Here is a 121,896-nt window from a genome sequence, read left to right as displayed (position 1 = left end):
TGCATTCAACAGTGGAACGCACCAGCAGAGATGAGAGCGGGGAAAGGAAGTGGACTGGTGTGTTCCAGTGTGTAACGCACACAGGTGAAAAAGTAGTATCGGCCCTGTGTTCCAGAATGGAGCGCAGGGTTCAGATAAATGGGGAATTGGTAATTTTAGTATTAGTTACGCTATGTACACTATATATAGGTCTATATATCTGTATGGGTGCAATATAAGCAAATAAATACATAAATGACAATAGTAATAGATAATCAATTGGCACATAAAATGGTTAATTAATTTCTAAGTCTAAAAATGATGGAATACAGTGACTGACTAATATATAAATTAGAGATAATCAATATTAATAAATAAATCAATACCAGCGATAATGAATATAATAAAAAGTGATAAAAAAAAGTAATAAACGATAGTAATGATAATAATGCAAAAAAAAAAAAGATAAATAATGATAAATACATGAATAAAGAGCATACAAGATACACCAGTTATTATACAGAGACCGTACACTATACATCGGTTATAACACAGACACCATACACATCTATTACATGGAGACTATACACCGGTTATTACACTGAGGCCCTACACTATACACCAGTTATTACATGGAGGACATGCACTATACACAGGTTATTACATGGAGGACGTGCACTATACACAGGTTATTACATGGAGGACGTGCACTATACACAGGTTATTACATGGAGGACGTGCACTATACACAGGTTATTACATGGAGGACATGCACTATACACAGGTTATTACATGGAGGACGTGCACTATACACAGGTTATCACATGCAGGATGTGCACTATACACAGGTTATTACATGGAGGACATGCACTATACATAGGTTATTACATGCAGGACGTGCACTATACACAGGTTATTACATGGAGGACATGCACTATACATAGGTTATTACATGCAGGACGTGCACTATACACAGGTTATTACATGGAGGACGTGCACTATACATAGGTTATTACATGCAGGACGTGCACTATACACAGGTTATTACATGGAGGACATGCACTACACTGCGTGCAGAATTATTAGGCAAATGAGTATTTTGACCACATCATCCTCTTTATGCATGTTGTCTTACTCCAAGCTGTATAGGCTCGAAAGCCTACTACCAATTAAGCATATTAGGTGATGTGCATCTCTGTAATGAGAAGGGGTGTGGTCTAATGACATCAACACCCTATATTAGGTGTGCATAATTATTAGGCAACTTCCTTTCCTTTGGCAAATTGGGTCAAAAGAAGGACTTGACAGGCTCAGAAAAGTAAAAAATAGTGAGATATCTTGCAGAGGGATGCAGCACTCTTAAAATTGCAAAGCTTCTGAAGCGTGATCATCGAACAATCAAGCGTTTCATTCAAAATAGTCAACAGGGTCGCAAGAAGCGTGTGGAAAAACCAAGGCGCAAAATAACTGCCCATGAACTGAGAAAAGTCAAGCGTGCAGCTGCCAAGATGCCACTTGCCACCAGTTTGGCCATATTTCAGAGCTGCAACATCACTGGAGTGCCCAAAAGCACAAGGTGTGCAATACTCAGAGACATGGCCAAGGTAAGAAAGGCTGAAAGACGACCACCACTGAACAAGACACACAAGCTGAAACGTCAAGACTGGGCCAAGAAATATCTCAAGACTGATTTTTCTAAGGTTTTATGGACTGATGAAATGAGAGTGAGTCTTGATGGGCCAGATGGATGGGCCCGTGGCTGGATTGGTAAAGGGCAGAGAGCTCCAGTCCGACTCAGACGCCAGCAAGGTGGAGGTGGAGTACTGGTTTGGGCTGGTATCATCAAAGATGAGCTTGTGGGGCCTTTTCGGGTTGAGGATGGAGTCAAGCGCAACTCCCAGTCCTACTGCCAGTTTCTGGAAGACACCTTCTTCAAGCAGTGGTACAGGAAGAAGTCTGCATCCTTCAAGAAAAACATGATTTTCATGCAGGACAATGCTCCATCACACGCGTCCAAGTACTCCACAGCGTGGCTGGCAAGAAAGGGTATAAAAGAAGAAAATCTAATGACATGGCCTCCTTGTTCACCTGATCTGAACCCCATTGAGAACCTGTGGTCCATCATCAAATGTGAGATTTACAAGGAGGGAAAACAGTACACCTCTCTGAACAGTGTCTGGGAGGCTGTGGTTGCTGCTGCACGCAATGTTGATGGTGAACAGATCAAAACACTGACAGAATCCATGGATGGCAGGCTTTTGAGTGTCCTTGCAAAGAAAGGTGGCTATATTGGTCACTGATTTGTTTTTGTTTTGTTTTTGAATGTCAGAAATGTATATTTGTGAATGTTGAGATGTTATATTGGTTTCATTAGTAAAAATAAATAATTGAAATGGGTATATATTTGTTTTTTGTTAAGTTGCCTAATAATTATGCACAGTAATAGTCACCTGCACACACAGATATCCCCCTAAAATAGCTAAAACTAAAAACTACTTCCAAAAATATTCATCTTTGATATTAATGAGTTTTTTTGGGTTCATTGAGAACATGGTTGTTGTTCAATAATAAAATTAATCCTCAAAAATACAACTTGCCTAATAATTCTGCACTCCCTGTATACATAGGTTATCACATGCAGGACGTGCACTATACACAGGTTATCACATGGAGGACATGCACTATACATAGGTTATTACATGCAGGACGTGCACTATACACAGGTTATTACATGGAGGACATGCACTATACATAGGTTATTACATGCAGGACGTGCACTATACACCAGTTTTTACATGGAGACCATACCCGCTTCTACAAAAGTGTAGGACACAAAAGGCAATAAGTCACTGGGGGTAACATAGTACATAACATAGTACATAAGGGGTCATTTATTAAAGCTCGGTGTGTCATCCGTATTCCACAGAAACTGCTCAGCTGTAAATTAATTTAAAAAGCATGTCTATCAGTCAGTGAAAAACGGACCAAACAGACACAACACGAATGCCAGTCGTGTCTGTGATTTTTCACAGACCCATAGATTATATAATGGGCGTGATTAGTCTGCATCACGGACCAAAGTAGTGCATGTATCCATGTTTTTCCACTTACCCATGGTCAGTTAGAAAAAAAACTGATATGTGTGCTGTCTGTGGAGAATATGCGAATTTATGTGATTAAAATATTAGGCTGGAAGTTTTCTAATTTCTTTTTATATTAATATTTTCCAGCTATAACGTATCATACAATGCATTCTCGCTTTCTGTATTGATCAATGTTTTCAATATATTTCTAATGATGCTACATTGAGTCCAACTTTTTTGTTTGTGTTGGTGTAGAGATATATCAGTCAACTGACCGCTGCAAACACAGAAATAAAATGTACTTTATGGGTGTTAAGTGTGATAACATATTACTGCCAGACGCTCCTTGCAAAAAATATAATGTCAAAGTATCTAAAATAGCTACAGTATTTTTCCGACTAAAGGATGTACACATGTTTAGACAACAGAACATAGGAAAAAAATATTTTATACTAATTAAAACCTTCCTGGTCTAAGGCAGTAGAAGGGGTTATGATAGATATAGTAGATCTGGCCTTGCTTCCCTGTGTAGTAAGATCCATGCACTACTGGCGATCTTGGAAAAAAGGCATAATGGGACCAGCATTATGGAGCTGCTCCTGCAAATTAAATACTTACTCTGCATTAGCATTCGGCCTCCTGCACACGACCGTATGGCTTTTTCAGTGTTTTGCGGTCCGTTTTTCACGGATCCGTTGTTCCGTTTTTTGTTTCCGTTGTGTTTCTGTTCTGTTTTTCTGTATGGCATATACAGTATAGAGTAATTACATAGATAAAATTGGTCTGGGCATAACATTTTCAATAGATGGTTCGGCAAAAAATGGAACGGAAACAAAAGACATACGGATGCATTTCCGTATGTGTTCCGCTTTTTTGCAGACCCATTGACTCGAATGGAGCCACGGAACGTGATTTGCGTGCAATAATAGGACATGTTCTATCTTTAAACGGAACGGAAATACGGAAACGGAATGCATACAGAGTACATTCCTTTTTTTTGCGTAAGAATTGAAATGAATGGTTCCGTATACGGAACGCAAATATCGGCCAGTAAACGGGGGGAAAAAACGGTCGTGTGCAGGAGGCCTTAGGTGTTTTACTTACCTCCCAGGCTCCAGCAGTGTTTTGTCAGGAAGCTGAATGCAATGTGCACATCACGTTCACCTTCTACTCCTGCCCAGCACTGATTATACCGATAACTGCCAGGAAGGTATAGAGAGAAATGTGCAGCTATGAATTGCTACACAGTTCTCTGCATGTCAGAAAGATGAATGCGATGTGCACATCACGTTCAGCTTCTCCTGCTTCCTGTCAGAACAATGCAGCTATGAACACCAGCACAGTTGATCCGCAAAATACAGATGACGTCTGTGTTGCATCCATTTATTTTTTTTGTGGACCCATTGAGTTCAAAGGGTCCGTGGTCTGCATTTTGCAGCCAAGAATAGGACATGTTTTATCTTTTGTGCAACGGACATGTGGAAGCAGAAATCACACGGACGATGTAGAGACTTTTAAGCAAGAATAAATTCATCTTGTAGTCTGAAAAAAATACAGTATGTTTATTTTAAACAGGTTTTCAAGGTGCCTGGCTGATACATAAAAGTCAGTCTGCAGATATCCACTCGTACGGATTTAATATATTTACTGCTGTTTGGTGACAGAAACAAAAACGTTAGCTTCTTCTTCTATAGGACTCGATACAAATGAATGTCACTAAGAGCCTCTTGGTCCGTCTCTGGTCCTAAGAAGATATCTGTATCCAGTTCAATTTCTTCTAACCACTGACTTAGCTGCATATTTATCTGTAAAATTAAACACAGAAATCTCATGAGCTTGAAAATGCTAAAAAGTGTTGAATGTAAAGAATAATTCAGAATTAACAAAAGGGTATGGTACTTAATGTAAGTCAGGTGCGACATGTAACTCACCTGCAGCTTTTCAGTGAGTTGTGTTTTTAAAGCCAAATCACAGCTCTGAAATAGTCACAGAACAGCAAGTTGCAAAGAAGTCAGACATATTTTTTTTGTCATGCAACTTTTCTGTGGCTTATGCTACACATGTCGTATGTAGCCCCAGACTAAAAACGCAGCCAAGTCACAGAAGGTCGCAGGCAAATCACTTGTTGAACACAACTTCCATTAAAGTCAATGAAGTAAAAGTCACGTGCTACCTGCAGCACAAAATCCATCAGGTCTGGATTTTTTGTGAATGTCGCATTGTAGCTGTGGCATGTTGCACCACTCACAATAATTAGATCCAGTGTCGTGTGGCACATGTCGTTGTGTAGCCCCAAGCATTGAAAGTCACATAACATTGGCTGACAGCATATCTCATGCACAATCGCTCCATTGTAGAGCGTAAATTCCGTTCTACAATAGATGGTAATGATGTGATCCTGTGTGTGATATGCTATCATGGCGGAGCAGTCTGACAGGAACGGGGAGCAGGATAACATCCCTCCTTCCAGTTCCTGTCAGTATGATCAGCCATGACAGCATATCACACACAGGACCGTATCATTACCATCTACTGAAGAACTGTCACGGCTGTGTCATGGTCTTGTTGTTGTGCGCCGTGACACGCTAGCCGTGCATTCTGGTTGCCAGGGGCAAAGCGTTGTGGTGCAGCATGTTTGTGCTTTCCTCCTTCTTCTGGTTCTTTCCCTGTCTGGTGCTGGAGGGGTTAACTTCTTGGCTAGGTGTGTTCTGGGTGAGGCCTCATGGCTCTTCTTAATCTGGAGCTGTGAGCCTGAGGTCAGATGTTCTCCAGCCTTGGTGTGTGCTGGAGCTATGCTACTGCCCTGGATATTCTATCCTTCCAGTGTGAGGGCCACCTAGTTAGACACCGAGGTCATCCGATGTCATCCTTATGTATTTTCGCTTTCCTTCCCTTGTATATGTTTGGTGAGGTTTATGTACAGGGTGTGTTGTTATGTCTAGTGTTGTGTTCCATGTCTGGTCTGTTTGGTGTGTTGTCCAGCATGGTTGCTAGACATTCCCCTGCCTGTCTGTGTTTTCGGTGAGAGGGCCCCTGGGTTCCCCGGAGGGGGAATCACATGTCAGTGAGCCGCTCTTCCTGGGGCCGCCATGCATTCTGTCCACATGGGAGTTCAGGTAGTCTTGGTGCTGGTGTTCTACCCTGTTGCTGCAGCAGGTAAGTGCTTGTTGTTCCGGTGTGTTGTAGAATCACTGGGTTCTTACCTGCCGACCCAGTTGCAGCTCACTGTCTTACCTTACCTTTTCTGCTTGGCCTGTGAGACTCCTGTTCGTCCGTGTTCTGGAGGAACAGGTCGTCTCTAGCTCTTAACCTTTATTTAGGGATCATCAGGGCAACTCAGGGTCCGAGGTTCCTCTGTATGAGCCCACCTATTATCTGGGTCTGCTCATACAGTTAGGAGTCAGGGCCAGGATTAGGGTGGCTTAGGAGGTGACCTGCTCCCTTTTTCCAGCTGTTTACCCGTTTTCCAACGGTATACGGTGGGGAGTTTTCCCCCACTCCCCATCGTGACAAGAACAGAATTTCCACTCTATAATAGATAGTAATTGAGCGATCATGCATGGGATATGCTGTCAGGCTAAGCCGTCTGACAGCAAAGCTCAGCAGTGTAAATTAAATGCAGTGCCAGAGCGCAATGTAGAGAGGCCCCTGTCCCCTATAAGCAGTTCTATAAGCAGAGGCAATCTCTCCTAGTCACATTCTAGGCTACTGGAGGCAATTTTTATACCATTCCTGAGATATGGGTAGCTGCTTTAGCTGCTCATATCTCTGGAATGGTAGCAGCTAGAGATATGAGCCTGGTCTTGTTTACAAGCTGGCGGGCCAGAATGACAGCAATACCACAACATCAGCAGGAGATATCACAGTTACAAATTGAGTCGGGAATAAACACAGTAAAATCTGCATTTACTTTCTCTTTCAGCTGCATTCACTGCCATCCTGATTTCTAACAGCAATATCTTCTGATGTAGCGAAGATAATGCTGTGATTCTGGTATTGTTTGAAAGCTTGGAATGCCAGCCCTCAAACAAGACAAATCTCATATAATCTCTAGCTGCCACCAATCCGGAGATATGAGCCCTGCTGCCCATGCACTCAGGCAGAACTATTAGGTGGCTAAAGTGGGGCTATGTTCACATCGATGCCTTATTTTCTGCTCTTCTAGGACAGAAAAAAAAGGCAGAGACAGATTTGTCATGTGAAAGGAGTGAATGGCACCAAACAGATACCACCATAATGGGATCCATCGGGATCCTATTGAAATCAGGACAAAATACTGTGCTATTTAGTATTGATTTTTCAACAGAACCTCTGGAGTATATGTGGACCTAGCCTTATATGTTAAGTCTGACATTTTTAGTGACACAGATGTCAAGGATAAATTATTAACAAAGTGTTTCTTCCAAGGAGACAAGTTCAGGATTGCCAATAAACAAAAGGCAAAGAAGAGACAAGGAGACTTGAGAGGACATTCAAAATGCCTTTATCCTTACTTCAATATTCATAATTTTTTACAAAAAATAAATCCGAGAACCTGTAAGAGGCATTGGCTTTTGGGTGAAGCCTATGTATCATCTAAGCTTAAAGGGATTCTGTCACCAGGTTTCACCCCCTCCAGATAAAAATATGGTTATGTTCAGGGAGCTTTCACAATTCCTAATGTGGTCTTATAAATGTAATCTGTAGGCTCATTTTGCTAAAAAAAAAAATATTACTAACCTGTCATTCAACAAAATAAGGTGCCCAAGGGGATGTAAATGGCTCCAAGCTGCCGCCCGCACCCGCCGCCGTTCGTGCCCAGCTCCGCCTTTCCCGACCTCAGCGCCGCCTCATAATCCTGTGTGACGCCTCCGGCTCTCCCTCCCTCCCCCCTCCTTCTGCTCTAACATCTCGCGCATGCGCACAGGGCTCTGCCTGATGCGCCCGTGCAGACTTCTCCGTTCGGCTTCATAGAGCGAAGTGCGCATGCGCCGGCACTTCGCTCAACCTCTCCATGACCTGTACACTGGCAGAGCCCTGTGCGCACGCGCGAGATGTTAGAGCAGAAGGAGGGGGGAAGGGAGGGAGAGCCGGAGGCGTCACACAGGATTATGAGGCGGCGCTGAGGTCGGGAAAGGCGGACCTGGGCACGAACGGCGGCGGGTGCGGGCGGCAGCTTGGAGCCATTTACATCCCCTTGGGCACCTTATTTTGTTGAATGACAGGTTAGTAATAGCGTTTTTTTAGCAAAATGAGCCTACAGATTACATTTATAAGACCACATTAGGAATCGTGAAAGCTCCCTGAACATAACCATATTTTTATCTGGAGGGGGTGAAACCTGGTGACAGAATCCCTTTAAGGTTTCATAGTAAGCGTCCTTCATCCCTTCTCTCATCTAGTGGTAATGTAAGATTGATGTTTATGTGACTTCAAATCTTTGGCCCACACAAAGATAATCAGTGGAAGTGTTCTTTTTTTTCCAGAATTACCAAACTAACAACCAACCTGGAGTTTGCTGAATGATTCCTTTAAGCTAGGTACTGTGACTACAAGGCATCCTTTCTTCCTTAAGTTTTCATACATAAATATCCAGGCCCTAGAAAGAATGATTTTAAAAAAACTGTTAACATAGACAAAATCAAATCTTATCATGACAGTGATGAAAACAACAAGCTCTTCAGTGTGCAAATCTGCCAAGTTTCATGGCACAATTAAGGCTACTTTCACACCTGCGTTTAGGTGCGGATCCGTCTGGTATCTGCACAGACGGATTCGCACCTATAATGCAAATGCTTGTATCCGTTCAGAACGGATCCGTCTGCATTACTCTGTCAAAAAAAAGTCTAAGTCTAAGTGTAAGTCAAACGGATCCGTCCTGACTTACATTGAAAGTCAATGGGGGACGGATCCGTTTACAATTGCACCATATTGTGTCAATGTAAACGGATCCGTCCCCATTGACTTACATTGTAAGTCAGGACGGATCCGTTTGGCTCTGAAGGCGGACACCAAAACGCTGCAAGCGGAACGGAGCCAAACTGATGCATTCTGAGAGGATCCTTATCCATTCAGAATGCATTGGGGCTGAACTGATAAGTTTTGGGCCGCTTGTGAGAGCCTTGAAACGGATCTCACAGACGGACCCAGAAACGGCAGTGTGAAAGTGGCCTAATACAACATGAGAATTAGAATGGATGATGACACTGGACCAGGTTTACCATTCACAGCAATGTGACTGCCAGGCACCTCTGAAAATCTTCAGTCAAAAGACCAAGGGCATGTTCTAGAGATTGAGGAGGTCACAGGACACATCCCCAACCATTGACATCTGATGTCAGAAGATGTTTAAAGATGACACTTGCTTTTAAAGAAGTTTTCTCACAATGCAAATGGTTGTCATATTCCCGGGATATGCCATCACTTTCTGAATGGCAGAGATCCAACTTCTAGAACCACTAATGATCCTGAAAATAAGGGGGCCATATTGCTGGAGTAATGCTGGATTTACACTTCCCAATGTTCAATTATTGGGAACGAACGTTCCTATGAATGCTTGTTCATCAGGTGAAACAATTGTTCATGTGGACACCTAAATTAATGTTTCTAGGCAGCAGATCGTGCTGTGTAAAGGGCGCTCTGCTGTCCAGTAACAATGCAGGTGTAGGAGGATGATCAGTGATCACAGTATCCATTGCTCAGCTCATACTGTGGAGGTGATCACTGCACTTAAAGGCTATGTACACCATTGGAGGCAAATTATTTGATTGAGATGTACTCATTTTGGGCTAAAAATCATATTTTCAATTGGCTTTTATTGAAAATATTGAGCCATTCTGTCACAAAGGGTTAACTGTTTTTCTAACTGTGTGACTGGTACTTTCACTTTGTGCGGGTCATCTAATAACCCTTATCTCTAAACTACTAAGAGGTCCTAAACCCTTATTTAAGCCACAGTCTTACCAGTAAGATAAGGATTGAGCTTCAATGAGTGTTTATAAGAGCAGAGAACAGAGATAAGGAGTCTGTCTGCTCCCCAGATGACAGAAAATCCACAGGCTGCTACTAGAGCATCTCAGCTATGTACACAAAAAAGGATTCCATATTTTTAATAAAGACCAATTGAAAAAAAGTTTTTTTCCCCTCAAAGTAAGTACAATGCAATAATAAAAAAAATTGCCCCCAAAGGTGTACATAGCCCTTTAAATGCAGCGCTTCATCTCCACTAACAAGCAGGCAATTGTCAGGAAGGAAACGTTCAAAAATTGTCTGCTCATCAACGCAGTATAAATAAGCCTTTAGAACTACAATTCTTTCATTTTTTCCCTTTACAGAGGGCGGCCACAAGCACCGATGTGCAGGGAAAATTGTAAAGAGGTCATAATACTAAACAAGTGCTCCCCCTTCATTCTCTGGATCGGTGTGGGTCCCACAGGTCCTAGCAATCTGTCACAACATTTACTTGTGGGAATATCAATTTAAGTTATGAAACAACAACTGTACAGATATAATAGAGCCTTATATTTTTTGAGCTGTATATGTTTTTCAGAATTTCTTAAACAAGACATCAGCTTTTCAGACCGACACTGCATGTGCAGTAATCGCAGGGAGCTTCTACCACCGAAAGCAAACAGTCAATTATGGTAAATATTGTCTATCACAAAAAAGCCCATGTTCACATCAGTGTCAGCAATTTTCATTGTCCTGCTCTATTAAAGGGGCAGAAGAAGGAAAATAACCGAAGTGTTGAATTCAGCATATAACCAACATGAACAGAGCCAAAAAGACCCCACTGACCATAATAGGATCTGTTCAGTGTCCGTTTGTGTGTCCACTTTGTTAATGATAATAAAGTTATGTACACATTATCTTTTTGTTTGCTCTTGTGTGCAAAGCAGGGTGGATAAAAATCAAAAAAATCAGATTTTTTTTATTTAAATTGGATTTTTTTGATTTAAATTGGATTTTTTTTATATAAAATGCTTTTTGAGGAAAATATTTTACCATCCAAAGGTTATTCCATCATGAAATAAAGATTAGTTTTTTAATTATGTAGAATAAGGCCTCATGCACACGGCCGTTGCAATGGGGCCGCAAAAGATGCGGACAGCACTCCGTTCCGCGGCCCCGCAGAAAAAATATAACATGTCCTATTCTTGTCCGCAAAACGGACAAGAATAGTCAGTTATATCAATGGCCGCCCGTTCCGTTCCGCAAATTGCGGAAGGCACACGGGCGGCTTCCATTTTTTGCGGATCCGTGGTTTGTGGACCGCAAAAAAATGGCATGGTCGTGTGCATGTAGCCTAAGGCTGTACGTGGACTCCCATATTGTTGAATGGATTAGGCAGTGGCTGAGGGACAGACAACAGAGGGTTGTAGTCAATGGAGTATATTCAGACTAGGGATCGACCGATTATCGGTTTGGCCGATATTATCGGCCGATATTGAGGATTTTGACCGTTATCGGTATCGGCATCTATTTTGCCGATATACCGATAACATACTGGGAACACAGAACGCGCTGTCAGCGCTCTCTGTGTTCCCTCCGCAGCACAGGGGAGAAGGAAGCAGTGTCTCCTCCCCCTGTGCTGCTGCTGCCGCTGCCGCCAATGAGAGGAGAGGACATAGAGGAGGGGCGGGGCTGTGGCCGCTGCGCCACCAATGAAGATAAGCCTTTCATTCATTCATATACAGGAGGCGGGAGCTGGCTGCAGAATCACATAGCCGGCTCCCAACCTCTATGACAAGTAGCTGCGGTCCGCGGTAGTTAACTCCTCAGGTGCCGCGGATCGCAGCTACCGCTCATAGAGGTCGGGAGCCGGCTATGTGATTCTGCAGCCAGCTCCCGCCTCCTGTATATGAATGATTGAGAGACTTATCTTCATTGGTGGCGCAGTGCGCCCCCATCCCAATCCCGGCCAATAATAAAAACATTGGTGGCGCAGTGCGCCCCCCCCCCCCCCCCCCACCCAGTATTACTCATTGGTGGCAGTGGCCACAGGATCCCCTCTCCCGTGCTCCTCCGATCGGAGCCCCAGCAGTGTAAGCCTGGAGCTCCGATCGGTTACCATGGCAGCCAGGACGCTATTGAAGCCCTGGCTGCCATGGTAAGCTCCATGCTGCTGTGTGCACAAAGCACAGAGCAGCAGGGACAGTGTGAGATCCTATTCACCCTGATAGAGATCTATCAGGGTGAATGGGACAAGGGTTCTAGTCCCTAAGGGGGCTAAAAGTTAGTAAAAAAAAAAACACAAAAAATATTAAGTACAAATGAAAAAGATTTATAACAAAAAATAAAAAATACACATTAACAATAAACATATTAATTTTCAGCAGATTTGTGTAGGAATTTTTTTTTTCTCAAAAATGAAAATTCCCAGAATATCGGTATAAATTATCGGCTATCGGCCTGAAAGTTCACAAATTATCGGTATCGGCCCTAAAAATCAATATCGGTCGATCCCTAATTCAGACCAAGGTATTGTTACCAGTGGGGTACCTCAGGGATCTGTTCTGGGACCCATATTGTTTAATATCTTTATCAGCAAAATTGCAGAAGGCCTCGATGGTAAGGTGTGTCTTTCTGCTGATGACTCAAAGATTTGTAACAGGGTTGATGTTCCTGGAGGGATACACCAAATGGAAAAGGACTTAGGAAAACTAGAGGAATGGTCAAAAATCTGGCAACTAAAATTTTATGTTAATAAGTGCAAGATAATGCACCTGGGGCGTAAAAACCCAAGAGCAGAATATAAAATCAGTGATACAGTCCTAACCTCAGTATCTGAGGAAAGGGATTTAGGGGTCATTATTTCAGAAGACTTAAAGGTAGGCAGACAATGTCATAGAGCAGCAGGAAATGCTAGCAGAATGCTGGGGTGTATAGGGAGAGGCATTACCAGTAGAAAGAGGGAGGTGCTCATGCCGCTCTACAGAGCACTAGTGAGACCTCATGTGGAGTATTGTGCTCAGTACTGGAGACCATATCTGATACTTTGGAGAGAGTTCAGAGAAGAGCTACTAGTACATGGATTGCAGGATACAACTTACCAGGAAAGATTAAATGACCTTAACATGTATAGTTTGGAAGAAAGATGAGACAGAGGGGATATGATAGAAACTTTTAAATACATAAAGGTAATCAACAAGGTAAAAGAGGAGAGAATATTTAAAAGAAAAACTGCTACAAGAGGACATTGTTTTAAATTAGAGGGGCAAAGGTTTAAAAGTAATATCAGGAAGTATTACTTTACTGAGAGAGTAGTGGATGCATGGAATAGCCTTCCTGCAGAAGTGGTAGCTGCAAATACAGTGAAGGAGTTTAAGCATGCATGGGATAGGCATAAGGCCATCCTTCATATAAGATAGGGCCAGGGGCTATCCATAGTATTTAGTATATTGGGCAGACTTGATGGGCCAAATGGTTCTTATCTGCCGACACATTCTATGTTTCTATATGTGTAATTTTTTTGGTAAATAAATTCCATTAATCCATTCACAATGTCCGGCTCTTCCAGAGGTTTTTGTAAGATTATTGGGCAGTTTCTCTGCCTACAAGATATTATCACAGATGCTTGGTTTACTTTTGCAGTTCTCAAAACTGAATTTGACTCAGCAGAGATCACATGCCTCTTCTTCACAGCAAAAATGTTATAACATGAACAGAGTTGAGAAACAGACCTTAATCCTAACTTCTACAAACCTATGAATGAAGAATCAACCGAATCAAACTAATATGAAAAAGTTGCTATTCTAAAAATCTTCATCTACTTGCATATTATAAGTTATACCAGCAAGAATTAGTCTTTATGTAGAAAACTATGATTTAAATCAAGCCTTACTGACTAGTGATTTAAATCGTGATTTAAATAATTTTTATTTAAATCAAATCCACCCTGGTGCAAAGTGTGCTGGAGTCCCCAAGGAGAGCCTCTAATGCAGATGTGAACAAGCCCTAAGGTTGATTACAGTCATATAATACACTGACAATTATACCCAATCGATCTTTTTAGACCCAGATCGATACGACACTGGGTCTTACTATTTAACGATACTAGGCTGCACTGCTGTGCAGCCTAGTATCTGTTAGAGAACATGGCACGCGCCGCTCTCAGTGTGCACCATGTTCTACTCAGCAGCACAGTGGAGAAGGAGCGAGTCTCTCAGTCCCTCCCCACTGGGATTCGGCTGCCGCTGCCACCAATGGGGAGTTAGCACTGCGGAGGAGGGGAGGGACTGTGGCCAGTGCGCCACCAATGAATGTAATTAACACATTAATTTAAGTGTAACCAGCGGGTGTGGCACCTGAGGGATTAATTGCCATGGATCGCATGCCCTGTTATTGAGGCCGGGTATGTGATACCACCGCCGGCACCCGCATCCTACACCCCCAGTATTATAAATTATAACCGGGGCTCCGATCGGTTACCATGGCAGCCAGGACGCTACTGAAGCCCTGGCTGCCATGGTAAGCTCCCTGCTGCTGTGTGTAATATGCACAGTGCAGCAGGGAGAGTGTGAAGTCCTATTCACCCTAATAGAGCTCTATTAGGGTGAATAGGACAAGAGTTCTAGCCCCTAAGGGGGCTAATAGTTAGTAAGTAAAAAAAAAAAAAGTTACAAAAAAAGTTTAAAAAAAAACACCCAAAAGTTTAATTCGCCCCCATTCCCAATTTTACATATAAATTTATAAACAATAAAAAACATATTACATATCGCCACGGCCAAAAAAGTGTGAACTATTAAAATATTTCCTATGCAGTGAACACCGTAACAGAAAAAAAAAATCTAAACTGCACAATTCGCCATTTTTAGTCACCTTGTCCCTCCAAAAAATAGGATAGGGCTGTTCTATTATGGACCGGACGTTCTATAAAATGCGGAATGCACGCAACTTTTTTGGCGTTTTATTTTTTCGAATGATGAGTATTGCAGTACTTTTTTATGGTATCGAAATCGAATCAAAATTTTGGTATCGTGACAACCCTACTGACAATAGTGTAATAACTGTAATAAACAAAAATAATAATATAAAGGAATTACACTTGCAGTCAAAGAGTTGCAGTGCCAAGCACAGCCGCTATCTAATGGATGGTACTGTGTTTGGTAAGCTGCGAATAGGAGCTGCGGCCTCTCCATACAGCGGTTCAGGGAGGGTGCCAGGAGTCAGACCCCACCGATCAGATATTGAAGACCTATCCTGATGATAGGTCATCAATCTTATTCACCCAGACAACCCCTTTAAGTAGAGCACAGATCTCACTGACTAGCTCTCAAGTCAAGGCCCCTCTTGCCTCCCTGCACCATCTCAGGAGCCAGAAAAGGTGAGCTTGTCAAAGCTCTCAGTCTACATCCTCTCTTCTGCCTCTTTGCTTGGCTTCTGGAGCATAAACAGGTAAGAATGTTACAAATGAAATATATAACATCTTGACCCAGAATGCAAGAGGATCTCGCATTATTCCAGTCTCCTGTAATGAATACTCCCTTTTTAAAAAACAAACATATATAACACATTGTATAAAATTGTATAGTATAGTAAGTATAGTTAAGTAAGCTGCTTACTTTATTTGTTCCTCTTTGCTCAGAAAGTATTCAAACACATTATTTAGTACAACCACATCAGCTTGGTGAAGAAGAGACTTCTGACTGCAAATATCTGAATGGTTAACCTGCATGAAGAAACAGAAGACAAAAATACTTAGGAGCAAGTACCAGCAATGCATGCTGATATACAGGATTCAGCTAAGTTACGGCTACTATCAAGAAGAAGCCTGGGAGAGTGGTGAGCGGTCCTCTGGACATGGATGACAATGGAGAAAATAAAGAATAAAAGAGCAGCCTGTAAAAGGACAATGCCGGCCATTCCACCCCTCACGCGCCATGGTCAGTGTTTAATATGGCATCTAAGTGATTAGACAAAAGGAGGGGGGTCTCTCTGTTACCCTATCGCCCAGAAGTATTGCAGTATTACATCAGTGATCCATAGGTACAAATCTGCTGACAGAATGACCATTAAAGGGATTGTTCAAAATAAGAAAAATATGGCTGCTTTCTAACAAAAACAGTGCCACACTTGTCCACAGGTTATGTGTGGTATTGCAGTTCAGCTCCATTCACTTCAATGGGACTGAACTGCAATACCACACGAAAACCAGAAACATAAGAATGTTCAACGGGGTTGTTCGAGCTAGACACAAAAGAGAGAAAGGAAATTTCCAAGGAAGGGGGAGGGGGGATGATGTTATAAAGTAAAGGAAGCATTACCTTAAGGCTATGGACACCTTTAGGGACATTTTTTTATTATTGCATTGTGCTCATTTTGAGCCATATATAATTTTTTTGAATTGGGCTTTATTAAAAAAGTTTTTTTTTCTCCCAGGCTCTGAGCTCTGCGCTGCGATTGGCCAGCGCTACAGCCTAGGAGAAGGGGACGCCCAGGAAAACAACGGAGCGGCGGCCAGGTATAATAGTAAGCGCAGTGAGATACCTGGGCGCCGCTCTACAGATCATGACACTTAGTTCACAATTTTTTGTCAGGTGAAAGGTCCTCTTTAATTATTTATTCCAGCTACACCACTCCAGTCTTTCCAATTAGCTGCAGTGGCGACATAGCCGTATACCCACTTGACGGCAGTGGTTATGTGGGTATAAAGGTACGTCAGCATTGCGTCCAAGTAAACAGAGACTGTTAGAGAAAAATGGAGCAGCGGCATGGGACCGTAATGCATCTTTTATTGTTTTATCACATTTCCCCCCCCTTGGGCAATTTTTTGCCCAAATTAGACTAACTTAAGCCCACACAACTGGGCATGGCTGGTATAGAAGGTGTCTGTAGGTGGCATTTTGCATTTGGTAAATTGGCGGGTTGAGACATGGAACATGGGATGTCACTTTATGTTGGCCCCCATACTCCATGAATATAGAGAAAAAAATAAAAAGGGAATTACGGGGCGCGGAACAACTTTTTAATAAAGACGATATACAAAAAGACATCCAACGATAAAAGATACAACGCGTTTTGGAGATTGACTGTTACCTTCCTCAGGTGTCTATAACTGACTTACCTGAATTCTGTCAGAAAAATGATACTTAGTTATGATTTTCTCTTGCAGCTCACAGAATTCAGCATTGATTTCTATTCCTTGCAATTTACTGGCTGAACTGTAAACATAACCCTAAAAAAGACATAAAATGATGACAAAGCATGAGTAACTTTAGTGTAATGGATTTTTGTAAATAAAAAAACATACTGTATTTCCATAAGGCAGTATATACATTTTTACTAAAAGAACGGACTATTATAAATGTACCAGTAATATAAACCCTTTTATTCCCAAAAAAGTTAGAAACCTATAGACAATAAAATGGACTATATCTCAGATCAATACAGACCCTTTTCTTCTCTTACGGCATTGGGGGTGCCGTGGGGTGGGCATCGGTCCATTTTCTGTTATCTGGGTGAAGCCGCGAATATTTCATTTAGTATATACATTTTCCATGTTCTTCTAGGGTGAAATACAGTATGATATTCTGCATATAGTAATGAACGATACTGACTGCACAGTGTAATGTAGTCTGCAATGCACATGTCATATGCAAGAGGCCTTATATAATTATTACATAATGATATATAACACATAAGTTACATTTTATATTTGCTGACTATATAGCCATTGTTGTTGAAAGACGGAGCGTCACTTTAAAAACATTGATTTTCTGGGAGTTTAATATTGATTGCCTATCTTAAGGATATGTAATCAATATCTGTTAAGTGTCTAGTGAGCGCCGTGGCCTCTTTCTAGGCCAGTGATGCCACGTTCATTGGTCACATGGCCTATTCGCAGCTCATTCCCATTCAAGTGAATGGGCCTCGGCTGCAATACCAATCACAACCACTACACAATGTCCGGCGCTGTGCTTGGTTAGCTGCGAGGAGACTGTAGCTCTCAAAAAAAGCATCTTCAAAATTGGCATGAGCGATCAGATATTGATGACCTATCCTGAAGAAAACTCCCAGAAAATTCCTGTAAAACCTATAGAACACAAAGCAAGGATAACTGTAACCACAATGTTTCAAAAGGGACAGAAAGTGATGGTATATCGCTTGGATTGCCAGGACACCCATGATACTATGAAATATCATTTCCCATGCACCGAGATTGTCTCAGCCACTCACTATGCGGGGGACTACATTACAGCCCCATTCACTTGAATGGGGCCGTGTTGCATTTCATTGCACAGCAAGACCACCACTAAGCAAGAAATAAGATGAGGCGACCTTGACGCCAGGCCCCCACCCATCATAATGGTATGGCATATTCTAATCATATGCCACACCATGGTTAGATTGGAATACCCATCTAATCTCATGTCCTACCGCGTATAGCACTGCTCCAAGCCTTGAGCCCACATCCAATAAAGTCTTCCCACTCAGATCAGGTAAGGCATGCTGGAAAAGAAACTTGAGTTCCAAAATGGAGAAAGAATGTGAAAGAAAGTCTGCAAATGAAAAAATAAAGAAGACGTTCAAAGGTAAGGTACCAATAGGCTCATTACAATATTGTGTATATGAAAGCACAGATGTAGCAGAGCTCACCACACGTTTAAGGCTACTTTCACACTCGCATTTGGTGCGGCTCTGTCTTGTAACTGCACAGACGGATCCACATCAATAATGCAAACGCTTGTATCTGTTAATAACGGATACGTTTGCATTATTCATTCAGAAAAAGTCTAAGTCAAAACGGATCCGTCTTGACTTACATTGAAAGTCAATGGGCGACGGATCCGTTTTCAATTGCACCATATTGTGTCGGTGAAAAACGGATCCGTCCCCATTGTAAGGCTCCACATCGTCAGCGCTGCAAGCTGCGTTTTAGTGAACGTCTAAAAAAACGCAACGGAGACCAAACGCAGCCAAATTGATGCATTCTGAGCGGATCCTTATCCATTCAGAATGCATTGAGGCCTGAACTGATCCGTTTTGGGCCGCTTGTGAGAGCCCTGAAACGGATCTCACAAGCGGACCCAGAAACGCCAGTGTGAAAGTAGCCTAACATTTATAAAAATAAATAAATAAATAAATAGGCACAATTATCATTATATCAAGTGTACAATAATAATTTGCCAAAAAAAAACTTGTGCAAGTACGATCTATTCAAAACAATGGTTCATTTGTATGTCCACTGGAGGAAGGAAGCAAATCTCTGGACACCTATTAAATTGTATTAAACATAGAATGTGTCGGCAGATAAGAACCATTTGGCCCATCTAGTCTGCCCAATATACTGAATACTATGGATAGCCCCCGGCCCTATCTTATATGAAGGATGGCCTTATGCCTATCCCATGCATGCTTAAACTCCTCCACTGTATTTGCAGCTACCACTTCTGCAGGAAGGCTATTCCATGCATCCACTACTCTCTCAGTAAAGTAATACTTCCTTATATTACTTTTAAACCTTTGCCCCTCTAATTTAAAACTGTGTCCTCTTGTGGTAGTTTTTCTTCTTTTAAATATGCTCTCCTCCTTTACCGAGTTGATTCCCTTTATGTATTTAAAAGTTTCTATCATATTCCCTCTGTCTCTTCTTTCTTCCAAGCTATACATATTAAGGTCCTTTAACCTTTCCTGGTAAGTTTTATCCTGCAATCCATGTACCAGTTTAGTAGCTCTTCTCTGAACTCTCTCTAGAGTATCTATATCCTTCTGGAGATATGGTCTCCAGTACTGCGCACAATACTCCAAGTGAGGTCTCACCAGTGTTCTGTACAGCGGCATAAGCACTTCACTCTTTCTACTGCTTATACCTCTCCCTATACATCCAAGCATTCTGCTGGCATTTCGTGCTGCTCTATTACATTCCTTACTTCTTGAACTCAGCGAACCCCAGCAGAAAACCAACAGCAAGTATTTTAGTCGGTTATATTATGTGTATTATGGAAAATGCATGATAAAACATCTATCAGGTATAGACCCTAACTGGACAAACTCTGTCCATATGCCATACTGGGCATTACTGTTGAAAAGAGTAGGGAGCGGCTGGAAATACTGGCTTCTGCACTGGAGCTCCTGGTATTAATTTGTTGCAACATTAAAAGGCGTTCTACCAATATTTACAGTGGCCGAGGATGCCTGACTGTGCAGGCGCAACCCATGTACATGGCAGGTTGTAACTGGGCTAGGATCATGTGCCGAATGTACGGCATGTGATCCAGGAAGTGCAAGCTAATTACACCAGGGTGGCGCAACACTGGGCCGGTAGGAATATTTTCGACATAATCACTGTTAAAGAAAAAAATTTAAAAAAATGTGGATAACCTCTTTGTTACGTATATCACAGCCGGACAACAATTGCTCTGGGGGTAACCTCCTCCACTCAGTTTCTTTATAGCAAACAATATTTGGGCGGTTACAGTACAGTGTAATATGATGTTACACCAATCATTTTCACTGTAATACAAATTAATACATTAATTATAAACAAATTATATCGCTGTCTCGAATGCATGTTTGGAGAGAATATGGGAAAATACAACATTTAGATAAAAAAAGGAGACATAAGTGGACATCTGGAACTTACTTTAGAAACACATTCCAAATATATAGATTATGAAGATGTAGGGGGACAGTTTGGTTATCTGCCACAAATATACAGACCTTGAAAGGCAACAATTAATGGAGTAATTTATGTAACATTTCTAGAAACACTTTGGGGTCAATTATTAAGACCGCCGCCGTCTTAGACCCTGTGCGCTGGCGGTGGATCCGCTGAAGTTATGAATAGGCACGGCCTCTACATAACATCAGCGCATCCACCTCCAGTCTAAATCTATGCCAGATTCCTTGCTGGCTTAAATTTAAACCATTTTCTACGCCTAAAACAGGCATAGAAAATGATGAATGAGACCGGCCTGGCAGCCTGCCCCCTTCCCCGCATTTCCTTCCTTAGACCTTGCGTCAGTGGAGAAAAGTTGCAGATTGTGGCGCAAATAACCTCTGTGCCGCAATCTGCAACAGATATCGGTTAGTAAATGACCCCTTTATCTCTAATCTTGTACCTGCAGATACATGGAATTTAACCTTGGCTTTGTTTCTTGTATTAAACTTCTTCAGTCAATTTTATAATATGTTTTTGTTAAACGCACATAAATGAAACCATGAAAATGGAAAATGAACTTTGTGAGAACAGAGGTCCTGTGTTAAAGGGAACCTGTCACCGGGATTTTGTGTATAGAGCTGAGGACATGGCCGCTAGCACATCCGCAATACCCAGTCCCCATAGCTCTGTGTGCTTTTATTGTGTAAAAAAAACGATTTGATACATATGCAAATTAACCTGAGATGAGTCCTGTCCCTGACTCATCTCACATACAGGACTCATATCAGGTTCATTTGCATATGTATCAAATAGTTTTTTTTACACAATAAAAGCACACAGAGCTATGGGGACTGGGTATTGCGGATGTGCTAGCGGCACATGTCCTCAGCTCTATACACAGTTCCCTTTAACACAGGACCTCTGTTCTCACGATTAAGCACTTTTCACAAGAATGAGACAGAGTGATTGCTTTCTGCTCCTGTTAGGTTGTACAACCAATACCGACCCAAGCGGAGACAGACTGCACTCATCTCCTACAGGTTCCTGTGGATATCATTACATCCAGAGACTGAATCCTATACGCTGTGATATCTATATCCCTAATTTTTTTTACATTTTTTTTTATCTGTGATCTGTCACTGTGATGCCTTTATTTTGGATTTTTTGTATTCTCTGTGCTGCTGTAATACTGTGAATTTCCCCATGGTGGGACTATTAAAGGATTATCTTCTCTTCTCCTCTATCCAACCCCTTTGACTACAATATTACATTATTTTTCTTATAGGGATACACTAGTACTTAAAGTCTGCCTCCAGCTAAAACTTAAAAATTCACTTTTGACAGTGGTAAACTTTCCTAAAAGTTGCTTGATTGGATCCCCACACTGTGGTCACCAGGTATTTTCTTTCTCTTACTAATGAAATAGTAGATTGCAACATCAAAAACTCAAATTAGTAATGTCACATGAAGACACAGTGATAGGTAAAACCAGCTCTGTAATGTTAGGACCCCGTCAAATGACCCATATTTTAACTTCCTAGACCTTGTTGAGTGGGATGTGAAGGAGAAATGACATTAAGGTTAAAGAGGACCCGTCACCACAAAATGCAATGCAATCTGGCAGCACCATGTCATAGAGCAGAAGAAGCCGAGCAGATTGATATATATTTTTGTACATTTGTACATTTATACCTCTGCTTTTTCTGCCTCCTGTGAAGAGACATCAGTGATTGATAACATTGTGTATATAAGTTTGCATAGGAGAACGCTGTCAGTCACTGGTAACACCTCCTCCTGTACCAATGGTTATTAACAGGGCTGCAGATGCAAATGTAAAAATTACAAGTTTTACAGAATGTTTTCCCACAAAAATAAATATCAATCTGCTCGGCTTCTCCTGCTCTATAACATAGTGCCTTCAGATTGCATTGCATTTTTAAGTGACAGGTTCTCTTTAAGGAAATGCAGTTAAAGGGGTTCTCCACTTTTGCTATATTGATGACCTGTCCTCAGGATAGGTCATCAGTAACAGATCAGCAGGGGCACGACTGCCGGTACCCCACCGATTAGTTGTTAGAGGAGAATGCAGCGCTCGTACAAGCACTGTGTTCTCTTCACTGTTTACCTGCTTGACGTCAACATTGCACCAGCACAGCAGGGTTGCTACTGCTGCTCCATCCCATTTACTTTAAAAGGATGGCTCCCTCCCATTCACTTGAATAGGAAGGAGCCGTCCCATTGAAGTCAATGCGACAGCAGAGCTGTAATTACACCTGCTCACCCCTGCTAAGTTGATGGAGAGCAGGTAAATAATGTAGAGAAGACAGCGCTCGTACAAGCACTGTGTTCTCTTCAAACTGCTGAATGGCGAGGGTGTTGGCCGTAGGGCCCCGTCGATCTGATGTTAATGGCCTATCCTGAGGACAGGTCATCAATATAGAAAAAGCGGAGAACCCCTTCAAGTGCAGTTCTTTTTGTGTAGTCAGTGACTCACCTAGTGGAGCTGTTTTTGTAGAACCACATGACGTACAGTAATTACGGCTCATCTTTCCTTCTTCACATAATGAGTCAATTGCCTCATCGTTATAAAGAAAGGCATCTACATGAAGGGTCGGCTTCTGGAGCCTTTGAATCTGAAAATACATATTAAGAAAAATACTAACACGTGGGTGTTGACTGGATCAGACAATTAGACTATGAAAGATGAGGAATGCAGAAAAATGCCCCTGTATTACATGTTAGGTGAGTGTTTTCTGTGGATCTCACAAGAATTGTGTCAATTTTCAGTACAATACATGTGGATGCGGTTTTAAAAGCTCCGTCGAAACAGAGAGGCAAAAATGTGTAATATTCAGGCCACAGAAATACAGAGCAAGCCATTGCAGAAAGGCACCGCACATGGAGTCTGGTGCACAGTGTTGGGCACCAGTGCATAAGAAAGACATAGAAGACCTTGAGTAAATTCAAAGGTGGGCAACCAAAGTAATAACTGGAATAGGTGGACCACAGTACCCAGAAAGATAATCAAAATTAGGGTTATTTATTTTAGAGAAAAAAGACTGAGAGGAGATCTAATAACTATGTATAAATACATCAAGGCTAATACAGAGATCTCTCCCATGCTATATACAGTTGTGTTCAAAATAATAGCAGTCAGACATCACTAACCTGATCAATCACTGTTTTTGGTAGAAATGATATTTCTACTAATTTACTAGCAGGTGTAGTAGAGTAATAGAAATCCAACAGACCCAACAGTCACGACATGCATGTGGCTGATTCTGTGCAATTGAATCACTAATTGAAAGGGGCATGTTCAAAATAATAGCAGTGTGGAGTTCAATGAGTGAGGTCATTCATTCTTTGAAAAACAGGTGGCATTTATTGCTCTTATTTAAGGAAGGAAGGCAGCAAATGTTCTACATGCTGGTTACAGTGCATTTCTCTCTGAAATTTGGAGGAAAATGGGTCATTCCAGACATTGTTCAGAAGAACAGCGTACCTTGATTAAAAAGTTGATTGGAGAGGGGAAAACATATAAAGAAGTGCAGAAAATGATAGGCTGCTCAGCTAAAATGATCACAAATGCTTTAAAATGGCAAGCAAAACCTGAAAGACGTGGAAGAAAGTGAAAAACTACCATTCGAATGGATAGAAGAATAGCCAAAAAATGGCAAGGACTCAGCCAACAATCAGCTCCAGGAAGATCAAAGAAGGTCTAAAGTTCCCTGTGAGTACTGTTACAATTAGAAGACGCCTATGTGAAGCCCAGCCATCTGCAAGAAGCCCCCGCAAAGTCCCACTGTTGAAAAAAAAGACATGTGCTGAAGAGGTTACAATTTGCCAAAGATCACATTGACCGGCCTAAAGAGACATTTTGTGGACCGATGAAAGTAAGATGTTCTTTTTGGGTCTAGTGGCCGGAGACAGTTTGTCAGACGACCCCCAAACACTGAATTCAAGCCACAGTACACTGTGAAGACACTGAAGAATGGCGGCACAAGCATCATGATATGGGGATGTTTCTCATACTACGGTGTTGGGCCTATTTATCACATACCAGGGATCATGGATCAGTCTGAATACATCAGAATACTTGAAGAGGTCATGCTGCCTTATGCTGAAGAGGAAATGCCCTTGAAATGGATGTTCCAACAAGACAACGACCCCAAACACATCAGTAAACGTGCAACATCTTGGTTCCAGACCAACAAGATTGACGTTATGGAGTGGCCAGCCCAATCCCCGGATCTTAATCCAATAGAAAGTCAAATAGGTTTTGGAACCGCGCTGCAGGAAAATACGTATTCCGGTCCCAAATGGATGATGTACGGGTGTCAGCCCTTCTCCTCGACAACCAGAGGGTACGGTCCTCCCAGACCCCCTCCTCTACAAGATTTAAGGAGATAGGCAAGATAGTGAAGCACCCCTGAGAATGTTATAATAAAAGGTTTTATTCTACTTACAACAGGTCAGTAGACAAAGGCATAAAATTACAAGATGATCGTCACGTTTCTGCCCGACCCGGGTTTCGCTACCTCGCTTCTTCAAGGGCGATGACTGAGCATGCTCTCACACGAGCCCTTTAAATAGCCCAGCTGTCTCATTATTCAAGCGGGTGTGGTTCCGATCCCAAAATAACAGTTTTAGAAATTCCATTCATACGTTCATAAATACAATCACTTTTAAAATGTAAACATAAGATACATAAAATACACATACAATACACATTGATGTACATAGTCATTGCCAATTTATAAGTAAACCCCTTCGAGTTACCGCTCATATCCAAAATCAATATATTCATTAATAAATTCAGCCCCTTTCTCTGTATCCTCTCCCACAAGATCTTCTCATGTCCTAACATTTTCCACTCATTCTAATATAATGGTCCTATTACTCTATGCATGTTATCCACTCTTGCAACATTATACAGGTATCCTCCCCCTATTCCCGGAGCGTCATTCATCTAGTCTCCGCCCCCTCCTAAAGTGTCATTTCCTCAGACATCATCCGATCCTGGCGCGTCATTCAGATAGTCTCCACCCACTTTTAGAGCGTCATTAGAAAGAGCGCTATCCGCTATGGTAGCGTCATTCGTGTGTTCTCGACCCCGCCTCCACCTGTGACGTTCCAGTCACGAGGCATCAAGGTCCAATGGAGCAGCCAGATAGCTGACGTCACCCAAAGGTCCTTAGGAGGCCCGGTAAAGAACAGAAGAAAGACGCCACCGGTAAGATCGTTTCACAATAAACATGGTTTTAGGTCAAATTCAATGTTGAGCCCTCTGGGTTGTAGGGTTCCTAGCTGGTAAATCCACTCCACCTCTTTTTTATTTATTTGTGCCAGCGAGTCTCCTCCACGCCAGTGGGGCTTAACAATTTCAACTCCTGCAAATTTTAACCCTTGCGGATTTTTTCCGTGCCGTAATTTAAAGTGTGCTGATACACTGTGGGTCATTAGGCCCTTTTTTATGTTACGTAAATGTTCTTGTATTCTGACCTTTAGCTTTCTAATTGTCCGTCCCACGTACTGGAGCCCGCAAGGACATTCCAATACATAAATTATTCCTTCATTTTCGCATGAGCAGTTATTCTTAATACGAAATTCGACCCCATTACTTTTAGACATAATGTGTTGGATATTTATTTGACGATCTTTGGAATTCCGGTTCTTACAACCTGCCCAGAATCCACACCAGGTGAACTTTCCTTCTTTTTTCACCTTTACACTAACTGGCGGTATGGCACTACGTACAAGTTTTTCTCTAATATTAGTTGCTTTCTTAAAAATGAAAGAGGGATTCGCAGGTATCATTTTTCCTATTGTTGGATCGTTTCTCAAAACTCCCCAATTCTTTTTTACCATTTTCTTGATATCACCTGACATGGAGCAGAATTTAGTAACAAATGAAAATCTGTAGTCCCTATTTTCTTTTTCCACTATTCTTTTTATATTCTCCTTTTTTCCCCTTGTTTCTATCTCTACATTCTGTATGCATGCATCCAAATCAACCTCATCATATCCTCTCTCCACAAATCTGCTTTTTAACACCCCACATTGTGATCTATACTCGCTCTGTTCTGTACAGTTACGGGACATCCTCTTGAACTGTCCTTTCGGAATGTTCCTGAGCCATGGGCCGTAGTGGCAGCTCTTCATATCAATGTAGGAGTTCACATCGGTTTCTTTGAAATAGGAACTAGTCAAAAAGCGCTCATTTTCTATCCGGATGCATAGGTCAAGAAAATTGACGCTGGTGTCACTAATTTCCCCCACAAATCGTAGATTCCAACTATTATGGTTCAATTGGGAGATGAATGACTCGAGTCCCTCCCTCCCTCCTTCCCACACTAGGAGACAGTCATCAATATACCTCCTCCAGAAGGTCAACTTGCCCCCTGGAGTGTCCGCTCCCAGTGTGGGAAGGATGAAGCTCTCCTCCCAAGCCCCCATAAAAATGTTTGCAAAACTGGGGGCGAATTTCGCCCCCATCGCAGTGCCAATGCACTGTACATAATATGAGTCTTTGAACCAAAAATAGTTGTAATCGAGGCAATAGCTGAGGCATTCTAAAATAAAATTACCCTGGAGATTCCCCATTATTACATCATTTCTGATTCTCTTCTCCACTGCCTCCATTCCCAATTTTTTGGGGATAACTGTGTATAGGGATGCCACGTCTATTGTGGCCATCCACGTATTCACAGTAGGGGGATTTAGATTTTTGATGAGCTCCAGCACCGACCCAGTATCTTTCAAATGAGAGGGGTTCTGCATAACATATCCTTGTAAATAAAAATCAATATATTCCGTGACTCTGCACGTCAACGAGTTGAGCCCCGAAATTATCGGTCTCCCCGGGGGATCTACTGGATTTTTATGAATCTTGGGCAGATGGTATATGACCGGCACCAAGGAAAAAGGGATGGTAAGGTAATTAAACTCTTTTTTGTTCAATATTCCTTTAGTACCCTCTGGTTGTCGAGGAGAAGGGCTGACACCCGTACATCATCCATTTGGGACCGGAATACGTATTTTCCTGCAGCGCAGTTCCAAAACCTATTTGACTTTGATTTTATCTGTGTGAAACCTACCGCACTACTCCGGGACCAGCAGCAGCGCTAATAGTGTCCGTGTTGGGACACAGGACTGACCTTCTGTTTTATCTGTAATTTATCTGTGTTTGTAGGTTGTCTAGTCCTGCTAGCAACATGGACATTTTTGATTTCAGAGCAACTTTTAAATGTGATCTTGATGCATTCTGTGATACTCCTAGTGATACCGATAATGGGTCAGATAATATGCGAACACTGTTTGTGAAATTAGAAAGGGACTTCACTAGGGAAATTAGAACCACCTGGGACATTGCCTCCTTAGAACGTTTTCTTATGGAAGGCAGGATCCCGGAGGGTCTGAGATGGCAATTGCCTCTAGTAACTGAAGAGGAGGAAGACCTAGTGGGCTGGGAAAAAGTAATGAATGAGTGTGCATGGAAAGTTATGCAGTATATTATTATAGTTCGTAAAAGCAAATTAAGGAAAATTAACAATGCTATAGATGAACTACAAGAAGAGATTAAACCGATGAAAAGTGCAAATAAGGAGTTATATGAGAAATGCAGTAAACAATGTCAAGATTCCATTTTAAAATCTGAAAAAGATATAAAAAGCAAGAAACAAAAGAAATATGCCAAAATTTGTAATGACTATAAAATGCATATGGTATACAAATGGAAAAATAAACAAATAAATGTAGAGGAGACTATGATAAATCCGGCACCTGTGGGTGATAACAGTGATAGTAATCCCAATCTGGGAAACTACACTGAAGGTTTTAGGAAATTAGAAAATGGAGTTGGGAAACAAAAGGTTTTTAAAAATCATAATCATCAAGCCAATGAGTATACACCGCAGCGTAACTATGGTTACGCACCTAAAAATCAAGAACGTTTTTTTCAGCCTAATAGGGATCATGAACAAATGCATGAGCCACAGTTTGGAAAATGGTCCGATAATAGGTACCAACAAACACAGTCCTATCAATATAACCAAAGAGGCCAACAAGGTTGGGGCCATAACTACGGATATAGGGGAGGACAATATAGTGGTAATTATGGACAACATAATGGGTATAGGGGACAATCACAATACAGACAACCGTACAGACAGCCATACCAAGGGGGAGGGTACAAAGGAAAACCAAAATGGAGACCACAGGATAACTACGGTTATGGCTACAACGGTAACCATGATTCTAGTCATTTTGACAAAGGCACCCACTATGGTGGTAGCAACTACGGAGATGAATTAAAAAGGGATAATTGCGAGGGGAGTAGACCAAACCCAAAACCGCAAGGTGAACAAAATTTTCCCCACCAAAGTATAAAAGGAGTACAGAGAGAAGGAGAAACAAAAGAACAGATAATGAGGACCCCACAAAAAAGAAGTCTAGTAGAGGAAAAGGGAAAAATAAGTTCCAAAACAAAAAGGAGCAAGGAAATCTAAAGGGAATTTTTAACTTGAGCAGCCATATCCTAACAGAGGGGGAAATGAGTGTCCTGAATAAGGGCCTAAAGTATGCACCTAGCCAGAAAATCAATAAATTTGAGGCATTTCTGGATATACACAAATTTATCCGGAAATTGAATATGGCCAAATATTGGGTTAACAACCCCGCACCGCAGAGTGTGAACCCTGAGGTGGGGCTTGTTAACTCAAATGATAATAGGGAGGATGTTCTGCATACCCAAATGAAGGAAAAGTCTAAGTTTTTTCCAAAAAACCCAAATAATGAATGTATAGAGGCATTTAAAACTGGATTGTTAAAGGAACTGGAAGAGATGAATATGGAGAAGGTGACACATAATCTCACCTATAAAGAGAGAAAAGCTCTTAAAGATCTAGAAAAGAATCCGGATATAATCGTAAAGCCGGCAGATAAAGGGGGAGGGGTGGTCATAATGAGTAAAGAAAAATATGAGGCCGAAATGGCAAGATTAGTGTCGGACACAACCACCTATAAGAAACTGAAAAATAATCCCACCCAAGAATATAAACGGGCCCTCGATAGCATAATAACAGGGGGCTTTACTAAAGGAATATTGAACAAAAAAGAGTTTAATTACCTTACCATCCCTTTTCCCTTGGTGCCGGTCATATACCATCTGCCCAAGATTCATAAAAATCCAGTAGATCCCCCGGGGAGACCGATAATTTCGGGGCTCAACTCGTTGACGTGCAGAGTCACGGAATATATTGATTTTTATTTACAAGGATATGTTATGCAGAACCCCTCTCATTTGAAAGATACTGGGTCGGTGCTGGAGCTCATCAAAAATCTAAATCCCCCTACTGTGAATACGTGGATGGCCACAATAGACGTGGCATCCCTATACACAGTTATCCCCAAAAAATTGGGAATGGAGGCAGTGGAGAAGAGAATCAGAAATGATGTAAAAATGGGGAATCTCCAGGGTAATTTTATTTTAGAATGCCTCAGCTATTGCCTCGATTACAACTATTTTTGGTTCAAAGACTCATATTATGTACAGTGCATTGGCACTGCGATGGGGGCGAAATTCGCCCCCAGTTTTGCAAACATTTTTATGGGGGCTTGGGAGGAGAGCTTCATCCTTCCCACACTGGGAGCGGACACTCCAGGGGGCAAGTTGACCTTCTGGAGGAGGTATATTGATGACTGTCTCCTAGTGTGGGAAGGAGGGAGGGAGGGACTCGAGTCATTCATCTCCCAATTGAACCATAATAGTTGGAATCTACGATTTGTGGGGGAAATTAGTGACACCAGCGTCAATTTTCTTGACCTATGCATCCGGATAGAAAATGGGCGCTTTTTGACTAGTTCCTATTTCAAAGAAACCGATGTGAACTCCTACATCGATATGAAGAGCTGCCACTACGGCCCATGGCTCAGGAACATTCCGAAAGGACAGTTCAAGAGGATGTCCCGTAACTGTACAGAACAGAGCGAGTATAGATCACAATGTGGGGTGTTAAAAAGCAGATTTGTGGAGAGAGGATATGATGAGGTTGATTTGGATGCATGCATACAGAATGTAGAGATAGAAACAAGGGGAAAAAAGGAGAATATAAAAAGAATAGTGGAAAAAGAAAATAGGGACTACAGATTTTCATTTGTTACTAAATTCTGCTCCATGTCAGGTGATATCAAGAAAATGGTAAAAAAGAATTGGGGAGTTTTGAGAAACGATCCAACAATAGGAAAAATGATACCTGCGAATCCCTCTTTCATTTTTAAGAAAGCAACTAATATTAGAGAAAAACTTGTACGTAGTGCCATACCGCCAGTTAGTGTAAAGGTGAAAAAAGAAGGAAAGTTCACCTGGTGTGGATTCTGGGCAGGTTGTAAGAACCGGAATTCCAAAGATCGTCAAATAAATATCCAACACATTATGTCTAAAAGTAATGGGGTCGAATTTCGTATTAAGAATAACTGCTCATGCGAAAATGAAGGAATAATTTATGTATTGGAATGTCCTTGCGGGCTCCAGTACGTGGGACGGACAATTAGAAAGCTAAAGGTCAGAATACAAGAACATTTACGTAACATAAAAAAGGGCCTAATGACCCACAGTGTATCAGCACACTTTAAATTACGGCACGGAAAAAATCCGCAAGGGTTAAAATTTGCAGGAGTTGAAATTGTTAAGCCCCACTGGCGTGGAGGAGACTCGCTGGCACAAATAAATAAAAAAGAGGTGGAGTGGATTTACCAGCTAGGAACCCTACAACCCAGAGGGCTCAACATTGAATTTGACCTAAAACCATGTTTATTGTGAAACGATCTTACCGGTGGCGTCTTTCTTCTGTTCTTTACCGGGCCTCCTAAGGACCTTTGGGTGACGTCAGCTATCTGGCTGCTCCATTGGACCTTGATGCCTCGTGACTGGAACGTCACAGGTGGAGGCGGGGTCGAGAACACACGAATGACGCTACCATAGCGGATAGCGCTCTTTCTAATGACGCGCTAAAAGTGGGTGGAGACTATCTGAATGACGCGCCAGGATCGGATGATGTCTGAGGAAATGACACTTTAGGAGGGGGCGGAGACTAGATGAATGACGCTCCGGGAATAGGGGGAGGATACCTGTATAATGTTGCAAGAGTGGATAACATGCATAGAGTAATAGGACCATTATATTAGAATGAGTGGAAAATGTTAGGACATGAGAAGATCTTGTGGGAGAGGATACAGAGAAAGGGGCTGAATTTATTAATGAATATATTGATTTTGGATATGAGCGGTAACTCGAAGGGGTTTACTTATAAATTGGCAATGACTATGTACATCAATGTGTATTGTATGTGTATTTTATGTATCTTATGTTTACATTTTAAAAGTGATTGTATTTATGAACGTATGAATGGAATTTCTAAAACTGTTATTTTGGGATCGGAACCACACCCGCTTGAATAATGAGACAGCTGGGCTATTTAAAGGGCTCGTGTGAGAGCATGCTCAGTCATCGCCCTTGAAGAAGCGAGGTAGCGAAACCCGGGTCGGGCAGAAACGTGACGATCATCTTGTAATTTTATGCCTTTGTCTACTGACCTGTTGTAAGTAGAATAAAACCTTTTATTATAACATTCTCAGGGGTGCTTCACTATCTTGCCTATCTTCTTAAATCTTGTAGAGGAGGGGGTCTGGGAGGACCGTACCCTCTGGTTGTCGAGGAGAAGGGCCGACACCCGTACATCATCCATTTGGGACCGGAATACGTATTTTCCTGCAGCGCGGTTCCAAAACCTATTTGACTTTGATTTTATCTGTGTGAAACCTACCGCACTACTCCGGGACCAGCAGCAGCGCTAATAGTGTCCGTGTTGGGACACAGGACTGACCTTCTGTTTTATCTGTAACTTAATCCAATAGAAGACTTGTGGGGTGACATAAAAAATGCAGTTTCTGAGGCAAAACCAAGAAATAGAGAAGAACTGTGGAATGTAGTCCAATCATCCTGGGCTGGAAAACCTGTTCACAGGGGCCAAAAGGTGGTTGACTCCATGTAACACAGATGTGCAGCAGTTCTCAGAAACAGAGGTTATACAACTAAATATTAGTTAAGTGATTGAAAGGAAAGCAAAATCTTCAAACATTTTTCAGTTTATATAATGAATGTTTGAGTTTGTAAAGAAGAATACAAACACTGCTATTTTTTTGAACAGTCTAATCACTTTTCTTCAATTTTTTTTAGAGGAACAACACAATTTTGATATATTTTTCTTCATGTTTTGATTTGGAATAGAATGTGTAGTGTTCCCAATGCATTTGTGTGTATGGAAATAAAAGCTATTAGTAGGATTTTGAACTTTATTAACTTTTTCAAACACACTGCTATTATTTTGAACACAACTGTACATACCTAGGACTGCATCTATAACAAGGGGACATCCACTACACCAAGAGTTCAGATGGGACCTGGATGCCTTTCTTGATTGTAATAATATTATAGATAAAGGGGTTGTCTGGTATTGGAGCTGACTAACGCAATGCTTGGAACCTGTGCTGTGAGGGAGGCGTTATGGAGCACAGAGTGGCCGCCCATGGTGCACTGAAAACCTTATTTGCATTTCTCAGGATCAGAGGACCGGATTTTCACAAGAAAGGTAGGGTTATGTTCCTGAGTACCTCCCCTACATTGTGGTGTGTTTACTCTAAGACCAGTTTTGAGGTGACAGGCTCCCTCCAAGCCATTTATAAGCAGTTACATCTCTATTCTACTTCAGGATGGATACGATTGGCAGCAGCCACCTAACCAGTCAGACTGGGGTTCGGGAACCCCTATTAGGCCCCATTCACACGTCCGCAATTTCGTTCCGCAAAATCATTTCTATGGGGCCGCACAAACGGATCCGGAATTGCGGACCAACACTTCCGGGTCCGCAATTCCGATCCCGAAACACATAGAACATGTCCTATTCTTGTCCTCAATTGCGGACAAGAATAGGCATTTTCTATTAAGTGCCAGCGATGTGCGGTCCGCAAAATGCGGAATGCACATCGCCGATGTCCGTGTTTTGCGGATCCGCAAAACACACACGGACGTGTGAATGGACCCTTAAGGAGACAAGCATGGGTCCTGCCCACATCTATCAGACGATTATGACATATCCAGTAAATATGGGGTTTTCAGAGATTTCAATACTGGTGACCTATCCTCTGGACGGCACGTTCATCAGTCACGTGGCTCAGGCACAGCTCAGCCCCCATTGAAATGAATGGGGCTGAGCTGCAATACCAAGCACAGCCACTATACTATGTATGGCGCTGTGCTTGGTTAGCTGTGGTGCTCACAGGAATGCTGGTGTCTTCTCAAATAGCTGATCAGCAGGGGGTCCCAGGTGTTGGACCCTCACTGATCAGATACTGATAGGTCATCAGTATAAAAATCTTGAAAAACCCCTTTTAAGGCTATGTTCACACTTGCGTTGTTGTTTTCCAGTATTGAGATCCGGCAGAGGATCTCAATACCGGAAAAAAACTTTTCAGTTTAGTCCTCATGCATTCTGAACGGAAAGAGGATGTCTTCCGTTCCAGCAGCATTCCATTTTGTGGCCGGACATAAAACCGCTGCAAACTGGGGTTTTGTGTCTGGTCATAAAAACTGAAAAAAAATGGATCTGTCCCTGGAAAAAATGTAAGTGAATGGTGACAGATCAGTTTTTTTAAGCTCCTAAAAAAAATCACCCATTAACTTTTAATGTATTTAGTGCCCAATCCGTTTTTTTCCATTTTGATTTCACACGACTACATCCTAATGGAACGGATACATCCTGATGTGCAAAATCAAAACGGATCTGTTTAATTCCGGTATTGAGATCCTCTGCCGGATCTCAATACCAGAATTAACAACGCAAGTGTGAAAGTAGCCTAAGGTTTCCATTCCAAAAAATCTTGAAAACGACAGAGGCAATAATGACTTGTGCAGTGTGCCAGAAACAAATGTATCATCTTCATTCATCTCACATTTTCCTGGGCTTGTTTCTCAGATATCACCATCGCCTCCACTGGCAAGCAGTTTCGCAAATCGTCCGCAATATTGTGGAGGAGAACATCTGCATTGCTTGTTGTTAGCTCTTCTATTTCACCTACAAACAGAAACACTTCAGTATAGAAAAGAATTTGACATCAAAGCAACAATGATGGAGGCTCTGCTGATATTGTCCTCTAGCTACCATTTGAGGTATCGAAGGAAGTTTCTGCTGAGCAGACATTGGGGAGATTTGCTCTACAGCCGCCATCATGGTGATAACTTTGGTGCAGTTTTTTGGTGCCTAACTTTAGGACAGTAATAATAAGAAATATTCCACCTTTAACCCTTTCACTACCTGAGGTTTTTTTTCCATTTTTGCGTTTTCATTTTTTATACCCCATCGTCCTTGAGCCATAACTTTTTTATATTTCCGTTCACATAGCTGTATGAGGCCTTTTTTTTTTTTACGGGAAAAGTTGTACTTTCTAATGCCGACATTAATTATGGCATACAATGTAGTAGGAAGCGGTACAAAATTTCAAATGGGGTAGAATTGGAAAAAAGAAGCGATTCCTCTACCGTTTTACAGGGTTTGTTCCCACAGCGTTTCGTTGCAGCAAAACTGACCTGTGTCCTTCATTCTCTAAGTCAATACGATTACAACGATACCCCATATGTATAGGTTTTTTATGTCTAAATAGTGTAAAAATAAACTTGAACTTTGAAAAAATATATGTTTTTTACATCGCCATGACTTTTTTTTCTTTTTTTATAGTTATATCCACTGAGCTGTGAGGGGGCTCACTTTTTGCGGGATAATCTGCAGTTTTTATTGATACCATTTTGGAGTGTGTGTGACTTTTTGATCACATTTTATTACATTTTCTTGGGTAAGAGAAGCAATGAAAAAATGGCAAATTGGCCATTTTTACCCTTTTTTCCGTTACGCCATTCGCTATATTGGAAAAATATTTTTATATTTTAATAGTGCAGGGGCATTTTGGTCGCGATGATACCAATGATGTTTATATTTCTTGTTATTTAGGTATTTATTTTTTTATTATACGGAAAGGGGGGTGATTTAAACTTTTATATTTTTTATATATTTTTCAACATTTTTTTGCAATGATTTTGAAGCTCATATATGAGCCTACAAAATCGTTTTTTTTCATTTATAATTTTGAACAATCATGTATTTTTAAAATGAGTTTATTACTGTCTATTGCTCATTTCTTATGTTGGCCTGCCATCTGGTGGCCAAAATAAGAATTGCAGCATGAATGCTCGAGGTCTCTTCCGCGAGACCCAGTGCATTCAAAGCAACTACCGACATCCCCATTGGCCACAGGGGATGTCGGTAGGATGCCCGGAAGCGCGAGCTTCCGAGTATTTGACACTTTAGACGCCGTGATCTCACTTGATCACAGCATTGAAAGCCTTTAGTTATCGAGATCGGCATTATAGCCGGTTGCGGTAATTAGCCGCAGGTCTATGCTGTTTGAAACGGCAGAGACCTGCCGGCCATGACGCCCGCTGCACGTCCGAGCGGGCGCCATGTTTACACATCACTCCAGCGCCATACATGTACGGCGCTGGTAGTGAAAGGGTTAAGAGGACTCGACCTTCAGCTATATAGAATGATGGCTAATTCAAGCATTGCTTTCTAACCAGGTGGGCTACTTTTTTAAATTTGTAGGGGAGATTTACCAAAAGTGGTGCAAAGGAAAACTGGCTTAGCTTCCCATAGAAATTAATAAGATTCCACCTTTCATTTTTCAGAGCTCCTTTAGAAAATGAAAGGATCAATGTGATGCCATGGGCAACTAAACCAGTTTTTCTTTGTACCAGTTGTGGTGATGTGGACAGTATAAGTGCTGGAAGGCGTGTATATCCCACCCGGATACCTCAGCTGGGTGAGATAAATAAAATCCAGAAAGCTGCAGTGATTTCAGCAAAGCGTAGTTTGCTGAGACAGTTGTTTTTACATTTTGTTCTGGGCTGGATTTCATTTGGACTGGTGGATAGGTTTGGTAGTGGGATCTGCCAGTCCACACCCTTCCAGTACGGGTGTTGTTGTTTACCTGAGGTGATCGCAGGTGAGGCCTTCTGTAATCAAGGAGGGATAAAACCAACCCTCTGTGTGTCAGTCTGGGGAGAGAAGTCTTGAAACCGAGGCTCTGGGTGGTGTCAGCCAGGAGGGCTGAGGGGCCACGTGTAGCCCGATCTCTTCCCTGTCTGGACTTGTGAGCGGACCTGCTAAGGCCTGGACCTTGGGACCCTGTGAATAAGCTGTGCTTAGAGGTGAGTCAGGGGAAAGTACTGTGTATTAGTTAGAGCCCAGACGGGCAGGTGTTTTTTTTTTTTTGCTGTTTTGTGTGTGCTGGTGCCAAAATAAATGACCATTTGGACTTTAAATCCACTGTCTGACGAGACGTCTGTGATTGCGACCCCCTGAGAGAGAGAGCGATCCCTTACACACTTTTGATAAATCTCCCCTGTAGTGCCTAAATTGCGCAAGCATGAAACAGAGGTTGTCCATGATTAGAAAAAGATGGCTTTCTTGGTATTGCAGCTCAGCTCCTTAGAAGTTACTGGAATGGAACTGCAATGTCACACACAACCTGTGGACAGCTGTAGTGCTGCTTTAGGAAGAAATCCGCCATGGTTTCTAATCCTAAAAAATCCAAAAAGGTAAAACTATACCTAATACTAATACAAATAACATTTGCCTAGTCAAAATATTCAGAATGGCCTCTTTCACACAAGCGTACTTGCAGTGATCCGTATTTGGTGTACCAGAATGTGCTGTTAAAGGGGCTGTCAGGTTTCAGAGCTGAACCCGGACATATCCCCTTCTTTACCCAGGCAGCCCCTCTGAGATTAGCATTAGAGCATTTCATGCTCCGATGCTCTCCCTTGCCCTGCACTGAATCGCGAAAGGGCATGGGCTTTTTCAGCAGATCCGGTGACGTACCGGGTCTCGCCATGGGAATGCTAGGCAAAGGCTTCCGCCTACCAGTGAGCCTGAACTAATGGGCGGGCTTTAGAGCAGTATAAAAATATAAACAAAACAGCTCTTGCCCTGCGCGATACAGTGTGGGACATGGACATATACTGTATTTTCGGACTATAAGACGCACCATACCATAAGACGCATCTAGGATATAGAGGAGGAAAATTGGAAAAAAAAAATTCAGCATTCCTCAGATCAGATGCCACCATTCCTCCTCAGAACAGACCCCCAAGCTCTATCGGACCTCAGATCGGACCCCCAAGCCCTATCAGACCTCAGAACAGACCCCAAAAGAAGACCAGAGAGAGGTGAGTACAGCCAGCAAAGCAGTTCTCTCACCTCCTGCATGCTGTGACAGCTTCCATAATGGAAGCAGTCATTAGCATTTGCACTATAGGACACACTGCCACCCACCTTTGCAGGAATAAAAGTGTGTCTTATAGTCTGAAAAATACAGTATTTTCCATTAGTATTTAAAGTAGGCGGCACATTTTGTACAAATACACCTATTATAGTCTACAGGAGTGTATCAAAAATGCAGGAAGGAATACGCATGTAAATCTGGATGAATTACTGAAGCAGTACTGATGACAATCTTGATGGTATATTCTCCGAAATCTGTTTGTGTTTGTATTCTGGAGTCAAAACATGGATGGATTTTTTAATACGCTTGTGAGAAAGAAGCCAATATCTAGTTCAACTCCACAAAATGGTGGCTGCTGATTTTATGAGGGCGCGGTGGTGGCGGTTCATACTTTCTTCCTTGTAAAGACAATAAAGAAGCAACTTTGCAAAAAGTCTTGATTACAAATATTTTGTTTTTATGTATACAGTTCCTATGCAGACCTAGGTGTCTCCATAGTTACAGACTTGAAACTCTGGGTGTAGATACCGACCCGCTCTTCCAGAAACAATGGGAGTAAGGGTACGTTCACCAATGAGGTTTTTTTTTTTTTAGAAGGTTTTGAGGCAGATTTTCCTGCAGGTTTCAAAAGGAATGGAAAATATAAAGGAAGAAATTACATTTCTCCTGCCTGCCGGATCCACTTCTGGCTTTGGCAGAAAAACCTGCCTCAAAATATCCGAATACGTACGTGTGAACCTACCCTGACACAATTACAGGACACAAACGTAGGCTTTTTTTTTTTTTTAAGACGATGAAGGCAAGAAACGTAAAAAAATAAAGGGGGAAGAGCAAACAAACACACTGCAAATAATCACAACTACCTTGTGTGAGAGAATGCTGCTGTAAAAAAAGACATATATTAAAAAAATCAGATCCCTTGTGAAAAGATCCTATAAAAGCTGCTAATATCATTCACACGTATATGTACGTTTCTATGAAAACTCTCAAAAATAAAGATGATTATAAAGCTATCAGACACGATCAGTGATCCGTCCCGCTGATGTACGGAAGCCTGAAGTGGCTGATAACAAGGAGCAATAGACGCATTCAACATGAAGGAAGCCCTGGGCTGCTTACTGCTGGTTTTCAGCCACTGGATAACCTTGGGCAGGACACCGGGGGACACCTGTCCCAGCAGACTGAAGATAGCACCCTGAGCTTCAGCTACATCCATCTGACAGGAGCCTCCGAGTAATTTACCTCGTTATGTTTATGGGTGTACCAAGATGGCTGCCAGGAATGGCACACATAACATAACACAGACTATAGCGGGAGAAAAACTCGGGTCTTTCACGCCGTTAATTAAAACCTAAGTCCAAGTGTTTTACAGCAGGATTTTATTTTAATTAACCAACGAGGTACGCAGCAACCGGCGCCCCTCCGAAAGCAGGAACGGTTATTAGCTTCCCCTGCGGCAAGAGGATCGAATTTTAAGTAACACCGGAAGTCCTTCTCGGTCTCTGAGCCGGAAGTAGAAGGCTGAGTCAAAGGTCAAAGGTTGCCTGCATATGGTGACGTTTCCTATAGACCGGAAGTTGCTGGGTTCTACCGTCTGGTTGCGGATTCCGTGCGGTTCTGTTTAGAATCTGGTCGTGGTTTCCAAGAACTGAAACCAGGGGAGGCGAAGTGGAGGCGCCGTCCCGTAGGGGGCGGAAGGTACAGCTCTAATCGACCGACAGGATACCCGGAGAAGGGGCTCGTTCTACGAAGGGTAAGCATATGTGGGCAGGAGGCTCCCAGCAGCTATGGGATTACAGGGGCTTCTCATCGCCCTTTATATGCTGGACCTGCAGAGAGTTGTCAGACTTCATAGAGGTGATCATGGGAGAGGATGTGTGGTAGTGGGGGTCTGGTCGTGGGGGAGAGGAGGGGATTGTGATCATCCTCGTCATACCAAAGGATAATGGTGACTTTTCAAGACGATCGGATACTTTTTCCCCACAGTAATAGCAGTCAGTGCTGGAGCTGTATGTTTAGTGCAGAGAGGAAACTTCTCTGACTTGGCTCAAACATCTGAGTCCATGTAGATGTTTCTCATGGGTCACCGCCCTATAAAAGCTGATTTGAGGCCTGATGAAGCATAAGCGTATGTTCACACGGACTAATGTTCACACAGATTTTAGGAGCAAAAACTGAGTCAAACTGCTTTCCAGTGGGAACTTCCATTGCTGTTCATGCAGCCAGTTTTTTTTTGTACAATTGAAATCAGCAAAACGCCTATGCAAACTTCATGTAAAAACTGCCTCAGGGTACCCGCGGGGCTGATAAGTAGTTGGACGCGCAGCACGCCAAGCCGCAAATCCGTGGCAGAAATCTCTGATTTCTGCCGGGTTTCCATACCAACCCACTTCAAATTTTTACGATCTATATTTTTTGGACGAGTGAATCGACTCTAAGAGGAGTGATCGGTTCTCATCGTCATCGTAAGGGGAAGTCTCTGCCCAATTCAGCAATCTTGTGTCACAGAAAAGCGTGTGGTTTACCGCACTATTGGCACTTGCGCTGTAATATACCGTGTGGCTACCTATCTACGACATCATGGACAGATACGGCGTTCTCTGCGTTTGTGAGGATCGGAGCTGTACAGCAATGTGGTCTCCCTTGTGCTGTGTAGGGACATGATGCCCTTGGCTTCTGTATTTGAACTCTGACCTTAACCGCTGTTTGATTTGAGATAATGATGATACCAAGCTGATTTTGAGAGGCGAGCGTCGTCAACCCCAGTTTCCTCTGAAGAAGCTAAGGACTGTGCTGCTGCATTGCACTTGGCCCCCACCTGTGAATGCTCATAGGCTAGTATCAGGGGCAGTGCATCGCTAACCTGTAGCATATCTTTCCTAGATGCTGAGTATGGCAAATCTCTTTGCTCAATACAATATGCTTCCAATTTTGGAAGGTTTAGATATTTAAAGAGAACCGGTCACTACAAAATGCAGCGCGGTCTGCAAGTAAGGCTACTTTCACACCTGCGTTCAGGTGTCCGCTCGTGAGCTCCGTTTGAAGGGGCTCACAAGCGGCCCTGAACGCAGCCGTCCAGCTCTAATGCATTCTCAGTGGAGGCGGATCCGCTCAGAATGCATCAGTCTGCCAGCGTTCAGCCTCCGCTCAGCAAGCGGACACCTGAACGCTGCTTGCAGCGTTCGGGTGTCCGCCTGGCCGTGCGGAGGCGAGCGGAGACGTCCAGACTTATAATGGAAGTCAATGGGGACGGATCCGCTTGAAGATGACACAATATGGCTCAATCTTCAAGCGGATCCGTCCCCCATTGACTTTCAATGTAAAGTCTGAACGGATCCGCTCAGGCTACTTTCAGACTTAGAAATTTTTCTAAGTTATAATGCAGACGGATCCGTTCTGAACGGATACAAACGTCTGCATTATAGGAGCGGATCCGTCTGATGAAACATCAGACGGACCCGCTCCGAACGCTAGTGTGAAAGTAGCCTAAAACGTGTCATTTATACATTTAACTTAATACTCTTTCTGAGTCTGGTTGTACACGGAGAAGGTGTTATGTGACTGATCTGGCTATCTATGTATACACACTTACACAGAGAATACTATCAATCACTGATAACGCCTCCCCGTGTACAGCTATCAGTGACTGACAGCTATATCTGTATACACACTTACACAGAGAGTGCTTTCAATCACTGACACCACCTCCCTGTGTACAGCTATCAGTGACTGACAGCTATCTCTGTATACACATGGTGTCAGTGAAGTTCTATGGGATCTATAAGTAGGTAAGTCAAGTTCTCCAACTCCAGACTCAACAGGCACTGGGGTATATACAATAGCACTGTCCTGCTGGAACAGTAAAGAAGTTACTCAGTGTTGGTGGAAGTACTCAGTTATCTATTGTGGCATTGTATGCGATCTTCACTAGTTAGGCGCTCGGCCATTTGAGATAATGGCCCAGAGTATTATGTTTTCTCCACCAAAATCTACATAGTCTTGGAATCCACCAAATTCAGACTTGCCTGTATCACCATCTGATAATGCTGCATGATATGTTGATTTACAGACAATGTATCCACAGCCCCAGAGTTTATAGGCTGTGTGGTCGAGGGCTTATGAATGGGTGTGTGGCATTAAGTACCCAATCCATAAAGCCCCTTATGATCAGGTCCTCCACAGGTGCTTTCCCTGGACAATAATGGCATTTATTGGTCACCATCAACACAGTGACTTGTTGGAAAAGTGGCATCTTATATTTGAAGATTGAATGTCGGCTTGAGGTTTTTTTCTGTGTGGCCTAATTGTAAGGGAAACGGGGGGGGGGGGGGGGTAAAACCTTCCCCACACACCCTTATAAATTTGTCCTTTTTATTTCCCATTCTTTTTGAATGCACTCCTGATTTGTGCTCAAAGAACTCAATGTGTGACTTCGACCACTGGATGTAAACAATAATGGTTCCATTTACTGATGGCAAGCAGAGATCTTGAAAATAGTTAGGAATTGAGCCATGAATCCTGCTTGTGAGTCCCCATCTATTAAATGTGGAGAGCTGCTGAAGAAAAAAAAATGCTTTTGTTCTGGTGTCTTCTGCTTATCCATGTATTATACTAAATTGTATCTGAAGTGGCGGCTGCAAGGGGATGTTTTGTAGTCTGGTCCAAATTGATGGAAGGCAGGACCAACACAAGTAGGTGAGGCCAGCAATACCATATTGTGGCACATTATACCACCCCAATAGAGCCAGATACCACAGTCCATCACAAAATACATCCCCAAAACGTCCATTGGCGGGTAGTGATGAGGACTCAGGCGGCCCCCTGGCCTCCAAGAAATTTCCTTGTAAGGTCTATAGCCAATCTGCCCCTGGCTGTTCAACAGGGGTTTACGTCTAGAGATGAGCTAACCGTTTGAGTTTCAGTTTTCCAAGTTTTTTAAGAAGTTCGATTTGGACCTGCCCCCTCCCCCGGCTTCCCAAAGTTCTTAAATGCAGTGACCGCAATAGTAAATCATATTGGATGGACACTGACGTACATACCCTGTATTGGGATTTGTTACTCACATCTTTTGAGGTCGCTATTACTGTTGCATTTTGTCATAGTTGGAGAGTCCGTATTTGAGGTGGTGTGTAACTGTCTGTTTGTCCCCACCCGTTCACAATCATGTACTGTGAATAATAATTTTAACATTTGTTATTAATAAACTTTACATTTTATGACCTATTATTGGTATGTTTTGCACTCATTTCTGTGGTTTATCTAAGTATTTGGAGTGTGCCGTTTATTTGAGACCGCATGGTGATTTAAGTAGTGACATGATGGCAGTAGGAGCCGTACGAACACATGATGGCAGACGTCAACAGTGGCAGGATGGGGCACCGTCAGCAAGGCCAGACCTAGAAAAGGGGGGGGGGGGGGGTTGTGCTGGACAATGGCGAAGGACAACTTGGTCTGTTTGGGTGTCATCGTGCCCCCTGCGGCGCTGAAAATCCTCTCCGAGATGACACTGGCTGGGCAAGAAAGAAAACCGAGGTTATACAGGGCCAGTGCCAGCCACTGTTCTAGTCTGCCTGCCCAGAAGTCCATGGGGTCAGGGAATAAGGTATGTGCCGGAGACAGGCCAGAATGTAGGTAGGCCTGAACCTGCGTGTCGAGGCGGGAGATCTTGGCTTGCTAATGTGCCTGGAGCGGCACTGTTCTATCATGTTGAGCCTGAACTGGCAGCTGCGGCCTCTGCTGCTTGAGGGAAGTGGGTGACTCTGCGGAAGGGACTCTCTTTCAGACATGCTGGAGGCAGGCGTCTGCTTGCAGAAAGCGGGGACAAGATGCGTATTGAGTGTTTCCTGGTAACAACGTAATTTGGCCTTCCTTTCTGTGGAAGGAAAACATTCCCCCATTTTGCTTTGTGAGCAAGAGTCTAAAAACATGGCTATCCAGTAATCATCAGACTGCTTGATGCGAATGATACACAGGTCACTGCATAAACAAGCAAGCATACAGCTCACCGTTTTGGCCAGCGTGCCCGAGGAGCCACTTTTTTCGGCTCTGTCCCCCACTGAGACGATTGGTGGTTGTAACCAGTGTCACCGTCATCAGCAGCATCCTCCTCCTCCTCCATGGGTGTTTCTCCTTGTGGGTCCCCAACAGCTACAAGGCGGACAACAAGATGTATTAGCTGTTCTTCTTCCACCATCGTCCCTTAATGCATGAGCATCAGTGTCTTCTCTAAGATAAATATGAGGGGGATGAGATCTTTCATGCCGCAGTTGTCCCTGCTGATAAATTTTGTGGCCTCTTCGGAGGGCTTCTGCACCCATGAGGCGTCTCTGATGAGCTGCCACTGCCTGACCTCGAAACAACACATGCTTCCTCCTGGACATTGCCAGCACCTCGTGCAAGTCAGAGCGTTGCACGATCAGGTTAATGATGTGTTCTTTCCCTCCGATTCGGCACAGCCCTTGTCACTGACCATCTTGCCCGGTTGGAGTCGGTGGGGTGAAAGCCAGCTGCATATTTGCCTCTTGATGCACATTAGCAACTGCTCGCCTGTGTAGCTACTCTCTCCTAGCCGATCAGCTCCAACACCGGCAACACTTGACACGTGTGATAGGAAAAAGGGGTAGTGGGATCGATTATATGCCCTGCTGCTGTTGGAGACGGGGAGGATGTCCATGGGGGAAGCGGATAAGTGCCTGGTGTGGGAGCCAGTGTGACACAATTGTGGAGGGACGAAAGGGATTTGGCATTGTTGCTGGGGTGCCTCGCCAATGGCGCAAAAAACATTGACCCATTGGGCCGTGAAAGACATGTACTGTACCTGCCCATGGAGTGCAACATAGTGACAACCAGAAGAGTTTGCAAGTATCTTTTCTGGAACATAAAGACAAAGAGGTGCAATTAAATATCCTTCCCTTTCTACAAACACCTTGAAGACACTTCTGTTGACAATTTACCTTGGGAATGATGCAGTATTGGTGCCACTAACAGATTTGTGCGTTCAAATACTCAGATTCTGAAAAACAGCTTTTTCGGTGTAAAATGCAAGTTGTCAGAACCGCTGACAGACCCCTATTACGCTTTGAATAATAATAATTAGAAACCACACATGCTGCACAAAACTCATGCAGTAGGAAATCGCTTCGAAACCTGCAGCAAAAACTGCACGACGAGCATGGAGATTTCACCCTCTACATTTTACTGCTATTCCATAATATAAGAAATCCGCAGAGATTTTGTTGCTCGGTGTATTGTCAGTGTAGATGTATGCAGAAAGCTTGGCTCAATGGCTTTAACTTATTCCAGTAAGAAAAGAGTCTTGGAGTCCCTAGCCCTAGTGAGTGGGCTACCAATGTGCTATGCCAGGATTAGCGGAGCGGCTCCTGCCTGTGACCGCTTCGCTAAGCTAAAAGTCCTGCATGTAAGCCTTTAGCTTAGCGAAGTGGGCTCAGGCAGGAGCCGCTCCGCTCAGCTAATCCTGGCATGACACACTGTTACAGGGTACTGATGTGCTATGCCAGCATTTAGCCAACCTCAGTGGGCATAGGCAGGAGCAGCAAGGTGCGCTCCTGCCCATACACCATTCTCTGCGGCCCCATTGATACAGTGCAAGGAATCCGTACACCGCTGACAGGTCAGCGATGTGTGAGCATAGTAAATAGCGCGGTTGAAATCAGGACTTTATGTGCAAATTTCTTTAGTAAAAAGTCAAAATCAATTAACAAAGTATATTGGAAAAACTATTTTTAGGGCATTTGGGACAAAGTTGAATAAAAGTTTAGTTAGTCTTTTTAATATTTTTTTTATAATCTTTTTGGTCATGAAATAATGTAATCTCTCTAATTCTCTTGCAGGTGAGGGTGTGTAACTGACAACCGCCAAAATGGTTTTGGCAGACCTCGGACGGAAGATCACCTCGGCTCTGCGCTCTTTGAGCAATGCCACAATCATTAATGAAGAGGTGAGGCCTGCTGGGTGGAGTGTTTAATTCTGGTTAAAGCAACTCGGTGCAATCTATGGGCACCTTTAAAACGAAATTTCCATCACATGAGTAATGCATTGCGGAAGCTCGGATGTCAATTATAGAGCTAGGGTTACATACGCACTAGATAGCTGTCGGCTGAACACTCATTTGGCTATCTCTGACTCGCCCATCCACATGTATGCTTAGCTGAGGAGGAAAAGCCATTGATGTTGTGTCCACCTTGTGAGATTGTGTAGTGTGTGCACCCTCCTGCTGTAGGCTTGATATTCTAATAGTTCTGGCTCTACCGCTGCTTGGCCCATTAACCAGGGGCACAGTTAAATTATGTCATTGCTTTGTATAGTATGAAACGTGCATCAGAAATCCGGGACACACAGGCAGGTGACCCTCAAGCTTTTACCACAGTCCTGAATGTTGAATGTGGCAGTTCTGCCTGTGGCTTTGCAAGCAGCCACATGCCACAGTGTTAACATGTCCCTTCCCGGTGCAATCTGGAAATCTGTTCGGAAACAACCTTTTCCAGCTTGTAATCCATGGACAAAATTCACCCTATTCATGAAGATTTTTTTTAATGTTTGGTAGTGGGCAATATAAAAAATAAAGCAAAAACATTACTTGCTTTTTAAATGTCCTACCAATCCCACAACACCTCTCTCTCTTTACCCCATAGGCTTGCATTGGTCACATATCAATCACCTTTTACCAATCACTGGCCTCAGGTGTCATGTACCATTCATGAACACGTGATCACTGGTGCCGGTGACTGGCTGCAGAGGTCACATGAACTATGAATGACACGTGACCAATGCAATCCTACCGGGTATCAGAGAAGCAGTACCGGATCAGCAATATATTTTAAAAGGGGAGTATTTTTATTCTGCCACTTTTTTTTTTTTTTTTTTTTTTTCCACTTGGAGAACTCTTTTTAATCCAGTAACAAGTGGTGATGATATTAAATTTTTATTTATTTCTTAGTTCCTTATGCATGCGTAGTGGTTGCCTTCTAGTTTTGTAGAAACTCTGTTATACTGTAGTATTCTGCTAGTTTCAGGTTTTTCTGTACTATTAGAATACATCCACATAGGATCTGCCATGTTTTACAGTACAAGTGAAGTGGAACATATTTCATACACACAGAAAAAGCACTGTAAATGGACCTACAGTGCAGATTTCAAATCCACAGTATGTCAATTCATGCTGCAGTTTTCGCCATCAGCAATGCAGAGGGTAAAATCCACAGCAGAAAATCCCCATTCATGCCCCTACCGTCGGATGCCGATTCAAAGGAATTTCACTTTGTAGGACTAGAAATGTAAATCAAAATTGGTACAAAACGGTAAAATATTTTGACGCCTCTCACACATATGTTGTCTTTGTGTTTTAGGTGCTAGGTGCTATGCTGAAAGAAGTATGCACGGCCTTACTGGAAGCAGATGTCAACATCAAGCTTGTAAAGCAGCTAAGAGAAAATGTCAAGTAGGGCTCCATTATTTCACTCTAGGGGTCTGATGTTTTATTAAAATATGATATTGCTCATTTTTAAATTTCGCCCGGCGCTAACTATAGGGGATTGACTGCTGGATATGTAGGTAATTCATTACTGTCATCTCTCTAGGTCTGCCATCGATTTGGAAGAAATGGCATCTGGCCTCAATAAGAGGAAGATGATACAGCACGCTGTTTTTAAGGAACTGGTCAAGGTATTGGCTTCTGTGGATTTTTCTATGGTTTTTAACGAATCAGCATTAATTGAAGGACTTACCCCATTAGGCAGGGATAGGCAACCTTTGGCATTCCAGCTATCATATATTTGAAGGGGCTGTGGAGCTTCAATGATTGCCACATCCCCTTCATTTTATGGCAGTACAGGGGCTGTGAGAACCCTCTGCTCTGCTAGTTAGGATAAGCGGGCGCAGTACAGAAGCAAAATACAAGTTCGTAATTAAAACTTCAGTGTTTATTCACACATGATGTCAAAAACAAAACGTCACTTTTTTGCAGTGTTGGTGTTACTTCACACCCAATGGCAAGTTAATAAAACAAAACTCACCTTGGTGGCAGTTCTGCCTCAAAAAGTTCAAATACAGCCTTTAGGCGGCCTGTTCCCCTGACACACGGGTCTCCGCTCTCCAGCACAGGCTCCAGATCCCAGCACACAGACCTCCTGAGCTCCACAGTCAGACGGAGGTAATCCTCTCCACCTGGCAGTGCTAGCTGGTTTTATGCCTGGCAAAACCCAGCCTGGAATGTGGGGAGTAGTCACCCACCCAGCACTTTGACTACTCCCAGTAAGAGCCGTCCCAGATCAGCTATTACAGCCATGCTAAATACCAAGGTGTCAAACAGCAACTGCTGCTGACACATAAAAAACGGCTCTTACTCTACCGAGGCCAGGAACCTCGGTTACATGTACCTATCATCCACAATGATTCCTTGTACCTTCTTACACACACAAAAAAGAAAACGTGCATGAATGTAACGTGATTCTATGGCCTTAGAACCTACATGATAACACAACATTTTTGCTTGTCGCTCTTGCTCCACAGCTGGTAGATCCTGGAGTAAAAGCATGGACACCCACCAAAGGAAAACCAAATGTTATCATGTTTGTAGGATTGCAAGGAAGTGGAAAGACGACAACTTGTTCAAAGGTGAGAAATGTCTTTCTAGGCTTCTGCCCAGTAAATGGTCCATTATCTGGTTTACTGTAGTAACATCATTACTGTATTACTTTCTAGCTGGCATATTACTATCAGAGAAAAGGGTGGAAGACTTGCTTGATATGTGCAGATACATTCAGAGCAGGTGAGTGATGCTGCCAATTTAGTTAAGCATGAGAGTAGATCAGGGTGTCCCACTATACCAGGGATGGATTGGCCATTGGCCTTACAGGAACATTTCCCGGTGGGCCGAGGCCCAGGGAGCCGCCCAGGCCCCCATCTCTGCCGATTGCTGGGTCCATAATAAGCTATCAGTGGTAATTAAATCTGTGAGAATCAGATACTCATGTACCTGCCAAGTGACTTGTCCTCCTCAATTCAACTATGTCCCACATCTCCCCTCCTAAGCCCCCTGCTCCATCGCTTAATCAGAGAGGAACTGGAATAGGAGGAGAGAAAATGGCCTCTTGTGGTGGCCAACTCAGAGGGACATCTTTTGGGGCAATATATTGTGCGGCACTGTGACATGTGGTATTGCGGCGCAGCCTTCTGTCAATTTAGACCCTCCTACAATATGGGGCCACTTTTAGGTATTTTTATCCAGGGCCACTTTAGTTTCCCAATCCGCCCCTGCACTGTACTTTCTGAAACCTCTCACGGGGTTTCTAAGACTGGGTTCACAACACAATTGGGAATTATGTTCGGAGTATGCATTTGAACAGTACAACCAACCGTATTTCCTAAATAAATATAACTGTCTGCCATTGAGTCTCATTGCCTCCCATAGACGAGTATGCTTTTCAGGTCAGTTGAATCGAAGGTTTACCAGTGTATCCTGTCCATCCTTAGTCAGGAGGACACTTTTTTGTCTCTGCTCATTTCATGTAATGTTCAAGTATACTGTCAACCTAGTTTTACCTGGGACTTGTGGTCTGCTATAGGTTAAGAGCTGAAATTGACTTAAACCCATCCCAACGGTATACTTGTCATTACATTGTCTATTATACTGGACTACTAAATGCTACAAATCTGATTATCTTTATTTGCAGGCGCCTTTGATCAGCTGAAACAGAACGCTACAAAAGCCAGAATCCCTTTCTATGGCAGGTATGTGCATTTGTTCTTTCATGGAATAATCTTTATCAAACGAAGCGGACTGACAGCAGTGTTTGTTCATGATGCGTCTATCTGATTTTTTTTTTTTATGATTTTTTTTTTCCCATCTTGCAGTTATACAGAGATGGACCCAGTAAACATTGCTTACGAAGGTGTGGAGAAGTTCAAAAATGAAAACTTTGAAATTATTATTGTGGACACAAGTGGTCGACACAAGCAAGAAGATTCTCTCTTTGAAGAAATGCTTCAAGTTTCTAATGCCATAGTAAGGCAATTTCTCTAGTAGCTATGCACTTATTGTGTGTTAAGGGGGGTTTCTGGGACTTTAAATATTTAGGATCCTTAGGGTAGGTCATAAATATCTAATCGGCAGGGGTTCAACTCCTCCAATCAGCTGTTGGAAGGGGCTGAGCACTTCCTCTGCGGCCCCTTAAAACATCTGATCGTCAGCAGTACTGTAAGACGTACCCCTGCCAATCTGATATTGATGATCTATCCTGAGCATAGATCATCAGTATGAAGGTCCTTGAAACCCCATTAAACCAAGGGCATAAGCTGTATGAATGCTTTTCTAAGAATGCTCTAGATGTAACCTATTAACATGTATATATCAGAAAGTTGAGCAGGGAAATGCAGTACAAATCGAGTTTTTCAGCCTGAGTAAGGCAACCTGCCTTTGTGAGGAATCGTAAAACTGAGATTGTAATCTAGTGCTGGAAAATATTAGGAACATGTGTCTATGACACTAAGTGCCTTCTTCATTCCCACTCAGTGATGCCTCATTGCACAAGATGGCAAGCAGCAGGTGAATGGGGATGGAAAAAAATCGTAATGAGGTGTTGAAAATATGCTCTTTCATGTACAGACGTGTCCACCCTTTACCTTTGTTCAAATTTGGTTAAGGAAACCAATTCAATACAATATTGCGACATGCAAGCAAAAGCCTTGATGGGCTGGATGGCCACATGTAGACCTCTCAGGACAGAATATCACAAAATAATGTTCTTTTGAAAAGCTGGTTAACTCATCACTCATACCGGGATGGTAAGGAAGGACACATCTGTATGTACTCTATATATACTGCAGGAGTATTAATGAGTATTAAATTATCGTAATAAAAGTAATTAGATGCACAGTGAAAATATTTGAAACTTAGTATGAATACAATATTGGAAAGTAAAAGCCTATAAGGAACCCTAATCCATTCTAATAAATGTTTCATTGTTTCTTAATTTATTTTTTCCAAATACATAGCAACCAGATAACATTGTGTACGTTATGGACGCCTCAATCGGACAGGCTTGTGAATCTCAGGCCAAAGCTTTCAAAGATAAAGTAGATGTAGCATCAGTTATTGTGACCAAACTGGATGGTCACGCGAAAGGCGGAGGAGCTCTCAGTGCGTAAGTTAGCTTTTCCCTTTTTTATTTTTATTTTTTTTCCCTTTCCTAAGTTGCTTGCAGCAGCAGATTTGATATTATTTTATTTTTTATTTATTCAAAATAACCTCTCGAGACCACAAAGTATGTTGCTTGGCTATTTCCAGAAATCCTATAGAGAACGAATGGAACAGAACTGTGCATGCTCGACCAGCCAAGAGCCGTGGCCCCTTCAAACAGCTGATTTGTGTGGGGTCTTGTACCCCAATCGTTGGATACTGATGATCTATCCTACGGATAGGTCATCAGTAGCTTGAAATTGGACAACACTTTTAATATCCTTTATTTTTGTAACGATATTGTTTTATTTATATATATATATATATATATATATATATATATATATATATATATATAAATATAAATTTTTTTTTTTTTTTTTTTTTTTTTAGTGTTGCTGCTACAAAGAGCCCGATTATTTTCATTGGAACTGGAGAACATATTGATGACTTTGAGCCATTTAAAACACAGCCTTTTATCAGCAAACTCCTAGGTAAGTTATTTTATCGCTTCATGAGATTTTGTGGGGGCAACACTGTCACTAAACCAATAAATATGCATGCACCCCCAGTGACACACTGTTGTATTCTAATCCCATAAAGCCTTGTCTTGTTATTGCGTTGTCCTCCCTCCCTCCCCCCCGACATACTACGCCCCTTGCAGTTCACAGTAAATAAACCATTAAACTCCTGTCCGTATTCCCTATTAGGACTTGCATGTAATATATGGCTAGCCACAACATCCTTGCCAATAACAGCCAATGTTTTAAAGGACTGTTTTCCCACTTAAAGGTATTTAGTTGCTTTTAAAAAAAAATTATTTTAACGATCTTTTCTAACTTTTTTTGTTTCCTTCAGGAATGGGAGATATTGAAGGTTTGATTGATAAGGTGAATGAGTTGAAACTGGATGACAACGAAGCTCTGATAGAAAAATTAAAACATGGTAAGCAGAATGGAAATGAAGCTTGAGTGTCTATATCGGTGAGCAGTGTATTGTCCTGTATTTGAGAATACAAAATAACCAAAAACTATGTTTTAAGGCAAAAACATTTTTACCTGTGGTCTAAAAACGTGTTTTGTGGAAAGGTGACCTATTCACCCTTTTTGTAGCCTAGTCAGACAACACGCTCTAATTTTTACCTTTGAACTCTGAAATAAATTTTTAATGATCCCTTCTTTGTCATTATGTTCTAAGGTCAGTTCACACTTAGAGACATGTATGAACAGTTTCAAAATATCATGAAAATGGGTCCATTTAGCCAGATTTTGGTAAGTACTATTATCTAGTATGAAAATTGCAGTCAAGTATGCGGTAAATTAATCTGGATGAAAGCCAGCATTTATGCCGGAAAACCGTCGGATCCTATAATAGTAAGGATCTGGTGATGTGGCATTATCAGACTATGACGGACACAGACTACCGGATTAGTTTATCTCATATGTGAATCTAGCCGTAGAACATTTGTGATCATCATAAGCCAAAGACTTGTGTTGACACCGTGCCGTCCCCCGAACTCCAGGTTGTTTTGATACCAAAATTATGATTCGGTTTCAATACCATAAAAAAGTATTGCGATACTCGATACCATTCGATACCACGCAGAAAAATAAAAATACAAAAAAACCTTTTGATTATTTAAACATAAAACATTTATTGAATTAAACAGAAAAACCTCACTTACTATTTATGCGAGGCACATGGGGTCCAGTCCAAAAGCGTGTGCCTAGCCTGACAATAAAAATAAGTGACCCCCATCATGTTTAAAACATGATAGTGGCAGGATTGGGGTTAATGAGTCCCCAAATCTTGCTGGCTGCCTGATACATGGTTTTTTTCCCTGCCTTTATTTTGAGGCAGGCTTAGGCTAGGGCTACACTGCGACTTTTTGTAGTGCAACTGATTGATTTTAACTATTGAATGACTGCAGCAATCCAAATAAATGTGTGCAGTTGATTGCAATCTTATGGACTGCAGCTGTCATTCAATAGTTAAAATCAATCAGTCGCGCTACAAAAAGTCGCAGTGTAGCCCTAGCCTAATACTCTTGCACTGCTCACATATACACACTATGTAGTCACCCCCTATATCCCCCCCCCCCACTGTCACATACACTATGTAGTCACCCCCTATCCCCCCTCATACACACAATGCAGTGTCCCCCACCTTCCTCTTCCCGGGAAACTTAAGAGCCCAGGCAGAAGTACGTGTCTTTACTCTCCGCTATATACTGCAGACAGGGAGGGTCTATCCTCTGATTAGCTGACCCGACTTGCCTTCTCCTTTTTATTGGCTGAGCTGCTCGTCCTTCATTCCTGCTGCCCTGAATCACAGAAATACAGCGAGTGGCAGCGCCTGGGTAACCCTTTCCTTTCCAGATCGGAGCTGTCCCTGTTAACGCTTTCAGTGCAACACGGGAACTTCTAGTAACCTGTTTTGCACAGTTAAGCTACTAGAACTATCGGCCCTGCAGTGCTGCGCTGTCATTATCGTACACTGTGTATGGTAATGACAGCCCTGCTGTGCTCTTGTTATGATAATGAGAGCGCAGCAGGGTCAGCAGCCTGCGATATGTATTACAGACTGTAGCACACAGGGCAGGCAGCCCACTGCATAGTAAAAGCCCACGTCCCCCCTCCTGCATTAATTACCCGCCCATTCTGTGGGCTCAGCGGCGGCTGCGTCATAGGAGAGGGGGATTCCCTCCTTCTCCACTGTCTGGCCGGAGAGAACTTGCGCGGCACACGCCATGTTCTCTTATAAGAGGAGATACTAGGCTGCGCAGTAGCGCAGTCTAGTATCGAAGAAATGAACATGACAGTACCGAATCGATACTGGTGTAAAAGTATCGATTGGGTATCGAATTTTCGATACCCGAAACAACCCTACTCCAGGCATGAATACAAAAGTCTTTCACTTATACATGGCCTAGCTTTTGGCTCACAAAGCTGAAGAAAAGTAAAAACAAGTAAATTGTGAACTGCATTCCTAAACAGCCACACACTTTTATAGCTGCTATGAGTTTTGTAACTTTTCTAATTAATTCTTTGTATGTGTTTTAAAGGGCATGATTCCTGGTTTTGGACAAGATTTTATGAGCAAGGGTAATGAGCAAGAATCTATGGCACGACTTAAGAAACTCATGACGATAATGGATAGCATGAACGATCAGGGTAAGAGTATGTTCTAGCAAAGTGGGTACCTTGAGTTGAGCACAACTATGCACATGAGCCTAGGCTAGACTTATGTTAAAGGGATTGTCTCATCAAGATAACCTCTTTATGGCCAGGGACACGTGATGGAAAATTTAGCGGAATTTCTGCTGCATTTATTTTTTATTTTTTACACAGCATGTGGGTGAGAATTCAGAACTTCTGTACTGTACAATGGTGCCAGTTCATCTATTTGCTGGAAGGACATTTTGCTAGAGTCCGCCAGGGTGATATCTTTATGCCTTTTATAGGGAATTTAATCGGCGGTTGGCTTTTATAAACCTATTCATTTAATTTCAGTTCTTAGAAAACACACTGACAATAGAGTGTTGACAATGACAGGAAGCATCTTCTGTGGGGAACTCCACAGCAGTAGCCATAAATTTGGTATTTGTTTCCTCTAGAACTCGATAACACGGATGGTGCCAAACTCTTCAGTAAGCAACCCGGGAGAATTCAGAGAGTGGCCAGAGGATCGGGAGTGTCTGCAAGAGATGTACAGGAACTCTTAGCACAATACACAAAGTTTGCACAAATGGTCAAGAAAATGGGTGGCATCAAAGGACTCTTCAAAGGTAAGTGTACAGCACACAACGTACTTGTGTCCACTGATTTAACCCTTCAGTATTGTGCAGTGTTCTGAACTGTATTGCATTACCTGTAACTTCTACTGTTTAACTTTCTAGGTGGTGACATGTCGAAAAATGTAAATTCTTCACAAATGGCCAAACTAAATCAGCAAATGGCAAAAATGATGGATCCTAGAGTTTTACAACACATGGGTAAGTGCTACCATTCACATCTATATGTATTTGAGTACCCTAACTTATAATATATAGCAGTGATGGCGAACATTTTACAGACCGAGTGCCCAAACTGCATCCCAATACCTACTTATTTATCGCAAAGTGCCAACACGGCAATTCAACCAATATAGTATATCTTCCATGTACGTAATCATTTAGCTATAGCCTGCCTACATTCAGTGCGCTGCCTGCACTGTTCATAGTGCGCCCTGCGCTGATGAATGGTAGGAAAAGCCTAAGGCATATTGGTACACCATATACTTTTTTCAGGGTGCGGGTGCCCACAGAGAGGACTCTGAGTGCCACCTCTGGCACCCATGCCATAGGTTCGCCACCACTGATATATAGCATTGGAAAAATATTTTATATTCCACTAATAGCTGATCTCTGGGGGTTAGAGAAACCAAGTTTGGGGAGATCAGTTGGTCATTTTATGAAATGGTTGCCAAGATGGGACAACCCTAACCACTAAGAAAAGTATTTGCTACTGTCTTCTGGCATCGGTGCTGTATGTGTATGAAATTTATAGGACTTGTATTAATTTTTCCATCTCCTGGCAGAAATGTGTTTGACAGTGTAGACCCACCTTGAAGAATAGTTTACAAGTTGATACTTCTGATCTAGTTACACCCTATATTAGAGCCCTGTATTAGGGCACGTTCAGACAATGGATTTACACATTGAAAAATAAATCCAACAACAAAATAGTATCGGAAATCTAAGGCTGTGTTCACATCACATTTTTGTCCCACAATTAAGGTATGCACATCACCTATATGTTAAATATATGCCATACAGTGGCATCTGTCAACATACAATTCAATTGTTAAAAGAAAAAAAGTTTTGTTGCTGGACTCTGCAGGATGGAAAGGTGTAGTGTATTATGCTTTGGCATCTCCCCCTTCCCACCAACGTATATGTTGAACATAGGACAAAAACGTGACGCGAACAGCCCCTACGATGGGATGTCTCAGACTTCTGCCATGGATTTGTTATTGGTTTAGCTCTGTTGCTAAACTGCATTAAGAAGTATGAAAAATTAGCTTATAGCCCACATAGACATCTAGCAGTTTAACCACTTAACAGTTTATGTCCAAATCACAGCATTATCTCCATTACATCAGGAGATATAGCTGTTAGAAATTGAGTCAGGAGTGAAAGCAGTGAAACCTGCTTTTACTTTCACTGCCAGTTTTGGGAGGGTTTTTCCAATTTTAATGTGTTTGTTAGGAGGTTAATTCATTTCCACAATGCAGTGCTCTGTGCTGCATTGCATGATGGTGGATCCCCCATTAGGCCGATTTGTGCTATTCTGAGGGGGACAGGTATTTTATACAACTATTTAGTATTCCGTAAGGCCAATCATAGTGATTGTTATGCGGTGAAAAATGTGGTTTTACTGAAGGTTGCTGTGTTTTTCATATTGATTGTTAAAGACAATGAAGAAAATGTTTTAAAAGTCTAATGTCTCTGCAGGTTTTCAGCTGCTACATGTAAACCCCCCCTCTGAGTACTAAAACTGATTCATTAACCTATTTCTGATTTTTGATTTGCAGGTGGAATGGCCGGCCTGCAGTCTATGATGAGACAGTTTCAACAGGGAGCAGCTGGGAACATGAAAGGAATGATGGGATTTAACAACATGTAGCCAAACCTTTTGCCTTTCTGATCAGAGGATCCCTCAAATAGCATCTTTGCTAGAAAGGTAGCGGTGTCACTTCTGGAAGGCCATGAAATAAAATGGAGCTGGACGCTAAGATGCGATCCTTGTTCGGGGTCATCCTTGTCATTTTGTTGGCTTCTTACTTCCACTTCAAATAATGACAAGGAAATCCGATTTTAAATTATATCGCAAATTAATTTAAGTTTTTGAAGAGATAGAAGATGTTTAAAAAGACAATATTTACAACCAATGTTAACCTCTTTGTATACTTCATCACTGGCAGTTTCCTGGAAAATTGTCCACTGTAAAATAAATTTCTTAATGGTTGTAGTTTGATCGTTGACTTTCATTTGTGATGATAATGATTGGTGCTGTGCCGCATTTTCCACCTCATTACAGCTTGATGCAAATGTTTTTTGAGATTAAACTTTCATTGCCTGATTCAGTCATATTGACTCATCTAGGCAGACCCTTACATAAAAGTGAAAACTGCCCACTTCTGTGCTTTCATCGGTGGTTGCTTGCCACTTAAAGCACTGTTGTGATCTGGCAGCAATTTTGGCATTGTCACGTGTGCTGTAGGTGGCTGATCAGTACCCGTGGTTGGAACGTCATCAATGACATCGCGTTTCTGGACAACGTAGTGTGTGCAACACAGAGGAAAGAAGAGTACTTGCCCTGTTCTACAACACAATATTGTAGAATATCTTATCGACACGAGAACAACCCTCACTACATTATTATTCCTGACCCCCATTGCAAGCAGCCAAAAAGGAGGGTGAGCTGCAATACCTGGTAAGTTCACAGAACAGTACTGCCAGGAAATATAGAATGATTTATAATGCTTTGTGTCCCTGCCAGACCTAGGATCTACTGAAATTGTGCTGATGGCGTTATGTCTCTACAATTCATAGATCCGAGGTCTGGCAGGGACACACAGCATTATAAATCATTAGAATGCTGTGCGATCCTGTCCGAGGAGCAGAGTTCAGAATGAGGCCTTACTCCTATGCAATCAGGAACCAGACATAGTGGAAATTCTATAGCACTGTGTGTGAGCACTAAAATATGGGTGCAATGCTTCCAGTGGTTGGACTTCAAAACCCAATGCTAGAGCATATAAATGTCATTCATCAAAAATCATATCAAAATAAGTGCACTTGTACGTGAGAGAATTTTTCTAAGTGTGGCTTGGAGACCAAGACCGTGAGCATGCCCAGTTTTTTGCAGTGCGGAGGCACGAACCGAAATCCCATGGAAGCGCTCCGTACTGCTTCCGATCCATGCCCACCACTCTGTATCTTGAGGATTGCAGACCCATTCAAGTCAATAGGCGCGCATCTGTGATACGGAGTGCACACTGCCCGTGCCCGTATATTGCGGTCTGCAATACAGGCACGGGTCATACTGTCAAACTATATCTTTTATATAAAATATAAATATTTTATATAAGAGATAACATGTCAATAAAATATAGAAATCAGTCAGGAAATCCACTAGGCGGACATAAAAACGCCTTTTCTTTTATCTTGAGACTCTAAATTTAATTTATGCAATTAATGAAAACAAAGGGGTAATCAATTTTTCAAAAATATAAAATTTATTTACAAAGGAGTAAAATCCAATATAAAACAGACATAAGATCAATGTATAGACAAATTGACGCAGTACCAACAAACCACCACTAGATGGTGGTGTAACCCACTATCACTTTCTCACCAGCACAGAATTACTTAAAGTTACATATGATAAGATATAAATGCTATATTTTATCAAACAGACTAATAATTAATATATCAAGAGAAACTCAGGATTTTCTGTTTACCAACAGGTTTTAACATTACAAAATACAGATTAATACAGGAACAATAAATGTTGTCCCTTGACTGTCTCAGCCTATGACAATCAAAAATATAAATGATGATAATGATAATATACCCCACTCGGCAATCAGACTATGGAAATATAATTTCCCAGAGTTTTTCCCTCTACTCAGACAATGTCTAATCTCCCATTAGCAATATGCATCTTTGCTAAGAGGACAACTAGCATTTAGGGAGGAGTTTAACACTATACGTTCCCACAGTATGGGAACTCTTGACTATATGCTGAGAGGAATATCTTATTAAATATCACAAGCAAAAAGTATAACCTACGTTACCAAGTCAAGGATAGGCAGAGTTTCGGATGGGGCCAGTTTTCAGGAGTTCTCTAGTGGTCAAAATATAATTTGTTTCTTTTGATATCCTTTATGGATCTTTTCTTTCTTATGAGGATCCTGTTTCTTGTGATCTGTAGGTTTGATCTCCTCCCCCTCATGTTCCTATCCAGCAGTACTTATCCTCCCTGATATCTTACGTTACCTACTCCTGGATTATGATCTCCCAATCTACTGAGGAGGGTGTAACGTATGTTAATACTACTATGATGTAATCTTAACCCTTGATATTTTAGAGAAAACAAGTTATAAAATAATATAATACCGTCCATCTACCTCTAGATGGCACTGTTGTACCACATAACAATTTCAAACATTAAACGGGTATTCTCATCTTAATGATCACTGTTAAATCTGTTAATGATTTGACAGTGATCATTTTTCTAAATACATTTTATTACCCAATTCCCACCCTTTTTTAGAAAATAAGTCCCCTCTTACCTGATGTTGTCTTTGGTCTCCCCTGGTTACGGACACCTCTTCTGTCGAATCCCGCCGGGCCGCGCTTGCGCAAAAGACTGAAGATTCTCTCCTGGCCGGGCCGCGCAATGTCCTGAACGCGCACGCCGCCGCGCATGCGCCATGATGACTTCTTCCTGGCCAGTATAATACAGAGCCGTGAATGCGCACGTCTGCTCTGTACTATACAGGCCAGGAATTTGTCAACATGGCGCATGCGCGACGGCGTGCGCGTTCAGAACATTGCCCGGCCGGGAGAAGAATCCAGGAAGTGAGCATCGCGCTCAAGGAAGGTAAGTATTAAAAGGGAGGATGAGAATACCCCTTTAATTCTAAATACCTAATATGTTCACATGACCTTTTTAACCTCTCCAATATACATCAGTATTAAGGGTTTCTTCCTGAGATTTTACTTATCCATAATCTAGACATGTTGGAGTCACTATCCTCTACTGTTTATTTAAATTTATGATAATAGACAAGGGACAATGGTCCTTTTACTTGGCATTTGGGAATATATATTTAACTTGTCCACATGGCCGACTAATAACATTCAGCTCTCCTCATGAAATCCAATTAGTAGGAAGACAACTTTAATATTTTCTAAACCTTAAAAAGTCTATATCCAGTCAATTGGATAAACACGGCATAAAATATATATTCTAAATAATACATGGTATGAGATATACACTCACCTAAAGAATTATTAGGAACACCATACTAATACGGTGTTGGACACCCTTTTGCCTTCAGAACTGCCTTAATTCTACGTGGCATTGATTCAACAAGGTGCTGATAGCATTCTTTAGAAATGTTGGCCCATATTGATAGGATAGCATCTTGCAGTTGATGGAGATTTGAGGGATGCACATCCAGGGCACAAAGCTCCCGTTCCACCACATCCCAAAGATGCTCTATTGGGTTGAGATCTGGTGACTGTGGGGGCCATTTTAGTACAGTGAACTCATTGTCATGTTCAAGAAACCAATTTGAAATGATTCGAGCTTTGTGACATGGTGAGTTATCCTGCTGGAAGTAGCCATCAGAGGATGGATACATGTTCTCATTCTGTTTACGCCAAATTCGGACTCTACCATTTGAATGTCTCAACAGAAATCAAGACTCATCAGACCAGGCAACATTTTTCCAGTCTTCAACAGTCCAATTTTGGTGAGCTCGTGCAAATTGTAGCCTCTTTTTCCTATTTGTAGTGGAGATGAGTGGTACCCGGTGGGGTCTTCTGCTGTTGTAGCCCATCCGCCTCAAGGTTGTGCGTGTTGTGGCTTCACAAATGCTTTGCTGCATACCTCGGTTGTAACGAGTGGTTATTTCAGTCAACGTTGCTCTTCTATCCGCTTGAATCAGTCGGCCCATTCTCCTCTGACCTCTAGCATCCACAAGGCATTTTCGCCCACAGGACTGCCGCATACTGGATGTTTTTCCCTTTTCACACCATTCTTTGTAAACCCTAGAAATGGTTGTGCGTGAAAATCCCAGTAACTGAGCAGATTGTGAAATACTCAGACCGGCCCGTCTGGCACCAACAACCATGCCATGCTCAAAATTGCTTAAATCACCTTTCTTTCCCATTCTGACATTCAGTTTGGAGTTCAGGAGATTGTCTTGACCAGGAGCACACCCCTAAATGCATTGAAGCAACTGCCATGTGATTGGTTGACTAGATAATTGCATTAATGAGAAATAGAACAGGTGTTCCTAATAATTCTTTAGGTGAGTGTATATACATATATATCGACACACTGTTAGACATAAATGATACATTATATAAACCATTGGTTAAGATATGTTGCAAATCTAAATATATAGAACATAATCATGCATACATGAATGGGACAATGCACACCAAATGTTTTCCATAAGGCATATTTTCCTTAAGGCTCAATTCACACCTGAGCGTTTTACAGCGCGTTCCTACGCGCTGTAAAACGCTCAACAAGGAGAAACCAATGCTTCCCTATGGGAATGGTTCTCACCTGGGCGTTTTACAGCGCGTACGATCGCGCTGTAAAACGCCCGACGCTCACACAAGTTCTGTAGCGTTTTTTTGGGCGCTTGTCGCGCGTTCCCGTACTATAGACTTTCGGGAACGCGCGACACTGTGTGCACGCTTGTCTCTGTATGCGCGCTTGTAAACGTCCGTACAATCGCGCATACAGAGCGCACCATTCAGAACGCTCAGGTGTGAATTGAGCCTAAAGGGTTTCTGTCACCCCACAAAACTCATATTTTTTTTTTTTTGCATAGTTAGATTCCTTATAGGGCGATATAGGAGAATATAATAGTCTTACTTACTTTCATGCGGCCGATTCTTTATAAAATGAAGTTTTATAATATGTAAATGAGGGCTCTACCAGCAAGTAGGGCGGCTACTTGCTGGTAGCTGCTGCAGAAATCCGCCCCCTCGCCGTGTTGATTGACAGGGCCAGCCGTGATCTCCTCCTCCGGCCGGCCCTGTCAGTAGTTCAAAAGTCGCGCGCCTCTGGTCATTCGGCGCAGGCGCTCTGAGATGAGGAGGCTCGTCTCCTCAGCACTCCCTCAGTGCGCCTGCGCCGATGACGTCTTCTCTTTCTGTGATGTCATCGGCGTAGGCGCACTGAGGGAGTGCTGAGGATACGAGCCTCCTCATCTCAGAGCGCCTGCACCGAATGACCAGAGGCGCGCGATTTTTGAACTACTGACAGGGCCGGCCGGAGGAGGAGATCACGGCTGGCCCTGTCAATCAACACGGCGAGGGGGCGGATTTCTGCAGCAGCTACCAGCAAGTAGCCGCCCTACTTGCTGGTAGAGCCCTCATTTACATATTATAAAACTTCGTTTTATAAAGAATCGGCCGCATGAAAGTAAGTAAGACTATTATATTCTCCTATATCGCCCTATAAGGAATCTAACTATCCCAAAAAAAAAAAAAGTTTTGTGGGGTGACAGAAACCCTTTAGTGACTTTGTAATGAAGTAAAGTAATACATTGCTATTTACATGGTTCTCTCTCACAGACGCATGTCTGTAGGACCCATCATAGCATTAACAGATACACATCTGCTCACAATAATTTTAAAACAATACATTCTATGTCCGCTACAAACATGTTACCCAAATTGAACTCAGCATAACCTCATCTCGGCCTATTTCAATCCTATAGAAAGATATTAGACTCTGGTTCAGTCTGACTTTACACTTAAAGGCAATGAGCATTGACATTTAAACTATAATATCTTCAGATAAGACTGTTCACTTATGAAAATGCTTGACAATACGCTCTGCATTAGCCCTAAATGGAATAAAATGTCTAATTCCCCGTTATCAGCTGATAGTACTGTTCTTGCATAGGAGAACTGGCTAGAAGTATCATTTGTCTTACTTCACGGTTTCCTTTCCTTCAATTATTTCCTTTCTCCTTGGGAACAATGGCCCAGATTTAATAATGTGTCTGCGCCAAAAATCTGCCTAAAAAAGGGATGCAAATTGGCCTAATTCGGCACACGTAGGGTTTATATATTCTTTTTTTTTTTTTTCAATAGGTTCGACAAGGAGGTGTGGCCTAAATAAATGCCTATTCTTGTCCGCAACTGCGGACAAGAATAGGACATGCTCTATTTTTTTTCCAGAGCTGCGGACCGGAAGATCGGGGCCGCGCTCCGGAAATGCGGATGCGGAGAGCACACTGTGTGCTCTCCGCATCCATTCCTGCCCCATTAAGAATGAATGGGTCCACACCCGTTCCGGAGATTGCGAAACGGATGCGGACCCATTCCACGGACGTATGAATGGAGCCTAAGCTAACCAGTAGTGGTTATAGAGTCAGAGAAAAGTATATCTCCCTGCACCACATTTATCATCCAGCCTGAGCCCCTGTGATAAATCTGGTGCAGGTCTAGACAGCCTAAACTTATGCCATCTACAGGCTTAGTAAATTTGCACCACTTTCTATAGTCAGTTTCTGCCCTGAAAATTGTGCAACCTCCTCTATTAAAGGAGTTCTCCAAGCTTTTTAGGAAACCAATCCTTTTTTCTGTCCTGTGGACATAGCCAGGTCCATAAATATTGGGACATCAACACAATTCTAACATTTTTGGCTCTATACACCACCACAAACGAACAAGATGTGCTTTAACTGCAGACTGTCAGCTTTAATTTGAGGGTATTTGCATCCAAATCAGGTGAACGGTGTAGGAATTACAACAGTTTGCATATGTGCCTCCCACTTGTTAAGGGACCAAATGTAATAGGACAATTGGATTCTCAGCTGTTCCATGGCCAGGTGTGTGTTATTCCCTCATCATCCTAAATACAATGAGCAGATAAAAGGTCCAGAGTTCATTTCAAGTGTGCTATTTGCATTTGGAATCTGTTGCTGTCAACTCTCAAGATGAGATCCAAAGAGCTGTCACTATCAGTGAAGCAAGCCATTGTTAGGCTGAAAAAACACAACAAACCCATCAGAGAGATAGCAAAAACATTAGGTGTGGCAAAAAAACCTGTTTGGAACATCCTTAAAAAGAAGGAATGCACCGGTGAGCTCAGCAACACCAAAAGACCCGGAAGACCACGGAAAACAACTGTGGTGGATGACCGAAGAATTCTTTCCCTGGTGAAGAAAACACCCTTCACAACAGTTGGCCAGATCAAGAACACTCTCCAGGAGGTAGGTGTATGTGTGTCAAAGTCAACAATCAAGAGAAGACTTCACCAGAGTGAATACAGAGGGTTCACCACAAGATGTAAACCATTGGTGAGCCTCAAAAACAGGAAGGCCAGATTAGGCCTCTTTCACACGGGCGTTGCGGGAAAAGGTGCGGGTGCATCGCGGGAACATGCACGATTTTTCCGCGCGAGTGCAAAACATTGTAATGCGTTTTGCACGCGCGTGAGAAAATTTGCGCATGTTTGGTACCCAAACCCGAACTTCTTCACAGAAGTTCGGGCTTGGGATCGGTGTTCTGTAGATTGTATTATTTTCCCTTATAACATGGTTATAGGGGAAAATAATAGCATTCTGAATACAGAATGCATAGTAAAATAGCGCTGGAGGGGTTAAAAAAAAAATAATAATAATTAAACTCACCTTAGTCCACTTGCTCGCGCAGCCCGGCATCTCTTCTGTCTCCTTCTTTGCTGATTGCAGGAAAAGGACCTGTGGTGACGTCACTCCGGTCATCACATGGTCCATCACCATGGTAAAAAGATCATGTGATGACCGGAGTGACATCACCACAGGTCCTTTTCCTGCAATCAGCAAAGAAGGAGACAGAAGAGAAGCCGGGCTGCGCGATCAAGTGGACTAAGGTGAGTTTAATTATTATTATTATTTTTTAAACCCCTCCAGCGCTATTGTACTATGCATTCTGTATTCAGAATGCTATTATTTTCCCTTATAACCATGTTATAAGGGAAAATAATAATGATTGGGTCTCCATCCTGATCGTCTCCTAGCAACCGTGTGTGAAAATCGCACCGCATCCGCACTTGCTTGCGGATGCTTGCGATTTTCACGCAACCCCATTCATTTCTATGGGGCCTGTGTTACGTGAAAAACGCACAAAGAGGAGAATGCTGCGATTTTCACGCAACGCACAAGTGATGCGTGAAAATCACCGCTCGTGTGCACAGCCCCATAGAAATGAATGGGTCATGATTCAGTGTGGGTGCAATGCGTTCAACTCACGCATCGCATCTGCGCGGAATACTCGCCCGTGTGAAAGGGGCCTTAGAGTTTGCCAAACGACATCTAAAAAAGCCTTCACAGTTCTGGAACAACATCCTATGGACAGATGAGACCAAGATCAACTTGTACCAGAGTGATGGGAAGAGAAGAGTATGGAGAAGGAAAGGAACTGCTCATGATCCTAAGCATACTACCTCATCAGTGAAGCATGGTGGTGGTAGTGTCATGGCGTGGGCATGTATGGCTGCCAATGGAACTGGTTCTCTTGTATTTATTGATGATGTGACTGCTGACAAAAGCAGCAGGATGAATTCTGAAGTGTTTTGGGCAATATTATCTGCTCATATTCAGCCAAATGCTTCAGAACTCATTGAACGGCGCTTCATAGTGCAGATGGACAATGACCCAAAGCATACTGCAAAAGCAACCAAAGAGTTTTTTAAGGGAAAGAAGTGGAATGTTCTGCAATGGCCAAGTCAATCACCTGACCTGAATCCGATTGAGCATGCATTTCACTTGCTGAAGACAAAACTGAAGGGAAAATGCCCCAAGAACAAGCAGGAACTGAAGACATTTGCAGTAGAGGCCTGGCAGAGCATCACCAGGGATGAAACCCAGCATCTGGTGATGTCTATGCGTTCCAGACTTCAGGCTGTAATTGACTGCAACGGATTTGCAACCAAGTATTAAAAAGTAAAAGTTTGATTTATGATTATTATTCAGTCCCATTACTTTTGGTCCCTTAACAAGTGGGAGGCACATATGCAAACTGTTGTAATTCCTGCACCGTTCTCCTGATTTGGATGTAAATGCCCTCAAATTAAAGCTGACAGTCTGCAGTTAGAGCACATCTTGTTCGTTTCATTTAAAATCCATTGTGGTGGTGTATAGAGCCAAAAATGTTAGAATTGTGTTGATGTCCCAATATTTATGGACCTGACTGTAGTATAGTTCTTACCCTCAGCTACACTGTTACTATGCAACTAAACAGGAAGAGACGGGCACACATATAGTCAGGACACGAGCGGAAGAGCCCACGGCCTTTGCAGCAGAGTCAGCGACATGATGGAGGGGTAATTACTAACTAAACTTTCCTCCACAGGGCGGAAAAAAGGACTGAGAACCCCTTTAATTCCCTAATACAGTATTAAAAGGAGGTTTTCTATACCAGACAAATCCTTTAACCCAGCCTTTCTTTTGTAGATACACAGAACTACAATCTGTCACATATTCACAGTTCTCTGATATCATATCAAACACAATTCGGAAAGGAAATCTATCCCAGTGTTCTCCCTCCAATATGTGCTGGTTTCTATAAGTGTCTGCTGTTCTCCCCAGCCTACAGAAATCTTGGCTGACACAAGTGAGGCTGACCCGTGGCTGGAGTTTTCCATCTCCCGACAAATTCCAGTGTCAGCTGCAACTAAAAATAAAGCATCATGACACGGTGGGATTCAAGGAGCAACTAAACGGTGACAGCAAGCAAAACGAGCAGAGACAACATGAAGACGCTGAGATTTATCGGGGCAGAGAACTTCATATCCAATCAGGAATATGCTAAAAAACATATCAGGAGTGTGGCACATAATCTGTACCCTCTCTTACTGAAAGCTTGTTACTTGCATGAAAAAGAGGAATTACTCGTTATGTTGGTGGAGAACTGGCCTCAGCAAGATTTCATCTTTGGCAAACTACTAGGCAAAACACTGGACTACCCTGAAGACATCAGCCACTGGGCATGCCAACATAGTCTGACAGCTTGTCTAAGGGGCTTTAAGAACTATGTCCTGAATCCCTCAACAACTTACTCAAAAAGACTTAAAGTTGTAGACCTGACAGCAATTCAAGACGTTGAATTTCAGCCATGCCAATGTAAGAAGCCATTGGGAAGATGGGCAAGAACAGAAATGATTTCCCAGCTCTCTTTTGAGCTTCTGATGGAGATGCAAAGACTTGATTTTGATCCCTCTGTGTTTGACATTGACATTGATATCTTCTGTAACCTTTTTGTCACAGAAAGGAACTATGATCTTGTGGTCCAAGCTTTACTGATGCGATGTCACTGCCCGCTGAAGATAAGATGTGTAGATTTTAGAGCAGATAATTTAGCCTTGAGGAAACTCTTTTATATTTTAAAACTTGTTGAGCCCGATTCTATTCACAAGTTAGAAATAGTTCACAATGTCCGCTTAGAACTTTACCACCTTGAGGTACTTCTAAGCAATCTCACGTTCTCTCAACTGAGGTCGCTCACCCTACCAACAAGAACTTTCAATGTTATACATTATACACCAGAGGACAATGCTGTCCTAAGTACAATTGGAGAGAAACTAAGCAACATGGTCCATCTCACAGAGCTAAGTGTTTCATTCTCTACACTTACGGGAAAGCTGAGGAAGCTGCTCAGGTACATAGTCATGTCATATATGTCAAAATTAACGAAACTGTTCCTCTAAGCAATTAAAAGGTTTGTCTCACTTCAGTAAATGGCATTTATCATGTAGAGCAAGCATGTCAAACTCAAAGGCTAACATGGGCCAAAAAAAAAAAAATTTAAGTTTATGTGGGCCGCATCAAAAAAAAAAAAAATTTTTTACAATATAATGCAGACGGATCCGTTCTGAACGGATCCACCGTCTGCATTATATGAGTGGATCCGTCTCAGACGGATCCGCTCTGAATGCAAGTGTGAAAGTAGCCTTAGGGGCGAGAACCTGGGATCTTTCATCCCTTGTCCTATTCAGCTCTATTAGGGTGAATAGGACTTCACACTGTCCCTGCTGCTCTGTGCCTTGTGCACACAGCATCAGGGATGTTACCACTGCCACCAATGATTTTAAAGAGGACCTTTCACCGATTCTTACCCTATGAACTAACTATACAGATATGTAGAGCGGCGCCCGGGGATCTCACTGCACTTACTATTATCCCCGGGCGCCGCTCCGTTCTCCTGCTATGTCCTCCGGTATCTCCGCTCACTAAGTTATAGTAGGCGGAGATACCAGTCCCTAAGTTATGGTAGGCGGAGTCTGCCCTAGCGCTGGCCAATCGCAGCGCAGAGCTCACAGCCTGGGAGGTTATTTTCTCCCAGGCTGTGAGCTCTGCAATGCAATTGGCCAGCGCTAGGGCAGACTCCGCCTACTATAACTTAGGGAACGGAGATACAGGAGGGCATAGCAGGAGAACGGAGCGGCGCCCGGGGATAATAGTAAGTGCAGTGAGATCCCCGGGCGCCGCTCCACATGTATGTATACTTAGTTCATAGGGTAAGAATCAGTGAAAGGTCCTCTTTAATACTGGGGGGGTTGAGAGGGGCTGGCGCACTGTGCCACCAATGATTTTAATGGGATGGGGGGTTGAGGGGGGCACACTGCACCACCAATGATAAATTTCCCCTTTATACAGGAGGCTGGTACTGGCAGATCAGCAGTTAACCCCTCAGGTGCGGCACCTAAGGGGTTAACTGCCTCTGATCGCAGCTCCCTGTCAGCGGCAGGGTGCCGGCAATGCGATTCTGCTGCCGGCACCCGCCTCCTGTATTGTGTTAAAGACTGACTCTTACTATCAGGCCACACAGAGCGGCGCCCAGCGATGTCTCAGCACTCACCATTAGTTCTGTTCGCCGCTCCGTTCGCCTGCAGTGCTCCATTACTGTCTCCTCTCCTGCTCCACATGCTGCTGATTACTATCGGAGCGATGGGAGGAGACATCAGCTTCACTAGTGGGCGTTCCTTCTTCCTGGCTGTAGCGCTGTCCAATCGCAGCGCAGGGAGAAGGAACGCCCACTAGTGAAGCTGATGTCTCCTCCCATCGCTCCGATAGTAATCAGCAGCATGTGGAGCAGGAGAGGAGACAGTAATGGGGCACTGCGGGCGAACGGAGCGGCGCCCTGGACTAATGGTGAGTGCTGAGACATCGCTGGGCGCCGCTCTGTGTGGGAAATGGGAATAGTCCTATCATTGGTGGCTCAGTGCGCCCGCCCCTCCTCCGCCCCTCTCTCCTCATTGGTGGCGCAGTGCGCCCGCCCCTCCTCCCCCCCTCTCTTCTCATTGGTGGCAGCGGCAGCAGCACAGGGGGGAGGGAGGACAGCTTCCTTCTCCCCGTGCTGCTGAGAGAACATGAGCGCGCCGATAGCAGCGCTCATGTTCAGAGATACTAGACTGCCGGGCCGCAAAGATATTCATTGCGGGCCGCATGCGGCCCGCGGGCCGCATGTTTGACACCCATGATGTAGAGGAAGGTAATACAAGGCACTTACTAATGTAATGTGATTGTCCATACTGCCTCCTTTGCTGGCTTGATTTGCTTATTTCCAGAGGTTACGACCACCCTGTAATCCAGCAGCGGTGGTCGTGCTTGCACACTATAGGAAAGAGCATCGGCATCTCTGGTCGCCGGGACCGTAGGAGTGTGCATAAGTTGATGCTTTTTCCTATAGTGTGCAAGCACGACCACTGCTGCTGGATTACAGGGTGGTCATAACCTCTGGAAATGAGCAGTGTATATTGAGATAGAAAAATGAATCAAGTCAGCAAAGGAGGCAATATGGACAATCACAATACATTATTAGTAAGTGCCTTTTATTAACTTTGTCTACATGATAAATGAAATTTGCTGCAGTGAGACAACCCCTTTAATCTTTTTTAGATACTGAACTAAATTTGACAGACATCGTGAAAGCCCCTGTGTCATGCACTGGGCCTAGCACAGTGTACTGGTATTGCCCGGAGTGTTGCTTTCATTGTATATATGTAGAGGAAAATTCTGGACAGCAGTGGGGCAACCAGGAAGGTCCAGGCTTAAAGGTAATAAAAGCTATAAACTTAGCTTCAAGCCTGGACCTTCCTGTTTGCCCCACTACTGCCCCGAATTTTCTTCTACATCTTCTGCCTGGCACGTGGTGCCTTGAGGGAAGAAGCTTGGCTGCACCAGCTACCTCTATCCACCGCACGATTGGGTATTACGCTCCGAGCGTAACCCATCCAGGTGAGCCTTTTTCACTTGCAGATTAAACTGTCTGTCAAAATGGTCCCACTGTTGAGCTCTGCTCTCCCTCTGCTTTTCTTTCATTGTATAGCCACATATAATAGAAATGCAGATTTTCCTCAACAGATTTGCAAATCCACAGCAATTCAGCACCGAAATCTACAGAAATAGCTGCACAATTTGGTGTGGATTTTGCCAGTGACGATTTTGGCAAGATACTCTGTATTTTTTGGTGCGCCACATGTGGCTGTACCCACAGTCCTCATGCACGCCAGTGCCCTGTAGTAGTATATATTTCATTCAAATTCCTTGCTCACACTAGCGCTATTAATATACACAGTTCTACCCAGAACAACATAAATAGCAGAGTTGAAAAGTGTCAGACAGACCCCACTGACTTAAAGGAGTTGTGCAGTGCAGATATTGACGTCGTATCCTCAGAATAGTTCATCAATAGCAGATCGGCAGGGGGGCTGATTGCCGGCACCCCCATTGACCAGCTATTTGAAGAGGCAGCGACGCTCGTGTGAGGACCGCCTCCGCTTCCAAATTACATGTATGTTGTCTCCTTTGCGTCAGCGGCACAATGTTATTAGAACTACTCGTCCCATTCACTTAAATGGGACAAGCAGTTGTAATTAAACTGTGCCGCCTCTACAAGCGAGACGATGCGCAGATAATTTTGAAGCAGAAGCAGCGCTTGCACAAACTGAAGATACAACATCAATATCTTTGCCCTGCACAACCCCTTATGTGGCCTGTATGGACTCCACTCGGGGTTCAGCATTTAACATATAAAATAGCCTGCACTTTTGGTATTGTTCATGGAATCTACGAAGAAGGCCCTACAGAGCCTCCAACTCAGATGTGAACACAGCCTAAGTACTACATGGCAAATATTTTCAACATCACATGTAATCCATATTACTCAGGTCAAGGATGATCCCATATCCTGGTGCTACCCTAGGGATGATGTATTATTTACCTGTGGTTTGTCTTTCAGCCCGTTGCAGACTCCACTAAAAGTTCTTGAACTAGCCAATTGTTCCCTGAACCAGGTGGACATGGCATACTTGGCCAACAGCTTGCACGCCGAACACTTGGAAGTCTTGGACCTCAGTGGCCACAATCTAACAGAACTCTTTCCATCCACATTCTTTAAACTTCTCCAAAAAGCTTCATCAACCCTGAAGACTCTGGTTTTCGAGGAATGTGATATTGGAGATATGAATATCCATTTGATAGAAATGGGCTTGATGCATTGCCTCAAACTCAAAGATTTTAAGTTCCTCCAGAATCCTCTGACATCCATAAGCCTTAGGCGAATATTCAGAGTTCTTGTAAATTTGCCCATGCTGAAGTATGTTGAGTTTCCAGTACCGAAGGACTGCTATCCTCCTGATGTCAGCTACCCCCTGGATGAAGTAACCCTCGTCAAATTTGATCATCAAAAATATAATATGGTGAAAGAATCTGTACAACGTATTTTGGTTCAGGCTGCTCGAAATGATATATCGGCTGTCACCCCTCTTTTTGGCAGCTATGATTCTGCTATTGAAGAGACCAGCAAAGAACTGGGTGCAGGTTTATTGACTTCATTTAGAGATGCTCTGCAGAGTTTCACAACAGCTCTACAAAAATTGTAAAAGTCTGCGTTCTAGAAAAATACACTCAGAGGACTAAAGTGTGAATGGCGGTAATGGGTTTACTATTCAACTCAATCCTTTCTTTCCAACTCTCCCTCTACTTGACTGTAGTAAAAACGCAAAAAAAAAACGGATCTAAAAGACCAAATTAATAAAAAGACTAAAAAAATAAAATAAAAAAAAACAGTCAGACAATCCATGTCCGTCAGAAAGTTCTCAAATGGTTTCTACACATTCACAATAAAATTGCACATGAAGAGCTTGACGCAGTGTGGAAGGAGGACCTTGACAATGATAAAGAGGAGCATGTGCCACCACATTACCAGAGCGTTGAATACACAACATACAGCCAGAACATGAAAAACCACTGACAGGTGTATAAATATTATTGACTACTCTGTGATAATGGCAACCATCAAGGTTTGGGATACAATAGGAACCAAGATAGCGGTTTATGACGTTGTTATCAGGAAAAAACTGGAAATTGTATGGATCTAACCGACTTTTACCAGGACAAATTGTGATGGCTGGACACTGGACTTGTGGCGTGGTCAGATGCAACGGCCACAGGTGGTAGGGACATGGTAGCAGCTGAGCGGGCTGTGCTATGCTGGTTCCTTAACTCCTGTTCCCATTCCCTCGACTGTTTCCGTAATTACCACCATCCCTGGTCATAGGGAGGGGGGGTTTCTAATGACAGGTAATACATTTATCCTGTAGATATGCTATAAATGTTCGAGCACCCCATCAACCAGCTCTGGTGCTTACCAGACGTCTGGTGAGCGCTGTAGCCTCCTCACAGCTCACCAAGCTCAGTGGCGTTTGTCAGATAGCAGCTGCACTTGATATTGCAACTCAGCCCCATTCACTTGAATGGGACTGAGCTGCTCCTAGACCATGTGACCAATGAACATGACATCACTGGTCTAGAAGGAGGCCTGAGTGCTCACGGAGCACCGTGGTCTCTTCATTCAGCAGATTGGTGAGGGTACCAGGCAGGGGCGTAATTACCATAGTGGCAATACCATGTGACTGCTATGGGGCCCAGGGCAAGTGGGGGCCAAGTTGGGATTATCCCCTCTTCTACTGGGGTTGAAAACTTGGTCAGGACTCAAGCCTCTAAAGCAGGGATTTCCAACCTGCAGCTCTCCAGCTGTTGTAAAACTACAACTCCTACCATGCCCTGCTGTAGGCTGATAGCTGTAGGCAGTCTGGGCTTGCTGGGAGTTGTAGTTTTGCAACAGCTGGAGGGCCGCAGATTGGCCATCTCTGCTCTAAAGGAACAACTTTTAGCAAATGAGGCAGTGAAAAAGATGGCCCAAGGGTCAGTGAAAGTTGTTTACGCAGAAACTCTTCTGTCCTGGTTTGATCCTAGCTATGGGGCCCTTACTACTCTATGTACACCAAGCATGTCAAACTCAAAGGCTAACATGGGCCAAAAAAAAATAAATTTAAGTTTATGTGGGCCGCATCAAAAAAAAAAAAATTTTTTTACAATATAATGCAGACGGATCCGTTCTGAACGGATCCACCGTCTGCATTATATGAGTGGATCCGTCTCAGACGGATCCGCTCTGAATGCAAGTGTGAAAGTAGCCTTAGGGGCGAGAACCTGGGATCTTTCATCCCTTGTCCTATTCAGCTCTATTAGGGTGAATAGGACTTCACACTGTCCCTGCTGCTCTGTGCCTTGTGCACACAGCATCAGGGATGTTACCATGGCAACCAGGGCTTCTGTAGCGTCCTGGCTGCCATGGTAACTGATCGGAGCCCCAGGCTTACACAGCTGGGGCTCCGATCAGAAGCTGCCACTGCACCACCAATGAGGGGGAGGGGAGAGGTCCCTGTGGCCACTGCCACCAATGATTTTAAAGAGGACCTTTCACCGATTCTTACCCTATGAACTAACTATACAGATATGTAGAGCGGCGCCCGGGGATCTCACTGCACTTACTATTATCCCCGGGCGCCGCTCCGTTCTCCTGCTATGTCCTCCGGTATCTCCGCTCACTAAGTTATAGTAGGCGGAGATACCAGTCCCTAAGTTATGGTAGGCGGAGTCTGCCCTAGCGCTGGCCAATCGCAGCGCAGAGCTCACAGCCTGGGAGGTTATTTTCTCCCAGGCTGTGAGCTCTGCAATGCAATTGGCCAGCGCTAGGGCAGACTCCGCCTACTATAACTTAGGGAACGGAGATACAGGAGGGCATAGCAGGAGAACGGAGCGGCGCCCGGGGATAATAGTAAGTGCAGTGAGATCCCCGGGCGCCGCTCCACATGTATGTATACTTAGTTCATAGGGTAAGAATCAGTGAAAGGTCCTCTTTAATACTGGGGGGGTTGAGAGGGGCTGGCGCACTGTGCCACCAATGATTTTAATGGGATGGGGGGTTGAGGGGGGCACACTGCACCACCAATGATAAATTTCCCCTTTATACAGGAGGCTGGTACTGGCAGATCAGCAGTTAACCCCTCAGGTGCGGCACCTAAGGGGTTAACTGCCTCTGATCGCAGCTCCCTGTCAGCGGCAGGGTGCTGGCAATGCGATTCTGCTGCCGGCACCCGCCTCCTGTATTGTGTTAAAGACTGACTCTTACTATCAGGCCACACAGAGCGGCGCCCAGCGATGTCTCAGCACTCACCATTAGTTCTGTTCGCCGCTCCGTTCGCCTGCAGTGCTCCATTACTGTCTCCTCTCCTGCTCCACATGCTGCTGATTACTATCGGAGCGATGGGAGGAGACATCAGCTTCACTAGTGGGCGTTCCTTCTTCCTGGCTGTAGCGCTGTCCAATCGCAGCGCAGGGAGAAGGAACGCCCACTAGTGAAGCTGATGTCTCCTCCCATCGCTCCGATAGTAATCAGCAGCATGTGGAGCAGGAGAGGAGACAGTAATGGGGCACTGCGGGCGAACGGAGCGGCGCCCTGGACTAATGGTGAGTGCTGAGACATCGCTGGGCGCCGCTCTGTGTGGGAAATGGGAATAGTCCTATCATTGGTGGCTCAGTGCGCCCGCCCCTCCTCCGCCCCTCTCTCCTCATTGGTGGCGCAGTGCGCCCGCCCCTCCTCCCCCCCTCTCTTCTCATTGGTGGCAGCGGCAGCAGCACAGGGGGGAGGGAGGACAGCTTCCTTCTCCCCGTGCTGCTGAGAGAACATGAGCGCGCCGATAGCAGCGCTCATGTTCAGAGATACTAGACTGCCGGGCCGCAAAGATATTCATTGCGGGCCGCATGCGGCCCGCGGGCCGCATGTTTGACACCCATGATGTACACCACTGGTACCAGGAGTCAGACCCCCACCGATTAGATACTGAGGACAGGCCATCAATATCAAAATCTCTGAAAAACCCTTTAAACTTTAAAGGATCTGCTGCGAACATCTTAATAGTAGATATCACAAGACACCTTCAGAGTTTGTGTGGGTTCATGTCTCGATGGCTGCTTTAGCACAAAGGAGGCCTACTCAATATTATGCTGGCGTTTCGGATATCAAGCAAATATATGATCCTTACGTGTGAGTAATGGTCATATAATTGCTTGATATCTGAAACGCGTAGATGTTAGTGCAATCTGTCTGCATTGTGTCACTTCTGGAATTTACTTATTTGAAGAATAAAGGTCAGCTACGCTTTTATGGGAAGCTGGATTTCTTGTTGTATTTTGGACATTATTGAGATGCCAGATCCAGGTGTATCCGTAGGGAATACATGGGCGAGCGCAGCGACTCTCCTTCTTTCATGTTTGTAACTATCTGATACACTGTATCTACACACATGGCGTACATCAGAGAGCTTCATTAAAGGGGTTGTCCCTGAGTACAGCTCTCTGCCGTCTCCATCAATCCCATAAACATGGAAGGAAGCGACAAGACCCATGTGTGACCGCCATCACTGTGGAATAGAGGACTGAGGGCCCCGTTCTAGTGATCACAGGGGCCCCAGCCGTCAGACCCCCACTGATCATACATTTATCACCTATGCTGTGGACAGGCTATAAATGTTGGCTGTGGAAAAGCCCTTTAAGGAAAACCTCCATCAGGTAGATAATGGAGGGAAGGAATGAAAGCCGTTACACAGGAAAAGTGGGGGAGTTGTCCATAGCAACCAATCAGATCGCACATCTCATTTCTCAGAGACCCTTTTGAAAATGAAAGCAGCGATCTGATTGGTTGATACAGCTCATTACTTATGATGGCTAGAGGTCAGTATCATACAGCATAAGTAGTAATAGGAAAATGAGCGAGCACTCATACACTTGGCAACCAAATTGACATGTGCAGAAAATATTTATTAAATCCACATAAAATACAAGTAATTAAATTTTTAAGAGAGGGTGGGGTGTTTCCCTCTATATGAGCTTGTAGCACCATACCTTAAAGGGGTTGTCCGGGTTCAGAGCTAAATCGCACAGGGCACGGGCTCTTTTGTTTACAATAACACACTGCCAGGCGGTAACTTCCGCCCGGCAGTGTGTTCGGTGACGTCATCGGCTCTGAGGGGCGGGCTTTAGCTCTGCCTTAGCTGTTTTACTGGCTAGTGCAGAGCTACATCCCGCCCATCAGTGCCGGTGACGTCACCGGGGTTCCTGTCAGCCCCATGGAGAGCCCCGGTACGTCACCGGAACTCCTAAAAATGCCTTTGCCCTGCGCGATTTAGCGCTGGGCAAAGGAGAGCATCGGGGCATGAACTGCTCCGATGCTCATGTCAGGGGTGCTGTCGGAATGAAAATGGAGGGATGTCCGGGTTCAGCTCTGAACCCGGACAACCCCTTTAACTACTTGCTAGTGAGCCACCACAACCTACCACTATTTATCATACAGCATAAGTTACCATCATAGAAGAAATAAGTCACAGGTGCGGAAAAGCCGCGTATCAGGAAATAATAAGGTAGAAATAATATTCAATATGAACTGAACTTTATTATTAAAGGGGTTGTCTCATCACAGACAATGGGGGCATATCGCTAGGATACGCTCCCCATTGTCTTATAGGTGGGGGTCTCACCGCTGGGACCTGCACCTATATCGGGAACGGAGCCCCGCAAGATGGTGGCTGGAGGACTGCGGTCCGGCCACCACCAAGCCGGCTCCCCATATAAGTGAATGGGAGCGCACAGCGCATGACTGGCCACCGCTCCCATTCACTTCTATGGGCTCGACGGAAATAGCTGAGCCAGCGCTCGGCTATTTTCCCCGGCCCTATACAAAATGAATGGAGGGCGGCTGCGCATGCGCAGTGCGCCCTCTTTCACTTTCGGGGCTCTGTTCTCTATACAGGTGCAGGTCCCAGCGGTGGGACCTATAAGACAATGGGGGCACATCCTAGCGATATATCACCATCGTCTGTGATGAGACAAAGTCTTTCTGCAGTTATTTGTGGTAAAGCTCCAGTGATACTGATTGTTCTACATGGAACATAAAGAAATGCGATGGAATTGGGAAATGTAATAAAAAGTCTGTGTCTCGCTGTGTTGTCCAGGCTGCCGGGCACTGACTATTCACAGGCGCGATCCCACTACTGATCGGCACGGGGGTTTTGACCTGCTCCGTTCCCGACCTGGGCCGATTCACCCCTCCTTAGGACAACCTGGTGGCTCAGAGCTCCCCCCGAGTCACCATATTGATACCGAACTTAGTGCGGACACCCGATCGACATAGCGCAGGGCAGAGCAGAACTCCCGGACTCAAGCGATCCGCCAGCCTCAGCCTCCCAAGTAGCTGGGATTACAGACGCACGCCACCGCGCCCGGCGAACACTGAGCTGTCTTATCATCTAGTAGAGGCTGGAGCAACTGTGACGTCACCGCTCTCTCCGGCGCCATCTAGTGTCTACTAGTGGTAATAGGTCTCTATCTCCGGCCAACCCATCAGCTCTGACGTCACCTGGCCCTCCGTCGCCATCTAGTGTCTATTCACGGAACATAGTTTTATAGCTGAATGCAGCAGCCGCTCTTCGGTGCCGGTGCCGGACCGGTGCCGGTCCACTCAAAATAAACGCCACTTATTGCAAATAGACGACCTCACCCTCCGGTACTCGCACTGACACAATACTGTCTGGATAAGTAAAACAATGCAAAACTTTTCTTTCCACATCAGCAAACACTGATACGAGGATGACAAATCGATGTTAATATACATAATGACTTACTGTCGTCTATATTCAGGCAGTGACTCCACAGCTCTTGTGAGAATGATAAAAGAGCAGAGATCGCCAGCGTCAGCTTCCCAAATAGCTGGTATCACAGCTGAACGGTACCGCACTCAGCGAATGTCTGCCTCTGTTCTCACTTGAAGCCACAAGCTTTTACTTCACCGGACCCTTCAGCGCCATCTATTGTATTTTCGGGAAGGAAGAGTAATGGCTGCCAGGATGTATCAGCTCCGACGTCCCTGAACCTTCCCAGCGCCATCTAGTGTCTGTAGGAGAACACAGTTCTATGGCTGGAGACATCAGTGGCTCCTGACCGCCACCTAGTGTCTGTAGGAGAACTCACTTCTATGGCTGGAGACATCAGTGGCTCCTGACCGCCACCTAGTGTCCCCTCCAGTGATTGTGTTTCTCTGGCGGTCGGACTGTTCTGAGGTGACCGGACCGTCCAGTATTATGTTGTTGTATACATATAAATATTACCCCCATGAGGTAACCTGAGCCTGTAGTAATGTCCGCTCTGGGTGTGGGGACCTACTAAAACGAATGACAGAATGAAATGCCAATAGACTTTAACAGGAAAGTGGAATGCCCGTAGAGAATAATGGACCAGAGTGGAATGCCCATAGAGAATAATGGACCAGAGTGGAATGCCCATAGAGAATAATGGACCAGAGTGGAATGCCCATAGAGAATAATAGACCAGAGTGGAATGCCCATAGAGAATAATGGACCAGAGTGGAATGCCCATAGAGAATAATGGACCAGAGTGGAATGCCCATAGAGAATAATGGACCAGAGTGGAATGCCCATAGAGAATAATGGACCAGAGTGGAATGCCCATAGAGAATAATGGACCAGAGTGGAATGCCCATACAAAATAATGGAAATGTAATATTTGAATTAGAGACAAAACCATTTGACATATCTAATAAATATTTAGAGGCTTACTCTCCAAATTCAGTGGGATTATTTAATGTTCAGATCACGTGGAATTATCACTGTTTTCTGCAGAATGACGAGGGTGAATGACACAATGGAATGCCCATAGACTATAATGGAACTATGAGCTCATTTGCAGGTAAATCTGTGTTATGTAGGACATTAACCTTTACCACAAGTGTTCCCTGGGTAGAGGAGCACATTGTAAAATGAAAATTACCTTGAATTATAACCGTTTTCTATAGAATGCAAAGGTGATCGAATGCCTATAGGCTATAATGGGAAGTAAAACGTGACTTGGTGCCTGAACCATTCAACATATCAAATAAATCTGTAGCAGGCTTACTCTTCAAATTCAGTGGGATTATTTAAAATTTAGATTAAGTGGGATTATCATGTTAATGTCCTACAGTACATAACACAGATTTACCTGCAAATGAGCTCAGAGTTTACTTCCCATTATAGTCTATGGGCATTCCATTGTGTCATTCACCCTCGTCATTCTGCAGAAAACAGTGATAATTCCACGTAATCTGAACATTAAATAATCCCACTGAACTTGGATAGTAAGCCGCTAAATAATTATTAGATATGTCAAATGGTTTTGTCTCTAATTCAAATATTACATTTCCATTATTCTCTATGGGCATTCCACTCTGCTCCATTATTCTCTATGGGCATTCCACTTTCCTGTTAAAGTCTATGGGCATTCCACTCTGTCATTCCTTTTAGTAGGTCCCTGGGTGTGGACTGCAGTGACATCCGTGCACAGGTCCTACAGACACCATAGCGTTTAGAACAAGGTAAAATGTCTGCTCCCCGGAGGAAGGCAGGTTTATGGGAAAGAAATATGTCACCGATCCCTCAGGTCAGCCGTCTAATGGGAAGTGGAGCTGGGCAGTGACGTCACAGCTCCTGTGTGAGGAAAGTCTGAGCAGAAGTCTGACCACTATTCCCTTAGTTATAAGCTCAGGGTGGTCGGTGTCCAGGAGCGGTCATAGAACTTGTAGGGAGTTGTCTGACTAGCAATTGTCTAGTACAATGTTATCAGAGATGATTCCTTACACCCTGGCAGCATTCTGATAACATAGAGCCATGGGAGAGAAGACCACAGGGGTCTCACAGTAGAGCCCCTCCAACAACAGCTTTATGTTCTGCAGTTACTAGTTCCCTGCTTTGTTCTTTAGGCCGAGTTCACATCCGTGGCAAGCTGATCCAGCTGTCGGCCAGACTAAAAAACGTTGCCTACAACCAATTATGCCGTCATAGTGGCTGAGGGAGAGAAGGTAAGGAGCGGGCTGCTGCGCTGACCCTGCTCCATACATGGAGGGTGCTGGCTGTATAATACAGCAGGACCCGGCCACAATGACTGGGACCGGCGATTAAGTTGAAACCAGTCATTTCACCCCTCACATGCCGCATTCAATAGTGAGTTTAGGCAGGGGGATGCGGCTCCCTCTGCCTTCCGATCAGAGCCCCTGCAGTGAAATCATAGGGCTCAGATCGGTTACCATGAAAGCCTGGAGCCTTACAAAGGTTCCCAGTCCTGCCATGGTAAGCTGCCTGCTAAGCTGTGCACAAGGCTCAGCTCAGCAGAGAGCGTATCAAAATCCTATTCACCCTAATAGGTTTCTAATATAGTGCATAGCAGTGGCGTCGCCAGGGGGGGGGGGGCAGAGGGGGCCACGGCCCCCCCTACATCATGATGTACCCCCCCAACTAAAATGCCCCCCCAAGTGAGCCGCCACAGTCGGGCACAGGGAGAGTAGCGCTTCCATTGCGCTCATCTCCATAGTCATCTGCCTGCCTGTGCTGCGGCGGTGCAGGGGAGGGAGAGGTGTGTCCCTTCCCCTTCCTCTGATAGGCTGCCGGCCTAGTGCCTGCAGCCTATGAGAAGCCGGCGCAGGCGGCGCAATGACGTCATCGCGCCGCCTGAGCCATACAGCGCAGGACACAGGCCGGAAGAGGCCTGCATCGCATCGCTGACATTGAGGTAAGAATGAGTTGTATTTTTTTTACAATAGTGTTACTGGCACATTGGGGGGTGGGGCTTGTTACTGGCATATTGGGGGGGGGGCTTGTTACTGGCACATTGGGGTGGGGCTTGTTACTGGCACATTGGGGGGGATTTATGGGCTTGTTACTGGCACATTGGGGGGGGCTTATTACTGGCACATTGGGGGGGCTTATTACTGGCACATTGGGGGGGCTTATTACTGGCACATTGGGGGGGGGCTTATTACTGGCACATTGGGGGGGCTTATTACTGGCACATTGGGGGGGACTTATTACTGGCCCATTGGGGGGCTTATTACTGGCACATTGGGGGGGCTTAATACTGGCACATTGGGGGGGCCTATTACTGGCACATTGGGGGGCTTATTACTGGCACATTGGGGGGGCTTATTACTGGCACATTGGGGGGGCTTATTACTGGCACATTGGGGGGGCTTATTAGTGGCACATGATGGGGGGCTTATTAGTGGCACATGATGGTGGGCTTATTACTGGCACATGATGGTGGGCTTATTACTGGCACATTGGGGGGGCTTATTACTGGCACATTGGGGGGGCTTATTACTGGCACATTAGGGGGGCTTATTACTGGCAAATTGGGGGGCTTATTACTGGCACATGATGGGGGCTTATTACTGGCACATGATGGGGGGGCTTATTAGTGGCACATGATGGTGGGCTTATTACTGGCACATTAGGGGGCTCTTGTTACTGGCACGTGATGTGGGGCTCTTGTTACTGGCACGTGATGGGGCATTTGTTACTGGCACGTGATGGGGGGCACTTGTTACTGGCACGTGAGGGGGGCACTTGTTACTGGCACGTGATGGGGGGCACTTGTTACTGGCACGTGATGGGGGGCACTTGTTACTGGCACGTGATGGGGGGCACTTGATACTGGCACGTGATGGGGGCACTTGATACTGGCACGTTATTGGGGGCACTTGATACTGGCACGTTATTGGGGGCACTTGATACTGGCACGTTATTGGGGGCACTTGATACTGGCACGTTATTGGTGGGCACTATAGGGGCATCTACTGAGGCCACAAAGAAGGGGTATTTTATATGGGGGGCTCTGTACAGTAGCATTTTATACTGGGACACATGGTGGGTACTATGGGGAAGGGGGGAGAGGAGTACTATGGAGTCATCTACGGGGGGCACTAAGAAGGGGTATTTTATACTTGCAAATTATGGGGGACACTGAGGGCATCTACTGGGGCACGATATATGGGGCATTTTATACTGGTGCATTGTGGGGGGCACTAGGAGGAAGGGGGGAGAGGAGCACTATGGGGGCATTTACTGGGGGCACTATATAGGGGTATTTTATACTGGCACATTATGGGGGACATTAGCTCAACTAGGGGCATTGCACTGTCACAATATAAGGAGAATTATTTCTACTGGGGGGGGCATTATGGTGGGCTTTATTACTCCCCCATGGTACGACCCCCTAGTAGCAGCACCAGCCTCTCCCTGCTCTGCTATCCCTCTGCCCTTTCTCCAAATCCTTATTATGAAATCTTTCTCATTAGGATGAAACACAACATCAGCTCCGCCGAGCCCCCGGCCAAAGTGTTGAAGTGGTGTCCGAGATCCCCAAGAGCCAAGCCAAGTAATTGTAAGTTTTCATGTGAAATATGTTTATGTTATACACATATAGCATACACTGTGCCACACAATATACACTGCGTGCAGAATTATTAGGCAAATGAGTATTTTGACCACATCATCCTCTTTATGCATGTTGTCTTACTCCAAGCTGTATAGGCTTGAAAGCCTACTACCAATTAAGCATATTAGGTGATGTGCATCTCTGTAATGAGAAGGGGTGTGGTCTAATGACATCAACACCCTATATTAGGTGTGCATAATTATTAGGCAACTTCCTTTCCTTTGGCAAAATGGGTCAAAAGAAGGACTTGACAGGCTCAGAAAAGTCAAAAATAGTGAGATATCTTGCAGAGGGATGCAGCACTCTTAAAATTGCAAAGCTTCTGAAGCGTGATCATCGAACAATCAAGCGTTTCATTCAAAATAGTCAACAGGGTCGCAAGAAGCGTGTGGAAAAACCAAGGCGCAAAATAACTGCCCATGAACTGAGAAAAGTCAAGCGTGCAGCTGCCAAGATGCTACTTGCCACCAGTTTGGCCATATTTCAGAGCTGCAACATCACTGGAGTGCCCAAAAGCACAAGGTGTGCAATACTCAGAGACATGGCCAAGGTAAGAAAGGCTGAAAGACAACCACCACTGAACAAGACACACAAGCTGAAATGTCAAGACTGGGCCAAGAAATATCTCAAGACTGATTTTTCTAAGGTTTTATGGACTGATGAAATGAGAGTGAGTCTTGATGGGCCAGATGGATGGGCGGGTGGCTGGATTGGTAAAGGGCAGAGAGCTCCAGTCCGACTCAGACACCAGCAAGGTGGAGGTGGAGTACTGGTTTGGGCTGGTATCATCAAAGATGAGCTTGTGGGGCCTTTTCGGGTTGAGGATGGAGTCAAGCTCAACTCCCAGTCCTACTGCCAGTTTCTGGAAGACACCTTCTTCAAGCAGTGGTACAGGAATAAGTCTGCATCCTTCAAGAAAAACATGATTTTCATGCAGGACAATGCTCCATCACACGCGTCCAAGTACTCCACAGCGTGGCTGGCAAGAAAGGGTATAAAAGAAGAAAATCTAATGACACGGCCTCCTTGTTCACCTGATATGAACCCCATTGAGAACCTGTGGTCCATCATCAAATGTGAGATTTACAAGGAGGGAAAACAGTACACCTCTCTGAACAGTGTCTGGGAGGCTGTGGTTGCTGCTGCACGCAATGTTGATGGTGAACAGATCAAAACACTGACAGAATCCATGGATGGCAGGCTTTTGAGTGTCCTTGCAGATAAAGGTGGCTATATTGGTCACTGATTTGTTTTTGTTTTGTTTTTGAATGTCAGAAATGTATATTTGTGAATGTTGAGATGTTATATTGGTTTCACTGGTAAAAATAAATAATTTAAATGGGTATATATTTGTTTTTTGTTAAGTTGCCTAATAATTATGCACAGTAATAGTCACCTGCACACACAGATATCCCCCTAAAATAGCTAAAACTAAAAACAAACTAAAAGCTACTTCCAAAAATATTCAACTTTGATATTAATGAGTTTTTTGGGTTCATTGAGAACATGGTTGTTGTTCAATAATAAAATTAATCCTCAAAAATACAACTTGCCTAATAATTCTGCACTCCCTGTACAGTATACCTCTACACTGTGCCACACAATGTACAGTATACCGCTACACTGTGCCACACAATGTACAGTATACCTCTACACTGTGTAGTCTGTTCTATAAGCACCCTTGTTCTGTGGCGGCGGACAGAAAATAATCTGGAAGTGCCCCTCCCGAGACCAGGCTCTGGATCCGCCACTGGTTGGACCGCTTACAGGAGTGTACATTTCTTCTAAACTGTAATCCGTATGTTCTGACCTGCAGAAATCAGCGCTCGCTCGGTAACAACTAACAGGCAGTACCTGTAGGCTGTAGCCTGGCCCTGTTACCGAAGCTAGCCGAGTGGTGTAAGGTTAAGGTACTAGCGGAGATGAGCGGCCGCTTAATCCTGATTTAAAGTTAAAGTTACTGCAGGATATGGATTACAGTTTAGAAATGTCAAATGTACACTCCTGTGAGTGGCGGGGAGGGGGATCTGTGGATGACACTGTTATAGAGGGGGAAATGGGGATGACATTGTTATAGGAAGGGGGGTCTGTGGATGACACTGTCATGGGGTGGATCTGTGGATGACACATATAGCATAAGATGCTATATACGGTATGTGTCATCCACAGATTCCCCCCCACCCCCATAGCAGTGTCATCCACAGATCCCCCTCCCTATAAAAGTGTCATCCACAGGCAGCTAGGACATGTTGAAATCTGAGTGATTTTTTTATATATTTTTTTAAACCACAGACAGCAGGACTTTTCTTCCCTGTTGCGGTTTTAGGTATTGGGTAAAGTATCGCAGCATTTCTAAGCGTACTTGTGTAAATGTATCGTTGTTATAGTTGCCCCCCCCTAATTTTGTCCTGGCCCCCAGTGTGCCCTCCCAAAATTTGAAAGCTAGAGACGCCACTGGTGCATAGGGCAAGGTATCAAAAGATCTCAGGTTCTAGCTTGCTATGGGGTTTAAAGTTATCATGAAAATTTTTATTTTTTAAATCTTAAAAGTTCAAATTACCCCCCTTTCCCAATTTTATATATAGTAAGATAGTACATAAGGCCGAAAAAAGACAATTATCCATCCAGTTCGGCCTGTCATCCTGTGAGATAGAAGCCAATTTTCCCCACTTTAGGGGAATAAAAAATTCCTTCCCGACTCCAATCAGACAATCAGAATAACTCCCTGGATCAACGACCCCTCTGTAGTAGCCATAGCCTGTAATATTATTACACTCCAGAAATACATCCAGGCCCCTCTTGAACTCTTTTAGTGAACTCACCATCACCACCTCCTTAGGCAGAGAGTTCCATAGTCTCACTGCTCTTACCGTAAAGAATCCTCTTCTATGTTTGTGTACAAACCTTCTTTCCTCCAGACGCAGAGGATGTCCCCTCGTCACAGTCACAGTCCTGGGGATAAATAGATGATGGGATAGATCTCTGTACTGACCCCTGATATATTTATATACATAGTAATTAGATCTCCCCTCAGTCGTCTTTTTTCTAAAATGAATAACCCTAATTTTGATAATCTTTCAGGGTACTGTAGTTGCCCCATTCCAGTTATTACTTTAGTTGTCCTCCTCTGGACCCTCTCCAGCTCTGCTATGTCTGCCTTGTTTACAGGAGCCCAGAACTGTACACAGTACTCCATGTGTGGTCTGACTAGCGATTTGTAAAGTGGTAGGACTATGTTATTATCACGGGCATCTAAAAAAAAAAAAAAACAGGTATCACTGTGACCAAAAATGTCTGGGCTATTAAAATATAATTTTTATATTTATATAATTTGTTTTCAAAATGGGAAAAAAGGAAAAACATGCAATTCGCCATTTTGGGTCACCTTATGCCTCCCAAAAAATTGAATAACAGTGATAAAAAAAAGTTGTATGTCCCTTCAAAATAATACTAATGAAAACAAACCCTCATAGAGCTCCGAAGACTGAAATATAAAAAAGTTATGGCTATCAGAAAATGGCGAAGCAAAGAAAAGTTTTTTTTTTCAAGGTTTTTTTTCCAATTTTTTTATTTTTATTTTTTAAAGTAAAACAAAAAAAGTACACAAATTTGGTATCGCCGTAATCGTAGAATAAGGATGTCATGTAATTTTTCAGCACACAGTAACCACTGTAATGTTTCTTTAATTTCACCCCACAAAGATTTTTTTTCCTGTTTTCCAATACACAACTTGGTAAATTAAATGGTGCCATTAAAAAATACAACTTATCACTCAAACAATAAGCCCTCATATGGCTATATGAATGAAAAATGTAAAAAGTTATGACTATTGTAATCAGTGCTGTGGAGTTGGAGTCGGAGTCAAGGAGTCGGAGTCAGAGGCAATTTTGGGTACCTGGAGTCGGGGTCGGCAAAAATGAACCGACTCCAACTCCTACAAAATTTAAATTGGAATAAAAAAAAAAAAAAGCAAGTTTAAATGTCCCAATTCACAATTGCTTTTCCTCTCCTGACAGGTCGAGCGTGCAGCATGACGTAGGACGTGCTGCGGGCCCCCGCCCCTCCGCTACTCTGAGCCACCCTGTCTCTCCTCGCTCCGCGCTTACTGACCGCATTATGGTGGTTCCGGAGGGTCCGCGATATGGTGTGAGCTCTGGACCGGCTGATGTGCTATCTCAGTCTGACGTCTGGTGACCGGGATAGGCCGCTGGGGAGCTCTGTTGTGCTGAATAGGGGTGCACAGTGAGCGGTGAGAGGGCATTGCTGTCGCCCTGTTCGACGCATGAACTACCACTGAACCCCAGGTCGGTGCGGCGCATGGACCAGGCGCACTGCGGGCTGTGAGAGGGCACCGCAGGCGGCCGGTGCGGCGCATGACTCCCTAAGGGAACACCAACTTGGCTTGCTGGATTGACGAGGTGTATTATGGTCCGTGAGAGGAGATGGCAGCCGCCCCGTGGGACCTATGATTTATATGAACTCCCGAGGAACTTCAAGCCGGCGCGTCGACCATATGCAGCCTCCGCAAAGCAGCAGGCCATAGAGACACCGGTGGAAGGGGACTACATTAACTGCTCGTGACCTGGAACCACGCTGCTGACCCTGACCCATCGATTGTTTGAACCTAGGACGGGCAAGTTTGGTGAAAGCCACCTGTTTAATCATTTAACTGTGCCATTAACATCTAACTTACTGAGCTTCAGGCCAAAAGGCCATTAATTGTGGGGGTACATCGGTCAGTTTACTAACAACATTAACAAGTTGAACAAGTTGAACATTTTTGAATCACTTGCGTGTTTCCCTGGGCCCCTGTAGAAGGGTCTACTAATCTATGTTTTAAGGGTCAGCTTGAAGGTCCTCTGGAGCTGGGGGGGACTTTTATTTTTACGGTTTAGGCAGAATTGTGTTTTTGGGGATTTAATCTCAAGTGATAGATTATTGCGTCAGTTTAAAAGTTCGAACATGCCCTCTAAAACACAAAATAGGAAATCTTTGGGCATTACGTCCCCTAAAGGCTCAGAAAGTAAAAGCCCTAAACCTAATATAGAGAGGTACTTAAGATCCTCCCCCACAAAAACAAGAGGTACATTGAAACCCCTTGCCCGCCCAGAGGAAAGAGAAGAGTCCAGAAATGTCGTAACGCTCCCTGATAATAGCGAAAAGGAGGCTATGGATAACCGGATACATATGCGTATGGAAACAATCGAGCAAAAATTGGGGGACATTCTGGAGGCTTTAAAAATTACCAACCAAGCCTTAGGAACACTGACAACTACTCTGTGTTCAATGCAATCTGATATTTCTCTTATCAGGGATGATATGGATAAAATCCGCTCCAGAGTTAAGGAAACGGAATTATCCCTAATTGCTACCAAAAACGAAGTCTCCTCACTGGGCAAAAAAAGTGAGATGATTGATCTAGAACATAAGGCCCTTAAGCAGGGGCGTAGCTAGAAATGCATGGGCCCCATAGCAAAAAAAAATTATGGGCCCCCCCCAGCCCCCACATATCTATCGGGCCTCCCACCACCCCTTCCAGAGCTCCCACCCAAACACCCATCCTAGATCTCCCACCGCCATGAGCAGTTTCACACTTGCGGCAGGACGGATCCGACAGGCTGTTGAGCCTGTTGGATCCGTCCTGCCGCTATTTCGCCTTGCCGCCACTCCATCCCCATTGACTATAATGGGAACGGGGACAGAGCTCCAGTACAGCGCGGCAGTGTGTGGTGAAAGGCTGGCGGCCGAAAAGTACTGCAAGTCCGACTTTTTCGTCCGGTGGCCTCTCACCGCGCAGTGCCGTGCTGCGCCGGAGCTCCGCCCCCATCCCCATTATAGTCAATGGGGACGGAGCAGCGGTCCAACGAAATAGCGGAAGGACGGATCCGGCAGGCTGAACAGCCTGCCGGATCTGTCCTGCCGCAAGTGTAAAAGTACCTTTATGTCTGTCATATAAGAGTGTGCCCCCCAAAAGAAGGAAGGGTGCCCTCCTTATCACTGCTGGCATCTCTTTTTAACATCAGATCATCAGACTCTCACTAATTACAGCACACACCCTGCGCCCTGGGCTGTAGTGTCCACCATCAGACAGGGAGGGAAGAAAAGAAACCCCAGAACTAGAGTGTCAGTGTGCCCCCCAATGTGTTGGGGGCCACACTCTAGTTCTGGGGTTTCTTCCCTCCCCTGTCTGATGGTGGACACTACAGGCCAGGGCTACAGGCCGTGTGTGCTGTAATTAGTAATTAGTGAGAGTCTGATGATCTGAATTCTGAAGTTAAAAAGAGCTGCCTGCAGACCTGCAATGATAAGGAGGGCGCCCCTTGCTTCTCTTGGGCCCCAAGAGAATCCTGAGGACTTGGGGGCCCCACTCTGAGTCTGCAGGCAGCTCTTTTTAACTTAAGAATTTAGATTATCTCAGACATCATAAGTTCTCAATAATCTCACTTCCTTAAAGGGACACTGACAGGCCCAATAAGCATATTAAGGTATATATATGACCGTACAGGTCTTATAAAGTGTATTAGAATCATCTAAGTATCCCCCCTGTCCACCTTATAAATACAGTAAACTGAAGTTTTATAACCTGCTTGAATCGTCTTCAATCTGCCCAAGGGGCGGCGTTTCATCTCCACTTGCGCCCAGCCAGCCTCGCCCAACTGCCGTTTTGAAGCGCCGCCCAGCTCATCAATATTCACTTCACTGGGCGGCCCGGCCTCCACGGCCCGGCCCGGCCCTGCCCCGCCCCCTCCACCACCTGAGTCCGCCTCCTCCTCCCTCTAGTTACTAGGAGGAAATCTTTCCTGCGCTACGGCTCTGGAGCCTGGCTCCGCCTCCATCCCTCAGGTAAGCCCCCGTTCCGGCCCCCTCCACCGCCTACCTTTTCTTCTGCTCGTGCGGCAGTGCGCCCCGGGCCCGCCTGCTTCAGCCTCCAGTCCTGACATGACTACTCCTCCTTGCCTTCCCCCCAGCCAGGCCCGAGCCGCGGACTGCCCGCGCCCCGCCCACTACACTGGGCGGGCGGTCGGGCCTGGCTGCCTGTGTGTTTTTACTGTGTGTTATTACTGCTATGGTTGCTATGGCGATCCCTACGCCACTGCCTCTCACTGATAACTGATTAAGTAAATATATTTTTTGCAGGACTAGAGACACTTGTATAAGTGAAGGGAATGGATGGTCAATAGCTCAAGACTGAAGCTGTAAACCATTTGAAAAACTGCTGTCATTCAGCTAAGGCTATAAAAACTTGTAAACTCAGATTGTTAGCTTAAACTTTAAAGAGGACCTTTCACCCATTATGACAATGTGAACTAAGTATACATACATGGAGAGCGGCGCCCAGGGATCTCACTGCATTTACTATTATCCCTGGGCGCCGCTCCGTTCTCCCGCTATGTCCTCCGGTATGTTCAGGGACTTGGTTATAGTAGGCGGAGTCTGCCCTTGTTCTGCGGGCGTCTCCTTCTCCTAGGCTGTAGCACTGGCCAATCGCAGCACTCAGCTCATAGCCTGGGAGAAAAAAAACTCCCAAGCTGTGAGCTCTGCGCTGCGATTGGCCAGTGCTACAGCCTAGGAGAAGGAGACGCCCGCAGAACAAGGGCAGACTCCGCCTACTATAACCAAGTCCCTGAACATACCGGAGGACATAACGGGAGAACGGAGCGGCGCCCAGGGATAATAGTAAGTGCAGTGAGATCCCTGGGCGCCGCTGTATATGTCATGATACTTAGTTCACAATGTCAGGATCGGTGAAAGGTCCTCTTTAAACATGACTATGGGATTCTACTAGGGAAATCATGTTTTAAAATAAATGCCCCGTCCTGGATCCTCCCACTGCCCTATCTTCAGCAGAAGATCAGCACACAAAGGAGAAGGCAGCAGCTTCTGCCCAACTACCTCTCTCTGCTATAAGAGCTTAGAAAAACTTGGTGGAACAGCTGTATGTTGCCTTTCCCTTACGTCCTAACCAGCAGCACAAGTGGGGAGTTCTCCCCTGTGAAACTGGTAGGACAGTTGGAATTTTTATTGATTATAATTACTACCAAGACAATTAAACAATTAACCCACCCCCTATAAAGGGACGCCCGCCCTTAAACCAGTGCTTTTTTATCTGTCCTGTGGACTGAGGACAGGTTCAGGCACTGCCTGTTACCTTTTTGATTTGTTTGCTGCCAAGTTCTTGGTCCTTGTGGCCGTTTTTTTCCTAGGTTCTGCCGGATTGCGGCCTCTGCCGCAGTTAGATGGTAGGGGGGCCTGTTGGCACCTCTATATCCCGGTGATATCCCCCTGGGCTCGGCCTGTACTCTGCTGCGGTCCCGGCTTCCGCGCTCTGCGTTTCGCGCGCCATACCCGGAAGTGCGTCAGATGACGACTTCCGGGTCAGTGGCACGTATATTCGGCGGCTGTTTTAGCCGCGCTTTGGCCCTGCTGTGCCTAAATTTGTATTTTTGCCCCAGATTTACATATATAATCGAAGGGGGGGCCCTTCTGGTTTATCTTTATAAGTAAATAATGTAGTGACAGTGGGTCACTTCCGGCGGGGGGTCGGAGCTACGCTAGGGGGAGGGTCTGTTAGCTATAAAAGCACAGCAGACTCCAGACTCTCCCTCTCTGCCTGCAGTGAGTCATTCTAAAGTACTTTCCAAGTTGTTTTTTCAGATGGCGTCTCCCAATGGTGACCAGCATGGGAAATCCTCCCATAAACAGAAGATGCGAGATGCCGATGCCGGACTCCTATGAATATAATAGGTGTCCTTTATGCCGTCCTCCTCCGACGCAACCCACCATGGGTGACATGTTCGGCTGGATGAAGGATTTCATGGGTAATTCTATTATGGAGATCAAGAGCGCCCTTTCTTCTAAGAGGCCCAGAGCTTCATCGCCAGGTCCTGTACCTATGGCTGAAGAAGACATCATTTCGGTTGAAGACCGTTCCTCCTCCTCTGATGAAGATGATGCCACTTATCTTTTTCCTGCGGAGAAGACGCAAAGACTTCTACGCTCCATCCGATCAAGGGATCATGATGTTGAGCAAGGGGAAGCTCCACGTCCACCTCTAGGGGGCCAAGGGCCTTTAAAGTGGATAAAGATTTAAAAAAGCTTATGTTAACTGAATGGAAGCATCCTGAAAAAGGTCCAGTTCTCACGAAGAGATTTAAACTGATGTTTCCTCTCCAGGAGTCGGAATCAGAACTGTGGGTACCGCCTCCGAAGGTCGATATTGCGATCTCCAAGTTGTCTAAGAGGACCTTAGTTCCTTCTGATGACGGAAGCAACCTTTAGGATCCATTAGATCGGAGGGCCGAGTGCACTCTGAGGCGCAGCTATTCCGCAGCTGCAGCCTCTGCTTCAGTTGCAGTTGCTTCCTCAGAAGTTGCAGATTTTGTTCGGTCCCGCGTTCTCAGAATCCAGGCGGACCTGGAATCTGGAGTCTCACAGAACTGACGTGCTAGACCAGTTCAAGACCTTACTCCTTGGAACTGACTTTTTGTATGACGTTTCCACACAGCACCTGAAATTAGCCTCCAAAGGCATGGATCTCTCTTCCGCCAGTCGGCGGCCCCTATGGTTGCGTCCCTGGGTTGCCGATAACGCCTCCAAATTCAATCTGTGTGGCTTACCATATGAACCAGGAAGACTCTTTAGTTCAGAATTAGATAAGATAATGGAGAGCCTGGCGGATAAAAAGGGGAAGTCCCTCCCCCAACAATCCTTTTGGGGCCGGAGTAGGCCCAGAAGTTCTAGAACTCAGGGCCCCTCAAGGTCTCAGAGACGTCAGGAGTCGTCCAGACGCGGACAGGGTCGCGGTCGTGGAAAGGACCGTAAAGCGGATCTATGACTCTCCCGCTTACCTTCCCCCTTCCCCTCCAAATCATCTGTGCGATGCTCAGAATTTCAGTTCCCCTCCGGTTGGAGGTCGTCTAAGTTTATTTCAGCAGGCCTGGTTGCAAAACATTCCGGACCAGTGGGTCCTAGAAATAATTATGTGGGGGTACAAAATAGATTTTCTGTCCCCTCCCCAAGAGAAGTTTGTTTTAACCAGAACCCTAAACCAGACCAAACTGTCTATCTTAGAGGATTCTGTCCTCCTTTATGTTCAAAAAAGGGCCCTAGAGGAAGTTTCTCCTCACGAACAAGGGCTGGGAGTATACTCCCCTGTTTTTCTAGTCCCGAAGCCGTCGGGCGATGGGCGCATGATCATAGACCTGCGTTACCTAAATCTGTTCATAAGACCAAAGCGCTTCAGAATGGAGACTATTCGATCACTCATCAGCATCCTAAACCCCGGCGATCTAATGATCACCTTAGATCTGAAGGATGCTTACCTTCATATCCCCATTCATCCAGCTCACAGGAGATTTTTAAGAATTGCGGTCTCCATAAGAGGGGTGGTAAAACATTACCAGTTTGTTTGCTGTGCTGCCTTTTGGCATTTCTTCCGCTCCCCACACTTTCACAAAAGTTGTGGCTCCGGTTGTCGCCCAACTCAGGCTTCTAGGGCTAGAAATCGTGCCATACCTAGACGACTGGCTTCTAAAAGCCGCCACTCTAGACGTTCTTTTATCTCATCTTCAGCTGGCTCTTCAGAGCTTGGGCTGGCTCATAAATTGGGAAAAATCGAAGATCGTTCTATCTACTTCCAGGATGTTCCTGGGTTTTCTTGTAGACTCCAAACGGATGGCCGTTTCCCTCTCTCCATAGAGGAAGGATCGAGTGATAAGAGCCGCGCAGTTCCTCATGGCACCTCGACGGGTGTCCATCAGAACACTCATGAAGATGTTAGGCCACATGTCAGCATCTGCGGAAGCAGTTCCTTGCGCCCTATGGCACCTACGTCCACTTCAGGAAGAAGTGTTAGCAGTCTGGAATCGCAACCCCAAGGGGTTGGACAAGACGCACTCCCTGTCTACCGAAGTCCGTTCCTCCCTCAGGTGGTGGAGGAACCTATCAGATGGGAGGTCCTTGATTCAACCTCGTTGGATCACGTTGACCACAGACACCTCCCTTCTAGGTTGGGGAGCCCATCTGGAGGAGAATCCAGTACAAGGTACCTGGAGTCCGCAGGAGAGGCTTCTCTCATCCACTCTGAGAGAATTGAAAACAGTTTGTCTCGTTCTCTACCACTTTGCTCCTCTTATCCGCGGGAAGGCGGTAAGAGTCTGCTCGGACATACGACGGTAGTCGCTTACATCAACAGACAGGGAGGCACAAGATCTCAACCTCTCCTCCAGGAAGTTGGTTTAATTCTTGCTTGGGCAGAAACCAGTCTATCCCACCTTTCGGCTGTTCACATCAGAGGGAATCTCAACATAGTTGCAGATCGGCTGAGTCGGCGTCTGCCAGTTCCAGGCGAATGGTCATTGAACAGAGACGTTTTCACCCAGAACACACTCTGGTGGGGTGTTCCAGAGATCGACTTGATGGCGACCCGCTTTAACGCCAAGGTGGACAGATTCTGCTCCCTCTACAAGGGGGACAATCCTCTGGCGATAGACGCTCTGTCCATAACATGGAGGTTCAGGCTGGCTTACATATTCCCTCCAATTTCCATGATACCAAGGGTATTGACGAAAATCAAGCAAGACCAGACCCTGGTCATTGCGATAATACCATTCTGGCCGAAGAGGTCTTGGTTCACCCAGCTCATGAAGATGAGTCAGGGCACATATTGGAGACTTCCCCTAATGCAGGATCTTGTGTATCAGGATACAGGTCCCTGCCTAGATCTGAGGAAACTAAATCTGACAGCCTGGAGATTGACAGGTCCCTACTAGAAGCTAGAGGGCTTTCTGCGGAGGTCTTGAGAACCATTTCACACTCCAGGGCGGAGTCTACAAACAAAGCTTACTCAAGGATATACAAGATGTTCCTTCAGTGGTGTGCTAATAAAGAGGTTGTACCCTCAGATCCTCCTCTTTCAGCGATTCTACAGTTTCTGCAGGACGGCCTGGACAAGGGTCTAAGCCCGTCAACGCTCAGAGTTCAAACCAGTGCTCTTTCTGCCTGTTTAGGCAGACCTTTAGCTCAAGATCCTCTACTCAGGAGGTTCCTCAAAGGAGCCGAAAGATTAAAACCTAGAATCCTGAGACCTATCCCTGAATGGGATTTATCTGTTGTTCTGAAGGGGCTATCCTCTCCCCCCTTTGAACCCTTGGAAAATGTGGACCTTAGATTTTTATCTTTTTGAAGGTCACATTTCTACCGGCCATAACTTCGGCCAACAGGATTGGAGAACTGCAGGCCTTAGCGGCCGCTGAGCCTTATACCCTCTTCCTCCTTGACAGAGTTCTGTTAAGGTTCCTACCGACCTTTGTCCCCAAGGTACCATCATTTAGAAATACTAATCAGGCCATCACCTTACCGGTTCTGTGTCTCTCTCCCTCATCTCCAGAGGAAGAAGCCCTCCATTCCTTGGACATTTCAAGAAATCTCAGAATCTACCTGAACAGAACTGCGGACTTCAGAAGATCCGAACACCTCCTGCTGTCCTTGTCGGGGAAAAACAAACCCTCTTTGAGTAGATGGGTAAAAGAGGCAATACATGAAGCTTTTCTAGCTCAGGGGCTGGCTCCTCCATCCTTTGTCACTGCCCACTCTACAAGGGTGGTATATACTTTGTACGCGGAGAAAAGTTTGGTCCCGCTAGAACAAATCTGTGCTGCAGCCTCTTGGAGTTCCCACAGCACCTTTATGAAGCATTACCGCCTAGATTCTAGGCGCTCTGAGGGAGTGGCATTTGGACGTACCATTCTCAGTGCCGCCCCCTCTCATAAAAAACAGAAAAAGAAAAGGGGAACCCTCCCAATTTGTCTGTCGCTCCTTGCTAGGTCCCCACTTGTGCTGCTGGTTAGGACGTAAGGGAAGCGTTCATTTTAACGTAAATTTGTTTTCCCTTAGTCCTAACAGCAGCACACAAATTGTTGTGCATTTTCATACGTATACAATATTATCTAATGACATTATAATCAAAATGAATGCTCATCTCATTGCCTTTAAGAATAAGATCAGCCTGAACCAAAATTATATTATGTGGCTGAGGAGGCCAAGATGAGTTCATGGCAAGTTCAGTCTATATAAAAAAATATATATATAATTGCGAACATAAACGGACATTGTATTAAAAGTTAGTGCTACAGATATGAGACCATCTGTTAAGGAGTAAGTCAACTCCCTAAAACATGTCTGTCTGGAGGGAACATGGTTACTTGATAAGGACTCATGTCCTTGGAGCACACCTGCTGTATGAGGTTCAATTTATATATTCATAATTATATTATATATATCTTTGCATGGTATATTTAGTTTACAACATATGTTAATCAATAATTCATATAATGTGTTATCTATGTGTAGCAATGTATTGATTTATATATATGTTATACCATGTATTTACCATTTAGAAGAAACAACTAAGTAATACTTACTAATACTTACTAATAAGTAAGTTTAAGTTAATTGGATTTCAAGACAATAGTTATTCATGGGAATAGATAAGTGAAATGTTCAAGTTCCGATGCTTAGCATCAAAGCCGCTATATAAAATTTTCATCAAGTCAACCTATATTTCAAAAAGATAGGAGAAGACAGTCAACTCCAACAAGTCCAGGATATAGGTAATTAAAAGTGTAAGGAAAAGACCTTCCTCAGTGATTTATGGTAAGATAGGTCATCGAAAGTCATGAAAACATATTATTAGATATTTAATTTTAATGCTTAAAAGTTGGGATGTTCACCTACGGTACCGCAGTGCCATCTGGAGGCAGATGGGCAACATTATATTATTTCATTATTTGTCCTATACCATATTAGGAGTCGAGATAACGTCATGAGGTTATTAGCATGCGAATACACCCACCCTACCTGATTGGGAATCCATAATCTAAAGGGGATGATTCTTAGATAAGGGGGAAAATAATTACTCGTGTGCAGGGTAGCATAAAGGAGTTAGCAAGAGAGAAAAAGATCCATATATCCATTGATCCATCCATTCATTCAAGCAAAAAGAAAAACTTTACCAGAAGAAACTTGGATTATTCTTTTTGGATTACTAGGAAAGTTCTTCAGAACTGGTCCCATCTGAACTCTGTCTACCTTTGACCCGGTAACGTATATTTTGCCTACTACTCATGATATTAATAAGATATTTCTCTCGGTATATAGCCAAGAGTTCCCATATTGTGGGAATATATAGTGTTAGGTGCCTCCATAATGCTGATTATTCTTTTAGCAAAGATGCATATTGTTAATGGAAGATCTGACATTATTTGAAAAGAGGACCAAATCCTTGGGAAGTTATTTTCCTTAGTCTGATTGCCGAGCTGAATATTTTATCATATTAATATCATATATTTTTGATTGGTCATAGGAAAACAGAGTCAAGGGATAACAGTTATTTTCCTGTAAATACGTGTTTTATTGTTATAACCTGTTTGATAACAGAAGATCCTAAGTTTCTCTTGGTATATGAGTCCGTTTGTTAAAAAGTATGACACTGGTTGTCATGAATCAATAAATCATACTGTGCTGATCAGATAGGGGTGTGTTAACACCACCGTGTGGTACATTTTGGATGTTACGTTGTAACTTCATCATTTGTTTTGCAGTTGTATTGTTTTTTTATTCTTTGTTTTTATAATAAATGATTATATATTTTTGCATACAATTGTTCCTTTGTTTCACTGCTTGCACAAATCAAATTAAGATACTTGATAAAAAGAACTTAGAGGCGTTTTTTATGTCCGCCTGAAGGATAATATATTTTTATATTTTTTTTATCCTCTCTTTTATATGAAGATTCTTTTTCATATAGAAGATATATGACAAAATTTCCCACCCTATTTTTGTTTGTGTAATTGCTGATAAAACACTGGTTTAAGGGCGGGCGTCCCTTTATAGGGGGTGGGTTAATTGTTTAATTGTCTAGGTAGTAATTTTAATCAATAAAAATTCCACCTGTCCTACCAGTTTCACCGGGGAGAATTCCCCACTTGTGCTGCTGTTAGGACTAAGGGAAATCAAATTTACGTTAAAATTAACGCTTCTTTCCTTCAAGGAATGTATAAAATACTTTTGCATATTAAATACAGAGGAGTCGGAAGTACCAAAAACGGAGGAGTCGGAGTCGGAGCATTTATCTACCGGCTCCACAGCCCTGATTGAAATGGAAGGAAAAAAATGAAAATGGGCCCGATGCTTCTGGGGTTAAAGGAGCTTTACCGGACCTATAGAGGATAGGTCATCAATATCAGATTGGTGGGGGTCTTACCCCCAGCACCCCAGCTGCCTGCAGATTGCATAGTATTTTCATGGTGACAAATTCCCTTTAAAGCGGTTGTGGCAAATTTTAATCGTATCCCCTATCCACAGGATGTGTCCGATCATTGGGGGCCAAACAGTGAGACCCTACTAAATCATGACAATGAAGATCTGTCTCCCCCCATATGAATGGAGCAGTGGTCGAGCATGTGCACTGCAGCTTCACTCATCCAAGGAGAAGCCAAGCTCTGTACTGTCTTTAGCAGCCCCATAGAGATGAATGGAGCTGCAGCGTGCGGTTAGATGGGGAGATGAGTCAGGCAGGTTCAGTGCTGTGTGCAGTGTGACCTCAGCAAGAGGAATGACTACATGACGTGCAGCAGTCCCTCCGCCCATACACAACGCGTGCACCGTGCACTCAGCCTGGAGCACATTCCTGCGCACTGCACACAGTACTAACCTCCAGCAGTGCACTCAGTGTCATAACCCGGGGTCAGCCTTGTATTCAGCCACACTGCACTCACCCTGCTGTATACATACACTTCAAGGGGAGTTCCACTTTATCTGCTGCCGTGTCATTTACATGTAATTCTAGGACTCATCTGTGCAGCTTCTGCTTTCATAACCGGAGGCTAAAGATGATTCCCCCAAATTCTGTCATTATGTGGTTTACAGGAATGGGGGAGGGCGATGACAGTGAGCTTTGTAGATACTAGCTCTACAGCACTGGGGTCAGTCTAAAGCTGCCTGTACAGATTACCGTATGTGAATATCAGCCAAACCTGCTGATCTTATCTTATTCTCTTCTCCCCATTGAAAACACATGCATGATCGGACGAGCCAAGTGTGCATGTGTATGGGGGAGTCAGGAGGGATAGTCTTTGGCTGACATCTATCTACTGTGTAGGGACAGCTTAACAGGTCATCTTATATGGTGGCTTGTCCGTTTTCAGAAAAAGGGCTTATGCACACGACCATATGTATCTTGTGGTCCGCAAAAAACGGGTCCAAAAAAAATACGGATGACGTCCGCGTGATTCCGTATTTTGCGGAACAGAACAGCTGGCCCCTAATAGAACAGTCCAATCCTTGTCCGTAATGCGGACAATAATAGGACATATTCTATTTTCTATTTTTTGTGGAACAGACATATACACTCACCTAAAGAATTATTAGGAACACCTGTTCTATTTCTCATTAATGCAATTATCTAGTCAACCAATCACATGGCAGTTGATTCAATGCATTAAGGGGTGTGGTCCTGGTCAAGACAATCTCCTGAACTCCAAACTGAATGTCAGAATGGGAAAGAAAGGTGATTTAAGCAATTTTGAGCGTGGCATGGTTGTTGGTGCCAGACGGGCCGGTCTGAGTATTTCACAATCTGCTCAGTTACTGGGATTTTCACGCACAACCATTTCTAGGGTTTATTAAGAATGGTAAAACATCCAGTATGCGGCAGTCCTGTGGGCAAAAATGCCTTGTGGATGCTAGAGGACAGAGGAGAATGGGCCGACTGATTCAAGCTGATAGAAGAGCAACGTTGACTGAAATAACCACTCGTTACAACCGAGCTATGCAGCAAAGCATTTGTGAAGCCACAACACGCACAACCTTGAGGCAGATGGGCTACAACAGCAGAAGACCCCACCGGGTACCACTCATCTCCACTACAAATAGGAAAAAGAAGCTACAATTTGCACAAGCTCACCAAAATTGGACTGTTGAAGACTGGAAAAATGTTGCCTGGTCTGATGAGTCTCGATTTCTGTTGAGACATTCAAATGGTAGAGTCTGAATTTGGCGTACACAGAATGAGAACATGTATCCATCCTCTGATGGCTACTTCCAGCAGGATAATGCACCATGTCACAAAGCTCGAATCATTTCAAATTGGTTTCTTGAACATGACAATGAGTTCACTGTACTAAAATGGCCCCCACAGTCACCAGATCTCAACCCAATAGAGCATCTTTGGGATGTGGTGGAACGGGAGCTTCGTGCCCTGGATGTGCATCCCTCAAATCTCCATCAACTGCAAGATGCTATCCTATCAATATGGGCCAACATTTCTAAAGAATGCTATCAGCACCCTGTTGAATCAATGCCACGTAGAATTAAGGCAGTTCTGAAGGCAAAAGGGGGTCCAACACTTTATTAGTATGGTGTTCCTAATAATTCTTTAGGTGAGTATACACACGGAATGCACACAGAGTAACTTCGGTTTTTTTGCTGACCCATTGAAATGAATGGTTCCGCATACGGTCCCTCCAAAAAAACGGAAGGGACACGGAAAGAAAATACGTTTGTGTGCATGAACCCTAAACCTTTCTGCCTCACTGTATAAATGCAGCATTAGAGGTGATTTACATAAAAAGCGAATAACATCGTCCAATCCCAAAGATGGATTTATTGCACTCAGTGCACTTATTACTTTGTTAGACCCTGATTGTTACTGAGGGTTCAGGTTACTGCACTGTGGTTTACACACTCATGTACAGCTATGTCTGGTCATAAACATTAGATAAATGGCGGCCAAACCTGCTGATTTCGGTGGAACTGGACAACATTGTAATATGTATGGGGGCCTCCTCACCCCCTTATAGCAAATGTCAGGGAGAAGGATCGGGCAGTTGGAGTTTAACATGTCCGATCCTTTTGTTCTCAGGAGATAAGCCAAAGGTGTCTGGGGAGGACAGAGGTGTCTGGGGAGGACAGAGGTGTCTGGGGAGGACAGAGGTGTCTGGGGAGGACAGAGGTGTCTGGGGAGGACAGAGATGTCTGGGGAGGACAGAGATGTCTGGGGAGGACAGAGGTGTCTGAAGAGTGGAGAGGACAGAGGTGTCTGAGGAGGACAGAAGTGTCTGGGGAGGACAGAAGTGTCTGGGAAGGACAGAGGTGTCTGGGGAGGACAGAGGTGTCTGGGGAGGACAGAGGTGTCTGCGGAGGACAGAGGTGTCTGGGGAGGACAGAGGTGTTTGGGGAGGACAGAGGTGTCTGGGGAGGACAGAGATTTCTGGGGAGGACAGAGGTGTCTGGGGAGGACAGAGGTGTATGGGGAAGACAGAGGTGTCTGGGAAGGACAGAGGTGTCTGGGGAGGACAGAGGTGTCTGCGGAGGACAGAGGTGTCTGGGGAGGACAGAGGTGTTTGGGGAGGACAGAGATGTCTGGGGAGGACAGAGATGTCTGGGGAGGACAGAGATGTCTGGGGAGGACAGAGATGTCTGGGGAGGACAGAGGTGTCTGAAGAGTGGAGAGGACAGAGGTGTCTGAGGAGGACAGAAGTGTCTGGGGAGGACAGAGGTGTCTGGGGAGGACAGAGGTGTCTGGAGAGGACAGAGGTGTCTGGGGAGGACAGAGGTGTCTGGGGAGGACAGAGGTGTCTGGGGAGGACAGAGGTGTCTGGCAGCGGCTTTCCCCCAGACGAACCGAGCTTGCTTGTGTATGAGAGGGTTGGGAGGAAAAGCTGCCGGACAAAACTAAAATGTATTCCAGAAACACAAGTTATTCCCTACCCACTAGATCTGTGGAGGTCTGACAGCTGGGTCGTCCACCATTCATGAGAACAGGGTCCTGTGTACCCCAATTGAATTGAGCGTTGGTCTAGTATGTGCACCCCACTCTATTCATATTCTGTGGGATAGCCGAGCGCTGTATTCAGCTTTCCTCAGCAGTCCTATAGGCTTTGAATGGATATATACAGTATATATGCCCACCATATACACCACTGACCTAGAAAGCAATGTTCTTCTAATAACAGGACCCCTGGATAAGGTAGAAATACTGGTAAACAGCTGGATAATGATAAGTAATCCCCTTATATTTGGGGGGAGATGATAGAATGGAATTATTAGAAGGCGACTACAAGTAACAGCGCCGTCCCCATAGACATTTCTGCTGGATCAGGCTCCGTCTCGTGTGACTCTGCAGGTTTTGCACACAGCACGTCCTTCTTCATACCTCGTCCTTACACATGTGGCTTTGTGTCACGGGGTTGGTGCTTGGTTTATGGGACGGGTTTTGCACTCAGCTCTGTATCTTGTGTATATAAGACAGGGAACAGCTGGTCTCTGCACCCAGCATCACACACAGAAGCCATCGAGCCTACAGACATCTATATCCATAGCAGCATGGACCCTCAGAGCTGTGACTGCGGAACAGGTGAGCAAGACATTCAAAGTGGAAATGGAGACTTCACATGGGTCTAGTTACAGATGGAAGATTGCTGAGGCAGTTAGATGTAGTAGTGCTGAGTTTGTTGTTTGGTGATTTTATTTGAGTTGGTCATACACTTAATAAAAAAGGAGGATTTTAACAAAGGCAAACATTCAATGGGTGAAATTTAACAAAGAGCGATCCTTTTAGCCGGCCAATGACAGAACATTATCTTCAGAAAAGAAGTCGTGTTTAATATTTTGGTCCAATAGTTAGAAGAAAGATCTTTTGTCCATCACTTCACTGAGCGGATATGGGGAGTATAAAGAAGTTTGTGGTCGTGGCAACCAAGTACGTACCTATCCTACCTAGGATACCCTATCCCTAAGCGGTCAGAGTTGTGCCGTAACCGCGTCGTGGAGGGACGCCTGAAAGAGGGCATCCCCTTTGAGAGTAACAGGAGAAAGGGGTGGGTGGGAGGGAGAACTCTGCACTTCGTACGCATGTGGGAGGGTGCCGGCCGTTGAAGTAGGTGGCCAAGCCCCTCCCACAAATACAGGCCAATGAATCGGCCTTTACACTTGTGGTCGTGGCAACCAAGTACGTACCTATCCTACCTAGGATACCCTATCCCTAAGCGGTCAGAGTTGTGCCGTAACCGCGTCGTGGAGGGACGCCTGAAAGAGGGCAAAAAGACATACTGATAGGCAGAAATAATTTATTGCAAAGTCGTTACAAAGCCAAAGTTTGAAAAGCTGCCGACATTTCTGTTTCGGGGTGAGGTATGTAACGATTGAAACAAGACGAGTGCCAACGCCCCAGTTTCTGTATGACATGCGCAGGCACTCGGTTTTTGGAGGCCGCGGATGCGGCACCTATGCGAAATGAATGACCCGAAATTGTGGCAGGGTCACCGCCCGTGCTGGCCACGAGTGACCTTACATGGGATATGAACTGATGGGTGGTGAGTGGAACCCCCCCGAAGGGTAACAATGGACTATTCGGTCCGGCCTCGGACAAGGCAGACCGTAACTGACGAAGTACCGTCACCGGACACCATTGGTGTGTTGTGGGAAAGAAGGATACCGGAACAGGGGGGCCCATCTGGGAGGTCTTGGACGTTTTGAGCAGTAATACGAACCCGTCGGAGTTCTGGACCAGCTGGCTGAGCGTGAGGAACTTGCTACTACCTAGCGCGCAGGTGAACTCCCCAGGTCTTAGGAAGCCGTAAAAGGCTAGATAGATGGCGGATTTAAGTACCAAGCTGGCCAAAACCCCGAAAGGATTACCGTCCAAGGCGTCGGATATTTTGCGGAAAAGAGGGCCGGTGACCCCTTGCCTGCGTACTCGGCTTTGAGGCCCGCACTTGCTCAAACCCTTGAGAGCGGCTTTGACAGCATGTATGGTAAACACTGACGCTAGCTCGGGATGGCTAAGAGAGAGGAAGTGTTGCACTCCCGCCAGGTACGACCTCACTGTACCGTGGGAGGGCCTGCGCACGGAGTGGCAGTAACCGATGAACGCCAGGATGTACTCTGGAAAACTGGAGTCCCCTTGAGGACATTCCCCTCGAAACCTGCAGAACGTCTTCCACCCGGTGTTGTATGCCCTGGTTGTGTTAGGTGAGAGGGAATTGCGTATCAGAGCGTGAGCCGTCTCAAGGTGGTTGGTTACATTATCCTCAAGGACTCGAGAGGAGGGACGGTGGTACCTGTCGCATCTGCCTCTGGCATGATCTGAAAGAAACGGGAGAAGTTAGCCCTCGACAAGGCGTCAGCAGCCCCGTTCTGCGCACCTGGCACATGCGCACTGAAAATATGAAAGTGGTGCCGTAAGGAGAGCTGCACCAACCTTCTGAGAAAACACATGACTTGGCTGGACTTAGACAGCCCACTGTTGAGGATGTCTACCACGGCTGCGTTGTCAGTTACAAACAGAACAGACTGACACGCCCAGAGACTGCCCCAAATGTGGGCGGCTACCACGATGGGGTACAGCTCGAACAGCGCCGAGGTTTGGAGGAACCCCGGAATTTGTTCCACCTCGGCAGGCCATTCGTCTGCAACCCAGTGGGTGCCGAAAATGGCGGCAAACCCTGAGCCCGCAGCTGCATCCGAAAACACTGTAGGCGACCGACAAGACAGCTCGGGTACGAATAGTGACACCCCGTTCCATTGGCTCAGGAAATGGTCCCACATGTGGAGATCCGCTAGGGCTTGACTGTCCAGGCACACTGGGCTGTCCTGTTCCGGGGCGGAACTTAAGAGCGACAGTAGGCGGGATATGAACGCCCTGCCCTGCGGGATGATGCGCATGGCGAAGTTCAACATGCCCAGTAGAGACTGAAGGTCAGCCTTAGTGACCACGGTTGTGACTGTAAACCTGTGGATGACTTCTCTAATCCTCGTTAACTTATCCGTAGGCAACCTAGCTAACATGTGCTGGGAGTCTAACTCAATGCCCAAGAAGGTGATGACTGTGGCCGGGCCTTCTACCTTCTTGGGGGACACCGGGACACCTAACTGGGAAAAGCACCTAAGCAATTTTCCCAGCCCTAGGGGAACTGCCCCTGGCCTCTCAATCAGCAGGAAGTCGTCCAAATAGTGGATGACGAACTCACAGAGGACCCTGTGTACCAAAACCCAGTGGAGAGCCTGAGCCAACTGATCGAAGAGCCAGGGGCTGCTCTTGGAACCGAAGGTGAGTTTGGTGGAGAAATAATACAGGCCTCTCCACTTGATGCCGTGCCACTGCCAGAGGGCTGGCATGATGGGGAGCAACTTAAAGGCATCCGATATGTCGGCCTTGGACAACATGGACCCTGGGCCCGTTTTCATGATGATGGCGATAGCCTGGTCGATTGAAGCATATCTCATGCCCACTTCCTCCGAAGGAATGAGGGAGTTGAGGCTGGGGACCTGGGAGCCATGTGGGGCCGACAAGTCGATAATGAGTCTTTCCTTTTTACTGAACTTGCCTGTAACTACCCCCACGGGACTGACTCTCCAGCGTTGAAAGGGGGGCACACTGAAGGGACCGATCAAGAACCCTTTGCTTAACTCTGCCTCTACTAGTGTGTCTACCGAAGCGGGATTTCTTTCAGCTGACTGAAGGTTCCTGCATTCGTGTGTGAACTCTGGAGTCGTGATCAAGCCCGTATGGAAACCCTCGTGAAATCCTGACACCAGGAACTGTACAAACCCTGGATTGTGATGACCCTGCAAGTACTCCTGTAGACGGCTAATATTGACCACACTCATATAATTTCTAACCGACTTTAATGAGCACGCTACTCGGGGGTGGGCCCTAAAACAGTTGGTACAGATATGTAACAGACGGCATTGACCGAAATTACAAGATGCGTAATTGTAATTGTTACATATCTGTGCCCTGCCTAGCTGAACGATGGGCCGGCCCAGCTTGTCTACTGAGTTGGGGGGTCTGAAGACGTCGAGTGGACCAGCTGTAGAGCTGGAGGGGTAGGATGCCGTGCTGACGGCGGACTTATCGCACCACTCGACAGAGTGAAAGATAGACTGGCAGGCGGAACAGGAGGGAGCTTTCAGACCTGCAAAATGCCTACAGAAAAGCTCAGTGTCCAGGTTGGACCAGTCAGTGACGTGTTGGAACTGGGAGAGAGCCGCTGCCGCCTTAGCTGAAAACGAACAGTGATAGTCGTAGAATGCGCTCCCTCCATACCTGTGACCCAACTCTGTGACCCTGAAGAGATACAGGTCTAGTTCTTCCCTCCTGTCCGGCCTGGCAGTGCAAATCACATCCCTGAAAAGGCTGAACGCCATGACAAATTCCGGTATGGACAATTTGCGGTTGAGCCGGTGGTCGCGGCTTCTCAGTACCACTGACACTTCCCCGCAAGCTATGACCTTGTTGTCAGATAGGTCCCTGGAGGCTATTAATAGAGACGCAAGATTGACATCCCTACCCTCCAGGATGTCCTTCCTGATGTTGATCGGGACAAAGTGGGAGGGAGTCACGTTGGGGACGGACTGGACAGAGCGAAAGTCTGCGGCGGCAGAAGTGGAGGCGACCGCAACCTCGAGGGAGGGAACTGGTAGGACTGCGCTGCGAGCCTCGATAGACTCTAACCTCGCCTGCATGGACGTGACGGCAGACGTCAGACTGTTTAGCATGACATGTATCTGAGTCAGCGAAGTTTGCATCGTGGCCGCAGGGGGATCATTGGTACTAGGTACCAGGGAGTCCTTCCAAAGGCGATACAGTTCCGCTTTTCTGGCAGACGCTGGGAAAGGGACGCCCTGCTTTGTCAGCGCCGCCATAAGCCTGGGGACGGTCCAAGCACGTAGGGACGGTATACTGCCCCCTTCAGATGTCTCTGCTACGACCTCGTCCACAGACGCCTCGATGATGTCTGATGCGTGTGACATCGTGGCTGTGAAAACAGTAACGTAAAAATGACCGTCTAGCCTGGATGACCGCCGGAAACCGTGCAGCAGTCTAAACCATGTAATGAAAGGGTGAACTATCCCCGTGAGGAATGTACGATGACACCAGAAGAGCCGTGAAGGAGTGGCCAGGAACCGCCACCCGGTAGTCCATGCAAGGAGACCTGCCGTACTTACCAACTGAGAAGCACTATACTCTGACTTCCGTGGAAGTATCAATGAACACAGAACAACCTGTACGTAAAGTAACGTATGAGACACAAGCCTGACAAAGGCAGTACCTACCCGTCCCCCAAGGTGAACCCCCACTACCTTGGTTGACAAGGAAAATCAACTGAGATCCAAACCAACTTCTCTCTGACTAATAACTGCTTTGAACCTGGAAAACAACGGGACAACGAAAGAACCAGTCAATGCGTAAGGCTCAATTGTAGAACGTGGGTTGTGAGTAAAGGTATAGTCGGCTAACGAGAGTAGGTATACTGATTGACATTGACCACTACCTGACGTTGGCGGTGAAAAACCCCTACCTATCTAAGCGGCACAGCGGCCTGTGCCAGACTTTAGTGTGGGCGAGGAGCGGGGCCGTTGCGAGCCCCACCGTGCCTCACGGTAACCACGTGGGGAGCGCGGGGCTCCCTGGCACCGTGAACCAAGTGGGGGTGGTCCTCTGGGCAACGACCGACACCCCACGCCAACCTGTCTCAGGTGCCACGTGGAGAGCCAGCGCATGTCCCTGACAGGGTGCTCAGTGCGGGGGCCCCTTGTCGTCCCGGGGCTGGGCCGCCCGCCGGCTGAGCACTACTGCCGCGTGGGGAGCAGCGCAGCCCTCTGGCATGAAGTTGACACAGGGGGGGCACCCGGCGTCGAGGGCCCCACCTAGCCAAGACTAGAAATGCCGCGTGGGGGGCCTCACCGGTCCCTGATGGAGAGCCCAGTGCGGGGGAGCCCTCCTGCCTCTGAGGGGCCAACCCACCGCCGGCTGGGCATCTCCACCACGTGGGGAAACGGTGCTGCCCCCTGGCATGGGGGGAGGCTTTACCAGACACGGCCTCCCCCCTTCTAATGTGAGGGCGTGCCACGTGGGGGGCCCACCGTTCCCTGATGGGGTGCCCAGTGCGGGGGTGCCCCCCTGCTCCATGAGGGGCCGACCCACCGCCGGCTGGGCCCCTCCACCGCGTGGGGAACCGGTGCTGCCCCCTGGCATGGGGGGAGGCTTATCAGACACAGCCTCCCCCCTTCTAATGTGAGGGCGTGCCACGTGGGGGGCCCACCGCTCCCTGATGGGGTGCCCAGTGCGGGGGTGCCCCCCTGCTCCATGAGGGGCCGACCCACCGCCGGCTGGGCCCCTCCACCGCGTGGGGAACCGGTGCTGCCCCCTGGCAAACTGACATAACGGGGCCTAAACTCCCGGCGTGATGGGCGGAGCTACGTGATGCCGCCCCGCCCCCTGGTAAGGCGCTCGTCACAGGGGTGCCTCCCCTGGCTAGGGGCCGGCCCACAGGTGAGGGAGCGGAGCAGCATCGGCTGAGTTTGTGGACGGAGGCGGGCGGGGAGGCGGGCGGAGGGGGGCCTCTCGTGACCGCTGGCCCCGCCCCCCGCCGGAGAAAATGAGAAGCTCGGACCTGGGCGGCGGAGGAGGGGAGTGCCGTATCCGTGGGCTCCCTCCCCCCGCCGGCGGCTGAAGGGGTACCGCCGCTGTGGACGAGCAGGAGGGGTCCCCGGACTGCAGAGGCCCCACTCCCTGCTGTATGCTGGCGACGTAGTGGCCCGGCGCATGGCGGCCCCTACTCACCAAAGGGCCGACCACCGCACGCACATCCACTCACCTTCTCTGTCGACACCGGACTGCCAGGTACGAGCGCACACTTCCTGAGAACTCTGCACTTCGTACGCATGTGGGAGGGTGCCGGCCGTTGAAGTAGGTGGCCAAGCCCCTCCCACAAATACAGGCCAATGAATCGGCCTTTACACATAACGACCATTATGGACTAAAATGTTCATGGTTGTGTCTGTGAAACGAACGTTCACCAGATGTTTGCTTCTTCAACTGCTGTTCAACCATCAACCAGCATCTATCTAATGTGTATGGTCGACTATAAGAGTATGGCCGCACTCTCAGGCTTCCTAATGCAGTTTTCTAAGCCAAAACCAGGAATGAATTTAAAGGGCATCTGTCAGCAGATTTGTACCTAGGACACTGGCTGACCAGTTTTATGTACACTTGGCAGCTGAAGGCATCTGTGTTGGTCCTATGTTCATATGTGCCCGCATTGCTGAGAAAAATGATGTTTTGTCATATGCAAATGAGTCTCTAGGAGCAACAGGGGCGTTACCATTGCACCTAGAGGCTCTGCTCCCTCTGCAACTGCTGCACTCTCTTCACAGGCCCAGGCAGTGTAAACATCATCACGTCTAGTCCTGTCAATCAAAGTGCAGAGGGCCTGTTAGGTCCAGAGAAAGCAGAGCCTCTAGGTGTAATGGTAACGCCCCCATTGCTCCTAGAGGCTCATTTGCATATGATAAAACATCATTTTTCTAAGCAATGTGGGCACATATGAAAATACATGATCAGTATAGTGCAGGGATCAGCAACGTTCGGCACTCCAGCATCTGAAACTACAACTCCCAGAATCCTCCTCTCACTTCTACGGCAGTTACAAGAACAACTGAGTAAGGTCTCATGCACACGACCGTATGTCATCCGAGACATACAGTTCATGAGCGGGCCATATGTCCTGAAGCGGCATACATCGTGCGCACGGGAGCAAACAGCAGCATAGGTTACTATGACGCTGTGCGCATTGGGCCACCTGCGGAGCTATTGTCCCGCACTCATAATATCATATAAGTGCGGGACAATAGTTCCGCGGGCGGCCTGATGCGCACAGTATCATAGTAACCTATGATGCTGTGCGCAGGATATATACCACTCCGAGACATATGGCCCGCTCATAAACCGTATGTCTCGGAGGGCATACGGTCGTGTGCATGAGCCCTAAGTGTGGATGCTGGAGTTGTAGTTTCACAGCAGCTGGAGTGCCAAAGGTTGGTGATCCCCGGTATAGTGTGTATGGTGATGAGTACAGAGGGAAGAAGTCTATGCCATATGATGCAGGCTGAATACACCTAATACACCGCTATATAACAACTGTCCTGTTTCTGTCTTAGGAGCTTCTTGTTCCTGTGAAGTCTCATGTAAATGTCAGAAATGCAAATGTGCCTCGTGCAAAAAAAGTGAGTATACATGGGCTGCATGTGGAACTTTACCATATTTAACCAGACAACCCTTTCAGCCCACTGCATTTTTATTTATTTATTTATTTTTTATTATGGCTAAAGGGGGTTCATTTTTTTCATAACTTTTTTATTTATTTTTTTAAGTCATTTCCCCCAGGGGATCTAACCATGCGATCATTAGATCCCTTCTCCCAGGCCTCCATAAGAATATATCTATAATACATCTCCAATGGACGGCTTCCCACTCCCTTTTGCATTGAAACCACATAAAGCCAAACCTAGATGCACCAAATTGTGCCACATCTATGATAAAAACTTGGTTTACTCCAATTAGTAAATATCACCCTCTCTCTTTATTATATGTAATTTAAAGCGGTATTCCCATCTAATTACCCTTTTGATTGATGGGAGCGAGAAAAAAACAATGTACACAGAGGCGATCCATTTTTAAAGGATCTGTTTCCAGTGCAGTTTCAGATCCGGCCGTCTACATGAGGCCTACGTAATATATTAATTTATAGGATCCATAAAGAATTTTTGTCTGCATTTATTGTCTGCATTATGTTATTAATAATACAATATTAAAGGGGTTTTCTGGAAATTTTCTGGATAGATTATCAGTATCTAATCTGTGGGGGTCTGACACATGGGACCCACGCTGATCAGCTGTTTGAGAAGGCACCGGCACGCACAGTAGTGTCACGACCCCTCGCATCTTATCCCAGGCCATGTGACGTGAGGTTCATCAGCTGAGGCACAGATCAGCCCCACTGAAGTGAAAGGGGCTGAGCTGCAATACCAAGCACAACCACTATACAATGTACGGCACTGTGCTTGGTGGGCACAGAGAAGGCCTGGTACTGTGAGCGCAGCTTCCTTCTCAAACAGCTGATCGGCAGGGGTCAGGGTGTCGGACCGCCACTGATCAGATACTGATGGCCTATCCACAGGAAGTCATCAGTATAAAAGTCTCGGTAAACACCTTTAAGTATTACAAAATGGAAACCATATCTCCAAAGTGGGCCGAGTCAGACTACAGCTTGTCCTGAAAACACTTGCACTCATTGGAAACAGCCGAGCGCACATATCCTGTGGATATACATAATGTCTGAGATACTGGGACTTGTTATAGCTGTGAATGGTGCAGTCTTCTCATGGGTCCTCTCCTCCACAGGTTGCTGCTCCTGCTGACTGCAGTAAATGCCGCCAGGGCTGTCAGTGCACAGATGGATGTGGGACCTGCAGCTGCTGCAAGTGACGCTGCTACACAAGGAGCCACCAGCGAAGCCGTTACTGTCTGTTCTGCGCACAATGACGTGTAGTCTGATCTCTGTGTTCCAGTCAATGTCATGTCTGCAGTATTTATGTCACGTGTCATCTCCCTGCTGTCTAGTAATATGAAATCACAGATTTACTGTACACGCCGTGATTACTGGAGTCCTTCCCCCGACTTCTACTGCTCCTTCTCTGTACACCATCGTATATCATCTCTGTATATGAGGGAGGCAATAAATGTGCTGATTGTTCCCACAAAAAGGCCTCGTCTTGGAAGAAGTGTTAATCAGTATGTACAGAGCATCATGTATGTAATGTACAGCCGTGTGCTCCTCTCCATACACAGAAACCTCTGCCAGCCGGTCAGCCAAGCTTGTTACCCCTCGTGTCATCAGTGAAAACCTCTCCTCTACATTTATACCTGTGTCCACATGTTACATCCACCATCCTTGAGTGGGGAGCCATGACTGCCCCCCACGTCACCTCATTCCTGTGATCAGTGGGGGTCCCAGCAGTCAGACCCCAGAGATCAGATACTTATCCTTTATCCTGTGGATGGGGGTAGGTTCTTATGGGGAGAAAACCCCTTTATATATCAATGTATAACCAGTCGGACACAGTAAACCAGCTGCTGGTAATGGTGGAGGTTCTGGAGTCCGATGAGCACTTCTCAGGGGGCAATTTATGAATGACTGTCCGGTCGACATCAATCATGGAGAAATTGGCAGAACGAGGTGCAAGGAGTGACACAGGCTGAAAACCCTGCCTTGGGCAGAAATAGAGCTTGTCATTTGTTAAAGGGGTTCTCCAGGATTTTAATATTGATGGTCTATCCTTAGCAAAGGTCCTCAATATCAGAAAGCTGGGGTCTGACTACTGACGCCCCTGCTGATCACCTGCAGTATACCTGGCACTTCTCAGCTCCGTCCATTGTGTAGTAGATGGAGATGGTTACTGAACTGATCTTCCCATTCACTTGAATAGAAGCAGCGCTGCAGTAATCGGCTCCATCCACTACACCATGTAGTAGAGAATCCTGCTGATCTGATGTTAGTCACTTATCCTAATGCATCGGCCGGGTCCGCAGGGGCAACACGTGAGGTTACGGTGGGCTGATGGCGGTAGTAGTTAATTTACTCACGGTTAGCAAAACCTCCCTGGGGTGGCGTGCAGTGATGGGGAAGACAGCGCTAAATCCTCCGGGGCACTCTCTAGTACAGGGATCACCAGCCAGATGGTAGTTGAGGTGCCCTTCAGGGGCATTGCTAGGGTCTCAAAAGATCCGGGGCCCAAGCCCCAATACATATGTGCCATATTCTTAAATTAACTGCCCTAAACACACACACACACAAGCTCGCCCTAGGACTACAGACATATTTTACTTGCTGCATGGACACTAACAAACATACAGCACTATATACCTCTCACATCCAGTACCTCCCAGGTGATGTCTCCTCTGATGTAGACGTTTTCTTTCCCCATCTTCTCCATTCGGGCCAGACAACTTCTTTCAACCGCATCTAGTCTCTGCAGAGTTTACCAGTCATCTTGGGTTCCTCACTTTTCTAATATCATCATCCTCCCCACCATACCACCCCAACAGTATTATCCTGGTGCTGCCCAGAAGACTGTGCCCACTGTGCTCCCCAATGCCCCTAAATACTATACCACAGAAATTATACTGCCATACAGATTAGTCAACCTATAGTAATATAAAAGTCCTACTTATAGCAATAATTCCCTCCCAGAGTGCCCTTCTTAGTAATACTGACCCCTACAATGCCCCCAATAATGATACTACTCCCCAAGAGTGCCCCTGTTAGTGATAGTGCCCTCCATATTGTGCCCAATAATAATGGCCACCATAGTGCACCCAGCAGTAATAAGGCTCTCTATAATATTAATAAGGCCCCCCTGTAGTACTTATCCACCATTATAGTGTCCCCAGTAGTTATAATGTTGGGGGCACCACAGGAGGGCATATCTGCGCAATGCTCATGAGTGAGAGATTGTACAAGTGTGCGGTAAAACTACAAGAATACAAATAACATGTATAAGTATTAAGCATAGCGTAGCATGTACTATAACATTACATTAACACTGAAGCACATGGTAAAATGGCTGCCTGTAAATGAGATTGCATGTCTAGGCATGTCTGCTGGGCAAAACATATAATGTCCCATATAAGACCCCCAGTGGTTACTGTCTAATGCCCCCTATAGTGCCCCTGTAGGTATAGTGCTCCCCTGTAGTGCCCCAGTAGTTTAATGCCCTCCTGTGGTGCCGCCAATAGGTATAATACCCTCCTGTACTGCCCTAGCAGTAAAAAGGCCCTCCTGTGGTGCCTCTATAGGAATAATGCCGTCCTGCAGTGCCTCAGTACTAATAATGCACTCCTATGGTGCCCCCAATAGGTATAATATCCTCCTGTAGTGCCCCAGTAGTAATAAGGATTTCCTGTGGTGCCCTTAATAGGTATAATACCCTCCTGTAGTGCCCCAGAAGGTATAATGTCCTCCTGTAGTGCCCCAGAAGGTATAATGCCCTCCTGTAGTGCCCCAGAAGGTATAATGCCCTCCTGTAGTGCCCTAGTAGTATTAATTCCCTCCTGTGGTGCCCCCAATAGGTATAATACCCTTCTGTAGTGGCCTAGTAGTAATAACGCCCTCCTGTGGTCCCCCAAATAGGTATAATATCCTCCTGTAATGCCCCAGTAGTAATAATTCTCTACTGTTCTGGCCCATAGGTATAATATCCTATAGTGCCCAAGTAGTTATAATGCCCTCCTGTGGTTCCTTCTAAAGTTATAATACCCTCCTATAGTGCCCCAGAAGGTATAATGTCCCCTGTAGTTCCAGCAATACTTATAGTGCCTCCCAACAGTTATAATGGCCCCCACATAAAATGACCTCTTCAGTGTCCCCAGTACTTGCCAAGGCCCCTGTAGTTAAAACCAATCTCCCAGTGGCTCCAGCAGGTATAATGCCAACATTTAGTGCCCATAGCATTCACAAAGCCCCCACTGTGGACAAGATATAAAAATATACTCACCTGACTTCCCACCATCGAAGATCCAAGTTGCCGGCTTCTGGATTCAGACGGGCATGTTGAAGTCACTGCGCCGTCTGTGTCTTGGCGCAGGCGTGCGCGATGACATCATCACGCCGCCTGAGACCCGGCAGAGGCAGTTGCTTGGCGACCGCCCGCGCTGTTCTATAAGCAAGCGGCCACATTAATATAACTGTATCGCCGTTCTTAGGTCGTCGAGGCAGTTGTATAGCTACCAGCCATAACATTCAGGGCCCTGGACAAAACATCACAGGCTCAAGCCCCGAATGTTTTGACCTAGCGACGCCCCTGATGGTATAGGACTGTTTAGGGTGCTTTTGAGGCTGGTAAGCGCTGCAGCCTCCTCACAGCTCACCAAGCTCAGTGGCGTCTGTCAGATAGCAGCTGTACTTGATATTGCAACTCAGCCCCATTCACTTGAATAGGACTGAGCTGCTCCTAGACCATGTGACCAATGAACATGACATCACTGGTCTAGAAGGAGGCCCAAGTGCTCACGGAGCACCGTGGTCTCTTCATTCAGCAGATTGGTGAGGGTACCAGGCAGGGGCGTAATTACCATAGTGGCAATACCATGTGACTGCTATGGGGCCCAGGGCAAGAGGGGGCCAAGTTGGGATCATCCCCTCTTCTACTGGGGTTGAAAACTGGTCAGGCCATCCCTGCTCTAAAGGAACAACTTTTAGCAAATAAGGCAGTGGAAAAAATGGCCCAAGGGTCAGTGAAAGTTGTTTAGGCGGAAACTCTTCTGTCCTGGTTTGATCCTAGCTATGGGGCCCTTACTTCTCTATGTACACCACTGGTACCAGGAGTCAGACCCTCACCGATTAGATACTGAGGACAGGCCATCAATATCAAAATCTCCGAAAAACCCTTTAAAGGATCTGCTGCAAGCATCTTAATAGTAGATATCACAAGACACCTTCAGAGTTTATGTGGGTTCATGTCTCGATGGCTGCTTTAGCACAAAGGAGGCCTACTCAATATTATGCAGGCGTTTCGGATATCAAGCAAATATATGATCCTTACGTGTGAGTAATGGTCATATATTTGCTTGATATCTGAAACGCGTAGATATTAGTGCAATCTGTCTGCATTGTGTCACTTCTGGAATTTACTTATTTGAAGAATAAAGGTCAGCTACGCTTTTATGGGAAGCTGGATTTCTTGTTGTATTTTGGACATTATTGAGATGCCAGATCCAGGCGTATCCGTAGGGAATACATGGGCGAGCGCAGCGACTCTCCTTCTTTCATGTTTGTAACTATCTGATACACTGTATCTACACACATGGCGTACATCAGAGAGCTTCATTAAAGGGGTTGTCCCTGAGTACAGCTCTCTGCCGTCTCCATCAATCCCATAAACATGGAAGGAAGCGACAAGACCCATGTGTGACCGCCATCACTGTGGAATAGAGGACTGAGGGCCCCGTTCTAGTGATCACAGGGGCCCCAGCCGTCAGACCCCCACTGATCATACATTTATCACCTATGCTGTGGACAGGCTATAAATGTTGGCTGTGGAAAAGCCCTTTAAGGAAAACCTCCATCAGGTAGATAATGGAGGGAAGGAATGAAAGCCGTTACACAGGAAAAGTGGGGGAGTTGTCCATAGCAACCAATCAGATCGCACATCTCATTTCTCAGAGACCATTTGGAAAATGAAAGCAGCGATCTGATTGGTTGGTACAGCTCATTACTTATCATGGCTAGAGGTCAGTATCATACAGCATAAGTTACCATCATAGAAGAAATAAGTCACAGGCGCGGAAAAGCCGCGTATCAGGAAATAATAAGGTAGAAATAATATTCAATATGAACTGAACTTTAATATTAAAGGGGTTGTCTCATCATAGACAATGGGGGCATATCGCTAGGATACGCTCCCCATTGTCTTATAGGTGGGGGTCTCACCGCTGGGACCTGCACCTATATCGGGAACGGAGCCCCACAAGATGGTGGCTGGAGGACTCCGGTCCGGCCACCACCAAGCCGTCTCCCCATAGAAGTGAATGGGAGCGCACAGCGCATGACTGGCCACCGCTCCCATTCACTTCTATGGGCTCGACGGAAATAGCTGAGCCAGCGCTCGGTTATTTTCCCCGGCCCCATAGAAAATGAATGGAGGGCAGCTGCGCATGCGCAGTGCGCCCTCTTTCACTTTCGGGGCTCTGTTCTCTATACAGGTGCAGGTCCCAGCGGTGGGACCTATAAGACAATGGGGGCACATCCTAGCGATATATCACCATCGTCTGTGATGAGACAAAGTCTTTCTGCAGTTATTTGTGGTAAAGCTCCAGTGATACTGATTGTTCTACATGGAACATAAAGAAATGCGATGGAATTGGGAAATGTAATAAAAAGTCTGTGTCTCGCTGTGTTGTCCAGGCTGCCGGGCACTGACTATTCACAGGCGCGATCCCACTACTGATCGGCACGGGGGTTTTGACCTGCTCCGTTCCCGACCTGGGCCGATTCACCCCTCCTTAGGACAACCTGGTGGCTCAGAGCTCCCCCCGAGTCACCATATTGATACCGAACTTAGTGCGGACACCCGATCGACATAGCGCAGGGCAGAGCAGAACTCCCGGACTCAAGCGATCCGCCAGCCTCAGCCTCCCAAGTAGCTGGGATTACAGACGCACGCCACCGCGCCCGGCGAACACTGAGCCGTGTTATCATCTAGTAGAGGCTGGAGCAACTGTGACGTCACCGCTCTCTCCGGCGCCATCTAGTGTCTACTAGTGGTAATAGGTCTCTATCTCCGGCCAACCCATCAGCTCTGACGTCACCTGGCCCTCCGTCGCCATCTAGTGTCTATTCACGGAACATAGTTTTATAGCTGAATGCAGCAGCCGCTCTTCGGTGCCGGTGCCGGACCGGTGCCGCCCGGTCCACTCAAAATAAACGCCACTTATTGCAAATAGACGACCTCACCCTCCGGTACTCGCACTGACACAATACTGTCTGGATAAGTAAAACAATGCAAAACTTTTCTTTCCACATCAGCAAACACTGATACGAGGATGACAAATCGATGTTAATATACATAATGACTTACTGTCGTCTATATTCAGGCAGTGACTCCACAGCTCTTGTGAGAATGATAAAAGAGCAGAGATCGCCAGCGTCAGCTTCCCAAATAGCTGGTATCACAGCTGAACGGTACCGCACTCAGCGAATGTCTGCCTCTGTTCTCACTTGAAGCCACAAGCTTTTACTTCACCGGACCCTTCAGCGCCATCTATTGTATTTTCGGGAAGGAAGAGTAATGGCTGCCAGGACGTATCAGCTCCGACGTCCCTGAACCTTCCCAGCGCCATCTAGTGTCTGTAGGAGAACTCACTTCTATGGCTGGAGATATCAGTGGCTCCTGACCGCCACCTAGTGTCCCCTCCAGTGATTGTGTTTCTCTGGCGGTCGGACTGTTCTGAGGTGACCGGACCGTCCAGTATTATGTTGTTGTATACATATAAATATTACCCCCATGAGGTAACCTGAGCCTGTAGTAATGTCCGCTCTGGGTGTGGGGACCTACTAAAACGAATGACAGAATGAAATGCCAATAGACTTTAACAGGAAAGTGGAATGCCCATAGAGAATAATGGACCAGAGTGGAATGCCCATAGAGAATAATGGACCAGAGTGGAATGCCCATAGAGAATAATGGACCAGAGTGGAATGCCCATAGAGAATAATGGACCAGAGTGGAATGCCCATAGAGAATAATGGACCAGAGTGGAATGCCCATAGAGAATAATGGACCAGAGTGGAATGCCCATAGAGAATAATGGACCAGAGTGGAATGCCCATACAAAATAATGGAAATGTAATATTTGAATTAGAGACAAAACCATTTGACATATCTAATAAATATTTAGAGGCTTACTCTCCAAATTCAGTGGGATTATTTAATGTTCAGATCGCGTGGAATTATCACTGTTTTCTGCAGAATGACGAGGGTGAATGACACAATGGAATGCCCATAGACTATAATGGAACTATGAGCTCATTTGCAGGTAAATCTGTGTTATGTAGGACATTAACCTTTACCACAAGTGTTCCCTGGGTAGAGGAGCACATTGTAAAATGAAAATTACCTTGGATTATAACCGTTTTCTATAGAATGCAAAGGTGATCGAATGCCCATAGGCTATAATGGGAAGTAAAACGTGACTTGGTGCCTGAACCATTCAACATATCAAATAAATCTGTAGCAGGCTTACTCTTCAAATTCAGTGGGATTATTTAAAATTTAGATTAAGTGGGATTATCATGTTAATGTCCTACAGTACATAACACAGATTTACCTGCAAATGAGCTCAGAGTTTACTTCCCATTATAGTCTATGGGCATTCCATTGTGTCATTCACCCTCGTCATTCTGCAGAAAACAGTGATAATTCCACGTAATCTGAACATTAAATAATCCCACTGAACTTGGATAGTAAGCCGCTAAATAATTATTAGATATGTCAAATGGTTTTGTCTCTAATTCAAATATTACATTTCCATTATTCTCTATGGGCATTCCACTCTGCTCCATTATTCTCTATGGGCATTCCACTTTCCTGTTTAAGTCTATGGGCATTCCACTCTGTCATTCCTTTTAGTAGGTCCCTGGGTGTGGACTGCAGTGACATCTGTGCACAGGTCCTACAGACACCATAGCGTTTAGAACAAGGTAAAATGTCTGCTCCCCGGAGGAAGGCAGGTTTATGGGAAAGAAATATGTCACCGATCCCTCAGGTCAGCCGTCTAATGGGAAGTGGAGCTGGGCAGTGACGTCACAGCTCCTGTGTGAGGAAAGTCTGAGCAGAAGTCTGACCACTATTCCCTTAGTTATAAGCTCAGGGTGGTCGGTGTCCAGGAGCGGTCATAGAACTTGTAGGGAGTTGTCTGACTAGCAATTGTCTAGTACAATGTTATCAGAGATGATTCCTTACACCCTGGCAGCATTCTGATAACATAGAGCCATGGGAGAGAAGACCACAGGGGTCTTACAGGAGAGCCCCTCCAACAACAGCTTTATGTTCTGCAGTTACTAGTTCCCTGCTTTGTTCTTTAGGCCGAGTTCACATCCGTGGCAAGCTGATCCAGCTGTCGGCCAGACTAAAAAACGTTGCCTACAACCAATTATGCCGTCATAGTGGCTGAGGGAGAGAAGGTAAGGAGCGGGCTGCTGCGCTGACCCTGCTCCATACATGGAGGGTGCTGGCTGTATAATACAGCAGGACCCGGCCACAATGACTGGGACCGGCGATTAAGTTGAAACCAGTCATTTCACCCCTCACATGCCGCATTCAATAGTGAGTTTAGGCAGGGGGATGCGGCTCCCTCTGCCTTCCGATCAGAGCCCCTGCAGTGAAATCATAGGGCTCAGATCGGTTACCATGAAAGCCTGGAGCCTTACAAAGGTTCCCAGTCCTGCCATGGTAAGCTGCCTGCTAAGCTGTGCACAAGGCTCAGCTCAGCAGAGAGCGTATCAAAATCCTATTCACCCTAATAGGTTTCTAATATAGTGCATAGCAGTGGCGTCGCCAGGGGGGGGCCAGAGGGGGCCACGGCCCCCCCTACATCATGATGTACCCCCCCAACTAAAATGCCCCCCCAAGTGAGCCGCCACAGTCGGGCACAGGGAGAGTAGCGCTTCCATTGCGCTCATCTCCATAGTCATCTGCCTGCCTGTGCTGCGGCGGTGCAGGGGAGGAAGAGGTGTGTCCCTTCCCCTTCCTCTGATAGGCTGCCGGCCTAGTGCCTGCAGCCTATCAGAAGCCGGCGCAGGCGGCGCAATGACGTCATCGCGCCGCCTGAGCCATACAGCGCAGGACACAGGCCGGAAGAGGCCTGCATCGCATCACTGACATTGAGGTAAGAATGAGTTGTATTTTTTTTACAATAGTGTTACTGGCACATTGGGGGGTGGGGCTTGTTACTGGCATATTGGGGGGGGGCTTGTTACTGGCACATTGGGGTGGGGCTTGTTACTGGCACATTGGGGGGGGATTTATGGGCTTGTTACTGGCACATTGGGGGGGGCTTATTACTGGCACATTGGGGGGGCTTATTACTGGCACATTGGGGGGGCTTATTACTGGCACATTGGGGGGGCTTATTACTGGCACATTGGGGGGGCTTATTACTGGCACATTGGGGGGGACTTATTACTGGCACATTGGGGGGCTTATTACTGGCACATTGGGGGGGCTTAATACTGGCACATTGGGGGGCCTATTACTGGCACATTGGGGGGCTTATTACTGGCACATTGGGGGGGCTTATTACTGGCACATTGGGGGGGCTTATTACTGGCACATTGGGGGGGCTTATTAGTGGCACATGATGGGGGGCTTATTAGTGGCACATGATGGTGGGCTTATTACTGGCACATGATGGTGGGCTTATTACTGGCACATTGGGGGGGCTTATTACTGGCACATTGGGGGGGCTTATTACTGGCACATTAGGGGGGCTTATTACTGGCAAATTGGGGGGCTTATTACTGGCACATGATGGGGGCTTATTACTGGCACATGATGGGGGGGCTTATTAGTGGCACATGATGGTGGGCTTATTACTGGCACATTAGGGGGCTCTTGTTACTGGCACGTGATGTGGGGCTCTTGTTACTGGCACGTGATGGGGGCATTTGTTACTGGCACGTGATGGGGGGCACTTGTTACTGGCACGTGAGGGGGGCACTTGTTACTGGCACGTGATGGGGGGCACTTGTTACTGGCACGTGATGGGGGGCACTTGATACTGGCACGTGATGGGGGCACTTGATACTGGCACGTTATTGGGGGCACTTGATACTGGCACGTTATTGGGGGCACTTGATACTGGCACGTTATTGGGGGCACTTGATACTGGCACGTTATTGGTGGGCACTATAGGGGCATCTACTGAGGCCACAAAGAAGGGGTATTTTATATGGGGGGCTCTGTACAGTAGCATTTTATACTGGGACACATGGTGGGTACTATGGGGAAGGGGGGAGAGGAGTACTATGGAGTCATCTACGGGGGGCACTAAGAAGGGGTATTTTATACTTGCAAATTATGGGGGACACTGAGGGCATCTACTGGGGCACGATATATGGGGCATTTTATACTGGTGCATTGTGGGGGGCACTAGGAGGAAGGGGGAGAGGGGCACTATATAGGGGTATTTTATACTGGCACATTATGAGGGACATTAGCTCAACTAGGGGCATTGCACTGTCACAATATAAGGAGAATTATTTCTACTGGGGGGGGCATTATGGTGGGCTTTATTACTCCCCCATGGTACGACCCCCTAGTAGCAGCACCAGCCTCTCCCTGCTCTGCTATCCCTCTGCCCTTTCTCTAAATCCTTATTATGAAATCTTTCTCATTAGGATGAAACACAACATCAGCTCCGCCGAGCCCCCGGACAAAGTGTTGAAGTGGTGTCCGAGATCCCCAAGAGCCAAGCCAAGTAATTGTAAGTTTTCATGTGAAATATGTTTATGTTATACACATATAGCATACACTGTGCCACACAATATACAGTATACCTCTACACTGTGCCACACAATGTACAGTATACCGCTACACTGTGCCACACAATGTACAGTATACCTCTACACTGTGTAGTCTGTTCTATAAGCACCCTTGTTCTGTGGCGGCGGACAGAAAATAATCTGGAAGTGCCCCTCCCGAGACCAGGCTCTGGATCCGCCACTGGTTGGACCGCTTACAGGAGTGTACATTTCTTCTAAACTGTAATCCGTATGTTCTGACCTGCAGAAATCAGCGCTCGCTCGGTAACAACT

At 45.2% G+C, this 121,896-nt stretch overlaps 3 protein-coding genes and 1 long non-coding RNA gene across 5 annotated transcripts; 2 read left to right on the top strand and 2 right to left on the bottom strand.

Moving 5' to 3' along the window:
- Positions 1-4,611: 4,611 nt before the first annotated feature.
- Positions 4,612-39,288, bottom strand: LOC120982432. The gene is made up of 8 exons (XM_040412565.1): positions 39,154-39,288; positions 34,651-34,772; positions 23,138-23,276; positions 18,420-18,541; positions 17,107-17,217; positions 15,605-15,711; positions 8,550-8,640; positions 4,612-4,867 (listed from the first exon to the last, which is right to left on the bottom strand). Exons 1-8 carry the CDS (start codon positions 39,248-39,250, stop codon positions 4,751-4,753), a joined length of 906 nt encoding a protein of 301 aa, XP_040268499.1. The 5' UTR covers positions 39,251-39,288; the 3' UTR covers positions 4,612-4,750.
- A 287-nt stretch (positions 39,289-39,575) lies between these two features.
- Positions 39,576-57,246, top strand: SRP54 (signal recognition particle 54). Its single transcript, XM_040412564.1, has 16 exons — positions 39,576-39,787; positions 45,885-45,991; positions 47,400-47,491; positions 47,631-47,715; positions 48,562-48,666; positions 48,754-48,820; positions 49,725-49,782; positions 49,906-50,056; positions 51,046-51,194; positions 51,623-51,723; positions 52,088-52,174; positions 52,427-52,500; positions 54,294-54,402; positions 54,846-55,016; positions 55,128-55,223; positions 56,804-57,246. The coding sequence occupies exons 2-16, from the start codon at positions 45,914-45,916 to the stop codon at positions 56,893-56,895; spliced, it is 1,515 nt and encodes a 504-aa protein (XP_040268498.1). The 5' UTR covers positions 39,576-39,787; positions 45,885-45,913; the 3' UTR covers positions 56,896-57,246.
- Positions 57,247-66,757: 9,511 nt separating this feature from the next.
- On the top strand, positions 66,758-72,096 carry LRRC14B (leucine rich repeat containing 14B). Of its 2 annotated transcripts, none has more exons than XM_040412562.1 (2): positions 66,758-67,676; positions 71,259-72,096. In XM_040412562.1, the coding sequence occupies exons 1-2, from the start codon at positions 66,772-66,774 to the stop codon at positions 71,899-71,901; spliced, it is 1,548 nt and encodes a 515-aa protein (XP_040268496.1). In that variant the 5' UTR covers positions 66,758-66,771; the 3' UTR covers positions 71,902-72,096. The 2 variants fall into 2 exon arrangements, 1 of the variants encoding a protein (XP_040268496.1); XR_005774897.1 differs by lacking the exon at positions 66,758-67,676 and adding an exon at positions 70,158-70,255 and having other exon boundaries at positions 71,259-71,363.
- On the bottom strand, positions 67,248-73,038 carry LOC120982438. The gene is made up of 3 exons (XR_005774899.1): positions 72,442-73,038; positions 72,267-72,268; positions 67,248-67,262 (listed from the first exon to the last, which is right to left on the bottom strand). It is a non-coding gene; the product is annotated as an uncharacterized LOC120982438 (long non-coding RNA).
- Positions 73,039-121,896: the final 48,858 nt, after the last annotated feature.

The sequence above is a fragment of the Bufo bufo genome, chromosome 11 (genome assembly GCF_905171765.1).
Source record: "Bufo bufo chromosome 11, aBufBuf1.1, whole genome shotgun sequence".
Lineage (NCBI taxonomy): Eukaryota > Metazoa > Chordata > Amphibia > Anura > Bufonidae > Bufo > Bufo bufo.
Note: the sequence above shows the minus strand (reverse complement) of the source record. Positions and strands in the feature narration are given on the sequence as shown.

Bases quoted from the DNA above. Each gene is read 5' to 3' on its own strand.
- LOC120982432 (XM_040412565.1), bottom strand. From the start codon at position 39,250: ATGGATGTAGCTGAAGCTCAGGGTGCTATCTTCAGTCTGCTGGGACAG. The intron at 23,277-34,650 runs GTGAGATGAATG...ATGTATTTTCAG, and splicing joins AGAAACAAGCCCAGGAAAAT to ATTCAAAGGCTCCAGAAGCC. The intron at 15,712-17,106 runs GTAAGTCAGTTA...TTCTTCATGCAG, and splicing joins ATTTTTCTGACAGAATTCAG to GTTAACCATTCAGATATTTG.
- LRRC14B (XM_040412562.1), top strand. From the start codon at position 66,772: ATGAAGACGCTGAGATTTATCGGGGCAGAGAACTTCATATCCAATCAG. The intron at 67,677-71,258 runs GTACATAGTCAT...TTTGTCTTTCAG, and splicing joins AAGCTGAGGAAGCTGCTCAG to CCCGTTGCAGACTCCACTAA.
- SRP54 (XM_040412564.1), top strand. From the start codon at position 45,914: ATGGTTTTGGCAGACCTCGGACGGAAGATCACCTCGGCTCTGCGCTCT. The intron at 50,057-51,045 runs GTAAGGCAATTT...CCAAATACATAG, and splicing joins TTCAAGTTTCTAATGCCATA to CAACCAGATAACATTGTGTA. The intron at 55,224-56,803 runs GTAAGTGCTACC...TTTGATTTGCAG, and splicing joins TAGAGTTTTACAACACATGG to GTGGAATGGCCGGCCTGCAG.